Genomic DNA, 144,179 nt, shown 5'->3' with positions numbered 1-144,179 from the left:
TAGGAAACTCCTTAACTAGCCTAGAACAAGAATTCATGAAGGTAGGGAAGCCAATGCGTACCTCAAATGGACTGAATGGGGCTTGATATTGCACCTTGGGACTAGTGGTTATACCACCTTCAAGAAAGCTTCATAAGTATATTCTTCTTTGATTTTTTTAATTTCGGTTTGCCAAATTATTTTCTTCAGTTATAATTTTTGTGTGTATTGTTATTTTTAGTCCTTATTCACTAGCAAACTCACCAACCAAGCTAAAGAGGAGTATGGTCCATGTGGCACAACCTACACCATCTTGTGAGTAAGGCATTCTAATGAGAGAAGGACAAGTAATCTTTAATCTAGTTAACATTAGTTCTACATGCCTTGCATGCAATGTTTGATCCAACTAATCTTAATTGTGTGTTTATTTATTATTACAAGATTACTATGATGAGCTGTTGTAGGAGGATGAAATCTTTAATTAGAAATCTCATTATGTTGTATGTTATCTGTTTACATGTTTTTCTCTATGTACACATATATAGACTTTGTAACATTTTCTTTTATAAAACACATTTAGTTAGACTAAATATCTCATTTATTGTTTTGTATAGCATTTACTACAATTAAGTTTTTATGATCACTTTTGTTTGTATGCTATAGGACTATTTTGATCTCATTTAGATATCCTATAGGACTAGTGACTAACAAAGGAACCCACTTCACCAATGAAAATATTGGACTCTTAGTGGCCAACTTCCTTATCATTCACTTAAACTTAATGCATGCTCAAAAAAATGTAAAAAACATTCCTCGAGATTATATGATCTTGGACAGAGCTCCTACATGTATCATGAATAATATTTGGAAGGATAGGCCTAAAGTTTTTTATGATGATCTTTGCTAGCACTCAGTAGACCACTTATAAACGAATGATCAAGCTTCATTGGCTCCGTTTTCCCCCTTATTACTACACAAATCAATACTATTCACAATCTAGCAAGCATCCACCTCACACAGAGGATGTCCTCATAAGAAACTCATGTTTATATGTGGAAATGCTATTGTGGATATGTCACTAAATGCGGGCAAACTAGACAAGTAGTACAAATGTCATTTTCTTGACTTTGAATGCTTACCCATTGTGGAAGTTGTATTACTGGATGGGAGCCTCAAGTGGTATGGCATGTTTGCCACCTATTTTTTTTACTTACTTTTAATATCTATCCCTATTGTGGGAAGTGTGATCTTGCTTGATTGCATGATTTGCAATCTTAATGCACTAATTGGGATCATGAGTAGAATTTTTAATTATTTTATGGCACATTTACCACTTTCATGGGGGAGGATCCTTAGAAAATAAAAAATCTATGGGAGATGTTAAAAAAGAAGGGGAAAATATAGCATGAAGGGAGAGACCTAAAACAAGTGATTACATCTTACATGATATTAGAGATTGATACTAATGTGCTGAAGCGTAGAGTCACGAAATGAAATTTGCTACTATAGTTATTGAAGCTTTGTAGTACTTATCATTAAAAAAACTTAGGCCTATCCTTCCAATATTATCCATGACACATGTAGGAGCTTTGTCCAAGCATGCATTAGAGGTTTAAATAATCAAACAATTGCAATTTATCATACTACATTATCAAGCTCTCTGAGCTTGCCCAATGATGGCTTTGAAAGCTATCTCCAAGGTGATTGCATCCCAAGTTTTCAATAGAGGATTGGATAAGATCATTTTGGTAGAGAAGAAAGAAGCTATAAAAGTTTTTGGCATCATGCCTAGATATAGTGGATCAAGGGTAGGATAGTTTGGAGTTCTTGGCTCTTATTTTATCTCCCATGTAGGAGGTACCAACAATTTGAAGCTTTTTCCAGGCTGTTATAGGAAACAAGAGTTCTTGAAATGTAGAGATCTTATTAAGTGGGATGAAACAAAAGATCCCTCTAAATGCCCTAGTGAGTTGCTTGAAACTAGAGACTCTTTTGCAAAATAGAATCTTACTAAAAGATTTCAAGAGTTTCTTGAGCCCATCTTTTTCCATCTGTTTGTCTAGTTTGTAACCATTCAAACAATATTTGCTTTGCACAAGAGTTTAAATATCCATCTTTTCTTCTTTGCATGACACTTTGTATAGTCCTTGCTAAAGATAATGTATTACATGATGTCGTTGTGTCTTTGAGCTTGAATTTGTGTCAAATTTGTCTATAGAACCATTGGAAGACCTATAATAAACTGTTTTCTTTGTATCTTCCACCTCCATGTCTTATGCATCTAAAGTATTTTGTTCTTGCTTGATAATGTAAATTATTCATACATTGGGCTGGCCAGATAGATAGAGATCTATATTTCTTGATAAAATATGAAGCATGGTTGTATAAAATATGCTGCATAGTTAACAAATAAAGAAGGGTAATAAAAAAATCTTATATGAGTTAGACAATAAAGAGACATACATATGTAAACTTCTTACCATATAGTGAGTGAAGTGTTCATCACCCCAAGCTTCTATCATTGCATTTTTTAAAAGGTTCACTTGGTTTTTGAATTCTTTGAGATCATCAATTCCATTCAGTTTTAGCTTTTTTATTCTGATCTTGTTCATTATTAGCATGATCCTTAACTACATTATGTAGAGACTTCCACTGATTGTATATAATAGCTAAGCCACCATTTCTAGAGCTTATCTTACCAAGTCTCCCATGAAAGCCTAGGAACCTTCTTGTCTTTCCTCCACCAATAGATGGATTTTTGGGGACACAATTGCCTTCCTTAGACTTTGGAAGATTTGGTTCAATAAGAACATTACCATCGTGCAAACCAATTCCCGATAAGACTTTTTCAATATTTGTTATAGCGCCTATTCTAGCTGATAATGGCTTCATCTTCCATGTAAACCCTATATAAAGATGAACAAGCTTTTTGAATATCCTACAAAGCACATGAAGTATACAGATATGGGCATTCACTAAAGGAATATCTAGGACTCTTTTAAACTATGGATCCTTATTGTACTTAGAGGGAGCTCTATTTGAATTTCTTGAGTTTAACTCTATGGTTGGGGACATGCAATATAGGCAAGGAGATTTGGAGTTGGCTCCCTTTGACAAATTATTATACATACATTTGAGTGTCTTCTTTAAGTCACCAACTATGTGCCACTCAATCTTATAGTTCCCAAATCCTTCAACAAATAGCTCTTCTCCTATATGTGTTATCTCTTAATAACATCATGTATTGATGTTTGATGAAAAACCCAATACAATATATCAAAATCCTCTATATCTACTTTGAATTCTCCTAGCAAACTCTAAATGAAATTGAGTGATTGCAATGACCTGATAAAAGTGCTCTATTCATCAAGATAATAAAGACCCTCTCTAATTTTATGTGTTTCGAAATCTCACTTTCATCAAGTTTAACCACAAATCTAGCCACTCCTTATGCCTCTTCTAGTGACAAGTCATAAAATCTGATCAAACATTGTACGATAGACAAGTCAAGAAAAAAATTATTAAATTCATTGAATACAATTTCATTTTTCCTACCCCCCTCAAAGCTAGCCTTGATATGGAAGCGCATCTCTAGAATCTCCATCACTTTGTTATTCACTCTCTGGTATGATAGTTTTAACCACAAATGGCCTTGGAAGTATGCAATTTTATACCTATCATTGCTTCATATTTGATTGTAAAAGCTGAGAACATTGCATATAAGCATCTCATCTCGCTGATACCAATACTATCTGCACTAACGTGGTATCCAAAGAATGATCCTTTATAAATAACTCCAAGCATTTTTTCATTGTCTTTATAAATTTATTTTTCTCCAAAATATCTTTTGAAACTATTGAATGAAGAAGATGATTATAAAACTGAGATGCTTTTAAAGAGTCTCTTTCACTTGCATTCTGTTGAAGAAGAGATCTAAACAAAATTAACATCACAAATCAAAAATTTTAATTATAAACAAAATCATATTTAATAATTTTAAAAAAACAATATACATTGCTGATTGGATTCTTTTACTACAACCATCTCCTCCTCGTTTGAGACTCTTGATACTTTTTAGAGTCCTTTATCGATTTTGAAGGTCTAAAATAGTTTGCTCTTGTTGACAAGATTTGATGCATTTTTCCAATGAATGAATCCTCTGTTGACAGTTCTACAATAATTTATTTGTATGTTTTAATAAGATATAGCTCTCCAATTTCAAGACATCCTTTTCTACACAACCAAGTTAAGTATATAATCTAGAAATCCATTATAAACATCACCAATGAAACTCATCAATGAAGAGCTATTATAGAAAGATAAAGTGTCATTTTTGCTAGGATCTTTGGGACATAGTCTTGTGATCATTGTTTATATGACAAGTAGATATGTAATATGCATAAAAAATTTGGTATGACATGCATGGGTGAGCCATTAGCTCTCATTCATTCATATGTATGTGGTCCCATGCCCTGCCATTTGTTAGGTGGCATGAAGTATTTTGTTACTTTCATTGATGACTATACGCATAAGATCTGGGAATTCCCCATAAAGCAAAATCAGATGTCTTGGCTATATTTTAGCATCAGCTTGCTTTGGTTGAGAATCAATCTGGGTATAAGCTGAAATGCCTAAGGTGGGAAGATAATGGAGGTGAGTATGTCTCTAAATGCTTCAATTAATTTTGTAACAAGAGGGGTATCAAGTGTCAGTTGACCACCCCGTACATCCCACACCAGAATGGTATGGCTAAGCACATGAATAGGACAATGCAAGAGTAAGTTTGCAGTATGCTTAGCCAAGTAGGCTCACCATAATATTTTTGGATTGAGGCAATTACTACTGATATACACTAGATAAATTGTTCCCCATGTACTACTCTTGACTATTAGGTTGTAGAGGAGGTATGGCTTGGAAAAACTTCCTCATATGCTCATTTATGTGTCTTTGGTTGTGAGGCTTTCTACTATGTACCCAATGACAAGCACAATAAGCTAGATCCTAAGTCTAGAAAATGCATATTTCTTGGTTATGGAGATGCAGGTGAGATGGGTAATTGCTTATGGGATTCATAGGCTCATAAGGTTATTCGCCGCAACCATTATGTTGTTTTTCATGAGGAGAAAACGTATAAGTAGCCTGAGCATGTTGTTAAGTTATACATTGTGATATTTCAGGAGAAGCCTCCTATTACTATGTAGCCAGCTAGATAGTCTATAGAGCAGCATCAAAGTTGATGCCCCAGTGGCCCAAGTCCTTTGATGCTCCATAGGATATACAAGCCCCACATCTAGTTTTGAGGCATTCTATTAGAGATAAAAGATAGTCTATGCGATTTGAGCCCTCTATGGATTATATTATGGTGATAGATATTTGTGAGTCTCTTACTTATGATGAGGCTATGTGGCGCAGAGGTGATAGTCACTCTTGGAAGAGGGCCATGCGGTAAGAGTATGACTCACTACAGAAAAATCATATGTGGGATTTGGTTCCTTTACCTAGTCGAAAGTGTGCTTTGCCATGCAAGTGGATGTACAAGTTGAAATTTATCCCTAGATGCCCCAAGCCCAGATACAATGCTAGATTGGTTGCTAAGGACTTCAAGCATGAATCTTGTGTGGATTTTGATGAAGTCATCCCTCCTGTTGTGAAGATGACTACCCTACGCTAGGTATTGGCTTTGGTTGCTCACACACTCTTGACTTGGATCTTTATCATATGGATATCAAGATGAATTTTTTTGCATAGGGACTAGATCTTAGTCATCCTCATTAAAGTCTTATTTCTTATCCCTCCTTACTAGTTTCTTTCTCATTTTCATTCTTGTTTCAAATTCACATAGTTTTCCAATCCAATCTTCTAATCACATCCTTAGCTATGAATCGATCATTCAATTATCTCTATATCTCTAGAAAAAGATCTCTCTATCATCTTCATATTGAGTTGGATAGTGAGTATGAACCAATAAGGAAGAGAACAAAACCCATTACTATTACAGAGTCCACAAGACATATAATCAAGTTTGAAGGAAAGAAGAATCTTGATCTTTGTTTATATGGTAAGCTATATCCCAAAGATCCTAGTAAAAATTGCACTCTACCTTTTTATAATAGCTCTTTATTATTGATGAGATTCATTGGTGATGGTTATAACGGATTTCTAGATTGTATACTTAACTTGGTTGTGCAAAAAAGGATGTCCTCAAATTGGAGAACTATATTTTATCAAAACATAAAAATGAATTATTGTAGAAGCTAGAGGACTATCAACAGAGGATTTATTCATTGGAAAAATGCATCAAATATTGTCAATGAAAGCAAACCATGTTAGGCCTTCTAAATCCACAAAGGGCTCTTAAAAATATTTAGAGTCTCAAACAAGGAGGAAGTGGTTGTAGCAAAAGAATCCAAGGAGTAAGGTACATTTTTTTCACTTTAAAATTATTAAATATGATTTTGTTTATAATTAATTTTATTGATTTGTGATGTTAATTTTGTTTAGGTCTCTTCTTCAACTAAATGCAAGTGAAAGAGATTCTTTAAAAGCATCTCGTATGATCCACCTAATCTTAATCGTGTGTTTCTTTATTATTACAAGATTACTATGATGAGCTGTTGTAGGAGAATGAAATCTTTAATTAGAAATCTCATTATGTTGTACTTTATATGTTTACATGTTTTTCTATATGTATATATATATATATATATATATATAATGAGAGAAGGACAAGTAATATTTAATCTAGTTAACATTAATTCTACATGCGCTTGCATGCAATGTTTGATCCACCTAATCTTAATCGTGTGTTTCTTTATTATTACAAGATTACTATGATGAGTTGTTTTAGGAGAATGAAATCTTTAATTAGAAATCTCATTATGTTGTACTTTATATGTTTACATGTTTTTCTATGTGTGTGTGTGTGTGTGTGTGTGTGTGTGTGTGTGTGTGTGTGTGTGTGTGTGTGTGTGTGTGTGTGTGTGTGTGTGTGTGTGTGTGTGTGTGTGTGTGTGTGTGTGTGTGTGTGTGTGTGTGTGTGTGTGTGTGTGTGTGTGTGTGTGTGTGTGTGTGTGTACTTTGTAATATTTTCTTTGGTAAAAGACATTTAGTTAGATTGAATTTTTCTATAGCATTTACTACAATTAAGTTATTATGATCACTTTTGTTTGTATGTTTCCATTAGGTTTCATACAGGTCCAAACATCAATTCATGTCTGACAACATAGTACACATGGACAACAGAAGCTAAATTATTTTTTTCTATATATCTATCGATATATGCATCGGTATGGTTTTCTACACATGTTAGAATATGCATAAGTAATTCCCTATCTATACATCATCGCATTTATGGACGATATTTTCATTGCTTATTTTGACAATTATTCCAATGGTGGGGGCTAACAATTTAAACAATTTAGTTTGCATTTCTTTCTTAAATGTTGTAGGTATATCCTTCATATGTTGTAGTTCCATGGTATCAAATTACAAATCACTAGATTAGTATGGGCCAACTAATAACCTAAATCCTTCATGAGGGATGAGTTAGTTATATATGACCTTAGGATTTGCAAATCCTTAATTATGATGCACTATTTTCAAACTTGGTAAATAATTATAAATAACCTTCACAAATTATTATTTGCCATTGGAAATTGTTTGCAAAAAATTATCAATTTCCAAATCAATCTCATTCAAGCTCTCTCTATCAGACTTCTCCCTAATCACCACCAATTTTCACTTTGCCACTATTTGTTCTATCTCAAAGGGATTTATTGATAGAATGTTATTTTATTTTTCTCTACTCCACAGAAGTCATGTTGCATTTAGAAGTTCTTGTGAAACCTATCAAATGCTTAAATTTAGGAGATTGTCATCCTTGTAAGTTAAGAAAATACTTATTCTTTCAAGCTAACCAATCAAAAAATGGGCATATACATCATTGCAACAATCGACTATCTCATAAGATAACCAAAGAGAACCATTAGTAAGGTCCTATGTGAAACTATTTTGATCTCATTTAGATGTACTATAGAACTAGTGACTAACAAAGGAATCCACTTCACCAATGAAAATATTGTGCTCTTAGTGGCCAACTTCCTTATCATTCACGTAAACTTAATGCATGCTCAAAAAAATGTAAAAAATATTCATCAAGATTAAATGACCTTGGACAAAGCTCCTACACGTATCATAAATAATATTTGGAAGGATAGACCTAAAGTTTTTTATGATAATCTTTGCTAGCACTCAATAGACCACTTATAAAAGAGTGATCAAGTGTCATTGGCTCCATTTCACCCTTATTACTACACAAATCAATACTATTCACAAGCTAGCAAGCATCCACCTCACACACACGATGTCCTCAGAAGAAACTCATGTTTGAATGTGGAAATGCTATTGTGGATATGTCACTAAATGCAAGCAAACTAGACAAGTAGTATAAATGTCATTTTCTTTACTTTGAATGCTTACCCATTGACATGGAAGTTGTATTAATGGATGGGAGTCTCAAGTGGTAATGGCATGTTGGCCACCTATTTTTGTTACTTACTTTTAATATCTATCCCTATTGTGGGAAGTGTGGTCTTGGTTGATTGTAGGATTTGCAATCTGAATGCACTAATTGGGATCATGAGTAGAATTTTTAATTATTTTATGGAACGTTTACCACTTTCATGGGGGAGGAACCTTAGAAATTTAACAAAAATTGGGAGATGTTAAAAAAGGAGGGAAAAATATAGCATGAAGGGAAGAGACCTAAATTTTAACAAGTGATTAAATCTTGCATGATATTAGAGATTGATACTAATGTGCTAAAGCATGGAAAAGAAATTTGGTACCCACTATCCCTACAGTAGCACTACTAGCATTGGGCCACTCCTAAAAATAAGGAGACCTATAAATCAGAATATTTAAGTTGTAAGTCTAGATTGAGCTCTTTATGGAAAGAAAGTGATGTAGGGAATCTTGTTTTTCCTTCTGTGGTGTTGATTTGAAAAATTTTTGTTAATAGAGATTCTTAGCTTCAGTCATATGGTGTTGTCTTTGTAATAAGCAAGATACACACTGACTAGGGTTTAGACACCCTGTCACACTAACAGGGGTATTTAAGTTGTAAGAGCCCCAAATTAGGGAAACCAATTATTATCAAGATCATACTCTTCACCTTCATCTCCAGCTTCCATGTCTTCCTCCTTCCTTCTCTCCTCTTTCCTCTCTTTCTCTCTCTTCCTCTAGTCTTCTTCCTTCTTCTTCTTCTTGCTCTCTTTCTCTCTCCTTATGTAATATTTCTGTTGAAAATATTTCTAACCCGCGTGATACTCATACAAGGGAATGCCAGCATTGAATAAACGGACGATGCGATTGTACAATCTCTATTGGAATAAACATAGGAACCGAATATCCTCGTATGAACCTCCTCTTGGGAGGAGGTCAAGAGGATAAGGATATATTTTATGGCAAAAAAAATTTATTTAATTATCCCTTCTTCCTCTAGCCGAAGGCCGTGCTGGAGGAGAGGGGTATGGCAAGGATGATTAAGCTCCTTGCTGGAGCTCGCAGAAAGAATATAGCCATGCACTCAGGCCGCGTGGGGGCAGGGAGGTCCCCTCCCTTCACCAATAAAAGAACCTGTGGGAGGCGAGTAAGGAGAGGAGGAAGCCGGGACACTACCAGGCCAAGGAAGTGGTGGAGAGGCTGAAGGAGAGAATCGAGAGCTACATAGTGATGCTGCCGTGTGAGAGAGAGATTAGAGCCCCCAGTCTCTACGCCAGCTGCCATCAAAGGAAGAAACGTGGGGACGAGTCGTGCAGTCTACACCGCTGAAGCAGGACACCGCCAACCTTCCTCTCATCCACGTGGGTTTTTCCGTGACCCCCCCAAAAGTTCCCAGAAGCTTCTTGGGAAGCTTCCAAAGGCCTTAGGAAGCCCCCCTTCCTGTGGGCCTTCTTAAGCCCTTCTCTAGTGGGTTTTATATCCCCCCCCCCCCCCCCCACCGAGATTTAAGCACCCATTCCCTCGCAACTTCCACCATTCCACAAGGCCCATTTAAAACTACTTTCCTTGGGCTTTCATAGGCCTTATCAGGCATGTCTTATTACCCCCAGGATTTAACCCCTTCATAGGCGATCTATGCACCCCCTTTTCCCCTTTTTCAATCCACTAAGCCCATTTTAAACCCCCCTTTCCTGTGGGGTTCCTTACAAATCCCTTTTTGGCCACTCTTAACTTCCGGGTTTCAAAACCCCTTTTCCCATCGGCCCTACAAAGCGGGTTTTTACACCTCGGAATTAAGGCATTTCCCTTGCATCCTCAAGAATTAACCTTTTCCCCTTGCATCCCCCATAAGCCCACTAGCCGGATTTTAAAGGCCTTTCCCTAGAAATTCCACAAAGCCTTTTTACAACCCCAGTTTCCTTTTAAAAGCCTTCCATTTCAAGTCTTTTAAATCCATTCCCTACTTCGAAGAGGCAGCCTTTAAGGCCTTCTAAAGCTCGATTCTGAAAGACAGTGGAATCGATTAAGGAAGCCAAATCACAAAGGAAGTTTGCGTGCGAAGGAGACGGGCCAAGAACACAAGTTTGCGGCCAAGGCAAGAAGGTTGAATACGCGATGGCTCGTAAAAAGGCATAAGGCGCAACCGCAGGAGGATCATCTCCTAACATCCATGTGGATATTTCACCACAAGTCCAGGTTTTTCTTCCTCATTTTGATTTAGGTCATAATATTTCAAATTGTACACTGATCATTTATGAAATTAGGAATGCACTTTTTTTATTGAAATACTTTGGCTAAATAGCTTATGATCAAAGAATCGATCATTTGTATTTTCAAATAAACGAATGAAAAAAGAGCATAAGATCTCTATGCATTCCTAGTGAGTGATTTTTTATGCATTGCAAAGTAATGAATTTAGATCAACTTATGCCCATCTTTACAAGTCGAAATTATGGTAGTACACTTCGATTATGCATGGAAAGTTTAAATCGCATGTCACATTAGTTGACATCTCTTCTTTGAAATGATTGTTTAAAGAAGGTTGCTAATAATCTGTAGGAATTTGCAAGGCATGGAAATGAAATTAGGAAAAGCTGCATGATTCGTTTTAAACATAAAACCCTAAAGCTTAGTAGCATGAATCTTGTTTGCATGTTATAGGAGGATCAATTGAAATTATGCCATAAGTTAACATATGCTTTGATCTTAACCAGAAAAGTTAGGGTTTGTGAATCAAATCATACCTAGGCAATAAATCATGTGATTACGAGAATGGTATCGTAAATATCTTCAAGAATAGACAAGTAAATTGGTTTACCCTAAAAACACCTAAATCGCGAGGGACTCGTTAGGAATGGTTAAATTGATGCAACATATCCCAAGTGCTAACTAGGATTTACCATGTTGAGGACGTGACCTAATCGCTCTTATTGCCAAAGCTGAAACTCTTATACCCTAAAGACTTGCCCACATTCACGAAATGTAGGGACAATAGGACATACTTGCGAGAAATGATCTAGGGTTTTTACCCTAAGGTTCGCTCGCTAAAAGGATGAAACTCGATTTCACCCTAACCCTATTCCCTATCTAATCATGACTCCGTGATTGGAAGACGCCGTTTGATGGGTAAAATAGTCCCATGGATTGGATGCGACACTGGTGCAACATGTTGCAGAGTCGCATGATCTTGTGATTTGATCACAAGGGAATGGCCAATTTCCTCGGAATAAGATTGGCAGATTCTTGCGCAAGTTTATCTTGCAAGAGGATGAGTAGTCGTCCTGATATAGCACCTTTCTTGGGAAAAGTGACCAAGATAAGGGAACTAGATATTTGCTTGAAGCAAAGGACCAATCAATAAATTGGAATGACATATTTACTGCTAATAGAACTTAAGGTATTGGTTAAGTTGGATTAATAGGGTACAGCCCTAACCCAAGGATATAAGGGTTAACAAACAAAACCTTGGAAATCTTGCCAAGTCGCAATTGATCCCAAATTGAGTGTTGGATGCATTTGGAAAGAAGGATTCACTCCTTAGTAGTTAGCCAAAATAACGACCACTGGAAATGATTGTGCTTGTAAACAACTTAAAGAGCACTGTTTTGCTTTGTTTGTTCAAGGAATTAAAGGATGAAAAGATATCTAATGCTTCAAGTTGAAGGCCTGAAGGAAGAGGCAGCCTCAGTTACCCCCGATTGCCTGCCTGACCCTAACCAAGGGGGTTTTTAAACCGCACCGGGAAGGTGGACCGAACCCGCCGCGAGAGGTCTCTCCGTTGAGCACTACTTGGAGCAAGAGGACGCTTGGGTGCTAGGGGGGGGTCTCTTGCCGTAAATCCCTCGCCTTCCAAGTCCTGCACACGAGGCCAACGTGACTCGGGATTGGATCTTGAGGGCCGCATCCTAGTCTACGGGCAAAATCTTGGATTAGTAATCCTTGTGGATTGCTAGATAGCCTTCGGGCGGATTATGGATAAGCCTACGGGCTGGACTTTATAAATGTATTCCAAAGATAAATATGATATGTTGTTGAAAAGGAACTTATTTGACATTGCTTTTCTATGTCAAGTGCTAAGATTACGTGAAAGAACCGGTGCCTAACGGGATAATTAAGGAAACTGATTGATGCATCTCCAACTAAACGTGGTAGGTAATTAGAAAACTAAAACAACCTGAGGAAAGTGCGGTGGATGTGGCCATGGGTCTGTCCTACATATGGGTGGTCTCGGTTGGCTAGGAACTTTTCTCAATCACTATGGACAGCAAGAAGATTGTTTCAAAGGACACGAACAGCAAGGGCGATGACCTAGAGTCTAAGTTATAATATTCCTGATCTATGCTGTTTTAGGGGGAACGAAATGGGGCTATGCTTTATGGCAGAGAGGTTGAGCTTTGCATCCCTCTCGTTTCCCATTCTCCTTCAACCAAGTGCAGTGTGAATCCACTTCGGCCCTGGCATTTCTGCATAAAGTAGTTCGCTTAGGGTTCGACGCTAGTTGCCGTTTAGAAAATGACCATTAGGAAAAACCCTAATTCAGGTCGATCCTAAGTGGGAACGGCCAGAATACTTCAGCTACATGGCAAACGCAGAAAGTCCTAGAACACAAACCCCGTGACATTCCATGGGAGTGCCGAGCGGAGCTTTCTAGACATCCTTTCCGATGGACTGCTAAGATGTGTCCTAAAGATAACAGGTGGACACATTACACCTTAGCTCTTCTTCTCTCTCCTCTCAGCTTCTTTCATTACAAGTGGTATTAGATCTTCAGTCTTTGGTCCTTTTCTTCTTTCCCCTTTCTCCCTTTTCAAATCCCAAAAACCCTAGTTACTCAGCTTACAGGTATAGGTACAGCAAGAAGGATTGCAGCTAACTTCATCTTTTTGGAGCAAGCAGGAGCTATGGTTGGAAACTCATACATATCTAGAGGTAAAACGGTTAAAATAGCAAGTCGTTACTTCTTTTCATGCAAATTTTAAGGGTTCCAAGTCAAGTTTAGAATCCCAAGAGTTGGAAGAGGGCAAAACCTCAGTTACATTTTGCTCCTCCACCACTTGCACTTGATCCCCACCATCTCTAGCTTCATCGAAAGTACCCAAGTCACCAGCGAACCCCTGCCACAAGCAACAAGTAGCAACCCGCAATTTGCGGTGCAATTTGCGATGTTGTCCCTAGTCTCCTCTTGCCTCTTGCTCTTGCTCCTAGCCTTCCCCTTGGCACTCTTGGCCTCCTGGGGTAAGGGCTGAACCTCCTCAGTAAGATTTGACCCCCCTCCCCTTTCCTCTGACTCTTGGCACTCCGCTTGAACCCCCCATTGTACATCCTATGGGTAGCCATTACTTATCAATCCAAGCTCTTGATTCAATCCATAACCCTAGAGCTCAATCATCAAGAGATATCTCAAACCCTCTTGACCTCTCCTACTTCGAAGGAAGACATGAAGTCAGCATGCATAGGAGCATTGTGGGCAGCCATGAAAGCTTCACTTGAAGCTTCCCATCTTTGAAGTTCAAGCTCAGGGACAAGCATAGGAGCCTTCTTCATCAGTAGGAGCATTCAAATGCTGAAGTATTCTTCCACAGATGCCCCAACCAACTAGACTTGCTCGATGATTCATGCTTCAACGATCAACCCAAGTATTAAAGAGGTATGCCAATCTGATCTTAATATCTCAATTTAACCACTTGCTAAGCTTAATCCAAATTCAAGATTGCATGGGTTAATAGTCAATCATCTTCATGAGCATGCATCATACCTCTTCCTGAAGTTTATTGTAATGGCTGACATTAATCCCCATTTGTTCTTGTGATCTTGGATGAGCCCAAAATGAATAATAGCCATTGTAAAATGGGTAAGTAGCAGCCAGTGAGTCACTAGACTGCCAAGGTAACACCTACCCCAACCTTTGTCATTCCTTGCATCTCATGAAAAGGCCAAATGTCTCCTTCCCAATGCATTTCATGCTGATTGCTTAATGAAAATGTATGTCATGTATACTCCGACTGAGGAAAAAGGCCGATGCCAGGCGAGATGGTAGGACAAAAGAGAGGTGACCCTCCCTTACCACTTAAGACCTTGAAGGGGTGTGCAACCCGGCCCGAGGGAAACTTTGCCCACCTCCGGGTGATCCGGAGCCCGATACTTGTATGCAGGTGTGCAGGTACTTCCAGAATCTCCACTCCCTTGTCCTAATGATCCCTCTTGGATACCCCACAACGCTAATGGCACCCATGTATGACACTTGAAGCACATGCAATCAAAGGAAATGTATGGCAATGAATGTACTTATGCATTAATGGTAGAGCTGATGGGTATGCAATGATGCTTGGGATTATGCTTAGTATACTCGTTATGCTATTGATGTGGCTGATCAAGCCCCTTGAACTATGCTCTATCCATGTAAGACCTTGGTACTAAGGGACATGCAGTGTTTTTGGTCACAGTCCTACAAGACACTCACAAAGATCCCATTGCAAAAAATTATATTCTAAATCTGGGAGTAAACCCTATAACTCACCTCAAAGAGGGCCTTTTCCTCTCCGGTTTGAATCAAAAACCTCCCCAATCAGAGCTATAGTTTAAAAGTTATGCTTTTTTTTGTGCACTAGGGTCACTGTGGACAAGGTGCAGACAGCTCCAAGATAGGCACAGTAAACCCATTCTAGAAAATTCTGATCATTTTTTGTCAAAATATTAATAGCTCATCTTAAGGAAGAAGTTGTCCCCTCCAACTTGAGCCCAAAACCTCATCAATCAGAGTTTCCTACAAAGAGTTACGCCCCTTTTACTAACAACAGGTCCTGTTGACTGCATTTAGATGGCTAGTCAGAAAGGCAAAAGCAAGGCCCAAGAGGAACTCCAGAGGGAGATTAGAGACTCCTAGACCTCCATGAATGAGGAACCAAGCTTGGAGCAAGATTACCATGGTGACATATAGGAGGAAATTCCTAAAACGGCCCTTATACCCTTCTCAATCACACCCTCTGCCAACATGAGCTCCGTCATATGGAACAACATAATGATATGGTCACCAACCACTGCCAAATGATGTCCAAGTTTGATGAATCAATCGAGCACATGGCTATCTCAAACTCGAAGACTCAACAAACCTTGGAGTACCTCACTACTCTTGTTGCTCAATTATGACCGCTTCATCCCCAAGAGAAGACCAACGACTCTAGGCATGAGTCTAGACGTCCTCCAATCAGGAACGATTGCACGGTCCACAGGGTATACTTGGCATTAAGGGAATTTCCCCTTCTACCTTTGAGATCGGGGAACCCTCTCATACACATGATAAGCCCCTATTGAATTGCCCCGCGCACCATGCAAGCAACATCCATTTGAGGCCTTCTCCCACCTTGGGTTGGATTTCTCCGGCTCTACCTAGGAGCCACCATGCACCCCGTATGAATCAGCCCCATCAAGGACAATATGGTACAAATGGCAAGCCTGGCAATCATGGACAGCATGGTTATAATGGACAACATGGGCTTAATGCACCACAAGGAATGTATGGATAGCAAGGCATGTATGGCCACCTCGGGATGCATGGACAGCAAGGATTTCATGGGCAGCATGGCCCCTATGATCTGCATGACAAGGTCATCCTAACAAAGTACAATGGGCAATCCCCCTCACCATCTGACTTGGAGAAATGGACGTCCAAGTTGGAGTCCTATTTCAATATCTACCCCCTCACTAACGATTAGAAAATACTTTTTGCTTCTCTCCACTTGGAAGGGTTTGCCCACACATGGTGGCGCTATATCAATTGAGAGAATCAACAGTTCATTGACTAGGAAGATTTTAAAATGTATATGATCCAAGTCTTTGTGTCCCCTGCGGAAAAAGAACAGTTTGCAAGATGATGGTACACTCTTGACCAATGTAACCTCAGTGTACGTGAATACACAAATCAATAAATGAACTTGACCATGTATGTGGAGAGCATTAGCGACGATGCTAAATTGCACAAGTACATCTATGGGTTGGAACCAAGCCACCAAGCCTATCGACCGATGTCATGGCCCAAAAACCTACCACACTGTTTGATGCTATTGAATTGGTTGAGGGATATGCAAGAAAGTACCATAAGAATGAGCATTTTCAGCAAGGTGTTGGATAGCCTTGCATTCCTTTATGATTAGCCCCATATGGAGGCACTTCTATGCCTAATAACAGCCCCAAAGTACCCACTTACCCCACCTTCCTTGTTGAAAGCAAAATAGGCACTTTTGGGCCAGCATCAGACTCTAATGCTGAGAATATGTATGCTGAAAATAAATAGTCCACTGCATCACCGTACCAAGGATCCAGTAAGCAACAGGTCATTCCCCCAAATGTTGTGAAGGAACAAAAGGAAAAGGGCCTATGCTTTAAGTGTGGAGATAAGTACACTGCTGATCATGCCTCCAAATGTCTGTACACGACAGCTAAGGTCAAAGTTCATAGCATGTATGTCATGGAAGATTGACACACTGAGGAGGATGACCTCCCCATTCACCTGGCTGAGCCTACGACGGATGTTGATCACGAGCAGTTCTATGATCCTAAGGATGGGTTTCCCTTTGACCTGGGTGGTGATCCATCACAGGTACTTGATTTGACATCCTACCCACCTCCCACTTCCCTTTGCTCAATCTCCTTGGACGCTTGGATGGATTCCCGGCATCGCCAGTACCCTTCGCATTCAAGGTAGTATTAATGAAAAGCATGTGTTTATCCTCGTGGATAGTGGAAGCACTCACAGTTTTGTCAATAAATCAATCATTGATTGGTTGAAATGCACCCCCATTGCATTACACAACCCCTTGAAGGTCCAAATAGCAAATAGAGAAGAATAAATTTGCACACATGTATGTCCTGCAGTTCCCTTATGCTTGGCTGAAAATTATGTGGCACTGGTTGACCTAATTGCCCTAGATAGGGACCCCATTGACATTGTCTTGGGCTGTGATTTCCTGAAACAATTGAAGAAGCTCGCGATGGACATCTCTCAGCTTTACATGGAGTTTATGATGCATGGACAGCCTATCCACCTAGAGGGAGTTCAAGATCATGCTGATTTTTAGCTCATTACAGCAAAGCAACTCAAACGGGAGTTTAAGAAATGCTCATAAACCTTTGTTTTGCAATTAAATAAGGAAAATTTTGATCATCTCTCTGCACTATCTCATGATTCAGCCTCGCAAGCCTTACTTGAGGAATACAATGACCTATTTCAGATGCCTACATCCCTCCCTCCCAAGAGACAAGTGGACCACCCACTTGACCTAGAGCCCCATTCCAAGCCAATGAATAAACCCCCTATAGACTCTCCAAGTGTGACCGCGAAGAGGTTGCAAAGAAAATCGAGTTGTTAGAGATGGGTTTCATTGAGCTGAGTTCTTCTCCCTATGCATCCCACATCCTCTTAGTCAAAAAGAAAGATGGCTCCTTTTGCATGTGCATTGACTACAAAGATTTGAACAAAATTATAGTGAAGAATTGCTATCCCATCCCAAGATTGATGATTTTTTGGATGAGTTGAAAGGGGCATGCTTTTTCACTAAGATCGGGCTACCATCAAATCCATATGCGGGTAGGAGATGAGGTCAAAATGGCTTTCAGGACTGATCGTGGACTCTATCATTTTCTAGTGATGCCTTTTGGATTGACTAATGCCCCCGCCACCTTTCAGAGCCTGATGAACAAAATCCTATAGCCCTTTCTATTCAAGTTTGTGCTTGTTTTCTTTGATGACATCCTTATTTATAGCAAGTCATCCATAGAGCACTTGACATACATTCAGAGGGTGTTTGACATATTGAGAGAGCATCGACTCTTTGCTAAGGAGAGAAAATGCATATTCATGCACACATCTGTGGAGTACTTGGGACACATTTTGAGCAAAAATGGTATACAAGCTGACCTGAAGAAAGTGCAATGTGTTAGAGATTGACCCACTCCCTCCACCACCACTTCTTTGCATGGCTTCCTTGGTCTCTCTTCATTCTACAGATGCTTCATTAAGCACCGTACCACCATTGCAGCACCTTTGACTGATTGCTTGAAAAAGGAGTCATTCTTTTGGGATGCCACTGCGGATCATAGCTTCAAACAATTAAAGGACGCGTTAGTTTAGCCCCCATCCTTGTTTGCCCTGACTTGTCTAAGATGTTTACCATTCATTGTGATGCAAGTGGCCGGGGTATTGGTGCAGTGTTGTGGCAAGAGCATGGTGTGATTTCATTTGAGAGCCACAAGCTTGATGAGAAGGAAATGCAATTGAATGTATATGACCAGGAGATGTTGGCCATTCTCCATGCCATTAAGAAATGGCACCACTATTTGTATGGCAGCCCTTTCCAAGTAAAAAGCGACCACCGAGTCCTCCAGTACTTCTTGACTCAGTCTACTTTGACTCCTAAGCAACGGTGACGGGTGGCAAACTACAGAACTATAACTTTGATCTTTCAGACACTCGGGGCAAGAATAATATTGTGGTTGATTCACTCTCTCGAATGTGGACATACAGAGTGTCCTCTATCTTAGAATTGCACAATGATTGGGTTGAAGAGCTTCAAGAGCCTTACTTGTTAGATGATTACTTCAGCCATACATTTCAAAAAGTATGGCATGGGGTCATGGCTAAAAACTCCCAATATTAGCTTAAGCATGGCCTTATTTGGTCCCATGGTAAGATTGTCATCCCCCACACTTCCCCATTCACACAGAAGATCATGGAAGAGATGCATTCTTCCCCCACTATTGGTCACTTGGGTGTTTTCAAAACATATGACAAGATTGCTAAAAGATTTCATTGGAAAGGCTTATGGAGGGATGTCAAGGACTTTGTGACCAAACGTGTTCCATGCCAACAAAACAAGGATAGTACACTCATGCCCGCTGGCCTCTTCTTGCAGCTCCTCCCTATCCCTGAAGGGAAAGGGACTCACATCACAATGGACTTTATCACTGGCCTTCCTACGACTAAGAAAGGGTGGAACAGTATCTATGTGGTCATTGATTGCCTCACTTTTGCTTTTGAGGCTTGAGACATATTTGAGGCACTTTTTCCATTATGTTTAGCACAGTTGGGATATGTGGCTTCGCTTGTTGAGTTTGCATATAATAACTCCACGCACTCTACCATTGGATTTTTCCCTTTTGAGGCCTTATATGGGTATAAGGTTCCCCTCCCCATAGTCTTATTTAATGATACGATCAATCCTCGGAGTTGGGTTGAATTGGATCGCATGCAAGCTTTACTTCAACAATGCAAAATGAACCTTCAAAATGCCCAAACACACATGAAACTCTATGCTGATGAAAAACAAAGGCATTTGGGATTCCAAGAAGGGGAATTGGTTCTTTTGAAAGTGCCTAAGTCCCGCTACTCGACTCTCAAAGAGGGCAGCAGTAACAAGTTGGCCCACCACTTTTATGGCCCATACTGGATCGTGAAGAGAGTTGGTGACTTGGCCTACCACTTAGAACTCCCCCCTACCACCAAAATCCACAATGTGTTTCATGTCAACCAACTGAAACCCTTTGTAGGCTCCTCGGTGGACTATGTGGAAGAACTTCCCCCCATAGATGAAGAAGGCATCACTCAATATATGTCCTTGAAGCAATCATTGGGCAACGAGATAAACACTTATAGTCTCGATTCATCAAAGAATACCTCATCAAATGGCAAGGCCTACCCTTGGAAGAAGCCTCTTGGTGCCCAACAACCATCATCAATGGACTTCCCTAACTCCGTGACTCCCAACGGCTAGAAGACTAGCCGGTCATGCCCCAATTGACCACCCTCTGCACAGGGACTGCACACTATTTAAAAAATAGTTTTGTACTTACTCAAATCACTGGCATGTGCATTCTACATAGGCTAAAAGTACTCGTCATAAGCTCCATTTTGACATGTGGTACATCCTATTTGGAGCAACCTATTAAAAGTTATGACCAGTTGTAATATCTCCGCATAATAAAAGTTAGTTGGTTAGTTCGTAAGTTAGTTAGTCAATTAATAAGTTAGTAAGATTACTAACTAAAGACTAACTAAGGTAAAAAACTAAATAACATTAATTATTGATAATTTTTATTTAATTTAAAATATTTTATTTAGAAAAATCAAGAGTCGTAAATGCGATATTTTTCTCGAATTGGCAAAGATCGTAGCTACCCTTCACGTAAATTACAACGTGAACGAGACTTATGAGTTATATTAATCACTAAGTTCATGTGTATAGTTTGGAAGGTCCAAAAACATTAGATTTTGGATAAAACTAGTATATTTTAGATACTTTAGATATTATCCTAAAAGAAAAAGATATGGAGATTTTTAGAACTGGATGTCATTTAAAAAGAAAAGACAAGTGATATTTTAGTTAGTTTGAAGATTTTATAAAAAGAAAAATAAAGAAAAGTGACTGGCGAAATCGCGCGCACCGCGATCGCAGTTTACAGGCAATAGACAACACTTCGAACAGAGAAAAGAAGAAGGAGTGAACTGAGAGCTTTCTAATCAAGTGTCTTGGGGTTTTACCCCCCTTTCGGAGCCAATGGAACCATCAAATTTATGATCTGAGCATCAGATCACTGATCTTTCCAAGATCCCCCTCCATAAAGAGCTCTAATCTCAACCACAAGCCCTCTTCTCTAATTTACTATAAATATGAGGCATGGGAGAGGCATAGGGAAGCATAAGGAGACCCCAAGAGGCTGCAAGAGAGAGGTAGAGAGAAGGATACCCCTCCAAGAGATTGTGAGGAAGAGCTTGAAAGAGAGCTTGAGAGAGAGAGAGAGAGAGAAGAGTCACCCCGAGAGGCTGCAAGGAAGAGAATTAGCTCAATTCCCTCTATCTCGATCCTCGACTTAACCATCTTCTCTTACACTCTCCCATCTTGAATCTATTCCACCTTCTTAATCTCTTGAGTCTACCTGCGAATGATGGCCTCCAAGCAAAGAATGTCACGTGCAGATGACAATCCTACAACTAGCAACAAGGTTTCGAGCAAAGGCATCACCATCAATCCAACTGCCGTTCCGGTTGTAAGTCATGTATTTTCAATTTGATAGATGCTTGCTTTGATTCTTGTATGAGATACATTAGGCCCCATACTATTGCACGAGTATAGGTCATGGGAAATGATAAATTTCATCTCGCTTACTCGGAAGATGGAGTTTGTGAAGTGCATATATCAAGGGAAGATAATTGCACCTAGTTACATATGACTTATTTGCTAGTAGAGCAATTACAAGGAAGAATCAGTCAAGCGATGTGAATGGCATAGTCGTCAAAAGAACGACATTAAAAGATTGGGCATACAAGTACTAGATTAAAGTATAGTCAAGGGTTATAACTAGCATGATTGCTAAAAGAATATGACATTAAGAATCATGAATAGAGAAATACTAGTTTAAAGTTTAGATACTTCAGAAGTACTTAGCTTAAGAGCCCAAATATTAAGAAGAATTATATTCTAGCTCAAGGCAATGCATGTTAAAGTCTAATTACTTGAGATAATCTCACACTTATCTTATCAAGTAATTATACGTTATGCCTATGACATGTTTGATATATGAGGATAATTTTCTAGTTGCCTCATGACTTGACTAAGAACTAGTATAAGAAATTGATCATAAGGGTTAAAGCTAGGATGTCTTGAGATCCGTTGGATAACGATGACTTTTGCCAATCCAAATTCAAGGTTGGGTTATCGATCAAGGTAAGTGACCTATAGAACTTACATCATGAATAGTGTTTGAACCCTTAACATATGCCCTAGCCAAAGGAAAGAAGTGTTAAGATCATGTTTGCATGGTATTGCTCTTAGATCCCAAGGGGGAGAGCAAATATATGATGAAAATGTTATATCGTCTATTTTTGCATTGGTTGGAAAGAATGCAATTGGTTTTGTTGATTGATCGAGCAACATCCTAAATGCTTTTATATTCAACTGGTTGTTAGTTGTTGTTTGGATGATTATTCCAAGTGCTTGTGATTTATGGTAAATGTATGGCAAGGGTCTGTGATGACAAGTCGCCATGGGATTAAAGGAATGTTTTCTTGGAGAATGATATTAGGCTGAATGCCTTGTTTGTGCTTGATTCCTAAAGGATTTAGTTAAGGAAGGATATATTGTACGGGTGGATCACCTCCATGGTCGCACCGCGTATTAACCCGAAACGGGCACTGCTTGATTCATGGGCCGAAGGTCGAGTGGTGAAAAGGCCAACCACGGGAATGATGTTTCGCTCCTAGACAGCTTGTGGGTCAGTTGGAGCTCTGGACGCCCCTTACTAGGTCAAGAATGGAGTTGAAGACCTCCGTGACCCCCAATATCTGGGCATGTTGGGAGATCCTATTCTAGATAAAGGATTGAGTTTTTGGTGCCATGTGAATTGGACCAGTTACTTCTGCAGGGCAGAAGGGATACTTCTGTTAGACAGAAGTGAAACATAATTTCTCCTGTATGGGCGGGAGACAAAGATTAACTTGAAGATAAGTTAAGGAACTTGTTTGATCTTGTTTGTCAATAGATTGCTTTGCTTTGTTTTTGTGTCTATGCTATAATTTATGCGAACGAACCTTGTTCCCTAAAAGGCTTAATTAATGAAGCTGATTTTAAGTGTCACACATAAATGTGGTAGGACCTAATTAGAAAACTAAAGCTATTAAGGGAAGCGGGTGGGCGGAAACCCCGATGGGTCCATCCTATGGCAGGGTGGTCCCAGAGAACTGGGAGGCTTCTCACAAGTTTTTATCATCATTCGACCTTTAGGTATTGATAGGTTAGAACCCGATTTATGCCGTTTTAGGGGATCGGAATGGGACTATGCCTTATGGGCAGAGAGGTTGAGCAACGCATCCCTCTCATTTCCCATTCTCTTTGAACCAAGTGCGGCATAGATCTGCTTCGGGTTGGGTATCTCTGCGTAAAGTAGGATGTCCAAAACCCAATGCTAGAATGCTAATAGGAGACCTTGACAACTAGGAACCTAAATTTCAAGTCGATCCTAGTGGGTTCGGTCGTGAACGTTCCGTTGCGAGGCGGATTCGGGAAACCCTAGGCGACAAAACTCGGAACATTCCTTGGGAGTGCCGGGCAGCGACGCTTAGATTCGTTTCTCGATAGACCGCTAAAAGAGTGCCTGGAACGCCGTGTCAAGATTGTGGGAGAGAAGGAAGGAGTCTCACTTGAAGCTTTCTTGCTTGCACAATGGGGGAATACACACAAGGGTGGAGGCTGAAAACAGTTTTCCTCTTCTTAGTTGTGTAGGCCAAAAGAACTCTAGTACAAAGAAATAGAAGAACCCTATATATGGGTCTCAAACCAAACTCAACTAACTAAGGTGGCATACTAACTGAGCCACGAACTAGAGTAGATAAGGATAGCTATCATGTAGCTATTATTCATGGGCGGTGTACCAACCGCGTCTGCAACTGACAAGTCGGTGACATAAATACACAACGGTCACCCTGGCATATCACGAGTGGAGCTCGATATCTCAACACTCCCCCTTGAGCTCAATCCCAATTCCTGCACACCAAGCAGGTCTCTAAACTTGCGCAGCTTCTCTGCGCCCAATGCCTTCGTGAATATGTCAGCTACCTGATCCTCTGTGCTGACATAAACTAGATCAATAAGACCTAGTAAAACCCTCTCTCGCACATAGTGATAATACACCTCAATGTGCTTTGTTCTAGCATGATAGACTGGGTTATTTGCCAAGTGTATACTACTCATGTTGTCACAATAAATGACAACTGGTCCATCTGTAGACTGATGCATATCATAAAGTAGCTTATGCAACCAAGCTACCTCACATGCAGCCATTGCTGCACCCCTGTACTCAGCCTCTGTGCTCGACAAGGCAAGTGTAGGCTGTTTCTTGCTGCTCCAAGTGACTGCAGCACTCCCAAAAGAGAACACATATCCACTAGTAGATCGTCTATCAGAAATACTACCAGCCCAATCAGCATCAGTGTATCCATGCAACTGTATCTGAACCCCAATCTCATAAAATAGTCCATACTGCAATGTGGACTTCACATACCTGAATATGCGTCTAGCCGCATCCAAATGTGGTTTCCTTGGAGCCTACATAAACTGACTTACCAATCCAACAGCATAGCTCAAATCTGGCCTGGTAATAGTCATATAAATCAAACTTCCTACTATGCGTCTGTACATAGTAGGGTCTTCTAGAAGCTCACCTGCATCTGTGCTCAGCTTCACATTCTGCTCCAAAGGAACTGAAATAGGCTTACAGCTTGTCATCCCATATTTGGACAGCATGTCCAATCCATACTGCCTCTGCAAGAGCTGTATCCCACTTGGTGATCTAATCACCTCAATGCCCAAGAAATAACGCAGCTCTCCCAAATCCTTCATCTCAAACTTCTGCTTCAATAGCATTTTCACATGAAGGATATCTTCATCACTATCACCTGTCATAATCAAATCATCAACATAAATGACAAGTAGCATAATACCTTTCTCTGTTTTTCTCACATAAAGTGAGAAATCTTCCTTGGAAATCTGAAAGCCAATAGTGACAAGATACTGTCCTATCTTGTCACACCATGCTCTAGGTGCTTGCTTCAAGCCATACAAGGCTCTCTTCAACCTGCAAACAAACTCAAGATGAACAGCATGTACATAACCTAGTGGCTACTCCATATAGACATCTTCTTGCAAATCACCATGCAAGAAGGCATTCTTTACATCCATCTGATGTAAAGACCATCCCTTTGATGCAGCCATAGCAATGACTACTCTTACGGTTGCCATCCTTGCAACCGGACTGAATGTTTCTTCATAGTCAATGCCATATGTTTGTCCATACCCCTTTACTACTAATCTTTCCTTGTATCTATTCACAGAACCATCTGCATTGTGCTTCACCTTATAAACCCACTTACAGCCAATTGCATTTTTACCTTTAGGCAAAGGTACCAATTCCCATGTAGCATTTGCTTCCAAGGCATCCATTTCTTCATCTATGGCTTTCTCCCATTTTTCTTTTCCCATGGCTTGCTCAAAAGAAGTGGGTTCTTGTTCATGTATCACTTTGACCATATATGCATAGTGAATAGCTGTAAATCCATCATATTTCAGCCTATCCACATGATACCTAGCTCTCGTAGACCTGCGCAAAGTAGGTTCACTCCCAGGTGCTCTCAAAACATCCCTGGTCTTCCTTACTCCAGGTGTAACAATAGAAGGAATACCCAACTCATCATCAATGCTTTGTTCTGAGCCACTGGATTCACCATCCACATAAGAGTGACCTGCATTCACATCAAACATGGGCTGATCAACCTTCTCTTTTCCTTTTCGTGAAACCTGCATATCACTATCTACATTGTTTTGAGGAGATTCTCCTTATCTCAATCTGCCTGTCCATGGCGAAGAATGTGAACCACTGCTAGAGGACGCTCCAGGTCCACTAATATTTTGTGACTGCTGCTGTGAATTCTGTGCAGCATTACCATTTTGTGCATCTATATCATCAATCACATTTACTGGTTTATACCAGCTACTCATCTCATCAAAAACAACATCTCTGCTCATTGTAAACTTACGAGTAGAAGGGTTATAGCATCTATACCCTTTTTGCTGCAGAGAGTAACCAATAAAGATGCACTTCTCAGCTTTTGGATCCAACTTGGATCTCAACTCATCTGGCACATGTACATAGGCAATGCAACCAAAAATTTTCAAATGAGAAATATCTGGTTTCCTACCAGTATACCTCTCCTCTGGAGTCATTCTATGTATTGCTGCAGTGGGAGTCCTGTTCATTATGTAGACTGCTGTAGCAACTGCTTCAGCCCAATAAAAATCTGGCAAGTCTTTTTCATTGAGCATGGCACAAGATACCTCTCCAATATGCCTGTTTTTCCTTTCTGCAATTCCATTTTGTTGTGGGGTATGACTGCATGAATATTGCTGCTTTATGCCATGCTCCTGCAAGAACCTTGCAAACTCATTTGAGAGGTACTCTCCCCCTCCATCTGACCTTAGGCATTTGATCTGCAGGCCTGTTTCTTTTTCAACCATAGCTTTAAGAGTTTTGAAATGCCCAAAAACTTCACTTTTCTTTTTCATAAAATACACCCAAACTTTTCTACTATAGTCATCAATAAAAGTGACAAAATAATGACAACCTCCAAGAGATGTAGCTTTAGTAGTCCACACATCAGAGTGGATTAATTCCAATGGCTTCTCACTCTCTTGAACATGTCTAGGAAATGGTTTCATTGCCTGTTTTCCAAACTGACAGGCTTCACATACCTTATGCATTTCTGCAACCTTGAATTTCGGCAAACCTGCAACAATATTTTGGGCCTGCATTGATTTAAGTCGCTGTACATTAACATGACCAATGTGTTTATGCCAGATATCAATATCTGCAACTACATTGGTCCCATGTGCAAACATTGCTGCACTCAATTCAGACATGTCTGCATCCAATGTAAACATTCTGCCCTTCTTCTTTCCTTTTGCTATCAAGCGACCTTTATTTTTCATATCCTCGACAAAGCATCCATGAGGATTAAATCTGACCTGCAAGCCCTGCTCAATCATTTGACCAACAGAAACCAGATTCTTGGTGATATTCGGGACATGAAATACATTGGACAGGTATTTCTTTTTCCCATCCTGCATAGACAAAGGAATTTTTCCAATCTGCACAATAGGATGTGCAGTATCATCACCAGTCTCCACAAATCCTGGTTTTTCCATTTTCCTTGCATCCTCCATCCATTCTGCATGACCTGTCATGTGGTTTGATGCACCTGAGTCAACATACCATACATCGTTGCTTTCTTCTGCACTTGTCACAGAATTGTTCATGTGTTGCACCATAAACAGATGCTCATTTCTGTCATCACCCTGTCTACTAGAGGATGCATAATTTCCTTGTTGCAGTTTTCCATTCATGATGTCATTCTGCTTTTTATAGCAGTCTTTAGCCATATGACCCATTTTACCACAATAGTAGCATTCAACATTACTGTTTGCATTTTGGCCTCTTTGCCATCCACCACGACTTCTTTGGCTCCCCCTGCCTCTAGAGTTACCACGTCCTCCTCCATAGGACTGGTTTTCTTGAGTTTGCTGCATATTCTGATTTCTACCACGGCCTCCAAATCGGCCTCCTCTACCTCTGCCTCTACCTCTTCCAGCATTTGAGTAGAAGACAGCTTCTTTTGAAGTTCCTCCTGAAGAAGATGCACCACCATTTCTCTGCTCCTCGGAAATTAGAAGAGCAATTAACTCCTCAAAGTCAGGAAATCTTTCACGAACTGAAATGGATGTCCGAAACTGTGCATAATCCTTTCCTAGACCATTCAAGGTCACAGAAACTAAATCATCATCTTCCACTGGCGACCCAATTGAAGCAAGTGCATCTGCAATCTTCTTCACCTTCATGTGGTAGTCATTGATGCTCATACTTTCTCTTTGCACATTATGCAACTCTTGCTTGAGCTGTATTTTCCTGGCTTGCGTATTTGTGCTATACATTTTTGACAAAGTATCCCATGCCTCCTTTGGCGTACTTGCATCCTGAATATGCACAATCATAGAGTCTGAAATACTGATAGACAGCCAATACATAACTTTCATGGCTCTCTCATGCCATGTTTTGAATGCCTGCATTTGCTGTTGATTGGGAACATCAGGAAGAACTGGTTCTTCTTCATTTCCTGCAACAAATTTCCAATATCCTTTTCCCATAAGGAAATTTGTCATTCTAAACTTCCATGCTTGGAAGTTGTTCTTGTCAAGCTTTTCAGTGACAATCTGTGAAAGAGTATCAGACGCCATTACAGAACACTGCAAAAAATTCTGTCACTGCAAAGAACACAGCTTCAGCCTCACAAGGGCAAATCTGCAAAACTGACAAAAGTGGTATTTGACCACACAGTCACTTCCTAGCGACGATTTTGCATCAACAGGCAACAGGGATGATTCTGTAACTCCCAATGTCTCTGCGCACAGGCATATAATGCAATTTCTACAGTAACTTTTCACCGACCTGTAGAACAGTGGTCACACAGCATAAAACAGGGATTTTTCTTGAGTGCGTGCAGAAAACTTCCGCCTCCAAAACAGGCCCCGAAATGGCCTCAAATCAAAAAAACAAGGTCACCAAGGGCTAAAGCCCTCCCCTCTTGCTTCACCGCGAAGGGCGTCTCAATCTGAGACAATGCACTCTTGCAATTTTCGGCTGTGCTACTTGCAGAGATCTGCTCCCAAAACAGAAAATGAAAGCAACACTGCTCCTCTTACCAGAACACCGCGAGCTTGGCTTGCTTTCTTGAGCTCCTTACCACGAACAAGGCTCTGATACCATGTCAAGTTTGTGGGAGAGAAGGAAGGAGTCTCACTTGAAGCTTTCTTGCTTGCACAATGGGGGAATACACACAAGGGTGGAGGCTGAAAACAGTTTTCCTCTTCTTAGTTGTGTAGGCCAAAAGAACTCTAGTACAAAGAAATAGAAGAACCCTATATATGGGTCTCAAACCAAACTCAACTAACTAAGGTGGCATACTAACTGAGCCACGAACTAGAGTAGATAAGGATAGCTATCATGTAGCTATTATTCATGGGCGGTGTACCAACCGCGTCTGCAACTGACAAGTCGATGACATAAATACACAACGGTCACCCCGGCGTATCATGAGTGGAGCTCGATATCTCAACACACCGATGGGCGGGCACCTCACACCAGTGTACTTCATCAAACTGGTCCCTGGCTACATGTTGTCCCTAGTTTCTACACACCTAATTTTTATTGTCAAAGGGCTCTGAGTAGTACTCAGCAACCCTACCTTAGCCCGCCCATCACTCCCCTCTATTTCTCCTTGTTTTTTAGGGCAAAAACCTTTCGAGTGGGGATGGATTGTAACAAACGGGATACACACCGACTAGGGTTTAGACACGTCATCACACTGATTGGGGTATTTAAGGTGTAAGAGCCCTAGATTAGGGCAATCAATTATTAAGAAGATTATACTCTTCACCTTCATCTCCAGCTTCCATGGCTTCCTCCTTCCTTCTCTCCTCTTTTCTCTCTTTCTCTCTCTCTTCTAGTCTTCTTCCTTCTTCTTCTTACTCTTCTTCTCTCTCCTCTCAGCTTCTTTCATTACAGACTTGGAAGTCAATAGAGGTCAACAACCTAATTCACCTACCATAGATTGATGCCCCCACTAAGGATCTCTCATTGATCATATGAGTTGGGAAGTGTGAGGCTTAGAAACCAACATGTACACAAACTCAAACATGGCTACAATTGGATATGAAACTTTTTATGGCACTAAAAATTAGGATGCAAATAACTTTACCAACAATTTGGAATGGATGGCCTACAAGGATCGTAGAGACACTAATGTTGATCAACTTTGAAAGATTGATATGTTGCTTGAAGGTTCTACAAGATTGTGGTGGGATTTGTTCAATGGAGAAATAAAGGCAAAATGGAATCAAGTTAGAATTGGGTTTATTACCAAGTTTGCAATGAGATAAACTCCTAAGAGTCTGTGGAAATCTTTGGATAAAATGTTTCAGGAAGAAAATGAGGAAGTGTTGAAATTGCTGCCAAATTTGAAGAGAGATGGATAGAGGTTACACATGGTATGGAGCAAAATCTAGTCATGTTCTTGAAAAAGGATAAATTTGTTTATTTGCTTGGACTTGAAATCAAATAAAAGATCTTGACGCATTTGAGGATGCAATTTAAATAGCTACAAAAAAGTAAACAAAGTTGCAAATAAGATTAGAACAGTCCAAAAGCATTCTTGCAACTGCAACTTAAATGCCCAACATGATTGACACTACTACAAGAAATGCAAAACAACAAGCTATAAATCTTCCTTAGGTATTTAAAAGACATGAAAATGGTATACAACAAGATTATAGGATTTAGATGTTGCAAGCTATAAATCTATATGAAAATGGTATACAACCTAAAGCTAGTGAACAAATTTTGGAAAGAATACCTTATGGAGGCCCACCTAGTGTGAATCTAATTGAAACGAGTATATTTGATGATGGGGAGAATGTAGATATTCTAGCTAACAAGAGAGCTAGAGAGAGGATACTCAAATCGAAGTTCAATGAACAACAAGAATTAAGAAAGGAAAACAGGTTGCAAATGAGCCAAAGACTAGCAAGAAGGCTAGACAAAGAAGAAAACTTTCAAATGGGGGATTTTTCATTGGGAGTCAATCAAGTTCCTTACAACCTACTTGAGGATATTGAAAGTAAAAAGGCTAATGTTACATATGGACAACTACTACAAATGAGTTCATCCTTGAGGAGACAATGGCATAGACTAGTTAGTATCAAGAAAAAGGGAGGACGAGAGCTAAGCATGTGGGACTTGTACACCTATCAAATGTGAAAGACATTGAACCTATTATGGATGCATGGATATATGGAAGGAAAGTTGATCGAGTTTATGTAGATGGAGGTGCACAAGTGTGTCTAATCATTGAAAAGATAATGTTGCAAATGCATCTCAAAATGATAGGGAAGTCAATGTTTAAGCTTAGAATGGCTAACAACTCAAAGTTAAAGTGTGTGGGAGTTATTGAAAACTTGGAGATTAATATTGGAAGCAAAAGGGCATGCTTGGACTTTCATATTAAACTTGTGAAGCTAGGAGCACATCCTCTCATTGTGGAGTGACCATGGTTAATTGGTATGAGATCCATATAAGATTGGGTATAAAGGCCAATTGGAACTCTATTTGCATAAGCCTATCCATACCATGGTAATTTTGCATATGAATACTAGGTATTTCATTCAATGTGGACATGAAAATGATGTCAAAAGAGATGAGACCAACAATTCATGAAGTGTTAGCATTGATGAAGAAGAGAAAGAATGGGAAGTCATATTATTTTCTAGAGACATTGACTATCAATTTAGGGTCTGAAAGAATTGGATCAAGTAGTAGGTCATGGGATTTCTAGTGTATGTGATGGCTATTCTCAATATATCATCCAAATTAGAATAATAGAGGATGATCAAAAAAAGATAACTTTCATTACTCCTTGGGATGTTTCTATTACATGGTAATACCTTTTGGTTTGATGAATTTATATGCTAACTTTCAAAGATGGATTAATTAGGTATTTTCTCCTTTCATTAGAAAATCCCTACAAGTGTTTATGGATGACTTTTGCATATATAGCTCTAGAGCTTTGCATGTTAAAAAGCTTGATGAGGTCTTCTACAAACGGTATCAAGATGCAAGGGGTAAAGTGATACTCTTGGGTCATGATGTATCTACTAATGGCATTTCATCTAAACATAATAAATTTGAGGCTTTGCTGCTTATGGATTCTCCAAAAACTATAAAGAAATTGATTAGCTTTGTTTAGAAACTAGGGTGTTTGTCAACGTCTTTTCCTAGCTAAATATGTGTATCCTTTACAAAAATCCGCCTAAAAATATCATTTAGTTTGGACACAAACTAAAGAGAATGCATTCATACAAATACATGAGAAGCTAAGAACTTTGCTCATTCTTATGCCTCCAAATTGGAAAGAACCTTTTTTTATTAGCATCAATGTCGAAAGAAAAGAATGTTTTTGAAACTATTTTGATGCAGAAAGGAAAGGGAATTAAACATCTAATACATTATAATGTAGTAACTAAACATCTAATACATTATAGGAAGGGAATATTGGTACTTTAAGCACCCTTCTATTTGTCAATTTCATATCTAATAAAGCTATTATCATATAGCACAAGCTACAACATTGTCGACACAATTAATTCTACCTTAAAATCTTCTAAAGTTCTCGTAAGCGTCATGGATGCTAAAACATTTACAATTGATTGCACCATGGATACTAAAATCACAATTCAATTCATTATATAGAAACATTTTGATTCTTCTCAAATACAACCAAAATGCCACTCCATGTGATCCCCACTCTCCCCATATGAGAAATATTCAATTCAAAGTAGATCATTTCAAAGTCTTAGTGAAAAGATTGATCTCATAATAGGATACACTAAGATATTTCTATGTTAAGGCTCTTTTATTAGAATAAAAGCTTGATATCCTTGATATAGGAATCTATCATCCTAATATACCGACTTCTATAGATGGCCATGATACTATACCAATTGATAGAAGAAATGAACGGTCTCCTAGATTATTGTGATAGTTTCCTCTATCTCAATAAGATCCATCCACAAATACATATGGAAAATTGTATATCAATCATCCCCTCTCGTTCTTTTTACACTTGTTAAAAGAAATAAGGAGCATAACCATGATACAAAGAAACATGTAAAGATATGAAGAATTGAGGAAGGTATCAAACGAGGAACAACACAATGCAAGGGTAGCCTTAGTCTAGCATAATATAAGAACAAGTCAAGGTCGAGTTTGGCGGGGGGTGTGTGTGTGTGGGGGGGGGGGGGGGGGAGGGCTTCGACCGCATAACATGGGGGCAGACCCTAAGATTTTCAAGTCACCCCTCCTTGTGTTGTATGGGTCCAATTGTGAGCATGGACCTACATAATGTGACAAAGGCCCTTAGGACCACACAACGCGAGAAGAGGGGCTTTGAGATTTTCAAGTCACCCTCCTTACATTGTGTAGATCCAATTCGAGCATGGACCTACACAACATGAGAGGCACCCTCAAGATTTTTAAGTGCTCCCCTTCTCACGTTGTGCAAGTCTATTGCCAAAACAATGCAAGAGGGAGTTCATCATTGTATTTGGAAAGGCCTTATCACGTTGTGTGGATCATTACCACCAACTTCTTTATAGATTGGTCTACTAGTGTTCATTTTGAGTACTTTTTAACACCCCACTAGGTTTTTGGACCACTCAAGTTATACCTACATTTAGCATTTAAAAATGCTCCAAATGGATAACATGACACTAAGACATGAGAAAATGAAAAATAGGCTAGCACAATGTACTCCCTCTATGAGAGGTAGAGTAGTCCCTGATGCATGTCGTGCTTAATGCGCATACCAAGAATATGAGAGGCATGTCCCGAATCCTTCATCTCAAAACTCTTCTTCAAAGCTGAGATTTAAGAGCATCTAGCTCATCATGAGCTTTTCCTGCTATCAGCATATCATCCACATAAAGTACCAAAATAAGCAATGAGCCATCATGAGCTTTCTTCGTGTAAAGACACGAATCCATAGCACTCATGTTGTCGCCCTGTGAGACTACATAAAGGCATCAAACTTATGATACCACTCCCTAGTTGTCTGCTTCAAGCCATATATACTTTCCTTCAACTTGCACACTAGGTGCTCCTTGCCAGGTTCTACAAAGCCCTTAGGCTAATCCATGTAAATCTCATCATGCAAATCCCCATGCAAGAATGCAGTCTTGATATCCATCTAATACATGTCCAAGTCAAGCTGCATGACTAAGGCCAAAACCAAGTGTAGGGTGGTCATCTTGACCACAGGAGAAAAGACTTCATGAAAGTCAACTCCATGCTCATGTTTAAAACCCTTAGCGACAAGTCTTTCCTTATAAGCCGACTTGGGGTGGATAACATGACACTAAGACATGAGAAAATGAAAAATAGGCTAGCACAATGTACTCCCTCTATGAGAGGTAGAGTAGTCCCTGATGCATGTCGTGCTTAATGTGCATACCAAGAATATGAGAGGCATGTCCCGAATCCTTCATCTCAAAACTCTTCTTCAGAGCTGAGATTTAAGAGCATCTAGCTCATCATGAGCTTTTCCTGCTATCAGCATATTATCCACATAAAGTACCAAAATAAGCAATGAGCCATCATGAGCTTTCTTCGTGTAAAGACACGAATCCATAGCACTCATGTTGTCGCCCTGTGAGACTACATAAAGGCATCAAACTTATGATACCACTCCCTAGTTGTCTGCTTCAAGCCATATATACTTTCCTTCAACTTGCACACTAGGTGCTCCTTGCCAGGTTCTACAAAGCCCTTAGGCTAATCCATGTAAATCTCATCATGCAAATCCCCATGCAAGAATGCAGTCTTGATATCCATCTGATACATGTCCAAGTCAAGCTGCATGACTAAGGCCAAAACCAAGTGTAGGGTGGTCATCTTGACCACAGGAGAAAAGACTTCATGAAAGTCAACTCCATGCTCATGTTTAAAACCCTTAGCGACAAGTCTTTCCTTATAAGCTGACTTGGGGTGTCTAAGGGTACTTTTCAGCTTGTACACTCACTTGCCTGGCAAAGCCTTCTTGCCAGCAGGCAAGGAAACCAAATCCCAAGTCATATTCTTATGCAAGGAGTCTATCTCAGTCTACATAGCCCTCTCCCACGAGTGACTATCACCCTTGAGCATAGCCTCATCATAGGTGAGAGGCTCTCCTACATCTGTAACCAAGACATAATGCATCAAGGGCTCAAATCTATCAGCTGGACATCTATCTCTAGGAGATCGTCTCACTGCACGCTTTGCTGCCTTTCCAACACCCTGGCCATATGTACCAACTACTACTGCAGCTAACCATCTGGCTATGCAGGCTATATTGGAGCACATGGCTCCTCTTGGAATATAACCCTGTGTATTTCTACCACCTTCTCAAGCTGCCTATGCATCTTGTCTTCATGGACTACATCATGGCTGCGGATGACTTTTCGCGCTTGCAGAACCCAGAGGCGGTGACCCATCTCACCTGCATCTTTATAGCCAAGGATCATGCATTTGACACTTTTAGGATCCAACTTACTACACTTTTCCTTGGGCACATGGCAGTATGCCTCACATCCAAAGACACATAGATGCGCATAAGATGAACGTTTCCCAGTCCATACCTCCAATGCAACCTAAAAATATAAACCACTAGAAGGTGATCTATTTATAATATGCACAGTTGTACTGACTGCCTCAGTCCAAAAGCTCTGTGGTAGGGGGTATAGAGGGGTGGTCAACTAACGCTTAATACCCCTCTCATCACATAGATGCTCAAAGGCACGTAACACATATTCTCCCCATTGTCAATCCTAAGGAATTTCAATTTATGCCCAATCTGGTTCTCAACCAATGCAAGCCTTTTCTAAAACATAACCAAGACATTGGATTTAAGCTTAATGGGATAAGCCCAAACTTTACGCAAGAAATTGTCAGTAACATGTCACAGAATACTTTGCACCACCCATAGACTGACAAGGCATGGGCCCACAGACATCCGAATGTACCAATGCCAAGGGCTCACTTATGCGTGTCCTACCAGAATTCTTGTGCATATTCCTAGTTTGTTAGCCATAAAGACAATGACCACATGAAACGAAATGAGAATAGTCAAGGGGCGATAAGTACTGCAAACTAGAAAGCATTTTCATTCGTTTAACAAACATATGCCCCAAATGAGCATGCCAAAGAGATACATGAGGTAAAGACCTCACAAACAAAACATGATCAACTTTAGATCCAGAAACAACTAAGGGGTAGAGGCTGCCAGCCCTTGGGGGTTCACTATAGATGTTGTTATCACGTGAGTGTAAGGGAGGGGGGTTTTTGGAAGGGGACACTTAAGCATATACATTAGAGGTAGGCCCCTCTTAATTTCCTATATGGAACTTAAATTTAAGGAGGGGATAGAGGGAAAAAAGAAGGGGGGGATGCGTTTGATCACCTCTCTCTATAGATTGGTTTCTCCATGGCATACAAGAGACCTTGACAAGGTTAAAACCCTAAACCCTCACATAGTAGGGTTATTGACTTAATCATAGTGTGGGAGGGGGGGATTTGGCACTCTCCCATGGTTTTGGTAGAGAGATTCAACTCCCCTTCTTCTAAAGAGAGCTTGGTGTCTGCTTGGTGTAGTCACTTTAAGTATAAAGGGTTCGATTCCCCTACTCTCTCTCCTCATGTGGTAAGGGGGCACGGGCACTCAAAAACATTGCGACACATACTTCGAAGGTATCCAAGTTCCACTACATAAATCACTTTTTGATATGACCCTTTTGATACTTTTAATTGCTTAAGATAATTTCAACTTTTAAAAAGAAAGTTAGTATCTATTCTATGAAGAGTTACATTTAAGAAATGGGATACATAAAATGTCATACATGTATATATCTTCTAAGCTTAAATAGGGGGATATATTAGTCTTACAAGCTTCATAAATAGGGGTTTCTTTAGAAGTCCTTGCATGCAGGTGACATGTCTCCTTTACTATGAGTGAACCCCCCGTGTGCCAGCATTGGCATCTCTCGCAAGCACAAGCCTGCCACCCACGAGTAATCTTCCATGCAGAGTCTCCAAAAGATACATGATATCTTGCATCATCAAGCTATCTAGCGGACATGAGACTGCATGTCAATGCAGGTACATGATGTACATCGTGCATAACAAAACTGCTGCCAGAAGGAAACTGTAGCACCAATGCCAACAATCTCAAGGGGGGTGTCATCACCCAAGTACACAAAACCTGAAATAGAACGTTATGAATGGAACCACACTCGGTAAGGTGTCACATGAAAGGATGCACCTAACTCCAATAGCCAACACTGTGCATACATACAATGTATCTTTGTCATCTGCAAAGCACTAGATGAAGCTACTGCAAGGATATAATTTCCATCACTATCCTTAAGCTACATAACATTGATCTCTTCAATTTTAACACTTGACTTAGCAGGTACTATGCTGCAATCAAAAGACTTTTCTTGCACTTTCTCTTTTCCCTTGTCTTTGCACCTTTCATTATGCAATTCATAACATTGTGGCCTTTCTTCCCACAATGATGACAAGTCAGATTTTCCTTTCTCCCACGAGACTTACTGCATGACTTGCCATGCGACTTGGACTAAGATTTTTGCAAATCCCGTCCACAGCCATTACCACGATCATTCTTTGCATTTCCATCATGTCGGCTTCTAACTATCAAAGCATGAGACACACAAGAGGCATCCAAATTCTTACGGTTTATCGCTTCCTAAGAGCTCTCAATATTAGATAGCTTCATAATAGTGGCAGAAGCACATGAGGTAGTGCAGAATACATCCCAAGACTCATTAAGAGTTCCAAGCAAGAACAACTAAGTGACATCCTCTTTGAAATCAATGCCCTGCAAAACCAAGATCTTAATAATAGCATGAAACTAGTTCAGATGAGCTAACATGGTCACATTCTCTTTCATGTAGAGAACCATAAGTTGTTTCAGCCAATACATCTAATTTGCAGAACTTTGCTTGTCATAGAGGTTCTTGATCTTATCCCAAAGCTACCAAGCACTCCTCAACCACATTCTAATGCACATGTTCAATGAGAGACAAGATAAGGTTGGACTTTCATAACTCATCAAGCTCCATCAATTCATCATTACTCATAGTTTTAGGCTGTTCTCCACTCAACCTTAGTGGCTTTATATGTGATTTATGCACCATACCTTCTAAACTTGGCTCTTCCAATAGGCATAATTTTTACATCAATCTTAGTGATATTGAAGATAGCATTGTCAGTGGAAGAAGATGCCATACTACAAGCTGAAACAGTGTAGACAATTTAAAACTGCTTGTTGTAAACTGTAAAAAATGACCAAAAAACCACCAAAACCAAGGAAAAATGGCGAGAAACGAGTATTTAATGATGTTGCCCACCAAGTACCATCAAAATTACATCAAACTAGGATGGTTTATCGTGAAAATTACATGACAGTCCTCCAAAGATATATGCTTGCTGTAATTTATGACAGCAATGTACAATGAGAGCTGACATTAGGCAAAACCCAATATTCAAAGTCAATCACTAACTGGCGATGCAAAACCAGCATCAAGCGGACATCTATAAGCATGTAACAGTGAAACTGACATAAGCCAACACCTAGGCATGTCAGAAAAGTCCCTCAGTAAAGTTGGTGCAACCCCCCCAATCAACAAGAAAAAATATGCATACTACTGCCAAGACTTGACACAAGTCGGTGTCTGCTCAATGAATACAAAGCCAAATCAATCCAAGTACATCTACACGGACCAAGGCATATCAACCATACATCATCTACAAGGAGATCCCGGTCTCAAAGATCCAAAATCTCAATATGCATAACCCGCACTGCTCAATGTCTGGTAAGCGTACAAAGATGCTCCCACTGGCACAAAAGTTGTACGTGTCAAGAAAATAAGCTCAAATAAAGCATGTAAGAGCACGAGTGATAGAATATCCAAGATTATACATCAATAAGACATCCAAAGCATATGAGTGGTCAAATATCCAATGATAGCATCCAATGTCATGAAGATAATCCCAATCAATCTCTGATGAGCCAAAGCAAGTCCAAAATAAGCTCCATAATATCCCAATTCAAGCCCAAATGAAGCTCTAATAGCATTCAAGTCCAAACAATATAGCTAGCATGTATAAGCATCAAGCATGGTATCAATGGGTCATACATAGACCATAGGTATAACCTCTGTCACAAAGCATGCCAGTGTAGACCAATGTCAAGTAAATGCTAACTAATACAAAGCTCAAACAATGCTCAAAATACATTCTGGAACCATCCAAAGCATTTTCCAACCTTCATTTGCATCCCGATAGTCATATGAAACACCCGTGAAGCACCCCTGACCAATAGGCAAAGTATAAAGTGACTAAATAAGCTTCAGCCCTGGAGTGTACAATAGTGATTTATTGTGTAAAATTGAGTATTTCAGGCCATTAAATCGATTCCAAATGATGGCAATTCAATAGGCATACATTCCCCTAACATTCAGGGACCATTCAAGACCAACCAGGCATCAAATGTCAATGCCAACCAAGCCTAAACATAAAGTGCTGATGTAACACTATAGCTACTTGTGGATTGTGAAAAATAGTCCTGGACTGAGATAAATCAATCCAAAAATCAATGCCAATGATAGCCACCAATGCCGAGCATCAAGGGGGTGTTCCCAAATGCCAAATGAAGTGTTTTCAAGCTACCAATGAGTGCCAAGGGAGGGCTAAAGTAAAAAAATGAAATTTGCAAGTCTTCAAGCTGACCCAAATAGGGTTGATGTTGTTGGGTATGATGCTAGCCCACCTACCATTAATGGGGTGTAAGGGTTGCTCAAGTAGGGCCTAAAGAAGGCCTACACAAAGCCTTGTCAAGCCTAATCAGGCAAGACCCAAGATATGAAATGGGGGAGATCCAATGGTTGGAGCTATGGTTGCCCCTTCCTACTATACCCTGCAAACTAAAATAAACACTCAAAATAATGCTTCAATACCTCTCAAAGGAATGCCTTGAGGGTGTCGAAATGGGTCGGGTAGGTGCTCGAGAGCTCGAGCAGTAATCGGAGCTCGAAGGAGTTGGATATGGTTTCCAAGAGTTAGAACCAATGGTGTAGAGATTCGAATGAATGTTGAAGGATGGCGGACCAAGATCTGACCAAGATCGAACGCTCAAGCAACCATGCTCTGATACAAGTTGAAAAGTGACAAGGATCGAAGCTTGCACGGGAGAGCAAGGGCGAGAGAGAGAGAGAGAGAGAGAGAGAGAGAGAGAGAGAGAGAGAGAGAGAGAGAGGAGAGAGAGAGACTCACAATGTCGGAACTCCAACTGTCACAATGTGTGACCAGGTCTTCCTTTATTCAAACTGTCACTACAAAAATAAAGAATAAAGTGATGGTGACAAGCGCCCACCCACCTACAATGTGCAATGGTGGGTACTGTTAGTATAGTAATACATGGGCAGCTAGGTGGAGATGCCTTTACCCTCGACAATTATACATTGATTATTAACCCAAAAAAGTAATGAAATATCAAAACGAGTGCATCTTAGGGTTTGAGTAATGAACTTTTTGGCTTTTAGTTTTATGTTTTGCAAGATTCTCCTCAGGGATACAATGTTTGAGACTTTACGACAGGTTTCTAGCCAAATTCGATTAGCTTCAAAAGCTTGTTATAATGCTGATCTCATGTGCATTTTAAAAGGCACGTATCTAATTGAGTTCAATACGGTTAAAAACACATTCAATTGAGCAAGGTTATAGGATTCATTAAATCAAATTGTGTCGACCTTGCTATATGTATTAAGTTAGTTTAAAATATAAACAAAATATCAACTACTTTTAATAGGATTTTGTATTTTTTTAGAACTTCGTAGCAAAAAAAGTGGCAATGTAACCAAATATTTGTCTCGCTAGACCATACAAAATTCCTTCTCATGGGCGGCGAATTGTAAATCCACTATTACTCTTAAGGGGGGAAATACTTTGAGTATTGGGAAGAGAGTGAGGTTGGGACTTGGAACATGCGAAACAGTCGATCGAGTGCAATTGTGATTTTGTTAATTGTACCCGTCTGCAAATGTGATTTTACGTGACTTTTGGATGTATAAAGAAGATGGGCAATTACATATACAATCACATGATCATACGATGTACTGTGAGCGAGTTGGAAAGAGCTACGATCGGGATTACATAAGATCTCTGTGTATACACACAAGAAGAACTAACTAACTAACTACTCTTTATATAATATACTAGGACGGGATAAGAGCCAATTGGCATGCTTTATCCACAAGGCACTGACAAAAGGGAAGAATGAAGCTCTCGACATGCTCCTTGAAATGCACCATGTCTTCCTCCTCAACTAAATATACTTCTTCTACTCCTCCTCCAAATTCTTCATGTCTAATTGGCATGTCCAACTGCTTAATGATGACAGTTTGGGCATGCAGATGCTAGAGGGAGTTCCCTGAATTGGGGCAAGGTGGGGCCTTCACATCTATCTCTTTTACATTGAAATTGGTTGTAGATGCAGTACACACGTCCTTCCTATCTTCATCAATGTATTCAGAGGCCGGGAAATTCATTTTGTAGTTTCTCTATCCATTTTTCAATTATGTATTAGTGTCCAACTCTTCCAAATGTTCATAAATATTTGTTTAAGGTGGCATGTTGCCTTCTCACAAGCTTCTTGAGAGAGGTCCTTTCTCCATTGCCCTTGATACCTTTGAAGTTCTTCCCCTTTATAAATCCTTTGGCATCAACCAACATAGCATACTCCTTCTCCTAGATGACCTCCTTCTCTTTATTGTTGGAAGGCTTAGCCACCTCTTTGCCCTTTGAGTTGATGGCTTTCTATGTTGGTTGAACTTGCTAAATTCTTGTAGTATACTACCTCTCTTCTTGATTGCATCTATTGCCATGGGCTTGACTAAAAGGCACAATCTAATCCATAAAATGTCCCTTTCCAACCTCCTTAATCTTGCTTTCCTCCTTAACTCTATTCTTCTTGGGAAAAGCCCTTACAAAGTGACTAGATTTGTGACAAAAGTAACGTGTGTCAAGAAAATTAGAGAAACCTCATAGATAACATCGAATACATGGTCACGATGGGATTCCAAATCCTTAAGAGGTTCCTCTCACCGATCGCAAATGATACAAGAGTTCCAATTCCCCTTTGGGTTAGAAGCTACAGGAAGGACATATGACACTCTTCCAAGCACTAAGCCAATGCTTCTAACCTCATTCTCAAACATAAAATGAAGATGAGGAAAAGAAATTCATATGAGACACCTAGCAAGCAAAAAATTTGTCTCGCGTTAAGACAAGGTGTCACTTGTAGCCCATGGCACAAGATAGTGCTCAATCTTTTTCATTTTAAGGCCCCCGCAAGGCCTAATAAAAACCTTTCCACACAAAAAATATGGAAAACAAGAGAATGATGAGCCTGAAGGAATCAAGAAACCATTGGCTAAATTATCATCTATGTGGGCACTCTACCCATAAAATAGAACAAAACTCTTGATGTTGTTGTATCATATTCTCATGTGCAAAAAGCTCTAATAGGAAGTCTAACATTTGCTTTAAGGATGTGAGTGAGGATCTTCTCTTTTTTTCAAATAAAACCTTCTTCTTGCTTTCCTTAACCTTCTATTTTTCATCAACAATCAACCAAAGCTTGGGCCAACTTCTATAGATCAAATACCTTCTCTTTTGCAAGAGAATGTATTTGATCAAATACCTTCTCTTTTGCAAGAGAAACATAGCTAACTAGGTCCATGTGTGAGTTTTTGTTCACTTCAAAGATTTGGGAAACCCCCCGTGCACCCCCCCAAGGGACCTCCTAATCATCTCTTCCCCTCTTCTCTTGCATGCACAAAGGAGGATAGCTTGCCATATTAAGCAACTAAAAATGGATTTCAGTCATGTGCCTAGCTCCGCACTCAAAATGTCCTCCTCCACTCACACTCTCCCTCTTAGATCATGGATTTATGAGTTACAAATGATAGCACAATGAAGTTACAAATCATGGAGTTATTGAGTTACAAAAAAACATTCAAAAATAGAAGCAACTAGTTTGTTCTTTCTCCCCTCCCCCCCACCCCCCAAGGTCATGCATGCTAATTTCTCTATGGCTAACGCTTACTAAAAATGGCAATTTAGTATACCATATATTGGTCAAACTCTAAAATACAAGTTAGAAATTTTCATACCCGTATAATAATAGTCTATTATTGAAACTATGTTTTGGCTATAATACCAACATTTCAAACACATTTTGAATAGAAACACTAATTATTTTAAGAACTTGTCATTTGTTTTGATTGGTTGTGAGAGAAGCTTGCTTGTGAGCACTATTTATTTCTAGTGTTCGTGAAAGATTGAGATTCAACATAACAAATGAGTTGCAAGAAATAACCTTCTTGGAACAATGCATTTGAAATAGCAATACTTTTCCAAGAACATAATTAAAAGAGGTTACTCCAACCGATCCATCTTTTTGAATGCCCCCTCAACCATGGATGTGTAATGGAAATGCTTCAACCAAACGTGTGTCCCAAACCTTGACTCAGATGACTAATGTCAATCTTTCATCGTCAAAGAAAAACTCGGATCATCGACTTGGAGTCAAGAAATGTAAATGTGTGGTAGGAAAGCAAAGTACCATCACTTGCGTCGAAGAAGTCGAAGAACCAAGTCCAGCTCCATATATCCTGACCAGTGACCATGTCAAAGTCTCTCTCTCTCTCTCTCTCTCTCTCTCTCTCTCTCTCTCTCTCTCTCTCTCTCTCTCTCTCTCTCTCTCTCTCTCTCTCTGAGTCATCGCCCACATCCCAATTAATCCCCCTTCTAATATCCTCTTGCACTCCCCTGATCTCTGCATCGTTGCCCATTAATTTTGATCAACCCAATGCACTGCACATATGTATATCCTACATTCATGGCTTGCTGCATCTAGCTAATTATTAATCTAGTCCGCTTCTTGCACCCAAATAGAAGGCTTATCCTGATCTCCTTCTTCCTGCCACCATTCCCCTCCTCTTTAGCTTTGCTTTTACTAGAACTCTTCTTGTACCATAGTATCATATGCTCACCACCTCAATCATCTGCTAGTGAGAAAGACGGCAAATCTTTTGTGCAACACGCTAGGCATACATGTTGTCAAGTGATTTTGTGAAAATTGAAAACCCCTAGTCTCAATGTAGTTAGGTTTGATTTCTGCTAGCTTAGTTGTTTCTGTGACAGTTTGTTTTATTATTTTGTAGTTGGATTTCTTGTGTTTGTGTAGCTTAGGATTTGTTGCACGTGCACATGAGGGAGCACCTATCATTGAGCATGCACATTTCTTGCACGCACGATATATGGGATATTCATCACCAAATTAAGAACCTCTGGATGAGTGTGTAAGGAGGTTGGGTGAGTTAGAGGGTCGTGAAGGACACCACCGATTGTGAGATGGGTTGTTCATATCTGGTCAACATCTTGAGGACCATCATTTCTTGAGTGATTGTGAGATTTTGGATGGGTGGAGCATAGATTGATATTTTATTGATGAGAGGGAGAGGTGAGGATAAGGATTTAAATAATCAAGGAACTATGTTTGCATTATGCATGACACACTGGCAAATTGAGATAGGTTAGGCACAATTTTTTCAAGTGCATCCATAATTTCAGTGTGAGCATCGTTTGAATGGTTGCATAGCATGGATTTGATGTTGCATCTCTTCTCTAATCATGCTTGATTGAGCACAGTGTATTATTTCAAAGCATATTATTGCTAGAACACAATGCATGAACAAAATATGATGAAGGTATGCTTCTTGAGAATAGCAAGATAGGCTTCAGATTCGTCGGAACAAAAGCACCTCTACAAGTTCGACACGAAAAGTTTGATGAAGTCGTAGTTCATGTGAGTAAGGAGAAAGGTGGTAGTGGTTATTTCTATGGTCAATGGCTTGGATAGGTAATCAGTGTTTTCACGAAGTAAAACTGAAAAAAGCATTTGAAGGAATATCTATCCATGGAGGGGATTTGACGAAGGCATTATTAACATAAATAATAGCAAATCCTACAGGATCGTTGTCTCATAGGCGACGGATTGAGCATGGCGATCTGTTTGGTCTTGGCAAGGTGGCATGTCACAGACAAAATGGCATTTCACAAGATGCTAACAATACGGATAACGTAGTATTTGATCGCAGACAAATTTTGCATTCAGATAACGTAGAGGTTCGATGAGACACGAAACACGCAGACAAGATGGCATAATCCGGAGCGCAGGGAAGAATGGTAGCATTTTAAAATACAATATCCAGAAACGGCGGGTAGGCTGGTTGAAGGCATTATGGCAAAGAGTACTATGAGGAGGAGAATTAGATGAGATGGCAATCAAGAAATGACAACAACATAAGTAGAGTAACGACATTACGAACAAAGGGTGGCCTCTGATTAGTCAATGGAAAGCGGCAAGTTGATGGCAAGGCAGGATGCCTAGACGGCCAAAGAGACGAAGGCAACAGATAGCGTACTGAAACGCAGGAGGTGGCATTCAAAAACTCTACGTTGTGAAAAAGCTTAATGTTAAGCTATTAGTTTTCAAGCCTTCTTAGGCTTTTGAGTTCCTTCAAAGCATAGAACGAAGAGAAAGAAAAAGTATAAAAGCCTTTGCCTTGTAGAAAAGGAAAAAGCCCAAAAACCAACGTGAGAGAGAATGAGAAAACCATATAAGGAGAGGAGATTGATGAATTAGGGACCTTTCCCCTTTATTACAATTGTATTTTGTGAGAGAGGAGAGTGGAGGGTCCCATGCTAGAGTGAGCTCTTGTCATGCCAATTTGGAAGTCGAAGAATTTGGATTTGTGGCGTCGAGTGCCAGCTCAAGGTTGTTAAGGTACGAGAATATATTTCACTTGGTTTGTTTTCAAATTGTTGGTACTTTTGTTGTGTTGTATTTGTGTGATGCTCTATCACATTTGGGTTTTTTGTTGTTTTGAACTACAAGAGGAATTGTGTCTTGTCTTGTTTTCGTGTGTGCCTTGTGGTGTATTGTCGAATATTTGTATTTTTGAAGTTGTGTTGTGCATCTGACATTGTAGGGAAGAAATAATTCCTTTCAATATTGAGGTCAATTATCCCAATCGGCACTCCTTAACATCTCATTATTAGGTTGTGATTGAGGCTTGCTCTCGATCACCACTCACGTAACAACGTACTCCTCAACTTGCTGCTAATTGTCATTCTGGCCATGTCCGGTCTCCTGAATCACCCGCCCTCTGAATATATTGATGAAGATAGTAAGGATGTATATATTGCAACTACTACTAAATTAGCTGTAAAAGAGATGGACATCATGGAGGCCCCTCGCCCTTTACTTGACCGCCTTGGCCAACATTTGCATGCCCAAATCCTCATCATTAGGAAGGGGGGATCAAGCCAATTAAACATGAAGATTGGAAGAAGGAATAGAGAAACTATACGTAGATGAGGAGGAAGACATGGTGCATTTCAACAAGCGTGTCGAGAGCTTCCTCCTTGCCTTCCGTCAACACCTTGTGGATGAAGCAATATCAACATGAGCATATGGAAGACCAGAATAGCATGTAGACACATAATACATAAAGCTCTGCAACCTATCACGTTGCTATCCAAATCAGAACTTTTTTTTTTTAATGGAGAAATAAATAACTACACAAAATTAACTTTTTGAGTTTTCCAATTTGTAATTCTTGTCGCACTCTTTATTTCTAGTTAATACAACACCTCAATCTAATATCCTATGTAAAAGTTATGGCCAAAATACAAAACGATTGTCAAGCTATCATAACAATCCATGACTTTTGTGACATTCTTTGTATCCACTCAAAATGAATAGAATGGTTTCTTCTCAACTCAATAAGCACTCAATAAGGATCAACTAAGCCCTAGGAAGCTCCTTAACTAGCCTAGAACAAGTATTCAAGGTAGGGAAGCCAATGCATACCTCAAATGGATTGAATGGGGCTTGATATTGCACCTTGGGACTAGTGGTTATACCACCTTCAAGAAAGATTCATAAGTATATTCTTCTTTGATTTATTTAATTTCAGTTTACCAAATTATTTTCTTCAGTTATAATTTTTGTGTGTATTGTTATTTTTAGTCCTTATTCACTAGCAAACTCACCAACCAAGCTAAAGAGGAGTATGGTCCATGTGGCACAACCTACACCATCTTGTGACTAAGGCATTCTAATGAGAGAAGGACAAGTAATCTTTAATCTAGTTAACATTAGTTCTACATGCCCTTGCATGCAATGTTTGATCCAACTAATCTTAATTGTGTGTTTCTTTATTATTACAACATTACTATGATGAGCTGTTGTAGGAGGATGAAATCTTTAATTAGAGATCTCATTATGTTGTACGTTATCTGTTTACATGTTTTTCTCTATGTATACATATATAGACTTTGTAATGTTTTATTTTATAAAACACATTTAGTTAGACTAAATATCTCGTTTATTGTTTTGTATAGCATTTACTACAATTAAGTTCTTATGATCACTTTTGTTTGTATGCTTCCACTGGGTTTCATACATATCCAAACATCAATTCATGTCTCACAACATAGTACACATGGACAACAGAAGCTAAATTATTTTTTTCTATATATCTATCGATATATGCATCGGTATGGTTTTCTACACATGTTAGAATATGCATAATTAATTCCCTATATATATATCCTCACATTTACTAACAATATTTCAGTTGCTTATTTTGACAATTATTCCAATGGTGGGGGCTAACAATTTAAACAATTTAGTTTGCATTTATCTCTTAAATGTTATAGGTATATCCTTCATATGTTGTAGTTCCATGGTATCAAATTACAAATCACTAGATTAGTATGGGCCAACTAATAACCTAAATCCTTCATGAGGGATGAGTTAGTTATATATGACCTTAGGATTTGTAAATCCTTAATTATGATGCACTATTTTCAAACTTGGTAAATAATTATAAATAACCTTCACAAATTATTATTTGCCATTGGACATTGTTTGCAAAAGATTATCAATTTCAAAATCAATCTCGTTCAAGCTCTCTCTATTTGAGACTTCTCCCGAATCACCACCAATTTTCACTTTGCCACTATTTGTTCTATCTCAAAGGGATTTATTGATAGAATGTTATTTTATTTTTCTCTACTTATAGAAGTCATGTTGCCTTTAGAAGTTCTTGTGAAACCTATCAAATGCTTAAATTTAGGAGATTGTCATCCTTGTAAGTTAAGAAAATACTTATTCTTTCAAGTTAATCAATCAAAAAATTGGGCATATGCTTTCTAGATGTATAATTTGGGAAGTTAAGTATATTCAAGCATATACATCATTGCAACAATTGACTATCTCATAAGATACCCAAAGAGAACCATTAGTAAGGTCCTATGTGAAACTATTTTGATCTCATTTAGATGTCGTATAGGACTAGTGACTAACAAAGGAACCCACTTCACCAATGAAAATATTGGACTCTTAGTGGCCAACTTCCTTATCATTCACATAAACTTAATGCATGCCCAAGAAAATGTAAAAAAATGTTCCTTGAGATTATATGATCTTGGACAGAGCTCCTACATGTATCATGAATAATATTTGGAAGGATAGGCCTAAAGTTTTTTATGATGATCTTTGCTAGCACTCCGTAGACCACTTAGAAAAGAATGATCAAGTTTCATTGGCTCCATTTTCCCCCTTATTACTACACAAATCAATACTATTCACAATCTAGCAAGCATCCACCTCACATAGAGGATGTCCTCATAAGAAACTCATGTTTGTATGTGGAAATGCTATTGTGGATATGTCACTAAATGCGGGAAAACTAGACAAGTAGTACAAATGTCATTTTCTTGACTTTGAATGCTTACCCATTGTGGAAGTTGTATTAATGGATGGGAGTCTCAAGTGGTAATGGCATGTTTGCCACCTATTTTTGTTACTTACTTTTAATATCTATCCCTATTGTGGGAAGTGTGGTCTTGCTTGATTGTAGGATTTGCAATCTTAATGCACTAATTGGGATCATGAGTAGAATTTTTAATAATGGCACATTTACCACTTTCATGGGGGAGGATCCTTAGAAAATTAAAAAAATGTTGGAGATGTTAAAAAGGAGGGGAAAATATAGCATGAAGGGAAGAGACCTAAAACAAGTGATTACAGCTTACATGATATTAGAGATTGATACTAATGTGCTGAAGCGTGGAGTCACGAAATGAAATTTGCTACTATAGTTATTGAAGCTTTGTAGTACTTATAATTAAAAAAACTTAGGCCTATCCTTCCAATATTATCCATGACACATGTAGGAGCTTTGTCCAAGCACGCATTAGAGGTTTCTTATCAATTAGAGCAGAGAAACGAGAGTTTTGGTGATTGAAGGGTTCGTATGATGCAAAGACTATGTTTTGTTGTTGAAGGCTAAATATGCAACTTGAATTAGTGAAAAGTTTTAAGGATTTACAGTATTAGGGGTAGTAAAATTACAAGTTTCTTTGGGAATGGAAAGATTTGCTAACTCACATGGTAATGTTTAATACTTGCATGATCTTAATTTCTTCAGCTCTTGAAGTTGGATAGTTTTTGAAGCTTTGTAGTACTTATCAGGGAAAAGTATAATGAAATGTATGTATCTTCACACTGAGTACATATTTTGAATAAAAAGAGGTAGTTTGTTGTCCACAATCCTATATTTTCCCCAATGATACTTGTGATCCTGTAGTGGCAGTCCTACAAAACAAGTCCTAAAACTTTGTAATGTTCTATCAAAGAAGAGGGTACTAAAAGATATGTTTTTCCACGCTAGTATATAGATTTACAATAAAAAGAAATTTGGTACAAACTATCCCTATAGCAACACTACGAGCTTTGGGCCACTCCTAAAAATAAGGAGACCTATAAATCAGAACATTTAAGTTGTAAGGCTAGATTGAGCTCTTCATGGAAAGAAAGTGATGTCGGAATCTTGTTTTGCCTTCTCTAGTGTTGATTTGAAAACTTTTTGTTAATAGAGATTCTTAGCTTTAGTCATATGGAGTTGGCTTACGAATCAATAGAGGTCGACAACCTAATTCACCTACCATAGATTGGGGCCCCAACTAAGGATCTCTCATTGATCATATGAGTTGGGAAGTGTAAGGCTTAGAAACCAACATGTACATAAACTCAAACATGTCTACAATTGGATATAAACCTTTTTATGGTACTAAAAATTAGGATGCAAATAACTTTATTAGCAATTTGGAATGGATGGCCTACAAGGATTATAGAGACACTAATGTTGATCAACTTTGAAAGATTGATATGTTGCTTGAAGGTTCTACAAGATTGTGGTGGGATTCGTTCAATAAGGAAATAAAGGAAAATTTGAATCAAGTTAGAATTGGGTATATTACCAAGTTTGTAGTGAGGTAAACTCCCGAGATTCTGTGGAAATCTTTGGAAAAAATGTTTCAAGAAGAAAACGAGGAAGTGTTGAAATTGCTACCAGATTTGAAGAGAGATGGATAGAGGTTACACATGGTATGGAACAAAATCTAGTCACGTTCTTGAAAAATGATAAATTTGTTTATTTCCTCGGACTTGAAATCAAAGAAAAGATCTTGAATCATTTGAGGATGCAATTTAAATAGCTACGAAAAAGTAAACAAAGCTGCAAATAAGATTAGAACAGTCCAAAAGTATTCTTGCAACTACAACTTAAATGCCCAGAATGATTGATACTACTACAAGAAACTGCAAGCTATAAATCTTCCTTAGGTATTTAAAACACATGTAAATGGTTTACAACAAGGTTATAGGATTTAGATGTTGCAAGCTATAAATCCATATGAAAATGGTATACAACCTAAAGCTAGTGAGCAAAATTTGGAAAGAAGACCTTATGAAGGCCCATCTAGTGTGAATCTAATTGAAGGGGAGAATGTAGATATTCTAGCTAACAAGAGAGCTCAAGAGAGGGATACTCAAATTGAAGTTCAACGAACAACAAGATTTAAGAAAGGAAAACAGGTTGCAAATGAGCCAAAGACTAGTAAGAAGGCTAGACAAAGAAGAAAATTTCAAGTGGGGGATTTTTCATTGGGAGTCAATCAAGTTTGTTACAACCTACTTGAGGATCTTCAAAGGAAAAAGGTTGATGTTACCTATGGACAACTACTACAAATGAGTTCATCCTTGAGGAGACAATGGCATAGACTAGTTAGTATCAGGAAAAAGGAAGGACGAGAGCTAAGCATGTGGGACTTGTACACCTATCAAATGTGAAAGACATTGAACCTATTATGGATGTGGATATATGGAAGGAAAGTTGATCGAGTTTATGTAGATGGAGGTGCACAAGCATCTGTAATCATTGAAGAGATAATGTTGCAAATGCATCTCAAAATGATAAGGAAGTCAATGTTTAAGCTTAGAATGGCTAACAACTCAAAGGTAAAGTGTGTGGGAGTTATTGAAAACTTGAAGATTAATATTGGAAGCAAAAGGGCATGCTTGGACTTTCATATTAAAGTTGTGAAGCTAGGAGCATATCCTCTCATTGTGGAGAGACCATGGTTAATTGGTATGAGATCCATATAAGATTGGATATAAAGGCCGATTGGAACTCTATTTGGAGAAGCCTATCCATACCAAGATAGTTTTGTATATGAATACTAGGTATTTCATTCAATGTGGACATGAAAATGATGTCAAAAGAGATGAGACCAACAATTCATGGTGTTAGCATTGATGAAGAAGAGAAAGAATGGGAAGTCTGTTTATTTTCTAAAGACATTCACTGTCAATTTAGGGTCCGAAAGAATTGGATCAAGTAGTAGGTCACGAGCTTTATAGTGTATGTGATGGGTATTCTCAATATATCATCCAAATTAGAATAATAGAGTATGCTCAAAAAAAGATAATATTCATTACTCCTTCGGATGTTTCTATTACATGGTAATGCCTTTTGGTTTGATGAATTCATATGCTAGCTTTCAAAGATGGATTAATTAGGTATTTTCTCCTTTCATTAGAAAATCCCTATGAGTGTTTATGGATGACTTTTGCATATATAGCTCTAGAGCTTTGCATACTAAAAAGCTTAATGAGGTCTTCTACAAACGGTATCAAGATGCAAGGGGTAAAGTAATACTTTTGGATCATGATGTATCTACTAATGGCATTTCATCTAAACATAATAAAGTTGAGGCTTTACTACTTATGGATTCTCAAAAAACTGTAAAGAAATTAATTAGGTTTGTTTAGAAACTAGGGTGTTTGTCAAGGCCTTTTCGTATGCTAGCTAAATATGTGTATCCTTTACAAAAAGCCACCCAAAAATATCCTTTAGTTTGGACACAAACTAAAGAGAATGCATTCGTACAGATACATGAGAAGCTAAGAACTTTGCTTATTCTTATGCCTCCAAATTGGAAATAAAGTTTTTTCATTAGCATCAGTGTTGGAAAGAATGTTGTTGAAACTATTTTGATGCAGAAAGGGAAGGAAATGTCTTACATACAACTTGTGTTATACATAAACAGATCTATTGGAGAAACTAAAAAGGCTTGGATGGAGGATGAGCTATTAGTATGGTGATTGGTATCCCAAGGGGGTCCACCTATAAGAAATCATCTATATAACGTGAATTCAAAGGATATTAAGAAATACCCTTTCTTTACAAGTTATAAAGCCTTAAACCAACCTCTTCTACTTTGCTAAACTTATCGATTTTTTTTCCAAATTGTAATTTGGAAACCCCTTTTGTAAATGTAATCTTATAAATTTTACTAACTATAATACCCTTTCTTTTGAACTCATGTGTTTATAAGGTGGACTCCCCGAGATTGAAATCATATCTGATTCAAAAACCACTTGTAATACTTATTAGTTCCCAGTTACTGTTGTAGGTTGTGTGGTCTGTTGAAAATGTCCCAAGGGTAACTAAATGATTATTACTTCTATAGAAATTCGAGTTTTCTTGTCTAAAAGAGAATACTGTAAGAGCTAATTTAGCTTGCATTTTGACCTATAAGGAACCTGCTAAAAGTGTAGCTGTTATAAAATGAAAGTTGATCTCGCATACCTGTATTCATGAGAAAATGAAGGATGAAGATGTCGTTTTATTTTCTTATGGCAACTATAGAAGAATATTGAAAGAGGTGGTTTGGGATATTCCATTTTGAATATTACACGTCAAAAATACTTTTCAAGAAGTCAAGAAAGCGAGAAAACACAAAGCAATAATCAGGCTGAATATGCAAGTTTACATTCTAGTTCAAATCAGTGTATTCAGTTGGGATATAGAAACATGGTGGCAAAGGCATATGCTATGTTATTGTCATGCAAGTTCAAGTTGCCTCAAAAGCTAACAAAAAGTTTTCAAAAACTGATTGTTCAAGATAAAGAGGCTAATTGTGCACCTATAAAAATTAGAAATTTGGCATAGTAGCATGGAAATGAACAAAATGAACACCAGAGCTCATAAATTGGTTGAAAATGCTATTTCAAATTATGTTACTACCATGAGGGTACACAATCCTAGATATGATGGCAAGAAAATCCTTCCTTTGATTTGAACAGTTCCTAAAAAATGGTGAGCTGAAATCTTTTGATTGATAATGTTAAAGGCATACAATTGTTACAAAGGCCAAGTCAAGCACGTTTATAAACAACAAGCTATATATGAGAGGATATGATAATGTATTTAGAAGAGTATTGGAGAGCTTTGAAATTATTGCTTATTTATCTTCTTGACATGAAGAAGGATATGGAGGTACTTTGGATTTGAGCTAACCAAGAAGAAAATCCTATTAGCAGGACTTACTTGACCTAGTTTGTGCTAATGTTGCTCACTAGTGTAAAATTTGCCATACTTGTCAATCATTTTGTAAGAGAGTGTTAATTCCAACATCTACTAAAGCTCTTGTTACCTATGGGCCATTTGAAAACTCAGGTTTGGATTTCATTGAACCTTTACCAAGTGTTAAAATAGGAAAGTCCTATATCCTTGCTACAAATGCTTACCTAGCCAAATGGCCTAAAGAAAAAGCCACAAGAAAATATAAGAAAGAGGATATAGCCCAATTTCTAATGGAGGATATATGCTATAGGTTTAGAATACCATTGGTAATAGTGACAAACCAAGGTCCCACTTTAGGATAATCTAGTTCAAGAATCGATAAGGAAATTAGATTGAAAGTAGAGGTTTGCTACTCCTTACTACCCTCAATGTAAGGGGTTGGTAGAATCATTCAATGGGACTTTGCGAAAGATCCTCTTTACACTAGTGCAAGACCATCCAAAGGATTGGGACAAGTACTTGTAACACGCTTTATAGGCTTATAGGGAACAATTCATAAGACGAGTATACGTTTCATCACTTTTCATTTGATATATGGCCAGGAGGCACTAATATCATGTTTCCCACGATGGAGTTTATAAGAAGATGTTAGTTAGATCAATTAGGGTTAAAATTTGACAAAAGACTGACATTGCATACACTACAACTAGATAGGGAGCAAGCAATGAAGTGTAATGAGAAAAAAAATTGCAAAAAAGTAATGGTTCAATATCTAGTCGAGGAGAAAGAACCTTGATAAGGGGATATTAATCGTGAGATATGACAGCAATGTGGATTCTACTTTTCAAACTAAATTTCGAGTTAGATGAGAAGGACTCTTTACGATCAAGTAAAAGTTTGAAAAGTATACTTATCTATTACAAGATCTAGATGGGGCGATTCATAAAAGCAGGATCACTTGACTCCTTCTCAAGAAATATATTTGTAGAATCATGTAAATACCGATGATATAAGTGTGTGTGTGTGTGTGTGTGTGTGTGTGTGTGTGTGTGTGTGTGTGTGTGTGTGTGTGTGTGTGTGTGTGTGTGTGTGTGTGTGTGTGTGTGTGTGTGTGTGTGTGTGTGTGTGTGTGTGTGTGTGTGTGTGTGTGTGTGTGTGTGTGTGTGTGTGTGTGTGTGTGTGTGTGTGTGTGTGTGTGTGTGTGTGTGTGTGTGTGTGTGTGTGTGTGTGTGTGTGTTTTATAGAGTAGCTTATTATGGTTAGCATTTTTTTATAATTTCGATATTCTGGAATCTAGTGTTAATCAAGGATTTTCAAATGATGGACAACATACTCAAACATTAGTGGAGATTCGGATTGGGCATTATAAGAAATTCCACCTTCACAGAGAGAGAAGTAATTCAAAAATCATTGAAAATAGAAGCACAACTTTTAATTTAATTAAAATTTTCCCTTTTCTTCAAAATTCATAAATTATCATGAAGCTTCTAAGTTGTCAATTACCATAAATTAAGCTTTGAAATAATTGTGCACTTCCTTTTCATCAAAACTTGAGCCAAAATACCTTGTCAAGGCTTGTGCAATCTTTTGACTTGCTACATTTGAGACATTTTCATTTGTAGCATTCTCATTTCTTTAAAGCAACTCTAGATACTACTTATAAGCTTGTGAGGAATGCTCCGATTTAGTCAACAACACAACAAGAGATAGACAAGTCCTAGTCATCATCAAAGAGGTACAAGAGAGATGTGTATCACCTTCATAGTAAGTTTGATATCTATAGATGTTGAGAAGATGTCCAAATCTATATTAAAGAGGCATAGGTGAGATATAAAATATCTTCAAACAATCTTGATCATGAGTATGAATCCTTAAGTAAGAAAAATAAATCTTATCTTTTGTCTTTGACTTCTAAAGAAACATCAAGATTTGATAATGTAATAAAAAGCTTTGAGATATACAAGATATGAAGCTACAATAGGGCAATATAAACAAGAGGATACATGTAACAAAGCAAGATCTTTTCTAAACATCTTTTGATGCTCATTATTTCTATATCTCAAATCATTTTTATTTTCTTGACTGAAATGGACCATGGATTTCTTAGAATAGGTTTATCCATTCAATCAAAAAACATCCATGCACATATATTACAAGGTTATAAAGTCTATCAAAGTAACAAATCCTTTGAGATAGAAATCTTATTTGTTGGAGTTGTTCTTATACAAACAGTTTAGTTGTATCAAACAAAGAGTGTCATAAACTTATCTAGTTTAATATTGGGTTTCAAAGTGATTTTCTAATTTAAAGTGTATTGAATTCTTCGACAACACAACAGGTACGATCGTATCCCTCAGCTTCCAAATGAATATAATAGTCTATCAATTTGGTCAACTCAATGGATGGAGAAACCATGGTATCAAGCTCATTCATATTACTCAGCCATATGAGCAATGGAGTACAACCATTATATAGAAACATTTTGATTCTTCTCAAGTACAACCAAAATGTCACTCCGTGTTGAAATAGTTTATTCCTTAATCTTGATGGATGAAGGATTCAAAGGATCATGTGATCCCCACTCTCCCCATATGAGAAATATTCAATTCAAAGTAGATCATTTCAAAGTCTTAGTGAAAAGATTCATCTCATAATAGGATACACTAAGATATTTCTATGTTAAGGCTCTTTTATTAGAATAAAAGCTTGATATCCTTGATATTGGAATCTATCATCCTAATATACCGACTTCTATGGATGTCCATGATACTATACCAGTTGATAGAAGAAATGAACGGTCTCCTAGATTATTGTGATAGTTTCCTCTATCTCAATAAGATCCATCCACAAATACATATGGAAAATTGTATATCAATCATCCCCTCTTGTTCTTTTTACACTTGTTAAAAGAAATAAGGAGCATAACCATGATACAAAGAAACATGCAAAGATATGAAGATTTGAGGAAGGTATCAAACAAGGAACATCACAATGCAAGGGTAGCCTTAGTCTAGCATAATATAAGAACAAGTCACGGTCAAGTTGGGGTGGGGGGTGGGGGGTGTGGAAGGGCTACGACCACATAACATGGGGGCAGACCCTAAGATTTTCAAGTCACCCCTCCTTGTGTTGTGTGGGTCCAATTGTGAGCATGGACCTACATAATGTGACAAAGGCCCTCAGGACCACACAATGCGAGAAGAGGGGCTTTGAGATTTTCAAGTCACCCTCCTTGCATTGTATGGATCCAATTCAAGCATGGACGTACACAACGAGAGGCATCCTCAAGATTTTTAAGTGCTCCCCTTCTCATGTTGTGCAAGTCTATTGCCAAAACAATGCAAGAGGGAGTCCATCATTGTATTTGGAAAGGCCTTATCACATTGTGCAGATCATTACCACCAACTTCTTTATAGATTGGTCTGCTAGTGTTCATTTTGAGTACTTTTTAACACCCAACTAGGCTTTTGGACCACTCAAGTTATACCTACATTTAGCATTTAAAAATGCTCGAAATGGATAATATGACACTAAGAAATGAGGAAATGAAAAATAGGCTAGGACAATGTGACCTTGGGTTAGCAAAATGTAAGGGGAGACTCTCCAACAATCTTAGGAGCCCCTCTTTGCATTGTGCTAGCCTAAGTTACCCCTCATAGAATCCACCTTTGGTCATCTATATTTAATTACATACTTTTTATGAAAAAAATATTAAATGAAAAGTAAGGGTGAGAAGAGCAAATCACATGTAAACTTTTGAAACGAGACTTTGTTTAATACTCGAGAGTTTCAAGAAAAAGATGGAGATACTAGATTGGAGGGAGAGTATTTTGATGTAATATTTGAGATATACAAGAGAAAAACACCAACAATGGAAGGGTGTACAAGATAGACAAAAAATGTCACTATCTAGCCTCTTACATTGTTCGGGAGCCTCTTTCTTTCTATGCCTCAACAAATTTGTTTCCAAAAATACCTAAAAATCTTTTATGTTGGAAATTTTTAAGAATGAGAAGACATTTAAAAATAAAATATCCCATTTTAACCATAATGGTAACTCTCTTCTTGAGAGACTCTCTCTAAAACCAAAAGGCCCAAACATGAGTCTAAGTCTCTCCTAATAGTGTCCTTTCACACCTAATGAGAATCCAAACCAAGTTTGGTAGTCAAGCAAGCAAGCATGTGGAACATATGCGCTTTGGGTAGTTGAGTTTTGTAACAGAGTGCAAAAATGTGGAATTACAAACTGTGCAAAAATATAGTGTGCAAACTGTGCAAAATGTGTTACATCGTTGGAGAAGAGACTTGAGACATGTGATTCAACCCTTTGTGATTTTAGAGTTTGATGGCGACATGCTCAAGAATGGAGTTGTGGAATGAAATTTGCTTATACATTTCCTACGTTCTCTGACTAAAATAGTAAGGTTTTACTTTTAGCTTCTCTTTGCCTTTCTCTTACCATAGGAAGAGTAATGATTATAGCTTTTTAATGGAGGTGGTGTTATCAACAAGAGAGACATTAGGATTGTTTCACTCCATCATGTTAATAATATATATCAAGCATCAAAGGTTTCTCATGAATTAGAGAAGGGAAACAAGAGCTTTGGTGATGAAAGGATTGGTATGATCCAAAGATTATATAGTATTGTTGAAGATTAAATATATGACGAGTCATTCTAGCCACAAGTGAAAGTTTTCTTTAAAATGTCATGTATTTGTAGTTATTTTGGACATCATCACAAAGTTCTAGGTTTTGTGATGTACTAGTGATAGTTGTGAAATTATGTTATCAATAGTGTACAAAACCTCTTACTACATATGGAACTTCGCACAAGAACAAGTATAGGGAAAGACAAAAAGAAGATGCCTACTTAAAGTAGTTGCAAGCAAGCTTGGAGGATTGTAGGCACCTACATACCAACGAGCACCATTGCTTCCTTTGGCCTCATCTCCATAAAGCAATAGTGCTAATCATATCCTATGTTCCACATTACTTTTTCATCTAGTATCAATCCATCTTGCTTCACTATACAACCTTCCATCTATGCTTTCACTATCAAACAATCTTGCATACAACTATTTGACACCTTGCCAAACACTAGAAACAAGCCACACATTTTGCTTACCTTGTGATTCTACGAGAGATTTGTTTGCGTCTTTTCAATCAAAACCATAGAAACGACATTCTTCACAACATCCTCTAATCCATACTCCATTGAATGGGTGTCTTCATAACAAATCTCCAAGTCTAGCCCTTTAACCTTCTTGCCGTTGGTATTTGTATCCAATTATGATCCATATATACATAACTTAGAAAGAGTCATCATCAAAAAGAGAAGAAAACATATCTTGTGGAGATTCTTGGTCATTCACATTGCTTTGTATCTCTACTTGACATGCAACAAGCTCAACATCATCATCCCTATTTTCTTGCTTATTCAAAAGCATCTTTTCAACACAAGCATCATCCATGCAAATCCAAAAAGTGCTCCTCAAGCATTCCCGCATCTTCTAGCATACAACATAGTTGCTCAATCTTAATTTCTTCAAATAAACAAACTTCAACCTTTGCAACCAACTCATCATTGCCATAGCCAAAAGCATCATAACAATCATCATGGAAACCTTCAACGCAACTAGCAACATCACATAAAACATCACCGAACCCACAAGAAATACCAAAAACCTTTTCACCATCAACTCGGGTAGAGGCTCACATTATCACAATTCAGACCTATACCCCTCTTAGCTCTCAGAACTGTTGGCTAATACTCAAGATGATGTTGACTCTTGCATAACTGAATTGCGCCTACAAACTACACTTGCAATTCCATTGTAAACTGCTTACACAAAACATCTCTGTAGAAAGTGCTTTAGAGCATAAAATACATCTACGACACCTTATTTAATCCTATATCACACTGATTGCATTTTAAATTGATTTGAGGGTTCACCAAGATTGTCCATCGCTCCACTATCAGGACAACCATAACCTCTCCAACTTTGTCTATTCTCACCACTTACTGAAATCTCTATCTTATCACACCCATTTATATTTGCTATTTATAAATCTAAACATAATCATCTGAGTTTTATTGTGATACACTACGCCCTCATGGATGCTCATGAGACTCTGTGATCTCACGTTCACTTGCATAGAATGAGAATCAGTGCTATCATGAAAAGGCTAATCAGAATTGATCATATGATCTCAAGTCTCCCAAATTCTAACGTCCATTTAACACCTCCCAAATATCAATTGATGCCAAAGCCCAAACATCACGATTATAATGTATCGAAAATCCACATCTCTTCTATTTTGCAAACACACAATAACCCAATTTTAAGGTGTAATTAAGCTCATCATTACAGATCTCTTTTGATTTCAACTATTGAGCACATAACTGTTGTATACATAGAGCGATGACATGCTAAGGACCTTTGCATGTACATAGGTCGGTCAACGATGGTTGAACTAGCAAGCTTCAATTCCTATTACTTTTACCAAAACTTCGAGCGTAAGTCAAATTTACTACCATCTGTTGGCACTTGTATTTCCGATTACAGCCATCAGCAGTATGCTACACAAATTTTGGAACCACGATCTCATTCAGTAAATTTCCTGTATTCATGCCACATACTTTATATGAAGGGGCATGCCTCCAGAGTACGGCAAAGATCCTTCTCTTGTCATCCACTGCCATAATTTTAACAGTACAGCTAAGATCCTTCTCTCTTGTAATTCACTGCTCTAACTCTACAATGAAATAAAGAGTACCATTTAGTCACCCCCCACCCCAAAAAAAAACAAACAAACAAACAAAAACAAAAACAAAAAGCAACAACAAAAGGCTTATAATTTAGCAATATGGCAATCCAAAAAGATTGGATTTTACAATGGAAATACAGCTAGTATCTTGATAGAAAATGAAGTACAAGCCCACTAGACAAAAAGGAGTGAACTCAAGAGTCATTGCAAACAAGTTATCATCCACAATCTCAGTGTAGTGATAAATACTTTAATGTTTGAGAGCATTGCGAATACACTCTTGAGAACAGCAATAGGAAACATCACACTGCAGGGGTAAAACAATTTAAGAGTATACTTCAGTCCAATCGCAGAGTGTCCATTTACACAACAGAGTTAATCCTATTACAATGACGTTTCATTGGTGAACATTTCCCAAAAAAACTCTGCTCAATTACATCATTTGTCATCTGAGCGTGAAATCTGGGAAATCAAGGTATCACCAGAATGATGCTGATCAGAAAATGCCTACTTGCCAGCATGAGGAGATATTAAAGGAATAGCTAAAGCCCTTACAAAAGTTAAAACAATAGGATTAGTGTAATCAATCATATCAACGATGCTCTGCAGTGAATATCTTTCTATCAGAATAGTTACTATGGCACTCTGTTTACATGCATGCTTAAATAATGTCCAGCAGGACTCCCCTTGAGCTCCTTTCAAAAAAATTTAAGGACTCTGAAGAGCCTGGAGGAGGTGATGATTTAGATTTTGACATGTGGAACCATCCTGAATTTCTAAGGATTTTAATAAGCCTCAGCCACAATCCTTGAATTTCTCGCAAACAAGCTATAACAGGTGGAATCACAGCCGTGAATCCATAAATGACATACTGAATTAGTATAACCGAACTGCTCGATAATGGCAAACAAGGCTATACCTGACCCCGTTCATTCACTAGGCTCGTCTCCAACCCGCACTGGAAGCTGTGTTAAACTTACAATAATGATCAGTCGATGTAAGAGAGACCAGAACTGCCAATCACTCAGAACTAGACTATGAAGCAACAAGACCCCATAAAGGGGTCACCCACTTTGCGGCACTGCTTCATCACTGTGAAAAGAACGCCCGCGCCTATGAAGCCATTTCTTTGAAATTCACAAGCTGCTCCCAGGCCTATTAATGGAGACTCTTGTTTACTTACAATGCAGGCCTGCCTTACATGAGGCACACATACCACCAGCTTGGAAACTGTAAAGATGATATTGGCCGTGAATGAGCGATCTTCTGATCTTGTATGCCCAGATAAAAGTAGAATTTGTACTCCGCCTGCAAATTATGATCCTGCCACTCCATGGACCTCCAATATACCAGCTCCATTTGTTGCTGAGCCCAGTTTGTCAGATCCAGAATTCAAGCTGTCAGCATCTGTCCCAGCAGATTCAGCACTGCTCATGCTATGAGAAGCCCTTCCAGAACTCTTGGAGTCTTTGCCAAGAGAGTTATCACAGATTTGCTCCTCAGATACTGCCAAGAAGCTTTGGCCTCCTTCAGGCAGCAAAGCCTCTACCTTGTTCCTCTCCCTTAGCTGCTCTTTTCTTTCTTCTGGTTCACTTGGGCATACACCCTCTATGCTGGCCTTCCGCCTCTTTAACACATCTGAGTCATTCTCAGTAGCAGTGGATCCTGACAAAGATTTCCGTTTTGCATTTTGAATCATTTTGTCCTCCTGTATATCATACCAAACAGGGTCCTTGATGCCAGGAGATCCAGCAGGGATTTCAAGCTGATGTTCAGTACCATTGTTTCGTACGGTAGGAGGATCTTCGTCCTCATCTTCATAATCCACCAGCCCAAATGCACCACTAGGCAAACACGCAGTACACAAATAAAGATGTTTAATTGGGAAATGCATATATGAATCATCTACAGCAGTAACAGGACAGCATGCCTAGAATTACAAGGATCAACTGTACAACATCAAAAGGCATCAATCACCTCAAAGGACCACCATTTACAATTACAGCTTGTGCTGGTTTTCCAGCTGGTACAACAGCCTGTATTGAAGCCGTATCCTCTTCATCATCACTGCATTCACGAAAACTATAGTTTCAGTTTCAAGCACAGGTTTCACATTAATTATGAAGCAAGAAAACAGAAACTAGCAAGCAACCTGTCTTCATTGAAATACTCTTCTTCATCTTTGTCTAGAGCGCGCTCATCCTTCCGCCTTCTTGAATCAGAAAAACCATCCAGCCTATCACGACTGTAGCTCCCCTTATCTCTACTCCTCACTGCTCCAGAGTCTTGTTCACGATTAAGCATGCCCTCTGATGCCTGTTCATAAGAAGTCCATACTAAGAGATGCAAGGAATTTTGAATGTGTCCAAAGAAAGTTTGTAAAGAAATCCTACCTGGTCATATTTAAGCTTTAGTTTGCTGAAAGTATCCACATACTGAATGTTCTCCAATTTGTCATGATATTTCTCAACCACGTGAGCAATTAGCGATTTGATACTCTCCTGCACAGCCCACCAGCAGACTAATTATTGACTTTTTTTAAAGTTTTCCCAGAGAACACTCCCTGCTGGTCCATTCCATCCTTCTATAAATGTCTAGCAGTATATTCACTTACTTAGCAGGTCAAAAGAAATAAGAGAAAAAGATCCAAATATCTGAAATTTCATAACTTTGTTGGAGACCCACCTTAAAAGGAAGTCTCATTTGTTTCAAGCCCATGCATATCAACTTAGGCTTATACAAAAAACATTGGCATTTCCAAAATTTTCTATTAGCCAAGTAAAGTTCACCTTTAAAATAAAGTTGAACAACTCCAATACTGCAGAATTGAGAAGATTGTAACGGCTCCCATTTGCCAAAAATGCTTGAACCACAGGTTCAAAAAGGTCATGTTTGATGATATAACGATAATAAAATTCATCCTAAAAATAATGCAAAAAGTATTTCATTAGAATGTCATCATAAATAGAACCAACTTCAAGAAAAACATCTGCAACACCAAGATGCAAACTTTGATAAACATATAGAGGCCGATACATCTCTTATGTAAAGTACAAAATAACCAGACCCACGAGATTTCCACAAATAACCATGAATAGAAAATTGAATGGAACTTACCTTTCGCCCTACACATGTCCGTAGAAAACGCACGGCAGCCACAACAAGATACTTCTCTCTCCTTGTCACAAGCCGCAATACCTTTTCTATAAGCTGATTTCTCTGTATGTAGTATCTTTTTTGTTTTTTTCCCACAGAAAGACAAGTGACAATCAGACTAGTATGGCCAAACCAACATTAAAACCCTTTTTAATCAAATGCTCAATTCACTTACTGTATTCTGATTGCATGATGTTGGACGCAAAAGCATAGGAGTTCACATACAGTCCCCAGTATCTCTGGGCTAACATTGTTTGGCCTTTCCACTTGTCCGCGTTGAGCCCCACTCTTTTTGTTATTGGAACTTCCCTTGAATGAAGTGCCAGAAGCCAAGACATCCATGATCTGATCCATGTATTTACCATAGAAGACATCAAGAAAAGGGCTCTTCTCTGGTGGTTGCTGTCATAAACACAGGACACCAGACCTCAGATACAACATTTGTTCCCAACATCGATGTTTAAATAGTTATTGAGTAAAATGCTCTGATACAGTGTCAAGATACGAATATAGCAAGCATGAGACCTTGCAAAGAACACACATCACCATAGCTGTAAAGCACGCAGAAGTCTCACTAATCATTCTGTGAAGCCTAGCAAGAAACAAGGTCATCATCAAGCATACAGCGAAAAACAGTGATACATTTTACTAGACAATGTGTTAATATGCACCTCTGCTAAGCCAAGCTCACATTGAACTCAAGGTTTTGAGCTACTTCACATAACCAGTGACTTTTACTCACCAGAAGACGTATAAATTCTGCATCCAAATACCAATCCATAGCATATCAAGCTTGCTATATGATTAATCCATTGTATGTTAGTAAAACTTTCGTTTCCTTCGAAACAATCTACATGTCATACAATCACTTTTGCTCCATACAAATATGTTATAATAAATAACAGTCTTTCCCATCAAACTTGTAATATACTCCAAGCTGTCAGTACATGGACTAGCCATGAGTTATCTGTAGTAGCTTGCACCCAAAAAACTGTGCTAGAACATCATCACATTTGACATCACAACTCTTCCTCATGTAAAACCATTCCACTTCATCATCCATTCCTCCTGTTCTCAATAAGCTACAGCTATAACAAAAAGGGAAAGGGCCCATCCAAATGCAATGGTACAATTTGTCCCTATAAGTAGCAACATGTTCTCCCAAGCAGTAACACGTCACCTTAGAGATAATTAAGCCTTGGGCATCCACAAGATTTTGATAAGTTTTCTGACCATAAGAACCTTCAGAGATTAGAAGCCTAGAACTCAAGCCTCCATATGTTTGTAGATTCGTTTTCATTACATGCTCAGCTTTCCTAATTAGATAGTGAATGTTTATTCAAGGTGTGCTCTCTTAGGACAGAAAGAGACAGATACCAAATGTATGCATAAACATTCGTTAGTTGTTGACTCATGAAGGTGTACAATATTCATAGACGATTGAAGCAACTTTAACAATTCAGCTTTAACAGTGTATGGCACCTCCATCATAAGATGCATGAGCTCAGATATTTTCTTGTTCCCCAAAGCCAGCAATCAAGGAAGCTTCTACTCACCCCCCCTGTGTCACTTTGATCTTGAACAATGAGCATCTTACCTCACATGGATCAATAGAATCATCTCTTTGGGGTTCACTGCAGATTTTGGTTCAAGAATATCACCCATTTTACTGCAGATTTTGGTTCAAGGTCTGTCACTGATACATAGAAAATGAATTGCCCCGTTGGAGGAATATCACCCATTTTTCAGTAGCACTGCCTAGATAGAGTACAAGGAACTACAAGCTTGAAATTTTTACCACTGGCACATATAAACATAAGAATCACCTGGAAGAATATCACCCAGTTTTCACTGACACTGCCTAGATAGAGTAGAAGGAACTTTAAGCTCTTGAAATATGTACCACTGGCACATATAAACATAAGAGTGACCTCATCTGGATAAGTTTTCAGAAACGTCCTAAATGTTGTATTTTATTAACAGCTAGAGGACATCTATATTGGGCAAGGTAAACTTTTCTCTAGAACTCCACCTGACCATTTAGAGTCCCATTCCTGCATTCCTAAGTAGTGTAATGTTTCCATATTCCACATTGCAACCTTCCAGTAACAGTTTGACTTTGCTCATACAACTGTAAGATGCTCAGTGAAAAAAACTGCAGTTGAGGAGATATGCATGCAAGCAATTAATGAGCTCCAAGAGGCAGCTGAGTTTACAATATAGCACAGAACATACGTACCCGCTCCGTGATTTCACAATCTAAAAGCATTCGCATGACTTCAAGTAGCTGGGCCTGAACACCTCCTTGAGAAGGGGTTAGCATACCTGTAACCTTCAAGGCCCAAAACACAGACAAACATAAGATGCAAGTGCAAACAAGACAAAAGACTGCAAACACGGCAGGCAGCAGCAGACAATAGTTCAGAGACTTACTAAGTAACTGAAAAGGGTATTCCCTTGTTGCTGGATCAAAAATCTTCTCAACATTGACGGATCGTGATTCAGCACCACAATCAAAATGTCCGTTCTACAATCAAACATAAATAATCAAAAGTATGAGTTGAACACATTAATTTACAAGAACACTAGGGAAACTAAACTTCCAGATAAGACATTTGTTTACCCACTAAGACGAAGATTCTCATCAGCACTTCCAAGCACATCAGTGACAACCTCAAACAAGCCTTCCCGAATGAGTGCACTGAAAAAACACCCCCGATTTACCATTAGAAACCTGTACATTAGTCAATCACTACCAGCTGTGTGAAAACACTTGTATGCATATTTGCACACTGCATGCATGCTTGCAGACATGTGCATGGGCAAACATGCACAATGCACAAACTTTCATGATCACGCCATCTTGTTGATTGTAACTATCTATTCGCATAGATCTAGCCCACATTCCAAGGTAGTAATCCTTTGTGTGTGAGTTTGGCCATGATATACTTAGAGTTCTGGTTAAAGGCACCCAATCAAGTCATAGGAGCAAGTGAGCACCAGTTTTCTTCTGACCCACTATGTGGGTTCACCATAACCTACAACCACTTATCAATGGCCACCTTAAATGCACTATTCTAGACATCCATTAATTAGAGGGGAAATTTTTCAATAAGCAATTAAATATGCACTCTCATTAAAAATGATACATTTTCTTCTTCCCTTGCATTGTGACAGCATCCTTGGTCTTGCCGTGTCCTATGAATAGTAATCTACCCTCATGCTTTGTTCCTATTGGCTATTCAATGTTGTATAGAAACCCATTTCAAATGGATTTTATTTCAAAACAATCAAGCTATTTATCTCTCCTTTGTCATGTAATATGAATTAGTTTTTAATACAGTATATGATCCAATGATTTTTTCCTTGACTTTAGTGCACATAAAAATTCTATTTATTTACCCCAATGTATAAAAGATGTTGGAAGCCCCCCTTCCCTCTAGGTTTCATTTGTACAATTGATAGAGTTTTTTAGGACATCATAGATGATATACCTTTTTCACCATAATGATAACAATTGTCCTTTGGCGTACACCATAAACAATACATCCTCTTCACCACAATCTTCGGCATACAACCTCATTAGTTGTGGAGTAAGTCAATATTTTTTTCTTTCGTTGCTCTTTTTGGTGTGAAAGGGGTTTTCCCATTGTAGTCTTTTTGCCTTTCTTTCTTGTTTAGAACTTTTTAACTTCTATGCAATGCAATCTCATGGTAGTAGCAGCCTTGAAAGCACCCATAAACAGAGGACTATGGCAAAGCTAGCTAACTTGATCAAACTAAAGGCGAAATGTTGAAAATAGACCAACCTATAATAAATGCTACTGACCAATTGGAGTACATGCTATTGCCAAGACTGCCACATGGCAAAAGACAAAATGCACCATTCACAATGTGAAAAGTGTTAGTTTAATACACATCACAAGCTTTCGGAACTACGTTTAGCCTTCATTTGGGTGTTCAACAAAGGCAGCTGGGCGGCTTATTTTGGGGTTTCACCGACTGTCATGTGTCCCATTTCAAGGCTTTTTGGGCTTCTTCAACTATCTCATGTCTCGCCTCATGTTCACTCTGAGTTTCTTGTATCCATGTTTTCTTTCGTTCTTCAATGTCCATGCTTCCTCATTCATGCTCACAATCATTTGCACATTCTCACATAGTATTAGACAACCAGTGTTGCAGGTTTGTTGGTTGTGTGCTCTTATTATTGATCGTTTCGCATGTGAAACCTTTGTGTTTTCCACTATTGGTGCCTCCCCACCCCCTCCTCTCAAGCTGGCGACCTGCCCAGCAGCTAAGTCAACTCATAGCAATTGCAGACAACTTGTTTTCCATCTCCAAAACATGTTGTACTCTGCATTTTCTGCTGTTGTGACCTCATTTGGGCCTAGGGCTGCCTCCCAAAAGGATCATCACTTACCACATCTCCTAGTTGTGTGTCATAAGGACATGTATTTTTGAAACCTCACTTAAAATGTGGATTAATTTTTTATCACATGGTTAAGTAAACGTTGCATATGTGAGGTATAACTGGAGTTAGAGCAAATTTATGAGCTTGCGACCCGAGAAAATCACAGGATGTTAAATGCAAAAGTTGTTGTAAGTTATATTGCACATGTACTTGGTGGTATCTGGTACCAATTGTTGTCTTGGTTCATTCATTTGGCCAGACACTAGTGAAGTGTTGTTTAATAGTACTTAATATCACTCTGATAATCAAAGATCGCATAGAGACTCTCGGCAATGAAAGTTGCCTAGCCAATTTAATTATTGGCCAGTCATTTTTTTTTCTAGGTATCTAAATAAATATTAGATTAATTTTTAGTATTTAAACAATGAAATCTCATACTTAATTATAGCTAATGCTGAAAAAACCATTTGGAAAAGTTGCCACTTGTCAAAAATGCCCATGCAAGACTGAAAAACACCTTGAGCGGCTAGAGAGAGGCATTCAGTGCATTCAGCATGCAAGAGAGAGGAAGGAGATGTTGTTGGTTTGGTCTACAACCATTGGAGGACCTTCTAAGGCAGCCAAGGGCAAAAGAAGACCAATCAATAATAGGCGACAACATCTACAGTTGTTGAGACAAGGTAGTAGCAATAAATGACTGATTTTCTTCAATTCTTTACAAAGAAAGTCTCAATTTTCTCTCTCCTTAGCATTCTCTCTCATCTTCTAGCCTTCTACAGCCTTGCTCCAAAGATTACAGCATTGAGATTTCCAATGGCTTAGAAACTTCAAATTTCTTAGCTCTAAACCCTAATCTGCAACAGAAATTAGGGTTTAGCAACAATCTCGTGAAGCATGCTAAAAATTGGAAGCTCCAAAACTTGGATTCAATAGGGCTGAAGCTGTTTTCAATCACATTCAAGTAGAGGGACTAGCAAATCAATGAAAATGGGGCACTTTTCATCTCCATCAATGCAAATGAAGGCCAATTGACCGCCCAAATCAAGGAGCAAATTAGATTGAAAACTTACTGGTCATTTTGAACAACAACGGGAGTTAGAATACCGAAAGGGATTGGAAAAATCCCATTGTACATCAACTTCTTCTTCAATTAAATTAAAGAAATACCAAAAGAGGCACCACTTTTAGGGCCAACAAGGTGTCCATTATCCAAGATTGTAAGTTGATTTGCATTTCTCAATTTTGTAATAAATGTTGCTGCTATAACTAAGTTGTAATCAAGAAATTACCACCCATCCATGGAAGCAAGGCTGATTTCATGGTTCCATTGTTGGGATACCATCGAATCCTTTGAAATGGTGGACCCATGGCACTTGATTGCAACCTAGGACTATTGCATTAGTGCTCAAATTGCTCTCAGCAGTGAATTACAGCAAGCATGTCTTCACATGGTGATATCGGATCAAGTGGAAAGGATGCATCACTCCTTGGTCAATCATGTGATGAAGGGGAAAATGCAATGACCGATGTCTGGCATGGTTCTAAGCATGGACAGCAAGCTGAAAATGTGGGAAATACCCTAATATTGGCACTTCAATGCATAAAGAGGTTGATGACCAGCAAGGGGCTGAAGAATTCGATGATAGCTTCAACAATTGAATGCATACAGCAGCAAATCTTTTGCTGAATTGGCAAAGGATCCCCAGTTTTCTAGATTCGTGAATGCACCAAGGACAGCAAAAGGCAAAGAGAAGAAAACACCTTCTACAGCTTCAGGACAGCCACAAGAACCAAAGGAAATGCCTAACCCTTCTTTGGAAGCGCCCAAAATGCTTGATGAGCACAAACAGTTGGTACCCTTGGGAAACAAGGACAAATGCATGGCCAACTTGGTAGTACCAATCCATAGGGACATGGGCAGCAAGGTAATCATGTACATGCAAGCATGGGACAGCAAGGATACTTTGATGGTGGTACCATTTTTCATGCTATGATTGGACACAAGGCACATACCTGAATGTATTGCTCAAATCCGTATGGTATGCACCAGCCAATGCATGGCTCACAACACCCAATGTATCCAGATAATACAAGTGGAATGCCCAATCCCATGTATGGCAACATAGACATGATGCCTAGGGCACAAAGGGAACCATATGGATATGTATTTGGACCCCCGAGGACTATTGGAGCAGAAGGATTTGATGTTGGTCATGTGGGAGCATCTAATAGTGCTGGTTATCATGTAAATACAACAAATGCACCCTATTTATAACAACTTGACTCCCATAGGTCCACCGAAGGACTATGATGAAGGTGGCAAAAGTGTGAAGTCCACACATTTTAGTGGTGCACAAGATAGGCTAAACTAAGCAGCCTGCCAATGCCCCATCTGAGGTTCACTCATGAACCCCGCCAAGAGACCAATAGCAAAACAAAGATCAACACGAGTGTTGAGGAGCCAAATCAATGATCCAATCAACTGAGGATAGCGGGAAGCATCCGCCAAGGGAGAATCTGAATGTGAAGTGGCCTTCCAATTCGGATCCATAGAAGTAGAAATGGTCCGACAATCCTCCATCGCAAAAGAAACCAAGAGCTCCTATACATATCTCTGCTGAGAGATGAAAATCCCCCTCTGAGACTGATAAATCTCATGGCCCAAGAAGAAGTGGAGGAGACCCAAGTCCGTCATCTCGAACGTCTGATGTAAAGCTGCCTTCGTCTCTGTGACCTTCTGTGCATGATCACCTGTGACAATCAAATCGTCAACATACAACACAAAAAGCACACAACCAGCCTTGGAAGTGTGTACATAAAGTTGCTGATCGGCCTTGGAACGCCAATATCCCAACTGTGACTGAAGGAACGAGTCAATCTTTTCATTCCATGTACGCAGAGCTTGCTTGAGGCCATACAAGGCCTTCTTTAACCTGTAGACTTGCCCATCTGAAGATCCAAAGCCAGGAGGCTGCTCTACATAGATCTCCTCATTCAAATCACCATTGAGGAAGGCCGACTTTACATCCAACTGGTAGACATGCCATCTCCTATGGCCAGCCAAGGCAAGAATAGCTCGAATAGTCGCCATACGAGTAGTGGGGACAAAAGTATCATGGCAGTCAATCCCTGGGCGCTGTGCAAAACCCTGAGCAACAAGGCGAGCCTTGTGCTTGTCCAAAGAACCATCGCTAAGGTACTTGGTCTTGAAGACCCATTTGACGCCAATCACCTTCTTATGCGAGGGGCGAGGCACGAGGTACCAAGTGCCATTCCTCTCAATAGCCTCCAACTCGGCTTCCATAGCTTTCTTCCATGGTGTGGAATGTAAAGCCTCCTTCACGGAGGTGGGCTCTCAATCTTGCATAACACGGGTCATCAAACAATAGTAAGAGCAAACAAGCATGTGCCTGGTGCCTGGTGCCTCCGTGACCGCTGCGGACCATCCTGCAGTCCCCACTCCTCAGGGACCTCCTCGATCCCTGAATCTCGGAGGCTGTCACGGGCCCAACAAGGAGGCCGGACCTCTCCTCGTCGCTCTCCATCAGCTGAAGACTCTGGAATATCCACCAGTGGTAACTCCTCGGGGGTGACCGGTGGAACAGTAGACTCTGTGTCGGAAACAGAATCAGAATCAAAAGGCGCTGGCTCCAAAGGAACTGTCTCAGGAGCCCAACTCTCCCTTGGATCTCCAAGAACGGGATGCTCCTCACCCGCTGCTATGGCCGGAACCTCCATGAACCGCACACCTTGACTGGTATACACATCCCGCTTTACGAGATCATACAAGCGATAGCCTTGAGACTGAGAGCTGTAGCCAACAAACACGTGTCTTCGAGAAGCCGCTTCAAATTTATCGCGATGAGTCTTGGGAATGTGAACATAGGCATCACACCCAAAAACCCTGAAATAAGAAACATTGGGCTTAGTCCCAAAGGAAGCCTCAAAAGGTGTCATCCCATCAACACCCAAAGTGGGGGATCGGTTGAGGATGTGGACTACAGTAGCCACAGCCTCGGCCCACAGAAACTGAGATGTCTGTCAGTGCTCCATCATGGTGTGCGCCATCTCGATCACACTTCGATTCTTCCGTTCAAGAATGTCATTTTCTTGAGGAGTGTTGGTGTTAGCAAACTCCTGGTAATTACCTTTATCTGCACAAAAACGAGCAATCTCCAAACTCATTAGAAACAAATTCACCACCCTTGTCGGATCGTAAGGTCTTCAATCGCCGGCCCGATCGGTTCTCCTCAAAGAGAAGCCAATCCTTGAAGTGGGAGAAAGCCTCCGATTTCAACGCCAAGAAGTAGACCCAAGTCATCCTACTGTAGTCATCTACGATCAACATGAAGTACGAGCTTCCTCTCAAGGACTCGTTCCTCATAGGGCCACAAAGATCCGTAGAAACAAGCATCCCTATGCTGCGAAACTTTGTTGGAAATCGCATCTCTATACTGCTTCCCACGAATGCAGGAGACGCAGGGCTGCTGGCTCACCACTATGTCCGGCAACCCTCGAACAAGCTGTCTACGTGACGCCCTCCAAAGATAATCATAGTTGAGGTGACCAAACAGAGCATGCCATAGCTATGACTGTGTCTGTGAGGTAAGAAGAAGAGTAGAAAGAGCGGTAGAAAACATCAATTTGTAGATGTCGTTCTCCTCATATCCTGATGAGAGAACCTTCCTTGACCCACGATCAAGGACTCGTACCGAATCACTGTCAAACTTCACCAAAAGTCCAAGTGAACAAATCTTATGAACCAAAAGGAGATGATACCCTAGACCTAGCACATGCAAGACCTCCGAGGTATGAGTACCACCACGTCCATCTGAAATAAGCTGCATCTCACCCTTGTCCTGCAATAGACACCGAAGAGCTATCTCCGATGAGAATCTACCCACGCGAAGGTCACAACTGGGCAACACCAACTGATGAAGGAGTCATGTGCCGGGAGGCACCATTGTCAACGATCCACTCTCGAGCCTGGGGAGCTGTCATCGCAGCATCAGAAGCCGTCGGTGTAGAGTCCTCAATGACTGCTAGATGAAGAAACGCAGCTGATGAGGATGCAGCTACCGCTCCAAAATCCTTCGTGTTCTTCTTGTTGGTGCCTTCTTGTCCTTATCGGGGCAATCCTTCTTCCAATGGCCAGTCTTACCACAAATATGGCATGGGGATTCTTTGTCCTTGTCCTTCTTTGACTTGTTGTCCTCCTTCTTCTTCTTTTGGTCCTTCCCCTTCTTCTGAGAGGCTTGACCTGTCAAAGCTTTCGACTTGGAAGCATGCTGTCCCTTCAGTTGTTCCTCTTGGTCCAAGACCATAGGAACCAACTCTTCCCACCGAAGAGTAAACTAACGCCCCGAAGCAATAAGGGCGGAGTAAAAAGCACCGAATCGTGGCGACAACTGGGATAGAAGTGCGATCGCCATGTCTTCGGAGGAAATCGGCTTCCCCGCATTCTAAACCTGCATCTGAAGCTGTCTAAGCTTGTTGATGTGCTCCCGCAACGAAGAAGACTTGTTCACAGACAAGGTCCGCATCTGCACCTCAAAGAAACCCTCTTCATAAGGGTCATCCGGTTATACATCTGATCAAGCTCCAGCCATATCTCCTGAGCCACCGTCAAGTACTCGATGTGGGCTATCACGGCTGTAGTACAAGACAGAAAAAAAAAGAACGAATCCGGGCATTCAGTTTGTCCCAGTGAGACTGTGCCTTGGCCAACTCCGCACAAGCATCGGAAGAGAGTTTGGACTCATCTCTCACCGAGGGCCGGTCGATCTCCTATACAAGCTCTGCCAAATCGTAGGACTCAAGGATGGCCAACATCATCACGCACCAAATGCGGTAATTGTCGCCATCGAGCTTTTGATCTGAGGGAAGAGCCGGTAAAACCAACACCTTCCGATCCATGATCGTCTGGAACTCCAAGTCAATCTCTATAGACATCTTTACCTGTAATGCCTGCAAAAAACGCACAAGCAGCCCCCTCTGACTGTGAAAACGCAGCTAGCTAGGGCTCTTTCTACGCGTCTCGAACCTTCTTCACCTGCCAGAGGCGATGAAAAAGTAAAACCTGCACTTGAAAGCTGAAAACACAACCTTCCTCCTCTTCAAACAGCAGTAATCAATAGCAAATCCACCAACTGGACTCCTTTCCCGCGCGCCCATGCTCGTTTCAACCTTGTTCCGATGCATAGCCCTCCCGCTCGCCCTCGAACGCTGGAAACGCAGCCTTGTGTCACGATGGAATCTCCTCTTCACACAGATTCTTCACTCAATCAGCCCTTCTTCACTGCTCTGATACCATGTCAAAGTGCACCCATTCAGAAGCGTGGACCAAGACTGAGAGAGAGAGTGAATGCAGAGAGGAGAGAGAGAGAGAGAGAGAGAGAGAGAGAGACAGTGGAAGATGAAGATCTGATGTATAAAGTGTGCTGTATACAAAGATACGCAGATATGTACACGGGCACAGTGCGCGGGACTGCGTGTCTCCACCTCGACGATGCAACCTGCTGTTCACCTCGAAGTACGCTGCAGTCTGCACAAATCTCCAGCCTGAAATCTGCAAAGCAGAACTGTGGAAGAATGTGCAGAATGTCGGCTATAAATAGCCGAAAATAATGTGATCAGAAATGACAGGTTGGCTGCATTAAATGCAGCCGACTGGTACAGTCCGACTGTACTGCCACGTGGCTGGCCGACTGGTACAGTCCGACCAGACTGCCACGTGGCTGGCTGCTCCGCCAGGGACTGATTGCTAACAGCAACCTCTACACTCTGTTTAGATAGGGCAGCAGCAATAAATGACTGGTTTTCTTCAGTTTTTTGCTTCTACAAGCTGTTGACATAGAGCAACAACAGTAAATGACATATTTTCTTCAGTTCTTCACAAAGAGTGTCTAAATTTTCTCTCCTCAGCATTCTCTCTCATCTGTCGGCCTTTCTATAGCCTTTCTTTCAACATTACAACATTGAGATCACTAGGGACTAAAAAACTTCAAATTTCTCTCCTGTAAACCCTAATCTGCAGCACAAATTTAACCCGAGCACTAGAACTATACTTTTGCATCAGTGAGTTTCTATGGGATGAGTGACTATGCGATGTATGCAAATGAGTATGAGTTTCACCCAAGCACTAAAACTATACTTTTGCATCAGCGTATGACTGATTTGGCATGAATTTTGCCTCAATTTTGAGACAAAAATTATGATTAGTTTCTGCTTAGTTTTTTATCATCTTGAGAACCGTTTATGGTCACTTTTGGGATTAGTTTTGCATCAGTATTTGCATTGATTGCTAGTCAGTTTTGGCAATGAGTTTGTGATTAGTTTGGGGTCACATTTGCAACAGTTTGTGATTGGTTCTCAGATCAGCAAGTGATCAATTTATGATTAGATTATGCTCAATTTTCAATGGTTTACATCTGGTTCCATGGACAAATTTCAATGGTTTACATCTGGTTCCATGGACAATAGCATATGTTATGATGCCATTGATGTTTTAGCTATGGTTTATGCTTGGTTATGCTATGCTATGGTTTCGTTTTCATGAGAAATAGACATGTCACATGATAATCTTGCAATATTTTTAAGATTCTTTACGAGTCTTATAATATGTTATGATTGCCTAATAATTTTCAGCATGTATCGCACATATGAAATGGTTGAGCAACAGTGCGCAATGTTATATTAACTATGATGCCTTGTGAAAATTCCAATCCACTTTTTTTTTTATGTACCTGGTAGTGCAATCAAGGACGATTGCAAGGATTTTAAGAAACGAGGATGTGACTTTTGAAATCTCACTTAACATGTGGATTAAATTTTAATCATATGGTTAAGTAAATGTTGCATAAGTGAGGTGTAACTGAGGTTAGAGTAAATTTATGAGCATGGGACCTAAGGAAATCACGAGATGTCAAAGGCAAAAGTTGCTATAAATTATGCCACACAGGTACTTGGTGATATCTGGTACTAGTTGTTGGCGTAGGTCATTTATTTGGGCATAAGTGTTAGTTAGTGACACTAGAGAAGTGGCATTTAATGGTACCTAATGCCAATCTGATAGTCAAAGATGGCGCAAAGACACTTAGGAATGAAAGTTGCCTAGTCAATTTAATTATTGGCCAATCAAATTATTTTTCACAATATCGAAATAATTATTAGATTAATTTTCACTATTTAAAGACTGAAACTTAATATTTAATTATGTATGATGCTAGAAAAACCATTTGGGAAGGCTGCCACTTGTCAAAAATGCACATACAAGACTGAAAAACATCTTTAAAGGCTAGAGCGAGATATTTTTTAGTGCATTTAGCCTGCAAGAGGGAGGGAGGAGATGTTGATGGTCCGATCTGCAACCATTGGAGGACCTTCTAAGACAGCCAAGGGCAAGAGAAGACCAATTAATAGCACACGACATCTACAGCCTGTTGAGATAGGGCAGCAACGATAAATGTTATTGTTGTAACTAAAATTGCAATCAGGGAATAACCACCCATCCAAGAAGGAAGGCTGGTTTCATTATGAGCTCTTATCAAAGCCAATGGAGACAAAGCAACTCTGATAGTTTAGTGTGTGTTTGTCACTTGTGCACATCTTAGTGTTCATTTCTTGTGTTTGCTAGTCAGATATCGATCACTACTGCCTATATGTGGTCTCCCCTTGCTCCAAGATGCTGTGATTTTGCCTAGGCAAGCATGACAATAATTTTTGCCTTGTTTATTGCTGCCGACAGCATCTACTGCAGGTCGGAGAGCTTTTTGGGCCACATGGACAGCAATCAGCTAGATTTTGGGCTTTTCAGCAATTTATAGCCCTTCCACACTTGCCAAATCATTCTCTTCTGCAAGTATTTGAAGCAAACTTTGTCTCCAGCATTCTCCTCCCTCTCCGGTGTTATTGCCACCATCATTCTCAGCCTGATTTGGTGCCCTCACTGACATCTCAGGCTACGTGCAAGGACTGATTAGTCCATACTAGTGTTTTCAGCATTCATCTTCAGTCAATTCAGATTTCTTTCTTCCTTCTCCTACTGCCTCTCTCTTTGTGTTTGTGTTCCTCTTCTATTGTGCACTCTCACATGGCAGCATCGCCAAACGAGAGGACATAGCTCTTTCGAACTGATGCAACCCCCTCGGACTGCAATCATAGCAAACCACATCAGCATTTTGCTGAAAATGCAGCTGTTCTCTTGTAGACAACAATCTCCATCGGCAAACACAACTATTTCCTGGTGCACAAGACTATCTAGACCATCTCAACAACAATTTGCATCAGCATTTTGTGCAAATGCGACAGTTTCTTGTGTAGGCAACAGTTGATATCATCCATGCAGATCGTCTACATTGATTTCCTTGCTTTTCTTATACAAGAGAAGGAGGACCATGTATACGGATTGCGAAAGGCCCTTTATGACCTGAAGCAAGCTCCTTGTACTTGGTATCAGAGGATTCATCGCTTCTTTCTATGGAGCGGCTTTCATTGGTTCGCTCGCGACTCTAACCTGCAGTTCATGGTTGAGGGTGACACGTGTGTTTTGCTCATTATGTATATGGATGATCTTGCTGATGGAGACATACGAGCTTTGTTAGTTTAGGTGCATTTTCTTTATTTGCCGACTTCTTGTGTGCATTTCAAGGCCAATTTCTGCTTTCCACAATCTACCTATACCTACCAAACATTGTCATTGTCATCTACATTTTTTCAAGGCCTCCCCTATTTTTTCCTGGCATTTTTCTTCAATGACCAGCATTAAAAGCTAGCCCGTCAACTTTTTTGGCACCTATAGTGAAGGTCAACTAGATCTGGGAATTTATGGCTATTTGTGGCGAGTCCCCCCCACTTGGCAAACATGCACACTCTTCATTCTTCAATCTTTGGCAGTTTAGGTGCATTTTCTCTATTTGTCCACTTCTTTTGTGCATTCCTAGGCCAATTTCTACTTTCCATAATCTACCTATACCTACCAAACATTGGCATTGACATTTGAGAATTTTTCAAGGTCTCCCCTATTTTTTCCTAGCATTTTTATTCATTGACCAGCATTAAATGCTGGCCCGCCAACTTTCTTGGAACCTACTAGTGCAGCTCAGCCAAATCTGGGCATTTACAGCTATTTGTAGCCAGCCCCCCACTTGGCAAACACACACACTCTTCAGTCTTCAATCTTTCCTTTGCAAGTGTACACTCCGACTCCCCATGCTTGGTGCTACCATCGTCATCAACCTAATCTAGTGCCCTCATTGACGCTTTGGGCTGCGCGCAAAGAGTGATGAGTCCATCATCATTGTGTTAGCATTCTTCTTCAGTTAGTGCAGTATATTCTCTCTCTCTCTCTCTCTCTCTCTCTCTCTCTCTCTCTCTCTCTCTCTCTCTCTCTCTGTGTGTGCATGTTTATGTTTCTCTTCCATTGCGCACTCTCATGGGATCTTGGGATCCTCCACTTCTTCCTTGGTTTGGAAACTTATCAAATGACACATGGCATTTTTACTTCCTAGAAAACATGTACATCTCCAAGTTACTTTCGGAGTTTGCTATTGCCGAGCGTTGGCCTCTTTCTTGCCCCATGGACCCAGAGTCACAAGTTATTGGCAGCAAGTGATCCCCTTCCAAATGCTACCCGATATAGGTTCCTTGTTGGCTACTTGATCTAGCTTATTCACACTTAGTCAAATATTTTCTTTGTGGTGGCATTGATGTTTAATGAAGATTCCTACTCATGCTCATTTGCAGGGGACTTGATCCTATGGGATCATGTATGGAGAGAGGGCTACTCTTTCTAGATGGAGTGACTTTAATTGGATAGGTGATGTGGATTCGAGATAGTACACTACACGTTTTGCTTTCTCCCTTGGATCAAGAGGGCTATTTGGTGGAGTAGTAAGAAGCAGCCTACAATGGCGCTTCCTTCTACAGAGGCGGAGTACCACACGCTTCATTCAAACTATGGAGGCAATGTGGCTCCATAGTATGTTGGCAGAGATTGGCTATCCCAAGACAAGACCTACTCAGCTGCGTGGGTAACCAAAGTGCTCTAGCTCTTGCTAAGAACGTTGTGGTTCATGCTCATGTGAAGCACATCAAAGTTCAATACCATTATGTTCGAGAACGGATCGTGGATTCCGAGGCCTACTACCCCACAGAGAATGATGCAATGGATCTCTTCACACAGCCTTTGCCCAAGGCTTCTGTCACAGGGACGTGAAAATTTGATGCTTTGCTTATGTTTAATTGACATTTGATTAAAGGATTAATCAAATGTGCAATTAAACGATGCACAAGTGTTGCACATGTGAGATGCAAGCTATTTTTTTTTACAGTTGAAGGCCGAAGGGCCCTGTGAAAAAGATGGGTGTCAAAGGCAAAAGTTGTAACAAGTTACACTTGTTAGATTCTAGGTGAATTTTGGTGTCAGTTTGTCCCTAGAACCATTAATTAGCCATTGAGTGTCAGTGGTGACACTAGGGACTAGGCATTAATTAATGGATTAATGCTTGTCCAAGGGTTAATTAATGCATGGGACCACTATGGGTTGCAAATAGCCTAGACAATTAATTTTTGGATAGGCAAGGTCAATTTTCTGGGCATGGATTAAGAGCTGAATTAATTTTCAGAATTAATTAATTCTGAAAATTAATTAAATGGCTGAAAATTGCTGAAAATGGATTAAGAAAGCTGCCACTTGGCAAAACTTTCCCATGCAAGTGGGGGAAAGGCTAAATAGGGCTAAAGGGAGAGGTAAATCTCGTTTTTCATTTTGGAGCTGTTGGGAAGAGGTGTTGGACTGTTGCTGCTAGCTTTTGGGGCCATTTCCCAGCCATTGGAGACCATTTTGGTGATGGAGATTGCATATTCTTGACCTTGGGAATTGCTGTTGATGCACTTTCTCCAGAAGATCACAGTCTTTGATGCACCTATTGTTGTTGGTGCATCCGTTTGGGGCTAGTACAGCAGGGCAACAACAGATTTTGATCAGTTCTTCGCGACAAATCTTAGAATTTTTTCTCACTACAGCATTCTCTCATCTCCTTCAGCCTATGCTTAGCCATTCTCAGCCATTCGGAGGAGATCTCAGCCATTGGTGAGCTGATCTGTAATTTCTGTAGTAAACCCTAATTTACAGCAAAAATTAGGGTTTAGCAGCCACCTTGGGATCCATGCTAGAGATTGAAAGCTCAAGGGATTGAAATCAGCAGCTGATAATTGAAGATGATAAAGGGATTTCAAGAGCCAGCCCATCCGGAATTGATTTGGGGCAGCATTTGGCCAGCCAAGGGTCAAATTGGAGAAGAAGTCCGGGTGAATCAAGGGGCAAATGACCCAAAAGGCTTGCTGGTCATTTAGCAGGAGGAGATTGAAGAATCTCAAGTTGTACTCCTTCCAATTGGATGAAAGCTAAAGAAAGACCGCAAGGGGCGCCAATTTTGGGGCCAATAGAGTGTCTACTATCCAAGAATGTTATGGTAAAATGTGTATTTCATTTTATGTGCATTTATTTATTGCTGTAATTAACTCTTAAATCAGGTTATCACCACCCATTCCAAGAAGGAAGGCTGGTTTCAATTTCCATGCTTCATCACATGAGATTGTTGGGTCTTTAGACACTCCCAAGATCTTGAAAGGGGTCTTGGCCTACCTAATTTAGGATTTGTCAATCTATCATCTCCTGGTTGTGAGCTCCTATCAAAGTTTGACGAAGACATAGGAGCTCTTACAGTTTTTGTGTGTGTGTGTCACTTTCTACACATCTTAGTGTGCATTTCTTGTGTCTGTCAATCACATGTCAATCCGTGCTTCCTCCCAATGGTACCCCCTTGCTCCAAGATGTTGCAATTTTTCCCAAACAGCCATGACAGCTTTTTCGCATTGTTTATTGCTGCTGACTACTTTTTTGCAGGTTGGACAGCTTTTGGGGCCACTTGGACAATAGTCAACTAGATTTGGGCTTTCAACTATTTATAACTCCCCCCCCTCCCCCCGGCCCACACTTGCCAGATCATTCTCTTCTACAAGTTTTTGGAGCACACTTCGTCTCTTGCATTCTCGTCCGCCTCCAATGCTGCTGCCATTATCATTCTCAGTCTCACCCATTGCCCTCAATAATGCCTCGGGCTACATGCAGACTAATCAGTCCACACTGTTGTATTCAGCATTCATCTTTAGTCCGTGCAAATTTCTTTCTTCCTTCCCCTACTATCTCTTTCTTCCTCTCTCTTTGTGTTCATGTACCTCTTCCACTGTGCACACTCACAAAACCTGCGTTTTTGCTTATCTGCAAGCTGCTACGTGTTTTTGCATTTTCAGTTCTAGAGAGCGTCTTGTGTGTCAATTGTTGTCATTCTTCACTACATTCACTTCATTGCTGCTCCATTTGTCTTCTATGTGCTTTGTATGAACTGTTTAACTCTTATTTGATTGGACTGATTTTGACCACAAAGTGCCCCAAGTATCTCTGACACCTCCTATCTTCATTTAGTCTCATGGCATCTCCTTGTTCTTCTACTCATGACAAGCTTGAAGGCACTGACAGGCTTAATTTGTGCAACTTGAGGGAGGATGCAGTCTCAAGCTAGTGCTCAAAATGTTCGAGCTTTTGCAACTGCAAAGAGGGTTGGCAAGAAGAAAAACGTGAGATGCTTCTTTTGTGGCAAAAAGGGGCATCTTTGAAAGGATTGCAAGAAGCTATTGGCTTTTTAGAAAGAGTAGTATGCAAGGGCAACTCACGCTTTTCATCCTAGAACTCCAACTCCAATTCCAATTGCGCAACTAAGGTTGCGGTCCTCCAAGATTTGGACAAGGATTAACCATACTTTCCACATGAGATGGGAGAGGATACTCCACGATCCAAAGACTCTGAGGAGCAAGAGAGATGCTTTTCTCGAGACCTAGGACACTAGCACTTTCTTTCACTGTCAACCACGCATGGTTTGGCACTATAGACCTCCTGATTTGTTATTCACATGAGACATGAAAGAGACTTCCCCTTTCTTGTAAGTTTTTTGTTTTGGAAATCCCTTACAAGGCTATTTCTTTGGGATGTACTTTGATTTGGAATACTTTGTCCTAGGGGCTTCATTAATAGAATCATTCAATTCTCTTTGAGGAAAGACAAAATGCTTGAGTGGCACATGTTCAACCACCCAAGACTTTCACTTTATATTAAAGATGCTCATCATGTCCATGTCTTGTGGCTTAAGCTTTCCACATCCCAACTCCTCACCTTGAGGCTCAGAAATGCACATGCATGGCTCCCTAGCACTAGTAGCTAATTTATTAGATAGTAGGCTTGAACTTGAAGACTCAGCCCCATGATACATTCAACTTAGACATGCACCACCAATAATCTGACGTACAAAGATTTGCAGCAGTATCTCTAGAATCCTTTCCATAGCCCAAGTAAATGTAATAAAGTAGAAAGAAAAGAACCTGAAAAGAGGCACCCGAGGAGATGGCTGCAGACTCTTGCTCAGACTGCATAACTCCTGGAGGAAGTTAACCTGTAGAAGCATTTAAGCCAATAACTTAACAGCATAAGGCTAGACCTCCTTGTAACAGTAACAGCTACACCAAGACTAGTGACAACATAGATTGTCCCTACTGATCCAGCAGCATACAAGCAAAGCTAATTTAAGCCTCAAGTTGAAACACGAGTAAAATAAGAACATGCCAGCACATAAAACTGGAGTTGTCAGAAAACGACCTAAAGATACTCACAAGATCCCTCTTTGCTGACTCCGATACACTTGGCGACTTTAGCTCTGTAAACAAACTTTTTAAGAAACCACCCTGTTCTAGAAGTGCTGATACAACCTGAAAACCCAATTTACAGCATTAACAAATCAAAATTGCACTTCTCAAAAGTGGTCACGGCTAAAAAACTCAACGCATTAATGCTTGAAAAGGTAGCATTTAAAACTGAAACTTAAGCATGGAACGGCAATACATAATGTCACTCACTGAAACATTGTTAGCAGCAATCATAGCATTAATGCTTAAGAAAGTAGGATTGTCCAGTACATTTGGCAGAATCACATCCTGCAGACAGTAGTACAATGCTTAGAAGAGAGACGCACTTTCCCTGACAAGTAAACCAAAATGGGGGACAAAGACATCAATCCCCATTATAACTACCCTACCTTTATGTACCCAATCCTGTATGTTTGATGTATTTTTGCTAATACTGCAGGATCTTCGATTGGTACAGCCTGTTTGGCAAAACATGATTTGAGAAATACTGTAATATTAATGCTAATAATAGCAACAACTAAATAGCTACATCAACCATCAGACCTCTTTGAACATCACTTGCTCTTTCAGGAAAGCCCGATGATTTTGTCTTGAAGCTACATCTGGATCATCTGGACCAAAACAAACATATCGCTTGGGTCATTCACTCCAAACAAAAATGTTTTGTGCCAGCAGATTGAACCACCTTCAAGTAGATTATTGACATTTGCAGCTAGTTAAATATTAAAACCTCATTCAGAAGCACCAAAGTCTAATGACATTGCCAAATTGCCAATGTCATTTTGGAGACCATCCACTTATGTCAAGAAATAACAACAGCACAGGACCATAACCAAGTTTGTGGTAACACAGCACAAACAACCATGCATGCATGATCCTCCAAAACCATACTCCAAGGGTGGATATATACTTACATTCAAGCATGCCAACGACATCCATGATGAATTTTTCACTAAATATGATTTCAAATAGGCGCCCGTAATTTAAAGAAACTGCAAAACAGAGTGAACGTATTACATGATTAAAATATTGTAATATTTGTGGTGTTTCACAGACAGATTTCCCCAATGCCAGAAGTTTGGTTCTCTCTTTAATGGGGTTTATTCTTCTGCATCATGTACTTGGAAGACATGCTTTTTTTACTTTTTTGGAAAAACCACTGTTTTAGGTCTTCACAAACACACACTGCCCAAATAAAAAGAAGACACAAACCCCCCCCCCCCTCCCCGGGAACAGAAAAATAGATAGAGCTTACTGATGGTTTTGGCAATCTTGAACAGCATATGCAATCCTTCAAGATTTTCAAGGTCCTCACAAATAGTGAAAAGTTCTGCCAGTTTGCGAAGAAAGCTTGGCTGTAAATTTAAAACAAACCAAAATATAATAGATTGATCAGGATTCTACGATCATACAAACAAAGACATCCACAGTAAGCCAGTAAAGACGTCTGCTAGTTTAAATTTTTGTTGCAAATTCATGATTTCAATGGAATTATTATAACAATTTAAAATACTCTACATTTTACTAAAACATTCATGTTCCTTAATACCTTCATGAATTAGTGAGGACAAGTCAAGGTGTATAGAGGCAGTGAGGACATGTTCAATTGTATAACAAATTCGTCAAAATATTAAAAAAAGACCTCACCTTTTATCAAATTTGCATATTTAATTAGTCAATGATTTTGTTTGCTTTTGTAACTTAAAAAATACCTAAAGTACTGCAATAGAGCTGGCCACCAATAGTGGGCACATGTTATGGTGGATCCACAAGACGGACCAAAACAAAGTGGTGGTGCAATAGAGCTGACAACTGATGAGTGGTCACAAGATATGGTGGAACCACATGCTGGGTTAGAACAAAGATAATGCACACAACCACATCCATGTGTTAGAATTTGGTGACTTTGGGCAACACCCAATGTATTTCATGTGGTGTGGACACTTCTTACAGAGTCAATGTAAAGCGTGTACCTAGTGTCCTTAGACATTAAAGTAGTGATACTTGGAACTAGAGTAAGTTAGCCTAACTCTAGTTAGTTGGAGGAAAGCTGGTTAGGTCAACCCATGACCTAAACTAGTCTTGTACTTTCACTCTACTTTTCAATTTAGTAAGTACACTCTACTCTCTTGCTTCAGCTCACTCATTGTCATTGTCTCATTTTCTCTCTCCTCCATTCCTCATCTTGTTTTCTCACAGTATGGTTGCACAAATTGTTGACTAATCTACATTTACCATTGGAGGATCCACCCATTCAATCAAACAGTCAAAGTGCTATTGCAGTGGCACGAAATCCCCTATTTCATGTTTGCACGAAACACATTGAGGTGCATTACCATTATGTCATAAAGAGATGCTATGCAAAAAGATCAACTTGATGTATGTACCAACACAGGAAAATGTTGCAGACATTTTCACCAAAGCATTACCACGTGAGAAGTTTGAGGCTTTTCAAAGTCCTTGAACTTACTACCCTTTGGTGATTGATCATCCTTGCACTTCATCACATTGGCACTACCAAGGGGTATTAAAATTCGGTAATTCTTGTCTACACCCGATGTATTTCGTTTCATGTGGACACTTATTACAATATCAATGTAGTGTGTGTACCTAGCATCCTTAGACATTAAAGTAGTGACACTAGGAATAGAGTAAGTTAGCCTAACTCTAGTTGGTTGGTGGAAGGAATGTTAGGTCAACCCATGACCTAAACTAGTGTTGTACTTTCACTCTACCTTTCAATTCAACAAGTACACTTTAGTCTCTTGCTTCAGCTCACTCACTGTCACTATCTCAATTCTCTCTCTCCTCCATTGCTGATCTTGTTTTCTCACACCATGACCCATGAAAAAATACAAATGATGTCCCTAAAAATAGTTAAACTCATATATTGGCATTTCTTATTAAAGATATTTCTATCCTTTATAGTTTTCAACCAAAGAATGAAAACCATAAAGAAGACAGAAGTATCAAGACACTCGTCATTCAAGCTTCCAAACGTGCCTCCACTTGTCTCACTTCATGAAATGTGGCTTGACACCTATCTTGTGCTACTCCACTTTCTTTCTTTGTACTTGAACCTCCTTCATCTATAAAAAGATCTCTATTTCTCTTATTTTTCATCAAGTTTCCTTGTTGTAATCAGTCATACAACCATTAAATATAGCCGAAAATTTGCTCACACCAAACTACCATTATCCATCACTTCATCAACATCAAATCTCTCAATCCCCCCCTTCTCCCACGACTCCTAAATCCAAAGTAGGAACCATGCCCTATGGAGGTATGCCATTAGGGTGTGCAAAAGAAAACACAAAGTGTATGACTACAAATGAAACACAAAGAACTAGAACAAAAATGCAAAAAACGAAAAAACGCAATTGCAAAAACACAAACAAAGGATAAGAAGAACTCTAAAGTAAATGAATGAACATTGTAAACAAAGGCAAAAGTATAGAAGATGCTCAAAGGCAAAGCTATCAACAGCCACCAACTCTTATGGGAGCAAGCTAAGGGAAAGATCAATGTGTCTCATCTATCAAAGACAGACCTCAAGTGCTCTGCCTACAAATCAAAGTAGAGGTTGATGAAGAAAAGTGTTGAAAAATGCAAAAATGACTTGTTGTAGATGATAATAGCATTAGCAAAATGGGGCAAAACGCAACCTCTTGGAATCACCATGCCGAAGGGCGATAAACCTAGAGATGACCACTTTGAACTTCTTTTTGGAGTAACTGTACCCATGGGGAAAATAAAGGGATGGTTAGATCCAACATCATAAAATAGAAGACTATCCCAACCATCTATCCAAGGTGTTGGTGATGAAGGAAAAAAGTGGAAAATAAGTATGGAGGAAAGGTGATAAAAGAATTGTTAGTGGAGCCAGCTCAAGATCAACTCAAGGATGCTCTACACAATGACAAGCATAGATGATGCTACATGATGAAATTACGCATGCAACAAGGTGCCAATTGGACAATCTCCCTCATGGGATAAATTATTCACTTGCCCAAGCGCCCTTTTACAAAGATAATAATAACCATGCACTGGAAAGTATAGGTATAACCAGGAAGGGAGGCCAATGTCAAAGACAAATGCCGAAACTTGTAGATACCCAGTGAAGGAAAAAAGCCTCCTCTCAACCATGAATGTCAATGCCAAAGGAGGAGGAGGATCTGATATCGGTTTTTGCATGGTGCCAAGAACCAAGATAAAATGAAACAATTGATGATGAAGGTAGACTTGGCACCCCTTAGTTGGAATAGCCAAAGGAAAATCAGCCATCTGGCATGTGAAACATACTCATACTTGATCTCAAGCGAGGGCTCCTATGCTAACCAAGTGATATAGGTAAGCCTAAATCTTAACTTTGACACAAGGCCTTAGTGCTAGTCAAGAAGCACTAGGATAGCAATCCACCATGCAAATGAAAGTAGAAGGATGGCCTATCACTCCCCATTTGGAAGAGCAAGTAAGGGTTCAATCTCGAGAGATGGCTCCAATGTTGACCACACGTCGTAGGCATGTCTAAAAATTAACCTCAGAGATCGCTTCTATGCCAATCAAGAATATAAAGGCACAACCACCAAGGTAGCAACCCACCTAACATGAAAAATAAACAAACTAGTAGTGTAACTAATGATGGAAAATGAGAAAAACCCCTCAATTGAAAGGAAAGGAAAACAACATGTCATAGGCATGTCTAAAACTTGACCTCAAGAGATGGATTTTACGCCAATCAAGATTGTGAAGGCACAATCACCAAGGTAGCAACCCACCTAACATGAAAAATAAATAAACTTGTAGTGTAATTAATTATGGAAAATGAAAAAAAGACAAGTACACCACTGACAAAACAAGCCGCCATGACCACCTTGCTAAAGAAACTAATGCATAAGCCTGTCAGATCAAGACAACAACAAAATGTAAATTCCGGAGCAATCTACACATGAGATCAAACTTGAAACAACAATCACACATAGTAACTAAAACTAGCCTTCTTTCTCAAAAAGGGTGGTGAAATTCTTGATCAAGCACTTAATTACAGCAATTAGCAAATGCGCAATTTACAATACAATCTTGGACATTGGACACCCTATTCACCCCGAAATTGGTGCCCCTTGCCGTGTTTCTTTAACTTATATTGCAATTAGATGGAGTAAAACTGAGATTCCTTAATCTCCTCTACAGATCCAAATGCCCCTTCTTGTCACAAATGATTAGTAAGCCTTTTGGGCAGTTTGCCCCTTGATCTTCACCCAAGACTTGTCCAAAATGAACCGCTGACTAGCCAAATGCTGGCCCAAATCAAATGGTTGGGCTAACATCTGAAATTTCTAGCAATTCCTTGAATTCCAGTTGCTGATTTCAGTCTTCGATGCCACTAATTGCTGGCACAAGTCCCTATGTGGTTGGAAACCTGAATTTCTACTAAGAATTAGGGTTTACAACAGAAATTCCTTCGCTGTCCACTAAATTTTAGCTGCTTCAAATGGCTAAGACTTGCTGAGATAATCAAAGAATAGGCTGGAGAAGGTGAGAGAATGCTGAAGAGAGAGCAGTTTTTGATTTTCTAAGCAAGAAAAGCCCTTAAATGATTGATACCTGCTGTAATCAATCAAAAAATCTATCGCCCATTGTCTAATGGTGCATTAAATGCTGTTTCCAGCATCAAATTGCTCACACCCCTGCCGACACCAAAAATGCTATCAGCTACTTCTCCAAAGTCTTTAGCAGCCAATTGCAGCCTCCTGATGGTCTCCAACAGCATCAAAACTGACGAACTGATTGGTGCATTCGCCTATAAATCTGGCTGTAATTGATTGTGGAGTGCAATAACAAACATTCTCTAATTCTAGAAATCAATTTGCAGATCTGAAATTTCTACAATTTCTTGATTTTCATTGCTGGTTGGTACTTGCAGCGTACCGTGGTCATTTGTGTGACATTTGGGCTTGCATGTGCTGACGTTTGAGTCAATTTAGTGCTGCAAATCATGGCTGGAAACAATGACAGCAGCAACCTTTTGCACATTAAGAAGCTTGTGGGTGCACACAATTTTGCAATATGGCAAAAACAGCACTACAATGTCTTGGTGCAAAAGAAACAAGCAAAGCCCATCAAAGCGAAGGGAATAAGAACAGCAGCTATGGAGCAAGAAGAGTGGGATGATTTGGATGAGCTTGCACGCTCTACCATAGAGCTCTCAGTGTCAAACAACTTGCTCTTTAACATTGAGAAGTTGAATTATGCATATGAAATGTGGTGAAGACTTGAGAAATTGTATGCTCAGAAAAGTGCAACCAACAAGGTTCAAAGCCCATCAAAGCGAAGGGAATAAGAACAGCAGCTATGGAGCAAGAAGAGTGGGATGATTTGGATGAGCTTGCACGCTCTACCATAGAGCTCTCAGTGTCAAACAACTTGCTCTTTAACATTGAGAAGTTGAATTATGCATATGAAATGTGGTGAAGACTTGAGAAATTGTATGCTCAGAAAAGTGCAACCAACAAGGTTTATTGGCTGAAAAAGTTGATGGACCTTCGCATGAGGGAAGGTATAGACATGTCTATACATTTGAATGAGTTCAACTCAATTTTCAGTCAACTAATTGCTTTGGATTTCCACAATGATGACGAGTTCAAGGCTACTTTCTTGCTATGCACTTTACCTGAAAGTTGGGATACTTGCAGGACAGCTTTGAGTAACTTAAATGCTCAGCTGTTATATTCTAATGTGGAGAGTCCTTTGCTAATGGAAGAACTCAACAGACAAAATAATTCAGCAAACAAGTCTTCTAATGCATTGCACACCGGCGGTAGATTTCAGCAAACGACAGTTCTGAAAATAGAGTATCCAGCAAGTCTCAAGTCAAAATGTAGAGTGTCATCATTGTGGCAAGAAAGGGCACTACAAATAGGATTGCTTTCAATTGAAGAAAGGGAAAGGTAAAAGAAAAAACATTACGGACAACAAGGCTAAGAAAAAGGACAACCAACCTGCAAAGAAAAGCAATGTGAAGATAGAGGAGGTAAATATAGTCACTCATGAGAATGACAATGACTACACTTAATCACTCATGAGAATGAAAGTGACGATGATGTACTCCTCGCTTCTTCTTTGAGTGTAGATGCATTGATTGCAGATTTTGATAATGACATGCACACTTGCATACTTGACTCGAGTGCGTCTTTTCATATCACACCACATCATGAGTGGTTTTTTGACTACAATGGTCGTGCACATGGTGTTGTCTACTTGGGGGATAACTATACATGTCAAATTGCAAGTATTGGCAATGTAAAATTGGAATTCCAGCATGGCTCCATGTTTGTTTTGCAAAATGTGAGGCATATACCTCAACTCAAGAAAAGCTTGATAAGCACAAGGCAGCTAGATGACAAAGGCTATCATACCACCTTTGCGAATAGCAAATGCAAACTTTGTAAGGGCTCTTGCAATGTTGCCAAGGGCTCTAAAAGTATGATACTTTGTATCCTTTGTATGTATTAGCATGCGTGACCATGTAGTCACCATAACCGAGAAGCCAAGTGTTTCTTTGTGGCATAGCCAGTTGGAACACATGAGTCAAACTGAAATGAGAGTGTTTTCTCGTTTGGGTTATTCATCGTATTTGAGATATGCTAATTTTGAACAATGTGATCATTGTATTTATGGTAAGCATGTTCAAACGTCACATAAAAAATCTCTTTCTCTAAAGTCTTCACCCTTAGAGTTGATACATTCAAATATATGTGAGATGCTAGGGTTATCTCTAGAGGGAAAGAAGTATTTCATTACTTTTGTTCATGATGCCACACACAAAGTATGGGTTTATCCAATCCGTTGTAAAGACAAGGCCTTCGATAAATTTAAAAAATTCTTGGCACTTGCTAAAAATCAAAGTAGCAAGACATAAAAGAATCTTCACTCTGGCAATGGTGAGGAATATGTGTCCAAAGCCTTTCAAGACTTTTCTAACCGCAAAGGAATTAAAAGGGAGCTCACCAGCCCTCACAATCCATCCCAAAATGGTGTTGCAGAGCATATAAACAAGACCATTCAAGAGATGGTCCGTACAATGTTGTCACATGCTGCTTTACCTCATGAATCTTGAGCGGAGGCTATTATGACAGTCGTACACTTTATTAATCGATCACCAAACAAGTCTTCTAGGTGGTTTTTTTTTTGTTTGGGGGGTTTGGAAAGAGGGGGAAACGGGGGCTATTATGACAATCGTACACTTCATTAATCAGTAACTAAACAAGTCTTCTAGGTGGGTTTTTTTTTATTTTTAAGGGCCCCGGGGTTCTGTGGTGTCAAGCAAACCACCTTCATACGTTCACTTGAGAGTGTTTGGATGCAGGGCATTTATGTACATTCGCACGGAAAAACGTAGCAAACTTGAGCCAAAGTCCTGCAAATGTATTTTCCTAGGATATGGTGATGAGGGTGAAATGGGATATAGGTTATGGAATCCGAAAAAAAGAAAACTTGTACGCAACAATGATGTTATCTTCCAGGAAGATCGTATACACAAACAGCATGAAAAGACAATCAGAAGGATTGTATTCCGATCAGACATACCGATAGGACATCAAAGAATGCCCACTGGATAGCAACAAATACCTGTTGTAAATTACCCTGAAACTGCAAGGAATGATGTTGAAAATGATCAATAAGATACTGCACACGATATACCACCATTTCAGTAAAAACAAATGCCTTTGGAACAACCAGAACCAGTATAACATGCTCAGCCTGCAGAACAATAAGTTATTAATTCAAATTTGCAGGCTGAACAACCAACAAATCGGCTAATTATGTCATGCTGACAGATTGTGAGGAGTGGACAGAAAAGACAACAAGAATGGCATAAGGCTATGATATCACATATAGAATCTCTCATAGTAGCTAAGAAACGCATTTTTAATTTGAAACTTACGAAACATTTCTTAAAGTACAAAACATTTTTGAGAGTAAAAAATATGTGAGTTATTTTTTTTTGGTGAGTTGAAACTTAAAACATGGTTTTTTTAACAAAAACTATTGGACAATGTTAAACATGATAATGATGATGTGTAATGCCTTGTAAGGGCTCAAGATTTTGAACAAGAGACTGATTTTGTTTAGTTATTGGACTTTGTCAATCTAGTATCTAGTCCTGTCTTGAGAGTTGAATATTATACAACATTAGTCTTATTTATGATATATTATGATTCATTCTCAATTTTGACATTTTGTCAGTTTGTTTTGAAATGAGAATCATAATGTTGCAACTTGACTCAGTCCATGTTGTAGATAGGCTATTTACATGTTAATTTCAATTTTCTTCATATGATATGTATGAATCATAATGTTTGAGTTCTAAACCATAGTATAGCTTATCCAAAGACTAACTTTGACATAAGAGACAAGTCAATAATGGATCATGGATATGTAACGTATTATTCTCAATTGACCCTATTATCACTCAAGCTCAACTGGCCATTCCTTGTTTAAGAGAGAGTTCCATAGAAGTTTAGAACCTCTTTCTCTAGTCAAAACTATTAAAAATCCCTATATAAAAAAACCCACGTTTCTTATTTTACCCTCTTGAAAGAAACTTACGAAACATGTTTCCGACATTTAGTTTCTAAACGTTTCTAGCTCCTATGGAATCTTTCATGAAAAATGATACTTGAGATTTAGTACATTAGGGCAAAAATTGCTACCATGCAAATGGGTTTACAAAATTAAAGTCACTTCTGCTTCTTTGCCAAGGTACAAAGTAGAACTAGTTGCTAAAGGATACAACCAAGAACATGGAATTGATTTTGATGAAACTTTTTCTCTTGAAGTCAAAACGACTACTTTGCGAACCATTTTGGGCTTGGTTGCATTTCAAGATATGGAACTCGTACACATAGATGTAAAAACAACTTTCTTACATGGTGATCTGCATGAGAAGATCTATATGCAGCAACCTGAGGATCTTATTGCAAACGGAAAAGACCATATGGACTGTAAACCCAACAGGAATTTGTATAGGCTGAAACAAGCACCATGAGAATGGTATCATAAATTTGATACATTTATGCAATCTCAAGTTGATCACTGTCTATATACCAAAAAGGCAGCAAATGGCAACCTTATTCTCTTGGTTTTATATGTGGATGACATGCCGATTTCAAGCAGGGATGTTCATGCTTTGGACTCCTTGAAACAAAGCCTACACAATAGCTTTGATATAAAGAATCTTAGTGAGATCAATCATATTTTTGGCATGTGTATACTAAGGGATAGACCAAAGGGTCTTCTCTATCTACCACAGCAAGAGTATATCACCAAGGTTTTACAGCATTTCAATATAGAGCGGGGAAAAGCCATTAGTGTACCATTCCCTCTATATGTAAAACTTAGTGCAAATGACAGCTCTACGTCTAATGATAGAAAGGCTGACGTGGTCAATGTCTTCATGCTTTGGACTCCTTGAAACAAAGACTATACAGTAGCTTTGATATAAAGGAACTTGGTGAGGCCAATCATATTCTTGGCATGCATATACTCAAGGACAAACCGCAAGGTCTTCCCTATCTATCACAGCAAGAGTATGTCACTAAGGTTTTGCAACATTTCAATATGGAGAAGGGAAAGCCATTGGTGTATCGTTCTCTCTATATGTGAAACTTAGTGCACATAACAGCCCTATAGCTTACAATGGAAAGGTTGAGATGGCCAAGATTCCTTATGTTTCAACTGTTGGTAGCTTGATGTATGCTATGGTTGCTACATGCCCTGACATTGCATTTGCGGTGAGAGTGGTTAGCGGGTACATGACATATCTTACAAAAAGCATTGAGAAGCAGTGAAGCATATCATGAGATACCTTGAGGGCACAAAAGACTTGTGTATCTACTTTGGAAAGCAAAAGTCATATCTTGTTGGCTTCACGGATACAGACTATGCTCGTCATCCTGAATGTAAAAAGTCTACTTCAGGAAATGTGTTCACATTCACAAGGGAAGTAGTCTCTCGGATATCCAAGCTACAAAAGTGTTTTGCATTGTTTACTAAAGAGGCAGAGTATGTGGCTACCACTTAGACATGCAAGGAGGCTTTATGGCTTTCACTTCTGGTGAGAGAGTTTGGCATTACAGAGGTTCCTATCCTCCACTGTGATAGTCAAAGTGTTATCATACTAGCACCGAATCCTATCTTTCATACAAAGACAAAGCACATACATGTAAAGTATCATTTTATCAAGGATGTACTTGACAGCAAGAGCATTGAGCTTATCAAGGTACATACGGATAATAACCATGCAAACCTTCTCACGAAGGGTCTTCCAATAGAGCGGTTTGCTGATTGCCACCAGATGATAGGGGTTGGATAGTATATATCTATTTCAACTTTGTACATATATAGCCTTAGCTGATTCTTTTCTCTATCTTTAAGCACGTTGCCTTTAGGTGGGAGGTTGTTGGAAATAAAAGATCACCGTGCCTTTTACAGTATTCAAGTGTGCATACACTCTTACATGTGCTGCACATCCACACATATATATGTATATATGTGTGTATACATGTGTGTGTGTACTCACACACACACACATACATATACATACATACATGTGAAATATATATATATATATATATATAGACACACATACATACATACACACATAAAATCAAAAACCTAAAGTAATACTTAGAGATTCTACCCATATCACACCTCTCTCTCTCTCTCTCTCTCTCTCTCTCTCTCTCTCTCTCTCTCTCTCTCTCTGTGTGTACACTTACTCTTTCTCTCACTATGCGAACCATAGCATCGCGTCTCAATCATCGCGCACTCCCCAAATAGTGAAAGGGCTAGCTTCATCTTGAGCGTTAGACACTACTCTAAACCCCTAAGCATCAAGATAAAGCTGCGACAATTGAGCATGGTTTGCCAAGTCATCCTCTTTCATCCATTGGTGAATAGTTCTAAACTTTACCACATATCTTCTAGAAACTTTACCCCTGACCTTTCTTTCTTTGTGTCAAAATCTGCTCAAGTACCAATATCTCATCGAGCTTCTCAACCTCATGCTGAATTTTAACAAATTCATCCTTTGGTATATCATCATGAAAAGGCCTCAACAAACTGACATAAAAGACATTGTGTCTCAAACAATGTGGAGCTAATTTCAGTCAATAGGCAACATTATTGATCCTCTCCAACACTTCAAACCGCCCATAGTATCTCATACTCAACTTCAAATACAATCACTCTCTCTACCTTTCATCTTTTTCAACCTTGCTTTTTCAAAATGCAACAATATATAATCACCCTCTACTAAAAGTAAAGCACGTCTATGTCGACCAACTGCCATTTTTTGCTTTTCTTAAGATCTCTAAAGTGCATATTTTATCTTAGCATAAGCTGCATCCAAGCTTTCTACATAGCAATCAACCTCAAAGATCTTATCCTTAGTGTGCAAGATAGTTAGTACCTTCTTGCTACCCTCAACTACCTCGAATGGAGCTTTGCTAGTGGAACTATGCACCGCATTGTTATATGCAAACTCTACCAATGACAAATAATGCTCCCACTGTGTCTTATACTCTAATACATAGCACCTCAAAAGATCTAACACAGTCGAATTTTCCTCTTCAAACTAACCCCATCAGTCTAAGGATGAAAGGATGATGAGAATTTCAGCATGATACCCATATTCTCAAACAATCCCTTTCAAAATAAATTGGTCATCTGAGGATCTCAATCACTGAGGATCGACTCTGCTATATCGTGATACTTAAATATATGCTGCAAGAATATGTGATAGTGCGCAATGAAAGGGAACAGAAACACAAAGACAAAGAAACAAAGAGAAACTACAAGAAAACAAGAATGAACTCTAGATTCAACAAGAAAAAACGCTAATACAAACAGAAAAGCGGAAGGAGACTGATCAATCCCTGCACGCAGCCCACAACATCAATGAGGATACAAGATCAAGTTGATGATGATGGCAATACCAAGCACAAAGGAGATGGAGTATCCAAGTGTGTACCTGCTGAAAGAAAGAAGATTGAATGAGATAATCTACCAAGTGTGGGATTGGCAAGCTATAAATCGACCAGCATTTAATGCTATTCGCACAAGAAAAATCCCCCAAAAAATGATAGGTAGTCATAGGAAAATCCCGACAAGTATAGACAATGTCCGACAAGTAGAGACAAACTGACAAATGCAAAAACTAACCTAGAAATGCACACAAGATGCCAACAACAGAAGAAAATACATAGAAATTCAATCAGACAGCTACTCGAGAGTGACTAGCTTTCCCCATCAAAACACATGACAGACATGTCACAGCTCCTAATGTCCTCGTCTCGCTCAATTTGAGACTCACAGGCAAAAGATAACAAGGCATGAATCCTCAATGTGGCAAAAGGCCAAGGAAGAAACAAATCTTGGGGTGGCAAGAGAAATGTCAAGATAAATGAAGTTTGTTGATGAAGATTGCCGATGAAAAAGCTTCTCACAATCTTGAAAACCCCCTTGTGAAACGCTAAGGGCCAAGAAATCCACAGCCGCATCACCGAGATCCTCCCCCTCTAAAAGGGATGGAGGATACGAAGAAACCACCGAAGGAGAGAGTGGAGAATGGGAAGGAACTTGTGGAAAAGACATTGCACAAGCGGCAATGAGTATAGCAATAGACAACTGCCTCGAAAGACCCTGCATAAGAGAAGGGAAATGAAGCTTGTAAAGCCTACTGTCGTGCTAACCTATTGCAATAAGAACCCCTGTAGTAGAATCCTCAATACAAACAACCTACTCATTGAAGATAACCCAAGTACCAAGCCTAGTAAGGCCATAAATGGAGGGGAGTGCAAAGTCCAAGTCCAAAACATAAAGGGCCTCTAAAAGGAAGCTTGACACACAGTTGGGAAACAAAGGCAAACTATCAACACCACAAATAGGCACCGATACAATGTCACCAGCAGTGAAGACTGAACCCTCAAAAGAGTATAATTCTGCAATAAATTGCTCGTGCAATCATATGACTAGAAACTCCACTATCAAGCAACCAAGGTCTCTCAAAAGATAAGGCAACCACTAAAGAAGGCTCCTCCAAGGCAACAATATGAAGAAACACTAACTCATGGGTAACTACTAGAATAGAGGTAGAAGGCTCGGATGTTTTAGCTCCATCCTTCACTCCTGGAAGAAGATAAGGGTACTTCTTCCAACATTTCTCCTTTGGATATGTCCCCTTTCCACATAATGGGCATTTAGGCTTCTCCTAATCGGAGTCAAAGCCTAAAGAACTCTCCTGTCTTTTAGTCTTTGACTTCCCTTTCTTCTTCTTTCCCCCTCCCGAACCGACAATAAAAGCCTTAGTGGAGCTAGATCCCCTAGCTACCTCTTTGGCACACTCATCATGCTCCAAAACAAGCGGAGCAAGCTCCTCCCATAGAAGCTTCTCATAGGTCCTTGATGTAAGAAGGCTGGTATAGAATACATCAATCTGAGGAGATGGCAGTTGAGTCAAAAGAATCATAGCTATATCCTCTGAAAATATCGTCCTGCCAAGGGACGCAAGCTCATCCCTCGTATTCTCCAACCTGTTGATATGATTCTTCATGGGAGGAGAATCATCAACAATGAGCATTTGTAATTTCTTTTCAAGAGTAATCTGGGGGGCAAATGTCTTCTAGTGGTACAAACAAGCAAGCTTTGTCCATATGTCCGCTGCTTTGCGCAACATACACACATGTACTAGGACAAAATCCTGTAAGCTCATAAAGAGAAAAGATTGAGCTCTAGAGTTGAGTCGATCCCATAAGGTTGCATGATTTATCAATGTTCCCACTGTGGGATCCTCCACTAGACAGCAAATAGGGTGGATAACAAACTCCCAAAGATCGAAGGTATCAAGGATACACTCCACCTTACATGGCCAAAACGAGTAGTTTGAACCATCAAACCAGTCCTCTTTGGGTAAAGAAGGAAGTACAAGCACATATATACAAGGTGCCATGAATGGCATATGAAGGCCAACAGAACAAACCTTCTATGAGACATGGAGAGAACGAGGAGGAGAGGATTCCCAAACAAATGGGCTAGGTGACCTCCATTCGTCGCGTGAACTAGTACAAAAATCTCTCCATCTCTCAAAGCAAGGAATAGAGACCTCATCCTCTAAGTCAACAAAGAACAGGTGATAAGACATCTTCATATATACCTGCAAACACAACAAAAACTTGTGTTTGGCTATGGACAATCCCAAAACAAGAGGAATCAACTACGGGATGCAGAGATCTCGATGTAGAAGGTCCGCCTGAGGAAAGTAAACTATCATTTGCCAAGAAATAGCTGCAAAAAAACACAAAACACTATAGAAAATCCTATCACCTGATAGTAGAAGCAATCGCCTAGCCAAGGAAACTACCACTTGCAAGCAGAAAACTGTGATTTCAGCAAGACGCTGATCAAACTTTGTTGGTTGGTACTATAGAAGGTCACCTCCACAATGGGACAATCAATTGGTGGCAGAAGGTGGACGACTCGCACAAAAAACTAACACCTAGATGCCAGATGGTGTCACCTCTGCACAAATACTCCACAGAAGGTTGTGTTTGCAGCAAACGCAGATGTGGATGGCCTCCTCTGCACGAATCAAGTATTCTGTCTCCCTCTTAAACAATGATACCATGTGAGAGTGCACAACGGAAGGGAACAAAAACATAGAGACAATGATACCCTGCTCTAATACCATGTGAAAGTGCACAAGGAAAGGGAACTGAAACACAGAGATAAAGGAACAAAGAGAGACTACAAGAAAACAAGAATGAAATCTGCACTGAACAAGAAAGAATGCTGATAAAAATGGGAAAGTGGAAGGAGACTGATCAGCCCCTGCACCTAGCCCACAATGTCAGTTAGGACACCACATCCGGCTGATGATGACGGGTGGACCTACCTCAAGAGGAGATTTCAGCATGACACAAGGCTGTGTTTTCAGCATTAAAGGGCGAGCAAGAAGGCTGTGCGTCAAAACAAGGCTAAGGCAAGTGTGGGCATGGGCGTGTGAGAAAGGAGCAGAATTGTTTAAGCTGCTGCTGATTTTTGCTATTTGACAAGAAAGAAGGCTGCGTTTTGGGCCTTGAAGTGCAAATTTGACCTTTTCATCGCCTCCGGCAGGGGCGAAGAAGCAGTTGGATGAGTGTCAAAGAGCCCTAGCCGGCTACATTCACACAATCAGGAGCTACTTTTTGTGTTTTATGCACGCATTGTAGGTGAAGATGTCTTCTAAGGCCAAGATATAGTTTCACTCAATCGTGGACCGGAACATGCCTGTGTTACCAGCTCTTCCATAAATCAAAAGCTCGATGGCAACAACTACTGCATCTAGCGGATTATGATACTTGCCATTTTGAAAGTCCTATGATTTGGTAGAGCTTGTTACGAAGGCTATTCATCGTCCTTCTTCATGTGACGAGTCTAGCCTCTCTTCAAGTGATAAGTTGGAGTTGACAAAGGCTCCAGCACATTGGGACAGACTAAATGCTCGCATCCGCTCGTTTTTATTTCTCTTAGTCATCTTCTATGTGAGAGCATATAAACAAGCTAAGGCAACTTCAGATGCAAGTACAAAACGCAAGGAAGGTGATCACTTCTGAAGACATGACAATAACTCTTCTTTCCCCCTTACCGCCCTGTTTCAATGATTTTTATTCCACCTTGATTGCCTCAGAGTGGTCGAAGACTCTTCATTGGAAGGAGTTGGTTCCTATGGTCTTCAACCAAGAGGAGCACTTGAAAGGGACCAACGCTTCTAAATCTAAGGCCTTGGTAGGTCAGTCCTCTCAGAAAAAGAGGAAGGACCAAAAGGAGAAGAAGGACAAATCAAAGAAGTACAAGGAAAAGGAGTCCACTAGCCACATCTATGCCAAGACAAGTCACTAGAAGAAGAATTGCCCTGACAAGGAGAAGGAAAAAGAGGAGGAGAAAACTTCAAAGGATTCTGAAGCGGTGGCTGCTCCCTCATCAATTGCTTTCCTCCACTTGGAGATGGTTTGAGGCATCGACTCTAAAGGCCTCTAATGTTCCATTGACAATTCCATACACTTGCAATTGGATTGTTGACAATGGTGCCTCATGGCACATGACTCCTTCTTCAACAGAGGTGTTGCTCATTTGCGGCCTTCGCATGGCTAGATTCTCATTGGTGATAGTTTTTCTATCCCTATATAGGGACAAGGTAACATGCATCTTATATCAAATTGGTAAGGTGGTGCCCATACATTCGAGGTGCTTTATGTGCTAACCTAGGGATACCATCTACTTTCGATGCACAAGATTTGTGCCCTCGGCCTCTTTGTCGAGTTTGATATGGATTCTTTTTGGATTCTTGATCGTGGATCAAGAAAGGTCTTTGCTTCAGATTATGAGGAGAATATAGTCTATAAATTGCAGTCTTCTTCAGTCTTGACTTCTCTTCTTCTTACCTCTCAAACGCACTTTGAGCTTAGGCATGCTCAATTTGGCCACCTCAACTATGATTACCTTCAAAAGGCATCTAAGGGATAGCTTGTGCGAGGTTTGCCGGATATTGTGGTGAGCCAGTAGCCTTGTGTATTCCGCATCCCTGGGAAGCAAACTCACGATGCTATTCCCAGCAAGGCTTTGAGACAGTCTTCAACACCCTTGGAGCTTGTTTCTACCAATCGTTATGGACTGATGAGGACAAAGTCCCTTGGAGGGAGCTTGTATTTCGAGCTAATTGTGGATGATTACAACAGGATGACATGGGCTTATTTCTTGAAGCCGAGGTCGAAGGCTTTCTCCAACTTTATGGATTGGTTGCTCTTTGAGGAGAACTAATCAGGCCGGAAACTGAAGACCTTACAATATGATAAGAGAGGAGAATTTGTTTCTAAGGAGCTTGCTCGTTTTTGTGCAAATCGTGGTATCCACCAAGAGTTTGCCAACACAAATACCCCTCAAGAGAATGGCATCTTGAAGTGAAAGAATTGCAATGTGATCGAGATGGCCCGTACCATGATGGGGCATCGCCAGACATATTAGTGTCTATGGGCTGAGGTTGAGGCTACTACCATCCACGTTCTTAATCAACCCCCTACTTCCACTCTTCTTGGTATGACCCGTTATGAGGCTTATTTTGGGTCTAAGCCACATGTTTCTTATTTCAGGATTTTTAGGTGTGATGTCTATGTTCACATCTCAAAAACACAACATGACAAATTTAAGCGGCTTTCAAATGACAAGTGTTTATGGGCTATGGCTTGCAGTCACAAGATTACCAATTGCATGATCCCGTAAAGCGAAATGTCTACACGAGCCGTGATGTTCGATTTGTGGATGTTCCAACCTCAAAGGGGGGTGTGGAACACCCTGTTCTTGGAGATCCCGATAATAGTTGGGTGCTAGCAACTGTCCCTATAGAACATGTGCCTCTTGAGGACTCTTCTTCAAATGAGGAGCATAGTCCTCAGCTACTGGACTCACCAATTGCACCCCAATAGTCGATGGACCTTCCAGAGACCTTAGCAGATGATGAGCAACGAGGAGAGATACAACCTCCTCCTCGTTGGGCTTGTAATACTCTTGGTGATGCAAGGATTGAGAGGGTTCCTGAGAAGTGACAACCGCAGGATTGCCCGTGACGAACTTGGAGGAACCAAGAACACCACACCAAGCTTGTGTACACTTATTACTATTTGATGACTTGTGCCATGCGGGATCAAGAGCCCTCCTTTGTGAAGGAGGCTTTACAGCATGATCATTGGCAAAGAGTGATGGAGAAGGAGCTGGAGTCAATTGAGAGGAATGGCACTTGGTACCTTGTGCCTAAGCCTTCTCATAAGAAGATCATTGGAGTCAGATGGGACTTCAAGACCAAGTACCACAATGATGGCACATTGGACAAGCACAAGGCTTGCCTTGTTGCTGAAGATTTTGCACAACGCCCAAGCACTGATTTCCATTATACTTTTGCCCCTACAGCTTGGACGGCTACTATTCATGCCGTTCTTGCCTTGACTAGTTATAGGAGATGGCCGGTCTATCAACTAGATGCAAAGTCAGCCTTCTTGAATGGGGAGTTGGAGGAGAAGATCTATGTTCAGCAACCTCCTGGCTTCAGTTCTTCTGATGGTGAGGTGTGCAGGTTGAGGAAGGCCCTCTATGGACTTAAGCAAGCTCCCCGTGCTTGGAGCGAGAAGATTGACTCGTTCCTCCAAGAGAGACTAGGGTATCGGCATTCCAAGGCCAATCCCCAACTTTATGTTTACACCTCAGGTGGGGTTGTGTGTTGTTTGCCCTTTATGTGGACAACTTGATTGTGACAGGTGACCATGCCAAAATGATAGAGCAAACGAAGGCAACACTTCATGAGAAGTTTAAGATGATGAATATGGGACTTCTTCATTTCTTTCTAGGTCATGAGATCTATCAAACTCGGAGGGGGATTTTTATTTCCCAACAACGGTATGTACAAGAGCTCTCAACTATGTGTAAGATGAAGGGATGCAAGTCTCTTACGACTCCTATGGACCTGAATTGGAAGGCTGCAACTCATTCTGATTCTCCTTTGGCGGATGCTACTTGTTATAGGCAGTTGGTTGGCTCCTTAATTTGGCTTCTCAATGCTCATATTGACTTATTTATATTATATGGTAGGTGTGCATTGGTAGGCTACTTAGAGAATTTTGAGGTCCCTACGGGGGACCCCCTAATCTTGGGATCTATTATCCTACAAACTCGGTTCTTACAAGATAGAGTGATTCAAATTGGGCTGGTGATGTGGATCATTGGAGGCCCACAATAGGTTATTGCTTTACCTTGGTGCTGATGTTGTTTCATGGAGCAGCAAGAAGCAACCCACGGTTTCCCTATCTTCAACTAAGGCAGAGTATCGGGTGGCGCCTTCTACCACATGTTAGACGTTCTTCAGTGTGGCAATGAGAGTTGCATTGCCTTGGCCAGGAGCCTTGCGTTTCATGCTTAGATGAAGCACATTGAGATCCAATATCATTTCATTCGGAAGAAGATTCTGGATGAGACTATTGCCCCGGTCTATTGCAAAAAAGAGGACAATCTTGCAAACCTATTTACGGAGGTGCTTCCTTAGGCTTTACTTTGACATTACTCCAGATCCAACACCTGAGGGGGTGTTAGAAATTGGCATTTCCTAAACATGCATTTTCATTTGTGAGCCGTTTTTTGCAATCGTAGCAGGCAGGACACGTGGCAATCAGTCCGTACAAGTGACGTCAGCAAGCGACAAGCAATGCAAGTCCCACATGGCACAACAAGTGAATCGATCAGATGCAAGTGCAGTCAGTTACCGACCTGCATTATTTATGGCATTTCTTTTTGGCTATTTATTTGGCCCAACCTCCACACAATTTTACAATTCAGATCTCAAGTTTCCAAACTATTGATCATGTAGACTGCTCTCAGGGTTCATAGAGAGTGAGTTCTTTGAGGTGGAGATATACACAAACATACACTCTGCACCTGTGTACATATTTGCATCCTTATACAGCATTCTTCATTGCAGATTTTTTGCATTCCACTGTCTCTCTCTCTCTCTCTTCTCTCTCTAAAACTCTTTGTCTCAATCATACGCTTCCGCATTGCTTCACTCTGACAAGGCGTGTTGGAAAGGAGCAAAGTAGTTGTTTCTACTGCCAGTTTCTTGCTGTTCAGGAAGGAGAAAGGCTGTGTTTTGAGCCTTCAATTATAGATTTTATCTTTTCATCACCTCCCGAGAATGAAGAAGGTGCATGATAAGTGGAGAGGAGCCCTAGCAGGCTACATTCTACAATCAGAGAGGGCTACTTTGTGTTTTTGCATGTATAGCAGATGCAAATGTCTTTTGAGGCTGATATTGAGTTTCAAGCGATTATGGATCAAAAGATACCCGTCCTACCGACTCTTCCATCGAATTAGAAGCGTGATAGCAAGAACTACCGCATTTGGCACATTATGATGCTTGTCATCCTAGAGTCCTAGGATTTAGCAAAGCTTGTTATGGAGGCCATTGACCATCTTGCATCAAGAGACGAGTCCAAACTTTCTCTAGACAATCATGCGAATTTGGCAAAGGCTCAAGCGCATTGGGACAAATTGAATGTCCACATCCGCTTATTTCTTTTCCTTTCATGTACTACAGTCGTGATTGTCTATATTGAGCACTTGATGGTGGCTAGGGACATATAGCTAGAGCTCGATCAAATGTACAACTGAATGACTATTATGAAACGAGTGTCTATGGAGGTGCAAATGAGGGTGTTGAACCCTAACAAGTCAACTTCTATGTGGGAGCACGTGAACAAGCTATGGCAACTTCAAATCCGGGTCCAAAATGCAATGAAGGTGATCGAATCTGAAGACATGGCGATAACTCTTTTGTCACAATTACTACCTAAGTTTGGCGCTTTTTACTCTGCCTTGATTGTTGCTCCAAGGCGGGAGTCCACTCTTTGGTGGGAGGAGTTGGTTCCTATGGTCTTGGACCAAGAGAAACAGTTTAAAGGGCAAGATAAAGGCATCAACAGGTCAGTCCTCTCAAAAGAAAGCATGGTTGAATTCCATCCACAGACAGATCCATACAGTACGATTCGTCCAATCTGGTCGGACCATAGTTACCAGGAATGGGGAACGGAAACACGACCCCCCGAAATGGGGGCAATGCTTAGGATTGGGGAACAGGAACAAGGGGAACTGCATGTGTGTGTGTGTGTGTGTGTGTGTGTGTGTGTGTGTGTGTGTGTGTGTGAAATTCAATCAACACATTCGAAATGCCCCAAATTTGGGGACATTGCAGCCAATGCCATGCCCCAAATCCTTGCTGAAAAAGCCCCAAATTTGGGTGGGTGTGTGTGTGTGTGTGAAATTCAATCAACACATTCGAAATGCCTCAAATTTGGGGACATTGCAGCCAATGCCATGCCCCAAATCCTTGCTGAAAAAGCCCCAAATTTGGGGCAAAGCTTGATCTGAAATACCCCAAAATTGGGGACATTGCATCCAAGTCCAATGCCCCAAATCTTTACTGAAAAAGCCCCAAATTTTGGGCAATCCTTTTGGGGACATTCATTCCTTGTTTCTATGGGTCGAACATATATGATCCGTCCAGTTTTTGTTCAAGGTTTTTTGTTTCAAGTTGGTGTTCAAAGAAAAGTTATTTTCTGCTCTTCCCTTTTCGTCTTTCTCCTCATTGACCTTTGTCTATACCCCACTTACCACCCCCTCTTCTTCTACCTCTCTCTTACAAGCTCCTCTACTTTTCTATCTCCTCCATCCACTTCTCTCTAGACTCTACCTCTACATTCTCTTTCTCGTGTCTCATTCCCTATAGCTCTATTTCTATTTCCTCTTCTTTCCCTTCCCTTGCCTCTACCTATATCTATATATTCTTTACTCCTCTCACAATGCCTAAGTCTCTACGTGAAGCCTTCCCATTATACATAGCTCACCTTAAGTCTTAGCCTTCTGTTTCTTTCTATATCTACTATCTATGACTTTTGTACTTGACACTTGGCACTTGGGACTTGCTATACCGTGATCCATGAACCATGGTCCATCATTAAAGCTAGCTTTTTTTAAATCCATTGTACATGTCTTCAATCTTATAAATAAAATTGAATCTTGGAAATTACTTGTGATTAGAGTCTTGGATTTACATTGTCTCAACCTCTCATCATGTTCATGACTCATTGTTGAAAACGGTATTAGTATTGGATGGACAATACCTTGTGATACTCTATACCCCACTCTCATGTTAAAACAAGTAATATTCACTAGCCTAACCCTTAATTTTCTATGTATTATTTACTGACCATACGAAATACTGGATCTTATCCAAGATATTTTTGTGTACATTTTGTACCGTACAAAGCCCATAGACTCAATGGATCGTACCTAACTACCCTAGAAGAAGGGGAAGGACAACAACAAGAAGAAGGACAACAAGCCAAAGAAGAACAAAGAGAATGAATCTACTTGTCATATCTGTGGCAAGACTGGTCACTGAAAGAAGGATTGCCCAGACAAGGATAAGAAGGATATCAACAAGAATAAGGTTTCAAAAGATTTCGGACCAATGGCTCTTCCCTCGCCAGCTGCTTTCCTCCATTTGGAGTTGGTTCAAGTATCGGCCTTGAAGGCATCTAATGTTGCGTTGACAGCCCCAGACTCCCACGAATGGATTGTTGACAGCTCTTTTGTTTCCATACATGATAGGGGTGACATGCAACCGATTCTGGACGAACGAGGTGGTACTCATACTTCCGAGGTGCTTTATGTGCCAAGCTTGGATTATCATTTGCTTTCCATGCACAAGATTTATACTCTTGACTTGTTGGTTGAGTTTGATACGCATTCTTTCAAGATTCTTGACAGTGGATTGAGAAAGGAGCTTTCTACAAGTTATGAGGAGAATGGAGTCTACAAGTTGAGGTCTCCTTTTGCCTTGACTTCTCTTCTTCTTATTTCATAGGCACAATCCGAGCTTTGGCTAGCTTGCAATCCCAGGGCTCAAGCTTGTATACAAGATGTCTACATGAGTCGTGATGTGTGATTTGTGGAGGTTCCAACTTCAACGGGGGTGGAGGAGTACCTTGTACTTGGAAATTCAACCATAGTTGGGCACCAGAGACTATTCCCTTGAAGCCAATGTCTCTTTGGAATGCTTCTTCTTCAAATGAGGATTCTACTGGACCACCAATCACCCCCCTTGAGCCACCACCAATGGATATTCCAAAGACTTCAACAAATGGAGAGCGACGAGGAGAGATCTAGCCTAATCCTAGTTGGACACATGATACACTCCATAATGCAGGGATGGAGGGTGTCCTTGATGAGTGGCCGCCGCTGGATGGCCCCCATCGTTCTCACAAGAACCAAGCACACTCCACCGAGCTAGTTTGTTCTAATTATTGTAATGACCCATCTTATGCAAGATAGGGAGCCCACCTCCGTGAAGGAGGCTTTGCAATCACAACATTGGAAGAAGGCTATGGAGTAGGAGTTGGATGCTATTGAGCGGAATGGCACTTGGGATCTTGTGCCTCGACCCATTCATAGGAAGGCGATTGGTGTTAAATGGGTCTTCAAGACCAAATATCACAGTGACAGTACTATGGATAAGCACAAGGCACAGCTCATTGCAAAGGGTTTCCACAGTGGCTAGGGCGGATTTCCATGATACCTTTGTACCTACAACTCCGATGGCTACCATTAGAATTGTTTTTACCTTAGCCAACCATAGGAGATGGTCGATTTATCAACTTGAAGTTAGGTCTACCTACCTCAATGGTGATTTGAAGAAGGTCATCTATGTTGAGCATCCTCCTAGATTATTCTTCTCAAATGGACAAGTATACAAGTAAAGACGGCCCTCTATGGCCTCAAACTGGCTCCAAGTGCTTGGAATGAGAACATAGACAGGTTTCTCCAACAGAGATTGCAGTATTGGCACTCAACGGCCAATCCATTACTTTATGTCCACATTTCAGAGGAGACACATGCCTTATTAGTGCTCTATGTGGATGATTTGATTTTGACATGAAATCATGTACAGATGGTAAGGCAACCAAGGCAGCACTTCACGAGAAGTTCGACACAACAAACATGGCACTTCTCAATGTCTTCTGAGGGCATGAGATCTATCAAACTCAGCTAGAGATCTTCATCTCCCAATAGTGGTATGTGCAAGAGCTCTTGACTACATTTGAGATGGAGGGCTGCAAGTTCCTATCGACTCCTATGGATCCAAACTGGAAGGCCACAACCCATGTTGATTCACCTTTGGCATATGCTACCCATTATCGACAACTTATTGGGTCCCTAATTTGGCTTCTCAACACTCATCTTGATTTGTGTTATATTGTAGGTTTGTTGGCCGAGATCATGACCGCACCTCACAAGGTGCAGTAGCAAGTTGCTTTGCGGATTTTACAATTCCTGAGGGGGACCTGATCTAGGAATCTTGTATCCAACAAGTATAAATTGTTCCAATCTTGTGCTTACAGGTTGAAGCGATTTAGATAACACTCATCTTGATTTGTGTTATGTTGTAGGTTTATTGGCTGAGATCATGACCGCACTTCACAAGGTGCATTAGCAAGTTGCTTTGCAGATTTTCAATTCCTAAGGGGGACCTGATCTAGGAATCTTGTATCCAACAAGTATAAATCGTTCCGATCTTGTGCTTACAGGTTGAAGCGATTCAGATTGGGCTAGAGATGTGAACCATCGAAGGTCCACGACAGGTTATTGTTTTACCTTGGATGTAGGTGCTATTTTATGGGGTAATAAAAAGCAACCCACGGTTGCCTTGTCTTCAACTTAGGTAGAGTATCGAGTGGCATCTTTCACCACATTCGAGACGGTGTAGCTTCGAAGGTTATTGCAGGAGCTTGGCTACTTGCCAACAAGTCCTACTATCCTTCATTATGACAATGAAAGTTGCATTGCCTTGGCCCGAAACCCCATGTTTCATGCTAGGACAAAGCACATTGAGATCCAATACCATTTCTTTCAAGAGAAGCTTCTGGATGCAACTATGGATGTGATTTACTCCAAGACAGAGGACAACTTGGCAGATTTTTTTACAAAGGTGCTTCCCGAAGCTTTACGCCGCCAACATTCGAGATCCCTCAGCCTCATGTCACGATATGAGAGGGGGTGTTAGAGATATGGTCATTTGGTCATCCCCTGGACACGCATGTGTTCATGCATTCAAGAGCAGTTTGTCAAAGGTTGTGTTGCTGGAGTGCCATGTGGCAACGCAGGACAGTTTTGCACATGCAACAGTCGAACAGGCTACGTTAGCAATCGCATTACAGATCACAGTGATGACGTGGTAGTTTTTGCCTTTTTCTGCAGGTTTTTATGCAGTCAGCCAAATCTGGCACAGGTCAGCCAGATTTGGCAGGCTGACTACTATTTTTGCTGGCCCATATTTACTGCTATAAATAGCAGATGTTCAGCACACATTCATATACTTCTGATTGCAGATTAGGGGCTGAGACCATGCAGAGATCGTGCTGACTGCTGCAGACTTTGAGGTGTACATAACATACATATATACATACAGACATATACATACGTACATAACATACATACATACATACATATGCATGTAACATATTATACACACACACAATAGAGAGACAGACAGACAGACGCACATACATTCTGTGTGCGTACACATACATGTGTATAGACTCACTTTTTCTTCAAGAAACTATTCCTACACATGCATGCAAGTATATACAGAAGCACAGATGGAAAGCTTGTTTCAAGATGCTCAAAAGTAGAAAAGCAGGACTGCTTACATCTTTGACGATCAAGGCAGCAATCTGCTCCCGCTCTGAAAACGTAAGCGATGCATCTGTAAGAACCTGTAGCAAAAAAGCCATATCGTTAACGACATTCAAAATTGTCAATAAACAGATTTGCATGTATGTAAAACTTCTCTTAATTCCTAAACAATGTACAGTGAGAGAGAGAGAGAGAGAAAGAGAGAGACACAGAGCGAAACAGAGTGAGTGAGTGTGTGTGTGTGTGTGTGGGGGGGGGGGGGGGGGTGGTTTGGGGTTTATACTGAGAATTTTCTTTAAAATAAAAATAAAAGGCTAGAGCAGCAAGACCAAGTTAACATTAGAACTGCAATCTACATACACTTAACTCATACAAGAAAATAAAAACAAGAACAGCATATCAAAACCAACATTAGAATGTGCTTAATTTATACAAGAAATAAAAAGTAGAACAATGTGTCAGACCTAACATAATCAGCCAAAAAATGAGCCACATTTCAATGACCTTAGACATGCTGATTATCCAGGTACAGCAAAAGATATTGCAGGGCTTTGGTTTCCACAAAACTCAACCAGTAAGGAAACAGATATGACCTTCAAGATTTGAGGTAAAGAGGAAAGCTCCACAGCAGGCAACTCCAAGACTTCATTACCTACTCCATCTGGAAAAAATGAAACAAGGATTTGAAGTTATTAAATATCAATATGACTCAATCACTTATTGAGTAACATGTGTTTCTACTGTCTATTTAAAAATTCTGAAGATTCTGAAGTGATTTGTGAAAATAACTCTTACATCCTGCTCAGTTTTAATATGCTTAAAAAGGTGCCACCTTGATGCCCTAAACCTACACTCCCAAGAACAAGTCCACAAGGTTCATCATCATACATGCTACAAAGCCAAATTACAACTTAATATACTTTTACAAACTAGAGATACAAAAGCTGAAAAACACAAATTGATTCAGATTTACTGAACATAATTAGTAAAGTAGGCCTCAAACTAATAAAAATTAGCCGGACTGCTTAATCAAATCATATACCTCAAAAATGTTGTATACAGGTGTGTGCCAGCATATCCCATAGCATGCATGAACTTAATATCGTTTTTTCCCCTCAAGAAGCATAACTACTTAATCACTTGCAATGTAGATATGCGACACACTGAATCTTCAATCAGTATCGTGTAAATCTAAGCTTGAAGTCTAAGGTCATAAACACAGTAGCACAAGGAGGCATGATAGGTTATTTCATGGTAGGTGCAGAGGAGACATACATGCACACAAGGTAAGATTCATAAGAAAAGGTGTTCTGTGACCTTTAAAGTTGGCCTTGAGTAAAGCTGAAAGAAAAGAACAGATCTATTGTACTTTCATTAACTTGGAGGAAACAAGCATATCTAATATAACCTAAACTGGAGGAATGCATGAATGTACAATTCAGAGATACAGCACAAAGAAATGAAGCGTAAACATATGAGAGAATGTACACAAGCCCAGGGTGGAGCCATGATGCACAAAAATACTGAGGGAATTGATACTAGAAACTAGGATTTCTAGCAGTGCACAAAAATGCTGATGAAGTCATGTGATCTGTGTCATCTATGTTTCCATGAGAATACCAGAACTTTGGTTGTCGCACTATATGCTCGAGCTATGTCTACATTGAGTTGTTCTTGATTGTTGCAGATAGGTCTTTCTTCTGGGAAGCTGCTTACAAAGCAAGTTGTGCAGTAACTTGCCGAGCCAGTTTCATCATGTTCTGCTCTAGAACTCCATCTATGAGCTGTGCTTTTGGCATGCAATATCACTTCGTCAAAACAGAGTGTATTGCAGAGCTCAGAGTGGCCTTTCATGTAGCATGACGAATTACAATCATAAAAAGAACCAATATTGCACACATTGCTAGATGCCAGGACAAGTCAATGAGGAATGTAGTGTCAAGGCTAGGCTACAAAACGATGACATCCCACAATCTCAGAACCAATTAGACCTCAAGCCCAGCAAGAGGCAACAACACAGTCCCTCATTGATGGACAATAGGGGGTTATAATCCTACAACTTACCCAACCCTAACTCAAGACCTAGAAGTCCGTAACTATCAATCCAGATCTACACATAATGTGGCATAAGGACAACACTGTTAAGCTTCTGTCGTGGTTGTAGGGAAAAGGGAAGCAGGGAATATAATACGAGGCACAAACATTCACCCAACCATGAGAGGCAGGTGCAATTCATAGTCCATGCATGGATAAGAGTCACAATCCATCAGCAAGATTTGTAGAGCTTTTTGATAATTATTTGTACTCAATAATTTCTCGTACACTTCAGATTAATGCATGTGAAAGCATCACAAGCCGGCATGCAGTTTGTAGAGCTCTTTTGCCACTTTCTTTAGTCCATTACATTTGTTATAATTCAGATCAAGTAAATGCAACCACAGCATGCACTGAATTAACATGTGCAGCTCTTGCATGTGAAAGCATCACCAGCCAGAAAGATAGTCTGCAGAGCTCTTTATCACTTTCTTTGTTATAATTCAGATCAGTAAATGCAACCAAAGCATGCTCCAAATTAACATGAGCAGCTCTGATGAGCAGAAAATAATATCTAAGGTGCAAAACATTCATCCTGAAGAAAATACGCAAAGGTTATCACAAAGACAAGACAATAAGACCAACTTTAATTTTTAGAATCCCAAGCCTCAACAAATGTTGGAGGCAGCAAAAGGAATTAGTGAAATCACTTTCTCAGGACATGTCAGAAGAGAAGGTACCAACCATTGCTTTGTGATGTCCCCAGATGTTCCAAGACTTCATTTGCAGATCTAGGACCAACGTCCAAAGCTGTACAAGTCAAAGCATACAAATCACAAAGCAACAGAAGTTGAGAAATGAAAGCAGCCTACAACTTCCAACATTTAGAGGGATATCTCAACAGGGACCACCTTGAAGTAAATCTACTAATCCTACAAAAGATAACACTCCGAAAGTGAGAGGTTATAAACTTACTGCCAACTGCCGGGTAATGGATACTCCTTCGCACATTGCATATTTGGTCCCTGCAATTAATCAGCAGAGTTTTTCCTATCAACTCAACCGTGTTTTTGACGTTAAACCTCCAAAACATGGACCTAGAGGGTCTCTGAATGCAAAAGAAAGTGGTAGTTTTTATTTGAGGAGACTACCAGATGTAACAGCAACATGTTTTATCTTGAAAACTAAGAGCCAAATCTGTGGCAACCTCTGGATCTGTCCAGGATATTATATGATCTGCAATGTCACAAACAAAATAATTACAAAGAAGAACTCTGTGTCATAGTGCCCTAAACAAAGAGAATATGCAGTTAGACATTCTTTTGATCACGTTGTGAAATTACATGGCTTCGTTAGCATGAGATGCATGATTCATGCCAATGCAAAGAAACATGTTTAGCATTCATATGCCAAACGTGTTCTGTCCTACACATAAAATAAAGAAAGGTGCATCAATTCTGCTGTTAAAAATCCACTTTGCATGAACTAATATTTATAAGACGCCTGGTGTCACAAACTATGAAATACACACAACATTAAAAATGAAGTGGCATTCAACACTCTGATGTCAAGTCAAGAATGGAGAATTAGAATCATGTAAATGCTACAGATTGATATTGACACTCTATTATAGGGCCTAGAATGGAGATGTATGTATGCTTGGAGGGTATATTAACTTACTAAGCATGTTGACACACATGAGACAAATTTATCAACTGAAGAATGCATGAGGCTAATTTGGATGTCACTCAGTATTGAACATATACAACAAATCTTAAACACTTATGGATGTTTGCAAAGCTCCAAACTATCAGCCTGCAACAGATTGATATTGGCACTCTATTATAAGGCCAAGAATGGAGATGTATGTATGCTTGCAGGGTACTCAGCATGTTGACACACATGAGACAAATTTATCAACTTACGAATGCATGAGTCTAATTTGCATGTCACTCAGCATTGAACATATACAACAAATCTTAACCACTCATGGATGTTTACAAAGCGCCAAACTATCAGCCCGCACCTTCAGTTCTACGATATATGTCATCCGCAGAAATACGATGAACTAGAAGTGTTGCATTATCCTCTTCGTCAATTACCACAAGACCCACAGCCTCAGATCGCTGTTTAAGTTAACAGTAAGATAAACATTAACATAATCCATATAACATTTGATATCTACAACAATAATTAACAATCAAATATTAAATTGGTCATATAACCTACCTCTAGAAATTCTATAGCTACATGACCAGTTCCTTTGTCATCCCAATTTCCCTCATCATTTAATCTGTACACTTTTGCACGCTGTAGTTCCAAAGTAAGAGATTAGTAAAGTGGAAGAATCACTAAATCATCTCATCTGAACACATTGAGATAACATTCCAAACTTTCTAATATAAAATAATGAAGAAATAACATTATTCCGCTTGATGAGTCTGGAAACAAAACCTGCGACTCCGAAAATTCAACAATTTAGAAATTTGCAAATAATTTTCATCGTTAGACTACTATTGGCTGATGTTTGCTCAAAAAGACTTCGGAAGTTGAGTGAGAATCGGGATATACAAGCATGTAAAACATGAGATACACAAGAATGTAAAAAGGAAAAAACTTGGTTACACAACACCAAAATATACCTACTAAAACAACACGTAAGAGAGCAGCAGTACAATTTCAGTTTAAATAACATGAACCTACAAGATTTGTATGTGAATTCAACCTAGAGATAACCCTCTGATTAGCCATCATGTCAGCTTCCTCCACAGAATCCGCTGCCTCAAGTATATGAAGACAGACATAGTGGCAAATGTTAAACAAATGGAGTACCAACTGAGCTACCACTTCTCTGAATGTGAAATTTGAATCAAACCTACAAATGATCATAACAATGTCAAAATAATTGGTGCAATAAAACAAAACTCTATGCAAGTTCCCTGTGTAATGTGAGATGTCTCCATAAAGGAAAAAGATATGAAATCCAAGTCTAGTTTTACTCATTCCTACACTAAATTTGACTTATAACTATCAGGTTCTATTATTTGCCCTTTTTAAACTGACTTGTTATTGCAGCTCTAGACTCCTAAGTCCCCTAGTGCTTCAGATACCTGAACTGCCTGGAATTGCTGTATAACAATGGAATGTATAAGATCCACCAATCCAACATCAAATGTCACAGAGGGATTTCCAGTAGCATGCCTGCATTATGGCATTTCCATTTCTTTCTTGTTTTTCAAAGCAGCTTGTAGTTAATTCAGGCATTTATTGTTTTATGCAGTGCTGTATTTTAGTTGTGGACTGCTGGTAGCTGCCTTTTCCCTCTGAGCAGCAGCTAAAAGGCCAAAGACTGTTTGGTGACCATATATTCTCCGACTCTTTGGTGCTTCAGTCTTGTACAGCTTTGAAGGTACTTTCTCTAAAGTTTATTTGGGACCTCTCCTCCATCCCCTTCCACTACCTCTTCTCAATCTAGTTCAGTGGTTATAGGGTCTCGGTCTCATTTCTCTTCTTGCACTAGCTGTTAGCAGAGTATTTGTCAGCTCATGTGTGAGTCTGAGCTTCATCTGGGCTGGGCATTTTTTATTAGGTATTTTAGGTTTTTTCTGGTGTGGCATTTTATGCCAATGGAGCATTTTTATGTACCAGTCGGCCAGCATTAATGCTGTCCGACCAGCATTATTGCTCCCCACTTTTTCAGCCTATTTATACTCAGTGCTCCTCCTCAGTCAGTATCATCATCTTCACCATCTACAGACTTTGTGGAGAGAGGAGCCAAAGCCAGTGCCAGTGCCAGTGCCCACGCAGCCAGTGACTCACTATTGTATGCGACTGTCTCGTGTTCAGATATATGGATTCCATTTCCCATGCATACATCTGAGTTCTCATCTGTATCGTGTTCTTTTCTTTTCTCTTTTTGTCTTGTGTTTCAGCAGTTTATTTCAGCACATGTTTATGCTTCCACTACCGCTCCACTTCTGACATGGTATCAGAACTCAGGATCTGTGCTCCTGCTGTGTTTTCTTGCTGATTTCAGGACTGTTTTGTACCCCTGCTGATCAGATGACTGCTGTCGCAACCAGGCGACATGTTTTGGGGCTGTTTTCAGCCTGCGTTTTTTGCAGTTTTGCCATTGTCTGCTGCCTACGCACCCTCTGCTGCCTGCGTTTTTCATCTGCAGCTGCTGGCGACAGTTTTCTACCTGCTTTTCTCCAATTTACAGCCTGCGCTTTGCTGATTCAGCGTCTCTCGTAGCTGGGTGACTGTTAATTCAGGCCGTTTTTGCTGTTTTTGGCAGTTTCTGACTAGCTTTTTGACTTTCTGCAGCAGATTTTGTCTTCTATTGATCAGATTTTGGGTTCTATTGCATGTGAACTCTCATTTTCTGCAGTCTGCGCTTGTGTTTTGGCTGTGTTTCCTCTCTAAATTCCATCTCTTCTCTACTTCTCTTCTTATCCTCTCCATATGGCTCCTCCGTGCACTTCCACTGATGATAAGTTACATAGACCTGATTATCTCACATGGAGTGCTGTCATGAAAGCTTGGTTTGTGCAGAAGCGGTTATGGTACATCGTCTGTGGAGCTAATCCTCAACCTCTCCGTCCTTTTCCTCTTCCTGAAGACTTTGATGAGGACAACCATGAGGAAGCGGTACTCACATGGGACTCAGACGATGCCCGTGCCTACTCGGCGTTGCTTCGGTGTATTTCTAAAGCGGTCTTACCGGCGGTTACCTCCTGTAGGACATCTCCTGAAGTATGGCAAAAGTTGCAACTGATGTACGAGACACCTTCCACCATGCGGGCAGTCACACTTTCTGGCCAGCTCCAACAGATGAAGTTTGAGCCGAAAGACACTATTCAGTCTTTTCTTCTTCGTGTTACGCAGGTACACGACCTGCTTCGACACATGCAATCTGCTCTTCCCGAGGCGCATCTCGTCGGGGCGGTCCTCTACAAGCTCCCCCCGGAGTTTGATGGAGTAGCCAATGCTTTGCGGGCACAGACATCTTCGACTCCTGTCAGTTTTACACATATGACCTCGATGCTTCTTGAGCATGAGACATCCTTGAGATTACAGGGGCGGCTTCCGACACATTATGGAGGCGAGGCTTATGTAGCTTCAGAGAGGGGTAACGGGAAGAAGAAGTCGAAGGCCCAGTGTTACCACTGTGGCAAGAAGGGACATTTGCGAAAGGACTGTAAGACGTTAGCGGCTTCCAGGAAGAAGGAGCAGAAGACGAAGCGGGATGTTGACTCTACCGATGAGTTCTCTCCTTCATCAGACTCCCACTCAGATCCTCCGACCAAGGTGAAGTCCAGGGCGCGGAAGGGATCCTCTTCTTCGGATCGCGGGAAGGGCTTGATGGCCCCTTCCTCGACTGCTTTCTAGTGGTGGTGATAAGGTCATCCCTCACGACTCTCTTGTGCCAGAGAGAGAGTGTGAGCGGGTGTTCAGATGGGGCAGTCGCACCTCATCTATACTTTTATACAGGTGCACAGGTTCCAGAGAGGGACGTCCCTAACGCATCAACTTCAGTCTGGCGGAATCAAATCCTGGAGCTGGGATTGACATCGAGGTTCATGATGAGCTGGTTATCTGACCGAGAGCAGGAGGCTTTCGTCTGGAGCTCACATGAGGGGACACTTTGGCGGTCTGGCCAAAGGCGGGGAATCCATGGTCACATATGTTCAGCGGCATTTTCGACAAGATGGTCTTGTATGCTCCTGCGAGACATTGATGATGGACACAGAGACATGCTATGATCTTCTCTATTTTCAGGTGATTGGTACGATCAACATCGACATCAAGTTCTCTCTGAGACACCTTGGTGGTGGCTTAATCACCCACTGCTTGGGTATCCATGGTTCTACTTGGTGGTTCTATGTTGTATAGTTTCTGATCCCTTTTCATTGTACTATTGTATTGTATCAGATCACCCATGATCTGAGAGAGGGTGTTAGCAGAGTATTTGTCAGCTCATATGTGAGTCTGAGCTTGATCTGGGCTGGGCATTTTTTATTAGGTATTTTAGGTTTTTTCTGGTGTGGCATTTTATGCCAGTGGAGCATTTTTATGTACCAGTCGGCCAGCATTAATGCTGTCCAACCAGCATTATTGCTCCCCACTTTTTCAGCCTATTTATACTCAATGCTCCTCCTTAGTCAGTATCATCATCTTCACCATCTGCAGACTCTGTGGAGAGAGGAGCCAGAGCCAGTGCCAGTGCCAGTGCCCACGCAGCCAGTGACTCACTGTTATATGCGACTGTCTCGTGTTCACATATATGGGTTCCATTTCCCGTGCATACATCTGAGTTCTCATCTGTATCGTGTTCTTTTCTTTTCTCTTTTTGTCTTGTGTTTCAGCACTTTATTTCAGCACATGTTTATGCTTCCACCGCTGCTCCACTTCTGACACTAGCCGTGCATTTTCCCATCCCCCCAACCTACCCAAATGCTCAAAAGTTGAATGGCTCCAACTATTCCTTGTAGAAGGTGAAGGCCCATACCATTCTCAACAGCTAGGAGTGTCAATAACAGAACAGCATGCACTCGTACCATATCAGAGAAAGCGCAGGGTTTGGGGGTAGAAACACAAAGTGTTTACTGCAAACACTAAGAGAAGAAGAAACTTTGAGAAAACACACAAGAAGAAGATGATGAATGATGAATCACTCAATCATGCTCAATGAATCAAGTTGATACAATAGAGAAGATGACTGCACTATCCTGTTTGATCAAGCGACAACACTTGTAGAGAATTGGCATTGTAGAGGGAGCAAAACACAGACCCCCAAGCAATAGGATATTGAAGTAATACTGAATGGTGAAGGAAAGGACAGCCAGCTGTAGAGGGAGCGAAACACAGTCCTCCAGCTGTCAAAGATGAAGGATATGCTGAAATTTCTCCGAGATGATGGCTCCTATCAAGGCGACTGTTGGGCAGCCAACTGGAGAAGAAATCCCAAGAATATCTGATGAAGTTCTCTCCATGTAGGTGGCTGCAAACAAGCGATTGCTGGGAACCCCTTAGGAGTGAAGAAAACACAAAAACGTAGGTATCTAATGTAGGGCTGATAAAGAGGGTACCTATTGTAGATGGCCTGAAGAATAGGGCTATGGTCAGAAGAAATAACCTCTGTTAAGGAGTGATACGATGACTGCAGAGCTACCCACCATCCATTTCCTAGTAAATAGATTCTATCTAGGCATGTTGCTCTCCAGTTGTTGCCCAATTGTTTGTTGTGCCAAGTAAAGGAGGTTGTTTCTTTGACCACCTCAATGGATTCCAACGACTTCTCCAAATATTACCAACTATGAACTATCCAGCTCCTTCCAAAGGGTGCTCCTTGAGCCATGTGATCTACCTTCCTTTTGACAAGTCATGTTCCAATCACCAAGCATGATGGTGTTGCAAATGCTTGACATGTATGTATTAGAGGTGCGATGCCACACCCCATCTCCAAAATCAACCTTAAAGGTGGACACAAGAGATCCAATATACAAAGCAACAATATAGGTGATCTCTAAAGACCTCCACGCCAAAGAGTTGAAGAAGATGGTCGTGCCAATATATTTCTCTCTGGAAGGTAATGGGGCCAACAATCACTCAATGGACCAATTTCCAACTTGCAAAATTGAGCACTGCTCTCTCCAAGAAAAGTAGGTGTATGACATTCAATGCCACAAGAAAATACCAATATAGAAAATCAACTCTACATAAAGCATAAAGGTCAAATATCTTCACCAAAAGAATTATAATTAAAAAATTTAAGATCACTTACTGATACCTCTAGATCTCATTATTTTCCATAGCCACATGGAAGCTTGTCAAGCACAAAAACTCTCAACGCAAGCCTAATGATGAGGCTAGGTAAGGAGAGCTAACACCGTGTCATGAGAACATGTATTTTTGAAACCTCACTTAACATGTAGATTAATTTTTAATCACATGGTTAGTAAATGTTGCACATGTGAGGTGTAACTGTGGTTAGAATAAATTTACAAGCTCACGACCCAAGGAAATCACAGGATATCAAAGGCAAAAGTTGCCATAAGTTATGCCGCACAAGTACTTAGTGGTATCTGATGCCAGTCATTGGCCTAGGTCATTCATTAGGCCATAAGTATCAGTTGATGGCACTAGGGAAGTGGCGTTTAATGGTACCTAACGCCAATCTGATGGTCAAAGATGGCGCAGAGACACTCAAGAATGGACGTTGCCTAGCCAATTTAATTATTGGCCTGTCAAATTATTTTTTAAGGCACCAAAATAATTATTAGATTGATTTTCAGTATTTAAAGATTGAAATTTAATATTTAATTACAAATAATGCTGAAAAAATCGTCAAAAATACCCGTGCAAGACTGAAAAACGTCTTTAGAGGCTGGAGAGAGGCATTTTTAGTGTACTTAGCTTGTAAGAGAGAGAAAGGAGATGCTGCTGGTCTGATTTTCAATTATTGGAAGACCTTTTGAGACAGCCAAGCGTAGGAGAAGACCAATCAACAACAAGTGACAGCATCTATAGGCTGTTGAGACAGGGCAACAGTAATAAATGACTGATTTTTTTCAATTCTTTGCATCTACATGCTGTTGAGACAAAGCAGCAACAGTAAATAATATATTTTCTTCAATTCTTCGTGAAGATCTGAATTTTCTCTCTCCTCAGCATTCTCTCTCATCTCCCAACCTTTCTACAACCTTGCTCTGAAGAATACAGCATTGAGATCACCACATGCTAAGAAATTTCAGATTTCTCTACTGTAAACCCAAGTGTGCAACAAAAATTAAAGTTTAGCGACAGCCTCGGGAAGCATGCCAAAAATTGAAAGCTCCAAGACTTGTTGAGACTGAAGCTGTTTTTAGCCTATTCAAGTGAAGGGATCAACAAATCATTGCATTCGGGGCATTTTCCATCTCCATCAAAGCAAGTGAAGGCCAATCGATTGCCCATTCCCATTAATATAGTAAAGTGTGCATTTTAGTTTTGTGAATTTGTTAATTGCTGAAAATAGTGCTTAATCTAGTTATTTACCACCCTATCCGAGGAGGAAGGCTAGTTTCATGGTTCCATTGCCGAGATACCACTCAATCCCTTGATTTGGTGGACCTAAGGCACCTAATTGCAAGCCAAGGCTTTGTGTTAGTGCTGATTTTTAATCTCAGCTGAGAAATTACAGCAATATGTCTTCATACAGTGAGATGGACTCAAGTAGTGATGATGCCTCTCAGTATGAACATTTACATGGGAATGAAGGCAATGCAATGCCTGACCTTAGACAAGGCTCGGACCATGGACAGCAAGCTGAAAATGTTGTTGTTGAGCAAGATGCACGACCTTCAAGGCATAAGGAGGCTAATGACTAGTAAAGTGAAGAGGAATTTGATAACCAGTTCAAGAATCGAATGAGGACAGCAGCAAATCTCTTTGCTGAATTGGCAAAGGATCCTCAATTTACCCTATTTTTGAATGCTCCAAAGAAGGACAGCAAAGGCAAGAAGAAGAAGACGTCTTCTATACCTTCAGGATAGCAAGATGCACCAAAGATAATGCCAAACCCTTCATTTGAAGCTCCCAAAGATGCTAATGAAATAAAACAGTTGGTGGCTACAAGGCAAGAAATGCAAATGCAATGCCATCACGAAAGTGCCAATCCAATGGATTTTGGACAGCCAGGCTTGCATGCCATGATGGGGCAGCCAAGATATTTTGGTGGAAGCACGATTTTTCATACTATGGTTGGACAAGGACCGCATATAGGAATATATGGCACAAATCCCTATGGTATACACCAACCAATGCATGGTGTGCAAGGCCCAATGTATTCGAGTATGGCTGGAAATATGCAAAACCCTATGTATGGCAGCATTGGCCTGATGCCTGGGGCACAAAGTAGCATGTTTCATATTGCATTTGCACTCCTGAATGCTTATGGGGCTCGAGGAATGAATGTTGGTCATGCAAATGCTCCATTTGGTGTTGGTTTTGATATAAATTCAACAACCCTTTTTGCAACAGCAAGTGTATGACAACTTGATACCCAAAGGGACTCCAAAAGACTATGATGAGGGTGAAAAAGCAGTGAAGGGTGGAAAAGTAGTGAAGTTTGAGTCCTTCAACGGTGTACAAGATAGGCTAAAAGCTTTGACTTTCATTCAGCAATTTGATGCAGCCTATTCAAGGGGAAACTTCACGAAGTCCTCGAAGATTCAAAAGGCAGCCACTTTCTTGAAAGGGAATGCCTTACAGTAGTGGTTCACTCTTTTGATGCAAGGTAGAGCACTGTCAACGTGGGTACAATTCCAGCAAATGTTTGCATCGAATTGGTTGACAAGTACCTTTGAGGTGGACATCACGGTAGCTCCTAGAGAGTGGGGGGAAGCCGAATAAAAAGTTGTTTAAGGCTAAGAAAAGGGGCAAATCTGAAAATCAGCTTGAAAAGAGATCAAAGCAACAAAGAAGGAGCTCGAAAACATTAGCACAACATAGGGAATTGATGGCTGCAAATAAATGTTTTATTTGTGAACAAGAGGGTCACATTGCAAGGGACTGTCCCAATAGGCAGCAAGCTAGAAAAGCAGAAAAGCAAGGAGATTCTAAAGGAAAGAAGCCCAAAACATCAATGGGATTGTTACCCAATGTTGTTAGTGATCAACCCAATGATGATGCTATTGAGTTGTGCAGAGTATGGGACAAAATTAGGGATTAGCATGCACTGATGAAGTTGGCATGTAAAGGCCATACACAGTCCGTCAAGCCGCTCATTGGAAAGCTTTGGTTGCATATACAAGGATATGTGGACAGCGAAGAGTTCTTCATTGCTCCACTTGAGGGTTGTGATGTATTGCTCGGTATGCCATGGTGTCACTATATGCATGTAATGATTGATTCTCGTGCAAAAAAGATCACTATTCAGCATAACGAAAAGATACTCGCACTTGATGTAAAGTTGAAAGGTGAATATGTCCCTGTTGTATCTGCAACTGCCATTTCTAAAGTAATGAAAAATCATCTTTCAACGTACTTGGTTTTTACAAAGGATAAAGATGATAGTGAGAATGTTGGAAACATGTCTAAGTTAGAGAAGGATCACATGTCATTTCTAAAAATGTATGTTGATTGCTTCTCTCAATCACTTCCAAGGCAGCTACCACCTAAAAGACCAAAAGATCATGGCATAGATCTTATCCCTGGATGTAGCCCACCTAATAAGCCAGTCTACAGAGTTAGTGCAGCCCAACAAGAAGAGATTATGAGTCAAGTAAATGAGCTATTAGAAAAAGGGCTAATTTAGCCCAACAACTCTCATTTTTGTTCCCCAATGCTTTTGGTGCAGAAAAAGAACGGTTCATGGCGTATGTGCATTGATTATCGTACTCTGAACAAAATCACTTCCGATTCCTCAGATCAATGATATTATGAATAGATTGCAAGGGGTAGCCATATTTAGCCGTATAGATTTGAAAAGTGGGTATCATCAGATACACATTAGACCGGAAGATGTGTCTAAGACAACTTTTAGAACATCTTTTGGATTGTATGAGTTTCTTGTTATGTCTTTTGGACTTACGAATGCTCCTGCCGCTTTTAATCAGATGATGGATCGTATCTTCGGGCCATATAGAGGGTTTGTGGACACTTTCTTTGATGACATAATTGTTTATTCAAAGAACAAGGCAGAGCATAGAAAACACTTGGACATTGTGTTCAATGAGCTGCATGAGTATAGGATGGTTATCAATGACAAGAAAAGTGATTTTTTCTTGTATGAAATCCACTTTTTGGGGCATATTGTATCCACTGATGGTATTTGCATGGACCTTGCAAAGGTTGAGGCAATACGATCATGGCCACCTTTAAGAAATGTGCATGAGATCCATGTTCTTACTACATGAAGTATGTACGCGGGTTTGCCAAAATTGCATCTCCATTGTATGCCTTGCAAAAGAAGGATGTGCCATTTAAATAGACAGCAATGGAAATTTCAGCAATTAAAAAGTTGAAGGAAAAGATGCCTTCAGATCCTATGCTTATATTGCCTGATCTAAAGAAGTCATTAATAGTTCAATGTGATGCATGTGGTAACAGCATTGGGGTTGTTCTTATACAATCGACCAAGTTGTAACTTATGAGAGCTAAATTCTCCATGGTGCAAAAAAGAATTTGCAACTCTATGAGAAAGAGCTCTTGACTATAATTCATGCACTATCTACATGAAAACATTATTTGTTGGGGACTCATTTTACAATGCAAACAGACCATCAAACTTTGAGGTACTTTCTGACGCAGAAAAAGTTGTCAGAGAAGCATATGAGATCGGCAAATTTTCTCTCTATGTTTAATTTTCAGATTGTATATATTAATGGTAAAAAGAATGTTGTGGCTGATGCATTGTCAAGTAAGCCACAAATTTCAACCGTCAACATGGTTTATCAAACTGAGTTGAATGCCATGAAAGAGCAATATATTGCTGATTCGGACTTTCTAATGTTTATGATCAGCTTTGCAATGACCAAAGGCATGAACACTTTGTGCTAAGAGATGGATTTTTGATTATGCATGGACGACTGTGTGTCACAAAGCAGTTAAGACCTAGAGTTATCACTGAAAGTCATGCTCCTCCGTATGCAGAACATAGAGGTATTGATGCCACAGTCAAGGCAGTGGAGCATTTTTTTTATTGGCCAGCTTTGAGACATGATGTAGAACAATTTATTAAGACATGAATTGTATGCTAGAAGGTAAAGCATGATAGGCAAAAGATGTTGGATTTGTTGCAGCCCTTGTCTATTCCAGAAAGGCTTGAGCTTCCTAAGACACCTACAAGGAATGATGGGATATGGACTATCATTTGCAAGTTTAGCAAACAAGCCCATTTCATTCCGATGACGAAGAAAATAAAGGTTGATCATATGGCACAATTGTTTTTGCATCACATCTTTAAGTATCATGGTATGCCAAAGTCGATCATTAGTGATCGAGACCCGCGGATGACCAATTTATTTTGGAAGGGGTTGTTTGAGAATATGGGTATCACGTTGAAATTCCCATCATCCTTCCATCTGTAGACAAATAATGATGGGAATATGAAAGATATCTCATACACCTGAAATTCCCATCATCCTTCCATCTTTTGAGATGCTATGTTTCAGACCACAAAACATAGTGGGAGTAATATTTGCCCTTCTTTGAGTCTGCTTACAACAATACAATGCATGGTTCTATGGGCAAAGCTCCATTTGAGGTAGTTGAGGGTGGCAAGAAAGTACCGCCTATTCTGCGAACTAAGAATAAGATCTTTGAGACAGATCGTTATGTGAAAAACTTGGATGTAGCCTATGCAAAGATAAAATATACACTTCAGAGATCGCAAGAAAAGCAAAACAAGGGAGTTGATCGCCACAAACGTGCTTTGCAGCTTGCAGAGGGTGATTATATATTGTTGCATTTTGAAAAGGAAAAGTTGAAAAAGATGAAAGGAAGAGAAAGATTGTATCTGAAGCTAAGTATGAGATACTATGGGCCCTTCCACGTGTTAAAGAAGATCAACGATGTGGCATATTGGCTGAAATTACCTCCACATTGGCAGATACACAATGCCTTTCATGTCAATTTGTTAAGACCTTTTCATGGTGATGTGCCAAAGAATACGTCTGCTGAAATTCAGCCTGAGGTTGAGGAGCTCGATGAGATTTTGGCACCCGAGCAAATTTTGGCACATAAGGAAAAAAAAATCAAAGGTAAAGTTTCCAGGAGATACTTCGTGAAATTTCATAATTATTCACCAATGGATGCAAATGGATGGAAGAGGATGACTTGGCAAACCATCCTCAATTGTTGCAGCTTTACCTAGATGCCTTTCAATTAGAGCCGACTTTAGTTTGGGGTCCGTCAGGTTCAGCAGAGCAAGGATCTGGAGTATTGCCTGATGCTCAAGAAGGAAATACCACTTCCACTCCTTCAACTATGGACAACTCTCATATATAGTGGATCTCGAATGTATTCAGCATGTATCCAAGGTACTGCGTTGACAGTATGTTTGCCATGAGGCCACTACTTACTATACTTTTGCATCAACTTATGATCAATTTAGCATGAATTTTGCCTCCATTTTGAGATAAAAATTATGATCTTTTTCAACTCAATTTTTTATTAGCTTGAGAACCATTTATGGTCACTTTTGGGATCAATTTCGCATCAGTTTTTGCATTTGATTGCTGGTCAGTTTTTGCAATGAGTTTGTGATTAGTTTGGGGTCACATTTGCAGCAGTTTGTGATCAGTTCTCAGATCAACGAGTGATCAATTTATGTTCAGATTATGCTCAAATTTCAATGGTTTACATCTAGTTCCATGGACAACAGCATATGTTATGTTGCCATTGATGTTTTAGCCATGGTTTATGCTTGATTATGCTATGCTGTGGTTTGGTTTTGCCAGATGAGTTGGGCTCATCAAAAATAGACATGTCACATGATAATCTGGCAATGTTTTTGAGATTCTTTGTGAGTCTTATGTTGTGTTATGATTGGTTGGAAGTTTTCAGCATGCGTTCGGCATATGGAATGGTTGAGTAACAGTACACAATGTTGTGTTAACTATGATGCCTTGTGGAAATTCCAATCCACTATTTTACTTTTAATGCATTTGGCAATGCAATGGAGGACAATTGCAAGGATTTAAAGGGGGAGGGTTGTCATGAGGACAAGTATTTTTGAAACCGCACTTAACATGTGGATTAATTTTTAATCACATGGTTAGTAAATGTTGCACATGTGAGATGTAATTGGGGTTAGAGTAAATTTACGAGCCCAAGACCCGAGGAAATCACAGGATATCAAAGGCAAAAGTTGCTATAAGTTATGCTGCACAGGTACTTGGTGGTATCCGATGCCAGTTGTTGGCCTAGGTCATTCATTTGGTCATAAGTATCAATTGGTGACACTAGGGAAGTGGCGTTTAATAGTACCTAGTGCCAATCCGATGGTCAAAGATGGCGCAAAGATACTCAAGAATGCAAGTTGCCTAGGCAATTTAATTATTGACATGTCACATTATTTTTTAGGGCACCAAAATAATTATTAAACATGGAACAAGACAAGTGGGATAACTTGAACAGCTTGCTCGCTCGACCATTGAGCTCTCAGTGTCAGACAACTTGCTCTTCAACATTAAGAAGCTGAATTCAGCATATGCAATGTGGCAAAGGCTTGAACAATTGTATGCTCAGAAAAGTGCAACCATCAAGGTTTATTGGCTGAAAAAACTGATGGACTTTCGCATGAAAGAGAATACAACTATGTCTGTACATTTGAATGAGTTTAACTCAATTTTTAGTCAATTGATTGCTTTGGATTTCCATATTGATGAAGAGTTCAAAGTTACTTTCTTGCTATGAACTTTGTCTAAAAGTTGGGATACTTTCACGACAGCTTTGAGTAATTCCAATGCTTAGCTGTTATACTCTGATATGGAGAGTTCTTTGCTAATGAAAAAACTTGATAGGCAGAATAATTCAGCAAACAATTCTTCAAATGCATTACACACTAGAGGTAGATTTCAGCATAAGAGCAGTTGTGAAAACAATGCATACAACAAATCTCGTAGAAAGAATGTGGAGTACCATCATTGTGGCAAAAAAGGACACTGCATGTTGGCTGTAAAGGCCCTTTACACTCTCCTGTGTATACATTACTTCACATACGTAAACTTACCCTAGCGGGTGTAAGTGTATCATACCCCTAAGTATAAATACATTATTTTATTCTTAGTGTGTACCACACTGGTACACACCTATCCGTCGTCTCACACTCTCTTATCTCACTATTCCAACGCTGTTCACTTTTGGATCATTGAGCACATTGATTAATGCACATGCTCTAGGTGCTCTCTCTATATCTGCTTCTGCTTCAACTCTACAAACTAGTATCAAAGCCAATGGCTCACGCAAGCAGGCAATCGTGACCAATAGCCATTGCTGACAGTGTAGTCATCACCATTAGGACCAACAGGCGTAACAGTCTGTCAGGCTGTTGAGGAGTAGGCGAGTAGGTAATAGACGTCAGCAAGTGAACAGTTCAACTGACGAGCGCCAGGCGACTTATATTGCTAAACCCGACATACTTGTTTAAGGGTATTTGTTAGCCTACCAATTATTTGGACTAGCAACCTCGATCAATGCTTTTAAACATTAAAACTGTTAGTTGTAATTGAACCGATATTGCAAATTATCGATTTGAACAAACCTTTTGAGGTTCATACAAATGTGAGTGATTACACTTTAGGCAGTGTTCTTTATCAGGATAGCTAACCTCTCCCATTTGAGAAACGTATGCTCACTAATGCCCAATCATGTTATACTACCCAAGAAAAGAAATTATTGGCAGCCATTCATGTAAGTGTCATTATTTGTACGATGCTTGGTTTATTATTTGGACAGATATCACCATTCATGTAAGTACATTTTTGATCAACCCAATCTCCGTGGCCATAAGGCCGGATCAGCACAGCTTATGCAAGAGTTTAATTTGAAATTCACTATATGTTGATGATGCTCTTAGTCTAATTCCTAAAGTTAATGCTTTATTCTTCTCCGAAATCCTGACTAATTTCTATGTTCTTCCCAAGCCATGTTGCCAAAATGATCTTTACTTAGATAAGATTTGGCAACTAGTTCAAGAGGAACCTAGTAGCTCTGAAAGCTTTGTGGTCCAAACTCCCAAAAGCTAGCTACTAAGATTAAGATGACAGAAAAGTATTCCATTTGTAATGGATTACTTTATGAACAAGGCAAAGTGTGTATGCTTGAAGATCAAGATAACCACAAGAAAATTTTACATAACTATAAGAATGGGTTGAGAGCTAGACACCTTAGCATACACCAACCTTTTGTCTTTATCACTTGCTATTTTTATTAGCTGCATATTAAGACTATCATTGAGTCTTATATGCGTGAGTGCCCACACTGTTAGCTTAATAAAGTTAAACAACACAGACAGGCATCGTAATAGGATTGCCACATAAGAATTGAGATCATGACGCAATTTGAGTTGTGGCCTATCAATCAATGAAAATGGCTCAATTCATTCCTATAAAGATGACCATGAAAAGCCATGAGTTGATTGGGTTTCTTTGACGAACATCTTTATAAACTTTATGAATTGCTCCATGAAATAGCCAATGACTAGGATCCTAAGCTCGCTGACTATTTTTGGCAAATAGTTTTCCAAAAACTGAAAACTTAAATGTCCATATCATCCTTGGGCATCTTGAAACTAATGGACAAACTTAAAGAACAAATCAAACCATGGAGGATATGCCGCATGCATGTCTCTCGTATGCCATCTAATTGGAAGTGTTATCTTCCTCAAATTGAGTTTGCTTATAACAATGCTAAGCATTCATATATTGGTTATAGCCCATTTATGCTTATGTACGGTTATGAGCTAAAATCACTAATTGCCACAAAGCTCTGAGGAGCTAAAACCAACGATTGCCATGTGGCATGATCTTTAGGTTGTATCCTATTATGAATTGGATTTATCTTTTGAAATCTAAGTTCACCCTATGTTCCACATGAGTCATTTGAAAAGGCAATTGAGACAAGATAAACTAATTGTTCCGATTAAGGAAGTCGTATGGCCTGAGGATACCACTCATTATATTCCACTCAAACTCAAATTGGTTCTTGACCTTAGGGCTAAATGACTCCGTCGGACCATCTATCCCCAATATTTGGTAAGTGCAAAAACCACCTAAACATATAGGATACTTGGAAATCGGTATGTTGATTAAAGAGTCATTTTTCTCACTTCGTCCCCAAGAATATTGTTGAGAACAACAATCATTCATAAGGGGAAAAGTGTTACATCCCTAAACATCTCGATGGGTACTAGTAGCATTGATCACAATGGTTATGAAGTGACTAATGTGAATGCACTAAGGGCAATTCGAAGTCAGGGCAGCTGAGTCCTATTTATAGGACTCAAGGCCCTATTGCATTCACTAATTGTGTGATTGTCACTCTTAGACTCTTGGCCCATTGACCAAGGATCCATATCTAGGATGGTGTGGGCTAGTGGTATGGGACGCCAACCCTTGGGATATGGTCGTGACCTAGAGTGTTGCTAGCTCGCAAGTTCAAGGGTGAGTGTTTGGATCTATGCCTAGGAAATGAGTCTGATGTCCAATCCCTTTTATTGTGGATACGGCTTGTGTTGTGCCTCATGTGCAAGTTGGATCCCACGGAAACGTTTTAATTCATGACAATCTTCAACACGAGTTTGTGGTGTGGGCACAATACTCTACAAATTATTGTAAAACCATCATAGCTAGAGACCAATTTCGTTATGTTCCAAATTTGGAGTTTGATCTTCCTTTTGTTTTTTTAAATATTATTGCATAGTCAAGCACCAAAATCATCTTCACTGACCATGTGCAGGTTAAGGATGAGGCTATCGTTGAATCTCTATGAGGAAAGTCTTTAAATGGGTGGGCTATGTACGCTCACGACCTTCACAAGGAGGTCTTTCTCCTAGTTGGTTCTTCTTTGATATGCCTATTATGGCCACATACACCTTAAGGCCCTACATCAACTTAGTTGTGTACATCTAGTTGAGGGCTACGAGATATTGCAACAAAGTAAACCACTCGAACTAACTATTTGCTTTAAGAAATTCCGTGCACTTGTGAATCAATCTATTTTGACTCAATATCATAGTGTTCAATTATGTTTCCACTTCTACTTGTACACTAATATAATCATTAGTGTATGCTCCAATCTGCTATGGGGAGAGATGTGTATTCTACTACCATGAAATAGAAGCTATGTATGCAAGAAGATGAGTGCACAATAGAAGAGAGGAACACAAATCAATCACGTACAATGAATGAGTGGAAATGTACAATAAGTGAATGAGCGATAATTGTGGAGTGATATGTGCGCATGTAAATAGTTCAAAAGTAAATGATATGGCCAATTCAGTAGGACAAGATATAGCCAACTTGAAAAAGAGAAAAATAGTGAAAATAGATCTACCCTTCACATTAGTAGATGTGCCACAATATGGAGTTGGATACATAATCTCAATAGAATTCTCTGGCAATAAGTAATGAGATACAACATACACATGTTAGGATGCCACACTAAATTTGCTCAATCTTCTCCCTTCAATACATTAGAGCAACTCAATGAAGTGACTGCTATGTCTCATCCCCACCTCTCTAATGTATAGGCATCCAGTATTATTTAGAATTCATCAAAGTATATAGCAGTGAGACTTTTGTACCATCTTTCCTCGCCAAAGTATGAGATCTTATATACCAATCTTCTCACCTCTCAATTACAACTCACCTCGAAGGAGCTAGTCCTTATGATCTTGGAGTAGAAGGTCACACACAAGGAGATGCAGAGAACATCCTCTGAAGCATGATTGTGCAAGTGGGACATCAAAAAGTATAAAAAAGTAAAAGAAAAGGGAAAGAAAAGTAAATTGGAGTAGTTTAACAAGAAACAAAACTCCAAGGTTTTCAAAGTGCTTCCACAATGCAAAGAGCACGTCCCTCCCTCAAGGATAAATGTTGGAAGTAGTCTCACCTTCAAGTTGCAGTTAAGGATGGAATAGAGTCATCAAAGATTGCACCAACTAATCTAACAACCTTTATCTTTGTCCACTCATAAGACATGGATAATGCTACATTGGCTCCCTTCTCTTCAAAAAAGCCTTGGCTAGTGCATGGTAGATCATGAAGTCATACAACCTTTTGACATATTGTGCTCTAGGATAATCTCCATAACAAAGGAGACTCCATCCCCATAGGTGACAACTTCATGGTGTCATGAGTAAACACCATCCTATTACTTCCTTATTGCAAAGATCCTGGATCCACAACAAAAGACTTATATGTTCCTAAGTTGGGCTTTAATCTTCTATTGGTTTTTAACCTTATTTGTCTCATAATCTAAGTCATCTTCATCGAGCAAATCAAGGAGAATGATGCTACCTTAAGAGATGCTATATGAACGAGAAATCATCGAGAGAGTGGCCTTTATCACATTATGGCCCTTACGAATCTCTCTTCTTCTTAGCTAGGTCTCCTTTGGGATGCCTACTATGGCCATCTTGTTTAGAGGGGTTATGATAGTCCAACCAAAGCCATCTAAATGGAGGGTTACCAAGCCTTGGTATGTTGCTTCGTTCAACATGCCTACTTCTGTTCAATGCAAGAAGCATTGAGAACCTTTTTTGAAACTAGCCACTTGTAAAGCCACTACTCCCTTAGAGCTTATTCATACGAATCTATGTAGCACTGTAGGGCATCAATGAACATGCACACTCCTCCATTAGGCCAAGCCAACCATTTGATGTTGATTATTGATGATTTCTCAATATATATTTGGGCTTATTTCTTTAAGCTCAACTCAAAGGCATTTTAGAGCTTCTGTGAATGAAAGAGATTGATGACGAACCAATCCTTCCATAAATTTTGAATAGCTTGCACTAACCTTGGAGCTGAGTTAAAACGTTTTGGGGTGAGACACAATGTTTCAAGGATGAGATGTTTTGAGGGTGAAATGTTTCACAGTTACCTGGTGCTAGACCCACAAATTTTTGGAGAATCCCCATCATACATCCAGGCAAGTTGACTCTTCTATGTAATCTTTCTTGAGTCTCATGCTATAGTCCCAAATTTTGTTGTAGTATTGGTGTAACAATGGAGCAATCCTTCATTGTCCTCTAAAGGTGGAGTGCAAGTACTATCCAGCTTAGAGCTCAATTCCACTACATAGCAAATATACTTCGAATGTTGCTAGTTATTGAGTTTCTTTGACTAACCTCCAAGTAAGCTAGAGTGTTGGAAGATAAAGATCCAATTTTTGCATCAACATAATGTTGCTCATATGGCTTGTTGCTGGTTTAGAGAACTAAGACTATCCTTGATTAGTGGGCATTGCCTATCAATGGAGCAAACACATCAAGTGTGTCCTCCAATTTAGACTTGGTTAAAAAAATGCTTAATTCATTCTACAAACATAGTCATCCACTAAAACATAACTCAGTTTGCACATTTGTTGAAGAGTTCTTTTGGTTCTTGTATAGATGTGGATCTAGCAAGGTGGGGGCATGTCGATGTACTAGGAGAGGCTAAGTTTTTTCGACTCTTATCTTGCCTCTTACAATGGTGTCATGCCTTAACAGTTGGCAAGATTCCACAAATGCCTCTTCACATGGGGGAGGATCCATGAGTAAGTATTTAGAGGTGCCTAAGAATTGATGTGACCTTTATTGGAAGCTAGCAAGCTGTGTGCTACACATAATAGCCACATCAGTAGGATCCAATCAATGGGATAAAGGTTGAAAAATACAAGCTTAAGCTACTGAGCATGATTGAGGCAACGTACCAGATAATGAGACGTCTCAGTCACTACACAAAAACCTTACTTTCTGCCATGCACCGATCTTAAACCTTACTTTCTGTACACAAAAACCTAAAAGAAGGACTATTTATGCATCACATGTACTGTTAGAGTTTGCTCAACCTACTGCCATAGAAAACGCTGTGGAATGCTAAAACATGATGATCGTCACTCACTCAGCTCCCCGCACATGCATATGAAGATTGCGTGAAGTGCAGCGTGCAATGAACTATGGTGTTCAGAGCAAAAACCTGCATATAGTGGTGAAAATCCATTCTGATGCAGGGAATATCCAGTCATACGTGAGCCATCATCTGGGGAACAGACTTCGTCCAGTGAATTGACAGCTGGGATGCCCTTGATGACAGTCTGTGTCACAGGCAGCAGCACTCTGGAGACACGTTTTCGAGAGTGATACTGCAGGCCTTTGCAGGAAGGCAAAATAATTCGGCACCGGGCCTCGGCCGGGCATGCTTGAGGGGAGATACTCTCCCCCTTGGAGCCTCTGTGAACGGACGATTGCCCTTTGTTGTGACCTGATGGAGGGGGGCGCCTGCGTTAGGGTTTGGAAAGGCGTGCGATGGAAGGGGAGGACGTCTGCGACGGTGGCTTGAATGGCAGGGCGGCGGGAGGGGGAAGAGGCGAAACCCTAGTGGCAGGTAATGGAAGGTCGAGGGGATCGTTCGCTGCTCCTGCGACTCCGTCTGTGTGAGCTGCTGCTGCTACGGATGGCTGTAGCTCAGGCTGCAGAGGCGACGATGTGCTGCCGGGAAACCCTACTGAGAGTGGCGAAGGGGAAATGGACCTGCAGTGGAAGCAGAGTATATGTTGATGATGCTGATGATGATGATGATAATGATGCTGCTAAGGAGAAAGAGAAAGAGAGAAAGAAAGACATGAGAAGAAGAATTGCCTGCTGACACATAGGTCTCACAATATCACCTATAGCCAATGCTCCCCTTTCATGAATTTATTATGTTCGATTCTTAAAAGCAATCCCTTTGAGAAATTATTGAAGAGAAAATGCCCATTGGCTCGAGTCTCTATCGTGAAGCCACCAGTTCCTATGGCTCAGTAAATTCTCTACTACCTTGACCTTGCTGTAGATAGTAAAACACGCACAACTCTACAAAGGTAACACTCCTCAAAAATTAGACACCTATGGCAATGGGTAGGAAGCATCGACGATACTCCTTATTAAAAAAAGGGGGGGACCAGGGGGGGCAAGTTTGTTAAGTGACTATTGCTAGCCTCAAATGGGGCACTTGCAGATCAATCAGTCTTCAACATAAATAGGGTGTACCATGTCTAGTTATAAAGACCACTTCTCCTTCCCACTTGCATGTTGTCTAAGTTGCATTGCTCGCTCTAACTTGTGCTTGAAAGGTGTCATCCTACTAGTCCACATCACATGGTTGGCACCTTTACCCAATCATCAACCATATGTTCCCAAGCAAGGGACACATTTAGAAAGGTTGATACATGGGATAGAGAAACGAGTATTGCTAAGCCAATTGTTGAGAGGTGTGAAACAGTATTATGCAAGTATGCTTCATTGAATGTTTAAACTTACAACTTTGACTTCCAATCACAAAAATGCTTGCAATACCAACATCTCTACTCATTAAGCAATCCACATTGCTAAGCTTGCAACAACTTTGTTGGTGACATGATATGTACTCACATTTTCAATTGCAAGGATAAATATATTGCCCTAATTGTTGATGTGTAATTTTTCATACTTCCTTTTATGGAGAATAGATGCATTTTGGTGACCAAGGGATTATTGTGTCACTAATATGTGTTTTCATCCTCTCTTCTCTTACATGCGTTTTAGACATTCCTTACCTCGTACGCCTAGCAATGCTTGCAATCTGTTCATTCATTTTACTCGTGAATATAGTAAACATGAGGTGGATATTTCCAACAAGAATCTTGCAAATCGCACAAATCTTTGAAATATTATTTTATGGTTTTGGACATTCAACAATAATCGTGTTTTCTCTTCCACTACGAACTCTATGGGTAAGTAGTAGTCAATGTTTTCTTCAACAAAGAAGATTGAGGCTATGCCATTTGAAATGACTTCAAGGTGTATTAGAATTTGAATATTGGTTTGTTGATTGTGCCAATGTGAAATAGGCAACAACTAACCTTCTCAAACTAACATAGTTGTCACAACGAGTTATTTGCTCGATGAACATGGTTATGGCGAGTAGTTCTATTCTCAAACTAACATAATTACATCAACTAGTTAACGGTGATGGACTCATATAAACGCTAAGATAATAAGGCTAATCAATTTATGATTGAGAGATTCATTCACATGAAACACTTTCATATGTGGAAAAATGGATGTATCCAACATAAACATGAGTAGAGTTTGCTAATTGTAAGCCAAATGATAAGTGATTGGCACAATGGAAAAGTTCTAGGTATCATAGCACACCATTCTTCTTAAAACACTAACTTTTCATTTTTGTGGAACACAATCAATAAAACATGTATTTGAGTTTATATTTTCTATTGTTCATTTTTTATTGTAATAAAGCAATCAATTACCCTAGCTTGGGTAGTAGTGTTTATATAATCTATTTTGTGTGTGTGTGTGTGTGTGTGTGTGTGTGTGTGTGTGTGTGTGTGTGTGTGTGTGTGTGTGTGTGTGTGTGTGTGTGTGTGTGTGTGTGTGTGTGTGTGTGTGTGTGTGTGTGTGTGTGTGTGTGTGTGTGTGTGTGTGTGTGTGTGTGTGTGTGTGTGTGTGTGTGTGTGTGTGTGTGTGTGTGTGTGTGTGTGTGTGTGTGTGTGTGTGTGTGTGTGTGTGTGTGTGTGTGTGTGTGTGTGTGTGTGTGTGTGTGTGTGTGTGTGTGTGTGTGTGTGTGTGTGTGTGTGTGTGTGTGTGTGTGTGTGTGTGTGTGTGTGTGTGTGTGTGTGTGTGTGTGTGTGTGTGTGATGACATGTGTCCTTGAATAACTATAGATGCCACATTTGCGTAATGCACTAAAATGGTTGCAATTTGCATGGGAAGGAAAACATAAATCAAGCACGTGTAATAATATGTACACATTGCAGCCCTTTGTCCTGATTATTCTCTTACTATTCTATAGAACAATTTCAAGCAAGTTGAATACAAGTGGTTTTCAAACAATGGCAACATAGATTAGTTGATGTGATGTACCATGTTGAAGGTGTGTGCATGTGAGCAAGTGCATGCATGCTCAAAGTTGGTTCACACAATTGATGTACTTATCATCCCTTTTTATTGAACCTTGCATAATGAATGCTTTAATTCAAGCTATTGTAGTATATGGTTACATAGTTGCTCTTAGAGCAATGTTTTGAGTGACCTAAAGCTATCATGTCCTTTTTGTTATAACTAAGTGCTCTTTATATTATACTCACATAAGTTGAGTCCTTTTAGAGTATTCGCTACTTTGTTCCCCTTCCAACAAAGGCTGACAATACCTTTACAAAGGTTCTCTTACAATAAGTCAATGTTTGTGATTTGCCATAGTCAACTTATGTGATTGGAAGTTCGTTACCATCTTAGTTGGCACATATGTTCTAATCACATAATAATGGGATTGCTAACAGACCAAAGCATGAAGTTTTCATCATAACAGCTTAGTACATTGATACCACCAACCATCATTGAATGAAACTTACTGAAATGGAGATGCATGGCATTTTATACCAAGAAAGGAACCAATTAATTGTCCCTTTGTCAAAAGAGGAATGTGAAGGATATATGACCATTTTGAGCTATTTTGTTTTGATGAAATGTTTGTAGGAAAGGCTATACTTTATATTATTGAGGTATAGTCTTTGTTGTACATTTACATCAACATCACCTACCTATTCAAGCATTATTCTTTTCTTTTTTGTTTTTGAATGGCATGGATGATCTTAATGGATGGCTCTCATGGTTAGCAAGTGTTTTTTACCAGACTACCAATGAATGTACTTCATATGTGTGCCTTTGGTTGAAGTTTCATGCTAGACAATATGAAAGTGGCACATCCTCGTTATGTTATTTCCACCAATCTCATTTATCCTTGAAATCCATCAATATTCCTTTTGTAGTACCATGTTGCCATTGTGTCACCCCTCACTTGTACTATTTATGTCCCTTGCCAATGAAAAATCCTTCTCTTCTTGCTAATACATGCATTGCTTTCCTTTTGAACCCCTTTACTGATCCCAAATTCAAAGCATCATCCAGTTATTGAAATTTGGCATACAAAAATCCTAAAGAATTAAAAAGAAAAAGAGAAAAACAAGAAATGTATAAACATAGATGGTCATTCTTTTAATTGCACTATAGACTCCATTCAACGGTTGCTAACTTTTATCATAAGTATTTTTCAAAGAATAAGGTTTTTGTATTTCCGAAGATAAATGAAATCTAAAGGAAACATCTAACTTTAAACCCAAAACACTACATGAATGATCATTTCCCAAATTTGGTACAATTAAGGATGCATGCTAAAGTAATGCCAAATCTACAAACTCACTTTTTTGCATTATGCAAACAAGACATGCAAGAAAAACAATCCTCTAGTGTCAAATTAGGAAGGATACACGTGTCAAGAAGTTAATGATTTGCTTTGCAATATTCATGATGCAAGATTTTGATTAAGCGCATGTCAGCTAGACTACTTGAAGTCATTGAAAGTTCATTTGTTTGTAAGGCTTGATACTATTGTTGATGAATTTGTATATAATATAACATTTTCATTATGTGTTTGCAAATAATTAGCATTGAATTCCAATTGTTGGAAATAAGTAATAAAGGCATTTTTTACTTGTTAATCTTTGTTTTAACAATAGACTTACAATTCATAAGAAAGGATCCATGCCTTCTTAACAAAAATAGAAGGTGTGTTGTTAGTAAAGGAGCAAATATTTTCAAAACTAACCATGTGACGTACTTGAGGGCTTGTGTAAAAAGGTCATTACTATCATATTGATGCATGCACATATCCATGTAAACATATTATGCGTGTCCCTATCATATTTCACCACCCGCATGTGTGTGTGTGTGTGTGTGTGTGTGTTTTGGTTTGGGGTAGGGGGATTTGTTGAGAGAAATCGACCTTTCATTGTTTACAATCCACAATTTCTTTGTTGTGCAAAAAAGATAAACATAAGACTAAGAAGACAAGCTATTGCTTAGAATGGCAATATATATTGGGACCATTAAATACATATGGTGGTGCATATATCATTGTGTGTGTGTGTGCGTGCGTGCGTGCGTGCGTGTGTGTGTGTGTGTGTGTGTGTGTGTGCGTGCGTGCGTGCGCGCGTGTGTGCGTGCGTGTGCGCAGGTGTGAGTGCGTGCGTGTGCGTGTGCGTGCGTGCGTGCGTGCGTGCGCGGGCGCACGCGCGCGCGCGTGTGTGTGAACAATCATGTCTACAAAGCATTTAGATCTATAGGTGAGATTTTGGTTAATAAATAAATGTCACGCAAACCATATGTAAAGCCAACACAACTAGAAAGCTACATGGCTTCTAGAAAGTCTAGCATTATTTTCTATCCTTTCTCAAACCAACCTCACTCTCTTCGCCTTGAGACATTGAGCTATCCATGCCACATATACTCATTGATTTCTAATCTAGCTCAAGCCTTTACATTACCTCCCGTTTTCCTCCACTTTTATTGAACCTTGTCCTCCAACCTTATCTCTAACCTTAGATTCACTTACATAGAATACCATATTACTTTGTGCCAACACGCATATGCTTCACATAGTTTTCTAGCTCCTTGCCCTTGCCACATTTTTACTCTCACCTCTTTTGTTAAAATCTAAATGTTTTCCCTTATCTAAAGTCTTTGTCACAAGATATTTCTATCACATCATGCAACACATATGCTCCATCCTTGTATCCTCATTAAGTCCAATGTTCACTCTCTCTTGTCAACTAGTGGAATACATAGAGAATTCTTTGATGGAAAACCCCAATTCTCTACCAAATGAAGGCCCCTCACATCCATCTCATTGTCACGACTCTCCCATTTTATGCTCTCCTACTCTCAACTCATCCATCCAAGCATTTTCTAAGTCTCCTAGTCACTCTTAATACTATAATGTTTGCCACACATGTCATTCTCTTCTCTTGCATCCTGAAACAAAGGACTCTACCTCAATTGGAACAACAGTTGAAGAAGGGGACGCCCTTCGTACCCTACATCTTGAGGCCCAAGAAGGCACTATCCATGGGCTCTCTATTGAATTTTGTTCTTCAAGAAATTTTTATGTTACTTTAGTGGCAAAAAGATGGAAATATATCTTCACTCTCTCAATTGACAACACGAATACTCCTAACATTCCTCATCAACTATTATTGGATATTTCTAACAACCTTCAAGGTCACTCCCTCTTCAAGAATTTTTAATGGTATAGTGGCAAAAAGATGGAAAAACATCGTCACCCTCTCAACAATTGACAACGTGGATACTTCTAACATTCTTCATCAACTATTATTGAATATTTCTAGTAACCTTCAAGGTCACTCCCTCATCATATACATTACTTCCACTTCTCTTACAACTTTGAGTTTTGTTCTATTTCCTTACATTAGTCACTCAACATCTAATCTTTATATAAACTCTACCTAAATCTCAAGATTATATCTTGGTCATTATCTTACGCTCTCTCTATGGGCTCAATATCCTCATATTCTTATGGTAATGCATGCACTCCACTTCAACTGTGTGTCGTAATCTCTTGAGCAAATGCCATTCGAACTCTCCATCTTCCCTAGAAGAGGGAGTCTCTCCTGGTGGTAGTAGCTCAGAAGGTGAGTCGGTCCTTAGCAGTGGTGCATCACTCGGTTGTGCTAGGCATGCGTACTCATAGTCAATTGTGCCTATGTGCTCCAACCAGGTTCAATTGCAGTCCCTGTGCATGAATCCTCTCTCCATCCTAAAGGCGTTCTGCTTGCATGGTCTGGAGTCAACTCATATTTGTTCGATTACACGTCTCCTAGTGTTGTATTCTATAGTATCGATTTCCCTTTCACTCTCATCATTGAAGGAACAACAATCTTCATATTCATCATCAAAGCTGTCTCTCTATTCGATTGCTCCTCATTTTCCAAGTCCTAATACGTCTCTTCTGGTTTAAATCGTGCACGTTGGACTATCACCAATTAGGCTCGTACAAGAGATCTTGGAGTGGCTTGAGGTTACTTACTGGATCGCTAGCCAACTTATCAGTCAAGTATCATAGGATCTCTAGGAGCTCTCGTCTATTGTTCGGGACTCGGAATGTAACAGGGTTGGGTCTTCCACGTAAGTTTCCAGTCATCATGCAGATTGGCACTAAGAGTATGCCCTTGGGCTTACTAGTTGCCTTGATGGCTTGTTCGTACTCCTCCGTGTCCAAGAATGGCATGTTGACGGTAGCAAAAACATGCATCTAGTCTCGCTCGTTCCTTAGGGCATGGAATATACTTAGTAAGGGCCCCATAGGATCTCCTAATCTATCCACCACCCTTCAGCATGGTGGAGATGATATCTACTCTTACAGCCTCCGTTTGATTGCCTAAGAAGATAAGATCGTTGCCCCAATCTTCTACGACTCTCGCGTTGCACATCCAAACGGTTTTACCTTCATTCCGTTAGCTAGAGTGATGTTGAACCTAGTAGTCTCAACTAGTGGGTCACCCCAAGTTTGGAGTACTACATGGCTTAGCACACTCACTCCTACCCCCTTCTCTACGATTCCCTTTCTTGTGACATCCCCCAAAGCTAAGACTGGCAGGACTGCATGCATTTTCGTGCCTTTCCAAAAAGCATTGATGTGCAATGATTTAGGTATGGAGTGTAGCGTCAGACTCAATATTTACATTTTTGCATGGTGCTCAGGCAAGTCTATGGCAATTGGCTCATTTGATTCTTTGACCCACTATTTCAGCTTTTGCCATAGCATTGGATGCTGCTTAAGCAAGTTGCCTAATCTTAGAGTCACAGGGGTGGTCACTAGTGTATTAAGGAGGTTGCTAGCCTCTTGTCTCTCTCCTCACTCTGTGGTTCTTGACCAATGGCCTTGACTGGTTTGTTGGCCTGTAGCATTTAGACTTTGTCTAGGCAGTACTGCTTGTGGTGCCATCGCCTCTCCCTTGATTTTGGTCATGGGAGAGAGACTGACGTGCTTATGCTTGAGAGATCATTGATCTCGTCTTCTAGTACGGGCTCAACATCTTTTAGGTGCTCTTGGGCCTCCTTCACCCACTCCACCTTCTTGATAGCTTCGAGTTGGCACTTCAGGTTGCGGTACTCCCCGACCTTAGCACTTCCCTTTTCAACCATCCGTGGAGTTGACGTTTCTTTCTTTGCGCCAATGGCTTTCCTTCCAACAAGCAGTGTTGTAGCACTTTCGGTTTTGAGCATGACGTTAGCGTATGACCTTTTTTTTCTTCGTCTTGAAAGGTGAGAAGGATCGAAGCTTGCACGCGAGCTATGCGGGAGAGCAAGAGCAAGAAAGAGAGAGACAAGAAATGGGAACTCCAACAGTCACAATGTGTGATCGGGCCTTCCTTTATTTACTAGTCACTAAAATGAATGTAAAGAATAAAGTGACGTGACAGGCGCCCGCCACCTGCAATGTGGAGGGTACTGTCAGGGTAGTAATACACGGGGCGGCATGGTGGAGGCGTCTTTACCCCAACAACCTCCCACTTAAAGGCGAATTTGCCCCAGTGAGAGAGAAAAGAAAAGAAAAAAGACAGTACAACTGTACATAGGTACAAGGGATGAGGAATGGCAACATCTCATCCAACACCCATCAATCTCCCAAGGAAGGCAAAGTGCTCAGTAGTGAGGCTTTTCGTGAGCAGATCTGCAGGATTCTCGTCAATGGAGATCTTGACAAGGTCAACAGACTTGTCCTCCACGACACCACGTATGAAGTGATACCTCACCTCAATGTGTTTTGTCTTCGCATGGAAGATCGGATTCTTAGCCAACTGAATGGCACTCATAGAATCCGAATGCAGTGTAGGTATAGCATCAATCCCAAGGTCAGCAACTAGACGGCCTAACCATATGGCCTCCTTGCAAGCCTCAATGGCTGCAACATACTCGGCTTCAGTGGTAGACAAAGCCGTACACTTCTGAACCCTGGACATCCAAGAGACAACACCTCTAGCATAGGTGAATACATAGCCAGAAGTGGACTTTCTACTATCTGCATGTCCTGCATAATTGGAGTTAGTGTACCCCACGACCCCTGTATCCTGGCTGCCATAGCAAATACAGATATATGTTGTGCCCTTCAGGTACCTCATGATACCCTTCACGGCATCCCAATGTTTTCTACCAAGTGTAGCCATATAGTGTGCCACAACACCAACTGCAAAGGCAATATCTGGACAAGTGGCTATCATGGCATACATCAAACTGCACACGGCTGAAGCATAAGGGATCTGGGCCATCTCGGCCTTCTGCTCATTTGTCTGCGGACAATCAGTCTGTGATACCTTTACATAAGAAGGCAATGGACAACCAATAGGATTTACGTCTTGCATGTGGAAGCGCTCAAGGACTTTATGAATATACTCCCTCTGTGACAAGTAGAGGAGTCCCTGATGCGTGTCGCGTCTAATGCGCATACCAAGTATGTGAGATGCATGTCCCAAATCCTTCATCTCAAAGCTCTTCTTCAGCTGAGATTTAAGAGCATCTAGCTCATCATGAGCTTTCCCTCCTATCAACATATCATCCATATAGAGTACCAAAATAAGCAATGAACCATCACGGGCTTTCTTTGTGTAAAGACACGGATCCATAGCACTCCTGCTGTAGCCCTGTGACTGCATAAAGGCATCAAACTTATGATACCATTCCCTAGGTGCCTGCTTCAAGCCATAAAGACTTTTCTTCAACTTGCACACTAAGTGCTCCCTGCTAGGTTTTGCAAAGCTCTTAGGCTGCTCCATATAGATCTCATCATGCAAGTCCCCATGTAAGAAAGCCATCTTGACATCCATCTAATAGAGATCTAAGTCAAGTTGAGCAACCAAAGCCAAGACCAAGCGCAGGGTGGTCATCTTAACCATAGGAGAAAAGACCTCATCAAAATCTACACCATGCTCCTGCTTAAAACCCTTTGCTACCAATCTAGCCTTGTATGTCGGCTTGGGGTGTCTAGGGGTACTTTTCAGCTTGTACACCCACTTGCATGGCAAAGCCTTCTTGCCCTTAGGCAAGGCAACCAAATCCCAAGTCTCATTCTTATGCAAGGAGTCGATCTCAGACTGCATAGCCCTCTCCCAGAAGTGACTGTCACCCCTGCGTATAGCCTCATCATAAGTGAAAGGCTCTCCTGCATCTGTAGCCAAAACATAATGCATAGAGGTCTGAAATCTATCAAGTGGACGTTTGTCTCTAATAGACTGTCTCATTGCAGGCTCTGTTGGCTGCCCAGCTGCCTGTCCAACACCCTGACCATGAGCATCTGCTGCAGCTGTAGGCTGTCCAACTGGCTGTGCAGGAGCTCTAGGCTCCTCCTGAAAGATTACTCTGCAGGTCTCAACCACCTTCTCAGGCTGCCTGTGCATCTTGTCTTCATGGAAGACTACAACATGGCTGCGTACTATTTTTCGCACCTGTGGATCCCATAGGCAATAGCCCATCTATCCTGAATCACCATAACCAAGAAAGATTCATATAATGCTCTTTGGATCCAACTTACTCCTCTTGTCCTTGGGCACATGGCAGAATGCCTCACATCCAAAGACATGGAGATGCGCATAAGAGGGTGGCTTACCAGCCCAAACTTCCTCTGCAACCTGGAAATCCAATCCACTAGAAGGCGATCGGTTTATGACATGCACTGTCGTACTAACTGCCTTAGCCCAAAAGCTCTGTGGTAGGTCTGCATGGCTAAGCATAGAGCGGACACACTCCTGAATAGTCATGTTCATGCGCTCAGCCAAACCATTCTGGGGTGGGGTGTAAGGGGCAGTCAACTGACGCTTAATACCCCTGTCATCACAAAACTACTCAAAAGCACATGAGACATATTCTCCCCCATTGTCAGTCCTAAGGCATTTCAGCCTATACCCAGCCTGGTTCTCAATAAGAGCAAGCCAACGCTGAAAGACTGCCAAGACATTGGACTTTTGCTTTATGGGATAAGCCCACACTTTCCTAGAAAAATCATCAATGAAGGTAACAAAGTACTTCACGCCACCCATAGACATACATGGCATGGGCCCACAAACATTTGAATGCACCAAAGCCAAGGGCTCACTCATGCATGGCCTACCCGATTTCTTATGCGTAGACCTAGTCTACTTACCATAAAGACAATGATCACACAAGTCAAAACATGCATAGTCCAAAGGCGGAAGATACTGCAAACCAGATAACATTTTCATTCTCTTCAAAGACATATGCCCCAAATGGGCATGCCAAAGTGATACATGTGGGATAGAACCCACTACCAAAACATGGTCTACAGAAGACCCAGATACAACAAGAGGATAGAGGCTGCCAGCCTTGGCGCCTCTAGCAAGCACAAGTCTGCCTCTGGTAATCTTCCAGGCAGAATCCCCAAAATAGACATGAAACCCTGCATCATCCAACTGTCCTGCAGACATAAGACTGCGCGTAAGCGCAGGTACATGATGTACATCCCTGAGCAAAAAGGAATTGCTAGTGGAAAACTGCAACTGAATATCTCCACAGCCCACAATATCAAGAGACCTGTCATCTCCAAGTCTGACTGATCCAGATACAGTACGGTAAGAGTGAAACCACTCACGGTAAGGCGTC

General features: G+C 40.0%; 1 protein-coding gene across 1 annotated transcript; it reads right to left on the bottom strand.

The window, feature by feature from the left end:
• Nucleotides 1–60,631: 60,631 nt before the first annotated feature.
• LOC148017385 (uncharacterized) lies at nt 60,632–133,339 on the bottom strand. Its single transcript, XM_087663265.1, has 25 exons — nt 132,652–133,339; nt 113,210–113,290; nt 113,007–113,106; nt 112,132–112,216; nt 111,956–112,005; nt 111,725–111,790; nt 109,540–109,607; nt 108,961–109,026; nt 83,874–83,973; nt 83,533–83,610; nt 83,162–83,229; nt 83,008–83,076; nt 82,829–82,906; nt 82,586–82,681; nt 82,298–82,368; nt 66,074–66,151; nt 65,884–65,977; nt 65,690–65,782; nt 63,626–63,852; nt 63,412–63,526; nt 63,084–63,215; nt 62,688–62,795; nt 62,447–62,610; nt 62,272–62,361; nt 60,632–62,138 (listed from the first exon to the last, which is right to left on the bottom strand). Exons 1-25 carry the CDS (start codon nt 132,673–132,675, stop codon nt 61,610–61,612), a joined length of 2,730 nt encoding a protein of 909 aa, XP_087519391.1. The 5' UTR covers nt 132,676–133,339; the 3' UTR covers nt 60,632–61,609.
• Between the last annotated feature and the right edge of the window lie 10,840 nt (nt 133,340–144,179).

This window comes from Lygodium microphyllum, chromosome 22, assembly GCF_053477565.2.
Source record: "Lygodium microphyllum isolate KBCC chromosome 22, Lygodium_microphyllum_v1.1.10, whole genome shotgun sequence".
Classification (NCBI taxonomy): domain Eukaryota; kingdom Viridiplantae; phylum Streptophyta; class Polypodiopsida; order Schizaeales; family Lygodiaceae; genus Lygodium; species Lygodium microphyllum.
This window is presented reverse-complemented; position numbering and strand designations above follow the sequence as displayed.

What these genes read in the sequence shown, in the direction of transcription:
- LOC148017385 (XM_087663265.1), bottom strand. Translation starts at nt 132,675, where the DNA reads ATGGATTTTCACCACTATATGCAG. An exon ending in CTGCCTTGATCGTCAAAGAT is followed by an intron (nt 83,974 to 108,960) that starts GTAAGCAGTCCT and finishes TTAAATTTACAG; the next exon opens with CCAAGCTTTCTTCGCAAACT. An exon ending in TGTTCAACTTTATTTTAAAG is followed by an intron (nt 62,796 to 63,083) that starts GTGAACTTTACT and finishes TGGGCTGTGCAG; the next exon opens with GAGAGTATCAAATCGCTAAT.